The following is a 144,179-nucleotide window of genomic DNA, read 5'->3' as shown; positions in this document are numbered from 1 at the left end:
CCAATCCTGGTATGTGTGGCCCCCTCATCCCCCAATCCTGGAATGTGTGGCCCCCTCATCCTCCAATCCTGGTATGTGTGCCCCCCTCATCCCCCAATCCTGGTATGTGTGGCCCCCTCATCCCCCAATCATGGTATGTGTGGCCCCCTCATCACCCAATCCTGGTATGTGTGGCCCCCTCATACCCAAAACTATTATGTGTAGCCACCTCATCCCCCAATCCTGATATGTGTGGCCCCCTCATCCCCCAATCCTAGTATGCATGGTATCCCTAATCCCTTTCACGCTGCACACACATACAAAAAAAAAACAGTTTTACTCACCTTTCTTCCCTGTGCTTCAGGGCTGCTTTGTCCTGTTCTGCCAGAGACCGGGGGAGGAGTGTGGCGCCGGAGTACGCGTGTGCCCATACCACGTTGTTCAGCGCCATTTTACTGAAGACACACTGCAAATGTGTCTTCAGTAAAATGGCGGCAGATAGCACTATGCGCATGCGCCGACTCTGACTCCTTCACTCCTGCTCCGGTCTCTGGCGAGAAGAGAGGCGCCGCGGCAACGCTCCCCCAGGTCAGGTAAGTATGTAAGTATGGCGCCGGAGATCGCGGTATGCGTTCATTGTCTACACATGCTGCGATCTCCGGTGCCATACACTCCTCTTACCTGTAACGGCTCCATGCTTTCTTCTGTCTGGAGCCAGACTGCGCGTTGCGCTTGCGCAGTTTATAGAGGCTTCAGACAGAGGGACGCTCGCAGCCTTATATTATAGATGTAACATAAATATATACTGCATATGTTTTGTATAGTTGACAAAGTAGAATTTTTAATCCATGTGAAATATTTAGTTTTATCAATTGCGGCTATTAATAAGTAATTTAAACATACTCTTATTTTCATTGGTTTATTATTGTTAGTAGTTAACTTGGCAGATTTTCAGTGTAGCTTAGAGTGAAATTGTTTTTTCAAGCTTTTTGTTTTCTCTTAGTATAAACAATGATACAATAACAGTCTCCAGGGAGCAATGCCTCAGATGCTATTGTGAGTAAAGATCAGCTTACACTAGCAAAAAAATAGTAAATTATGCCTTCTTTGAGAGAGAGAGAAAGAGAGAGAGAAAGAGAACAATATGGAATAATCACTTTAAAATTCTATTGTTGAATAAACATCCAAAATTAAAAGTAAAATGCAATCTATAATTTATTACTGTAGCTGAAAAAACTAACTTCTGTGAAAAAGTTTGCACTAACTCTTATTTCATTTTCTTGACACATACTGTAATGTTATAAAAAATGGTGGTGAATGTGGATATAAAAAGCCTATATATCATTGAGACAAATGCTATGGGGCTCCAACGAAAAGGGAACCATTTCATGTTTAGCGAGAACTTGAACAGGGAGGCATTCAGAGTGGATTGTCAAGCAACACATGTTCAGGACTTAATTTCTCACAATATGCTGTAATTTCAATTTTTAGTGATCACTCCTCAGCTTGTGGAACAGATATAGCAGTATTTTCATTATTTTCAAAAAACAGGAATATAGTGAAAGCTAATCCTTAAATTATAAAGTTAGTGGCCAAGTGGCAAAGTTAAAGGCTTAACTTCTTCTGCTTAAGAACATTTTTCATGTTGCTACTTTTTTATTTCCTCCCCTTTTTCCAGGAGCCATAACCGTTTTTTCCAGATGAGAATTTGTTTTTTGCAATATTAATTGTAGTTGTGAATGATAACATTGATTTTACCATATTGTGTCCCGAAAAACTGGAAAAAACATCCAAGTGAAGTGAAATGATGAAAAATCTGCAATTCAGTCAATGTTTTTCAGGCCTTGTTTTTATGGAGATCAATGTGCAGTAAAAATGATGTTGCATCATAATTCTTCAGGTCAGTATACTTAGGGCGATACTAAACTTGTATAGTTTTTTTATACTTTAGTAATGAAAAAAATCTGAAATGTAATACTAATTAAAACATGATTTGTTGCCTTTTTCTGTATTTTTCAGCTTTTTCGTCTATGCAGCTTTGTGAGGGCTTGTTTTTTGCATGCTGATTTGTAGTTTTCATGGACATCAATTTATAGTACATTAAACACTTTTTATTGTATATTTTTGGGATACCGTTGTGACTGAAAAACGCTAATTTATTGTGTTGACTTTTTTACGTTTTTACTTTTTTAAGTAACTTGAAATCATTTCAACTCTTAAATTATATAATGAATTCCACAATATTGCAGTATACGGAATATCATAAATCACATCTATAATATAACTGGGGATGCGTGTTTCTGTCTGAAGCCTTTATAGACTGCGCAAGCGCGACACGCCTGCGCAGTCTGGTTCCAGACAGAAGCACGCATGCAGGCGTTACAGGTAAGAGGAGTGTGTATGGTGCGACGGAGATCACGGTATGCGTAGACACTGAAAGCATACCGCGATCTCCGGCGCCATACTAACATACTTACCTGATCGGGAGGAGCGTTGTTGCAGCACCTCTCTTCGCCGGAGACCGGGGCAGGAGTGAAGGCATTGGAATCGGCGCATGGGCATAGCGCTATCCGGCGCCATTTTACTGAAGACACATTTGCAGTGTATCTTCAGCAAAATGGCGCCGGACAGCGCGGTATGGGCATGTGCATACTCCGGCGCTGCACTCCTCCCCCGGCAGAACAGGACACAGCAGCGATGGAGCACAGGGAAGAAAGGTGAGTATAAGTGTTTATTTTTTTGTATGTGTGCAGCGTGAAAGGGATGAGGGGTGCTATACATACCAGGAATGGGGGATGAGGGGTGCCATGCATACCAGAAATGGGGGGTGAGGGGTACCATACATACCAGGATTGGGGGGATGAGGGGTACCATGCATGCCAGGATTGTGGGGTGAGAGGACCATGCATATCTGGATTGGGGGATGAGGGGTGCCATGCATACCAGGATTGGGGGATGAGGGGACCATGCATGCCAGGATGAGGAATGGGTTGCCATGCATACCAGGATGAGGGGTACCACACATGACAGAATTGGGGGTGAGGGGACCATGCATACCAGGATTGGATGTGAGGGGACAATGCATATCAAGATGAGGAGTACCACACATACCAGGATTGGGGGGTGAGGGGACCATGCATACCAGGATGAGGGGTGCAACACATACCAGGATTGGGGGGTGAGGGGACCATGCATACCAGGATTGGGGGGGTGATGGGACCATGCATACCAGGATGAGGGGTACCACACATACCAGGATTGGGGGGTGAGGGGACCTTGCATACCAGGATTGGGGGTGAGGGGACCATGTATACCAGGATTGGGGGGTGAGGGGTGCCATGCATACCAGGATAGAGATGTGGGGGGGCCATGCATACCAGGATTCGGATGAGGGGCCATGCATACCAGGATAGGGATGAGGGGTACCATGTATACCAGGATGAGAGATGGGGTGCCATGCATACCAGGATACGGATGAGGGGTGCCATGCAAATAAGGATAGGATGGTGGGGACAGGATGAGGACAGCACAAATACCAGGAGGGGGGCAGCACATACCAGCATGGGAGACCATATAAGAGGTGCCATGCATACCAGGATTGGGGGTGAGGGGTACCATGCATACCAGGATAGAGATGTGGGGGGGCCATGCATACCATGATTCGGATGAGGGGCTGTGCATACCAGGATAGGGATGAGGGGTGCCATGCATACTAGGATAGGATGGTGGGGACAGGATGGGGACAGCACATACCAGCATGGGAGACCATATAAGAGGTGCCATGCATACCAGGATTGGGGGTGAGGGGTGCCATGCATACCAGGATTGAGGGTGAGGGGTGACATGCGTACCAGGATTGGGGATGAGGGGTCCATGCATACCAGGATTGGGGTTGAGGGGTGCCATGCATACAGGATTGGGGGTGAGGGGTGCCATGCATACCAGGATTACTGGTGAGAGGTGTCATGCCTACCAGGATTGGGGTTGAGGGGTGCCATGCATACCAGGATTGAGGGTGAGGGGTGCCATACGTACCAGGATTGGGGGTGAGGGGTGCCATGCATACCAAGATAAGGATGAGGCGTGCAATGCATACCAGGATAGGGATGAGGGCAGCACATAACAGGATGAGGGAACAGGATTGGGGAGCACAAATGTCAGGATGGGGGCAGCACAAATAACAGGATGGGGGCAGCACAGATACCAGCATGGGATCCCATATACCAATAAAAATGCTCGCCACCCGGGCATAGAACAGGCTCAATAACTAGTATAATATATTAAGGGATGCATAGGGACTAAATTTTAGCCCTGGCATTTAAAAGCACACAGGATCATGCTGTACCCACCCTCTTCCCCATATTTGGGTCGCTATTACTTATAGTACTCTGTCTGCAGGAAGACAATTACCTATATTTCCAATAATACTGCTATATAAGATTTAATTATATTGCAATATAAAAGACAAATATCACCAGGTATATAGTGGTATAGGCCCCAACCATCCCGGTTTCAGCGGGACTGTCCCAATTTGAATGCTGAGACGCACCATGTCAGGGATTTGTTTCAACTTTTACTCGGCGTCTTCTTTGCTCTTTAGCTATGCCTCGGGGGAGGGGCAGCATCTTGCAGTGCACACTTACATTAATTAAATAAACAACTTTTTAAAATAAGCCTTTTTTTCTCATGTCCCAAACCCAAAATCTCTTTCATTGAAGCCGCTGCTAAATCTATGAGCCACAGAATGCACTGGTCAGTGTAGAATTTGAAAATCTTGAGTTCTGTTGCAGACATCACAGGCAGATTATACTGTTACATAGATATACATCTGTGTATAGCAGTCTATGTCTATGTACCTGTATTCTAGAGATGATGATAAAGTCAGACTTTTTTGTTCCTATAAAACGAATAAAAAATAATGAAAAACAGTTACAAAAAATTTTTTGGTGAGTTTCCTGGGAATTTAACCCACTACTTGCACCATTGAAGGCAACAGCTAAAGCTTTGAACCACAGCTTTGAGTGACATCAATGGGAGCAGCCTCTGAACACACAGGCAGATGATACTGGTGCATAGAGATACATCTGTACATAGCAGTGTATTTCTATGTCCTTGTATTCTAGAAGAATAAAAGTCAGAATTTTGTATTCTTATAACATTATTAAAATTTAATAGAAAGCAATTACAAAATGCTCTCTTTTTTTCTTGTGATTTGGTCTTGCTGGAATTCGAGCCCACAACCTCTAACATAGCAGGCATTAACTAAAGCTAAAACCCACAATCTACATTGATCAGAGTAGGATGATTTTCTGTACTTGAAGCTTCAGCGCAGGCTCTGAGGCTGCAAACAGATTATAGTGGTATATACAGATATATCTGTACATAGCAGAGTATTTCTTTTTCACTATATTTTAGAAGCGCAGATAAACTTCATTTATTTATGCCTATAAAAATACTAAAAAATAATGATAAACAATCGCAACAATGTTATTTTTATTGCTCTTTTAAAAAAATAATAACTATCCAAGCTAAGTGGATGTGATTTCATGAAAACTGCGCCCACTGTGCATCTAAAGACGCTGATTAACTGTGTGATTTTGGAGCTTATTTTATCTTGAGACTTCTATATGGAACCTAAAAAATTTTGTATAATATGTTGCTGCAGAATGTTAGGCGTCGGTCTGTGGCTGCATTCAAAGTGGGTCCAGGACCTTCTGTGGTCTCCCATTTCAGTCTAGCCAGGGCTGATGCTGCTCAGCATCATCATCAGTCCCAACACATAGTGGTCCACGAGACATACAGATTGTCTCCTGTGTATTGGTACCTAGCAAGGTTAAGCATAGGTTGCAGAGGGAGACAGGGTGCTTGGAATCTAAGTCCAGGATTCGTCGTACTGAGCATGCCCGTGACCTGGCGGATCGTGATTGGTGGTTTGGCACCCACCTGACCCGGTGACCTGGCACCGCCTGATTGGTCCACGGGTAGCGTCACCAATGGCGCGTCGGTGGGCAGGGCTTAGTCTTTAAAAGGCCTGCCCACAAACATGGCGGCGCGCTCTGATCATTTGAGCAAGTTATGCTGTTGTGTGGACAACTCTGTTCCACGTGCTCCGTAGCTGTTCACTCTGTGACCTGCCGATGCCAGAGTTCGCTCGGCTAATTATCACAGGTCGCATAGGCAGGTTAGCTCCATAGAGGCAGGATAGCTCCATAGAGGCAGGTAGTTTCGTCTAGCAATCTGGCTCTGCCAAAGGGGTCGCCTAACACCCTGAGCAGCCTTCAGACTTCCTATCCACGGCTACCGCCTATCAGCCGCATAGAGTTGAACCTTTCAGTCCGGTAGCACGCCGGCTGGAGGCACGTGTACCCGTTGGCGTAGTCACACAGGCATCCTAGCGCCGCCACTGTAGTCCCTGAGATGTAACAGGACTACAGATAGTTTTTCTCTTCCTATCTCCCATGCTGTTAACGGAGATAGTGCGATTTTCTATACCCATTCCAGTGTGCAGAAACACGGAAGGATATTACATTTAAGTTGGTTGCTTTCCTTTCCACCCTGAAAGTGTTCAGCAGCAGTCCACCAGGCTGCATCGCGGACCCCGCGGTCGGTAGCGTTCCATTATATTAAAGTTGTCTGCAACCGCCCCCCTAACACAGAATCAAAGCTTTTCTGTACTATAAAAACGTATTAAAATGCTGCTTCAAATCTGCACCAGAAAGCATCAAATAAGGGAAAAAGAAATTAAAAAATGCAGAAAAAATAACAGTACCCTCTGACATCTCCTCCAGGGTAGAAAAAAGGTAAACGGATGTGGCATGAAGTGAAGAGATGAGCGAATGTTCAATATTCGGTATGGATTATGATAGTCTAATTTGAAATATTTGCCGATTTATTCGTTGAATATTAGTCGAACATTACAAAATGCTATAGGATTAAATGGGGGGCAAAAAATGCATATATAACACCTTCAAATGGGCCCAAAAGCTTCCAAAACACATCAAATTAGAGGTAGACATGTGGAAAGTGCCATCAATTGACCCAGAGTTCAAGTACAATAATTATTATAATTACAGCGACATTTATTCCGTGGCGCTTTACATGTGAAAAGGGGTCACCGTTTGTACCTCACCGACTGGTGCAAGAGGAGTGAGGACCCTGCCTGCGAAGGGCGCACAAACAATCTACAAGGGATGAGTGAGGATACAGTAGGTCAGGGTACAGCTAGTCATGCAGCGGTATGCTGGAGCGAGGGTTACCGCAGATTGTACGCTTGTCACAAGAAGTGGGTCTTTTAAGGTTTCCATGGTAGGAGACAGTCCGATGTGTTAGGGTATAGGGTTACACAGTAGGTGAAATGCGTGGGACAAATCTGCTGAGAGCCTAAATCACGGTAATCTTCCAGAAGCTCAGAACTGAGCAGATTAACCCCTACACCGATTAATATGAATGCAAAAGGCTTCTAATGAGTGCAAGAGTGGGAGGAATCAGATGCTGTGGTCTTCTGGCTCCTCTCAGTCACGGTAAACCGGTGACACTTTACAAGCTTCAACACAATGTTCACAAGGTAGACAGCAGCGGTTTTCGGTCTCCTAGACAACGAGCTAACTCCTTTATGATGATAGAGGCAACCATCTCCCTAGCTCGCTGCTGGTACTTTTCTGTGGGAATGAATTTGTCTCCAACCAGCCAGGAATATTTCCAGTAAATTATGGCACGCCATGGTTTGGTATTAGCACCCAGTACCAGAAGCGAAGCCATCCACAATTTCTTTCTCAGGAATTCTATGTGGTGGACTGAGTGGCTGCCCAAACATTAGTTTCTCACAAAGGAGCTGAAGACACTGAGTGGCAGTAGGTGCAAGTTTCTCCAGCATGTTAGATATCAGAGCCGAGAGAACAAAGAGAGCAGCATGGTGGCTCAGTGGTTAGTACTGCAGCCTTGCAGTGCTGGAGTCCTGGCTTCAAATCCCACCAAGGACAACATCTGCAAGTAGTTTGTATGTTCTTTCTGTGTTTTCAGGGGTTTCCCCCAGGTTCTCTGGTTTCCTCCTCAGTGGGGAAAAAAAAAAGCAGCCATACAGGAGTGTTCAGAGTTCAAAAAATTAGGGACTGACACCACCATTTCCATGGCCAACAGATTGGAGAATTCCACCTTTTCTCTTTGTCATGTGCAGGAGGAAACAATCATTTACGGGACAGAGGGATGGCTGCTGTGCTGAGAGAGGATGGAGTACAGTGAACCAGACAAACTGCAGGACCATGAGTGAGATGCAGGTGGAGATGTGATGGATTGATAAAGTTGTGTTGTGCTCGTTTTCTGAGATCGGTCAAAAACAGCAGGCATGTTAACTGACACAGCTGATGGGTCTTTACCCGCTATAGCCTGACTGGAGCGGGTAAAGAACCGGAGGTTCTGCGGTGGGAGACCTGCATGACAATACTTGACATGGTAACACAGGAAGAGGAAAAAGCAGCAGATGCGATTGATGGGACAGCTGATGGTTGTTGAGGTCTGCATTTTATTGCAGTGAGATTGCCAGAGTAACGCATGTTGATTGCGAAAGTGAAGGTTCATGCATGTAGTAGTCAAATTATTGCATTTTATCCCTCTGCAATCACAAATAAGGCCAATGCTAGGCAACCCTTGCCGTCCCTGCGAGCTGCAGACCCGCGACCGCTGCGGGCCACTGCCACAGTTGACGCTAAGGATGCAGTGCTCGTCGCATTTGCATCACTTCGTGTGTGCGCCATAGGATTCAATGTAACCTCCTCATCTTCCTCCTCCTCCTCCACCTTCTCACATGAGCTACTCAGCTGCGTGCCTCTAGGTTCACAACAAGTGGGATCTATAACCTCATCATCATCCAATGTGTTATCCCATTTCCCGCCCTGAAAGTCACCCTCCTCCTGTTCTTGCACTGACAGCACAGTACAGTCGAGGATCAGGAAGCTGCTCGGACCCAACCATTTTTTTCCCTGGAGAACAATATCTGCCCCAAAGAATTTTAAGCAGAGATGTAGCCTGTAGTGTTGAGTGAGCATACTCGCAAGTACTCGGTACACGCCCGAGCGTCTCAGTGCTTGAGATTCTCGGAGCTCGCCGAGTACTTACGAGATGCTCGGGCGGAAGCTCGGGTCTCCTCCCTGCATGTTTGGCGCTATTTAGAGCGCCAATCAACATGCAGGGATTGCCTGCAATCATTGTAATGCCACAGCCATGGTGGTTGTGGCATTACAGTGATTGGCTGGCCGCACAGCATCATCAGGTCTATATCAGACCTGGCGCCGCCATGCTCGTCACAATCACTCCGGAATCAGGCAGAGTACGGAGAGCTGCTGCTGAGCTAGGGAGAGATTTGCTTGTGTATTAGGTAGTGTAGGGAGAAAACCCGTATATTATGCATATCATTCTTAACAAACAGTCCTTCTGAGGACTAATCCATCTGCAGAGATATCAGGCAGGAGGCAGTGTATATAGGCAGGCAGTGTATATAGCAGACTGCAGTGAACATAGCACAAGAGGCTCCATACCAGTTCTGTCTGTTGCTGCTGCTGTTAGATATTTCTAGAAATAGGCCCAGGTCTCAGGGGCCAGGAATAATTTCTTTTGGATCTTAATCCCCATTATTTGCTTAAAAAACAATCCAGAGAACACAGTTTTTCTGTGCCAGTTGCTTCTTGGCACTGCAGAATGCAGCCAGGTCCTTTCCATATTGCAGCGCTAAAAATCCAGCTATTTAAAACTGTGTTTTCTCCATCACATGGGTCACATATACTTTTTCAGAAAATACTGCCATTTCTGACCTCCATTAAAAATTTGTTTCAGTGTGTCAGTGAAGCAATTGACACCAGTTTGCTGTTCAAAATAGTTACCTGCAGGCCAGGTATCTAAAACTGTGGTTTCTTCATCACACGGATCACATATACGTTTTCAGAAAATACTGCCATTTCTGACCTCCATTTAAAATTTGTTTCAGTGTGTCAGTGAAGCAATTGACACCAGACTTTTGTTCAAAATAGTTACCTACAGGCCAGGTATTTAAAACTGTGTTTTCTCCATCACACGGATCACAAATAAGTTCTCTCCAAATTCAGTCATTTGTAGCGAGCATGGAAGATATTATCCTCCATTTAAAATGGGCAAGGCACGTGGCAAGGGACGAGGAACTGGACGTGATGATGATGGTGCATGCAGAGGCCGAGGACAAGGCCGTGGGCAAGCTGAAATTGTGCCACAACAAATACCCACATCTTCTCGTCCGACCTTCCTGTCCCAATTCCTAGGGGACCGCAACACACCACTATTGAACCCAGAGCAGTTTCAAATGGTTGTTGGTTGGAGAGCGGATAATGCTTCCAGTCACTTAGCCACCACCACCACCACCCTGTCCTCCACACGGTCAAGTCTCAGTAGCCGTGAGTCTGGACCGCATATTCCTCACTAGAGATGAGCGGTGTTCGACTCGAACTATTCGACAATCTCAAATTCGAGCTGTTTTGGGCGGTGTTCGAGTCGTTCAACGAACTCGAACGATTTGCAAAAAATTCGGCTTTTCGACGTTATGTTCCATAACTGTTCGTGAACCAAAAGCATAACTGGATTTTTTCACAGTAATACTGTTAATTAGTGATGAGCGAGCAAGCTCGCCACTGCTCGGTACTCGCCCGAGCATCTCAGTACTTGAGATGCTCAGAGCTCGCCGAGTACTTTCGAGTTGCTCGGGCGGGAGCTCGGGTCCCCGTCCTGCATGTCTGGCGCTATTTAGAGCACCAATCATGGAGGGATTGCTGATTTATCGGCTATTACTGCCCCTTCCATGCTTGGGCTTTGCAGTGTCTCTGAAGGATGACAAGCTGGATGGTAGCGCTCTGCTGCGATCCAGCGCTTCAGAGACACTGCAGATAGCGCTTCAGAGACACTGCAGAGCGCAAGCATGCCTGCGCTCTGCAGTGTCTCTGAAGGATGACAAGCTGGATGGTAGTGCTCTGCTGCGATCCAGCCTGTCATCTCAATGCCATCCCAGCATGGGAGAATTCTCCTGCTCAAGCGGTGATGTCATTTGCCGGCACCGCATGCGCAGGAGAATTTTAGATTGGCAAACAGTTCGAGTCGAACACCACCCATCTCTAGTAGTTAGTAACCGGAAAGCCCCCTCAATGTCTGTTTTGCCCATTAGGGTGCCCCTTCCCAACTTCTTGACCCGCCTGATTGCCTTGTCATAGGAGGTACAGTATATACTACTGTACTTGATTCCGCGTCAATGTTGTCGTTTACTGACCTGCCCCTTGGATGTGACAAATGGTGGATTAGTCCGAATGTATTGGGTTCCGATTTTGGCACGACTCCCAATGGGGATACCACTACGTCTTGTAAGGAAAGTGTTCTGAATGGAACTGCAATTCTACTTAGAGATATTTCTTTTTATAATTTTCTTGTCACGACATCTGGGTGTTGGTAGGCTGATTTTAGATTTTTACTCCAGCCTTTCTTGATTTTAGAAGGGCATGACATGCCTATATCTGTGTCTCCTCCTCCTTTTACTCCTCCACCTCTTTTCTTTTCGCATGACTATATGTACTTGTCACTTTTCCATGTGTTAGTTGTGTCTTCTGAGCAGTTTTTCAGCTTTTGGACATCTTTGAAGGTGTTTTCTATGTGTTTCTATGTTTTTTTGTTTGCCTGCCAATGGTTTTAACGGTGTTCGACGGTGTTCGATGAACCATTCGACGAACATGCCGGTGTTCGACGAAAAGAACCAAACCCGAACACTATGGGGGTGGCTCAACACTATTCCTCATCCTGATCCTCCTTCCTCCTACCATGCCGAGTACCCAGAGACAACTGATCCCACACTTGGACACTCTGAAGAGCTGTTCATTTTTCCATTTATAGATTCGGGCCTCTCGCCCGGTCCACTTGAAGCGGGGCAAGAGGAGATCGCATGTAGCGATGCCCAAATATTTGAGCAGCCACAATCACACGAAGGCGACAGTGGGAAAGTGTCACAGAGGTGGACGATGATGAGACACAATTGCCAGAAAGTCAGGAGGAGGACCAGGGTGCGGAAGTGGAAGACCAGGTGGTGGATGATATAGTAACTGACCCAACCTGCCAGGAGGACAGCAGCACACAGGGGGAGGGAGGAAGAGCACCCCAAAAGGAAGGAAGAATCAGTGTGGTTGCCGCAGACAGAAGGCAGGCAACTGTTCCCCGTAACACCAGCACGAAGGAAGTTGCCAGTACAACTGTTAGGTCTTCCCGAGTCTGGTTGTTTTTTAAAGACTTTGCCAATAACCCCAAAAAGGTCATTTGCACCATCTGCCTGGCCAGCATCAGCAGGGGTGGCAAAACGACCAGATTGACCACCGATAGCATGATCAGGCACATGGCACCAAAGCACCTGACTTTGTGGGCCGAACCCCAGGGTCCAGAAGCATTCCGCAAACTGATGGTGGTGGCTGTCCCTCGGTACTCGGTCCCCAGCTGCCACTATTTCTCCCAGTGTGTCGTCCCCGCATTACACAAGCACGTGTCCCAGAACATTAGCCGTGCCCTCAACAACGCAGTTACCGGGAAAGTCCACCTAACCACGGACACGTGGACAAGTGCTTGTGGGCAGGGACAGTACATCTCGCAGACGGCACACTGGGTTAACATAGTGGAAGCCGGGACCCAGTCAGACCTTGGGACGGAACACATCCTCCCGACGCCAAGGATTGCGGGCCCTAGGTCACTCAGGGTTGCCCCCACGGTCTACAGCTCATGCACCTCATCCTCCTCAGCCTCCCCCTCCTCCTCTTCAGCCTCCATCTCCGAAATGACCACATCAGTCACAAGCTGGAAGCACTGAAGCACTGCCTCAGCCAAGCGGCAACAGTATGTGCTGAAGCTAATATGCTTAGGTGACAAACCACACAATGCTGAAGAGTTGTGAACAGCTCTGAAAGAGCTGGCAGATCTGTGGCTCACACCGCTGAACCTACAGCCAGGCATGGTCGTGTGTGACAATGGCCAGAACCTGGTGGCGGCTCTGAGGCGAGCTCAGACACTTACCATGCCTGGCCCATTTGCTTAACCTCGTGGTTCAGCGGTTTCTCAAATCCTACCCGGAGCTGCTGCATCTGCTTGTTAAAGTAAACCGCCAGTGTGCCCATTTTAGAAAGTCACCTACAGCTTCCACCGTCCTTGCCGTCTTTCAGCAGCGTTTGTAGCTTCCTGATCACAGACTGGTTTGTAATGTCCCCACGTGTTGGAACTCTACACTGCAGATGTTGGGAAAGATTTGTGAGCAGAAGAGGGCAGTTGTTGAGTACCAGCATCAACAAGGCCGTTGGTATACAGCTCCGACTCCACACATAAGACCTGAGGAGTGGACATGGATGTCAGACATATGTACCATCCTCCAAAACTTTGAGGACTCCACCAAGATGGTGAGCGGCGATGATGCCATAATTAGCATCACAATCCCGCTTCTCTGTCTACTGAAGTGCCCCCTACTCACAATCACACAATCAAAGAGGATGCATTGCAGACGGAGCATGATGAGATGGAGCAAGGAACCGTACAGGGTGATTACATGCAGCCCAGCCTCATCTAATCCCAACGTGGATTGGGGGACAATGAGGAAGAGGAGGAGGAGGAGGAAGAGGAGCTAGTTTCATGCTCTACAGACGGTACTACCTGCACAGCTGTCATACAGTTTGCTCAGTGTGGATGGCCAGAGGACAGAGAGGAGGAGGAGGAGGAGGAGGAGGAGAGCATGGTCAGTCATCCTCTTAGTGAGGACATGGAAGTCTTGCCTATTAGTAGTCTGGCACGCATGGCTGAGTTTATGTTACGCTGCCTTTCTCATGACCCTTGCGTTCTCAAAATTTTGGGTGACAGTCATTACTGGTTGGTGACACTTCTAGACCCACGCTACAAGGAGAACTTTATATCTCTTATTCCTGAGGCGGACAGGGCTGCAAAAATGGGGCTGTACCAGAAGGCCCTTGTTGCGGAACTATTAAAAAAATTTCCATCTGAAAACGCTGGCGGCAGAGGTCACACTTCGTTGGACAACCAAGGGGTACAGGCAAGAGAGACACAACTTCAATCCAGCAGAGGCAGGGGAACACTGTCAAAGTTCTGGGAGAATTTTCTCAGCCCCTCCCATCACACAAGCCCTGAGGCGTGGGGTACTCTCAAAAGGAGTGCAAAGTTTGGGAAGATGTTGAGGGAGTATCTTGCCGACAGTACCACCATCCTCCATGATTCCTCTGTGCCTTATAATTATTGGGTATCCAAGCTGGATAAATGGAATGAACTGGTTCTCTATACCTTGGAGGTCCTGGCCTGCCCTGCCGCCAGCGTTTTATCAGAGTGGGTTTTTAGTGCCGCTGGTGGAATTATAACTGATAAGCACATCCGCCTGTCAACTGAAAATGCTGACAGGCTGACTCTTATAAAAATGAACAAGGGCTGATTGGGCCAGACTTCTCAACACCACCGAATGATAGCAGTGTAACATAAACTCAAATCCAGTGTCTTTTCTTGGGAGGTGTATTCCCATGCACCTTTTCACACACAGACATGGGTATACGCTTCCTGATTTTGGCTATTTGCTCTTGTACTCCTCCTTCTCCTCATCCTCCACCACCATATCACCAGGGTGACTGTGGTCCATGATGCAACACCCACATAATTTGTTTAAAGGGTGTTTATGATGCCCGTAAAAAAAAAAATTTCTACAGTATGTTCATGTATACCCCCCAGGGGTAAATGTTTGTCAGTCCATACACTTAGTGCATAGGCATTACAAGTATAGGAGGCCCGCTCCTTTCTAATAGGAACATTTTTTTCATGAGGCCCTCCTCCACGTCTCTTCCAAGGGGCATTGGAGTACCTCCCAATTTTTGGCAGCCCTTGCATTCACTGCATAGGCAAACACAATGGCATACCCACTTCCTAATAATGGGAACATTGTTTTGAGGAGACCCTCTGACCGCCACGTCTCTTCCAAGAGGCATTGGAGTGCCTCCAAATTTTTGGCAACCCTTGCATTCACTGCATAGGCCAGCACTATGGGAGACCCACTTCCTAATAAATGGCACTATAAAAATAGGCTTTGAGACTTTCAGAGTCCCTCCTTCATAAATGAAACACAATGTGTATGATGATATCTCGCACGCCACATGGCCAGATAAGGTTGTAAAATGTTAAAATGACATTTCCCAGTGAATGCATTTGACACGGTTGAAAGCAATGCAAAAGTGAAAAAAACGCATCAAAAACGCTACGTGTGAACAAAGCCCAAGGTGTGGAGGAGCATTTTTGATTTTGGTTATTTATTTTGCTTTATATACAAGTCACTACCCTGGAAAGGATGTTCCTTAGCATATTTCCCAGGAAAATCCATTTTGGTTTCGTTTTGGCATGTTTTATTGTGAGTCTGTAAAAGTGGCGTAATACCTCTGACAACATTGCTGACAGACATTACCTGGGAGTCTGAAATGCTTCCAGGGGTCTTCCCCATGCTGTCCCCATGTCATTTGAGCACTGTTCCCATTGATTTGGGCAATTTTTAGGCCCTTTGCAGACCACCGGGGGGAGCCGCCTGAAAAATGCTTGAGTTACCCATAGACTTATATTGGGCTCGTTGCTCGGGTCGAGCACATGAGTATTCCAATGTGCTCGACCCGAGCCTCTAGCACCCAAGCATTTTAGTGCTCGCTCATCACTAGTAGCCTGCTTTATATACCAATTTTGAGGTTCTCATGTCTGTGTACCTCTGTGTGGAGAACAATATCTGCCCCAAAGAATTTTAAGCTGAGATGTAGTGTGCTTCATATACCAATTTTGAGTTTATCATGTTTGTGTACTGTCAAAAACGGGAGGGGATCTCACATCTTTTCAGGTAGACAAAATAGTTTAATTTATAGAGAGCTCTTATGAAAATGACGCTTCAAATAAGACACTCACTACAGACTGTCTCAAGAGAATGATTTCCTTTATTTTTAGATGTAATGCGATTATATACCCCAAACGAGGTGGGTTGTACTTTGATATATGTATATGAGATTATATAAGTAACATGCTATCTTTGGCACACAAAAATGGCATGATGTATGATAGCCTCAACATCCTTTCTCACACATAGTGTTCTGTTGGTGGTCAACCTTGTGTACAGTTTCAGGGTATGGGAGAATTAGGGAGTTTCCTGGAGGTGATATATTAGGACATTACCTATGTGTACAGACAAAGGACAAGTATGATAATTCTAAGCTTGTCAGCCAATTCTTTACTTGTATAAAGGTCAAGACTACACAAAAATAAGAACTGCTAAATCAGGGCTATATAACTGAAAAACACGTCTTCTTAAAGGTAATGTTGAAACTGAACCATTATTTTAACAATTCCCCTCTTTCTATCATCTTGTCTAACTGTCTGTCCCTCGTGTCCCTACCTATTTTCTAGGCCTGCAAGTTAACCCTACTTCACGACATCACATGGCTAACCCTCCGTATGTAGTGGGATGCCAGTCCTGCTGCGCATCCGTTCAAATTAATTTGTTATCAGACCTACTGTCCCTTACTTTCCCTATTAAGTATTGAGTATCATTGCTATATGTATAGAGGGAATATTTTGTATGTGTCTACTTAAGTATATCAGATTGTTGTATATATATATATATATATATATATACATATACAGTACAGACCAAAAGTTTGGACACACCTTCTCATTTAAAGATTTTTCTGTATTTTCATGACTATGAAAATTGTACATTCACACTGAAGGCATCAGAACTATGAATTAACACATGTGGAATTATGTACTTAACAAATAGTGTGAAACAACTGAAAATATGTCTTATATTCTAGGTTCTTCAAAGTAGCCACCTTTTGCTTTGATGACTGCTTTGCACACTCTTGGCATTCTCTTGATGAGCTTCAAGAGGTAGTCACCGGAAATGGTCTTCCAACAATCTTGAAGGCGTTCCCAGAGGTGCTTAGCACTTGTTGGCCCTTTTGCCTTCACTCTGCGGTCCAGCTCACCCCAAACCATCTCGATTGGGTTCAGGTCTGGTGATTGTGGAGGCCAGGTCATCTGGCGTAGCACCCCATCACTCTCCTTCTTGGTCAAATAGCCCTTACACAGCCTGGAGGTGTGTTTGGGGTCATTGTCCTGTTGAAAAATAAATGATGGTCCAACTAAACGCAAACCGGATGGAATAGCATGCCGCTGCAAGATGCTGTGGTAGCCATGCTGGTTCAGTATGCCTTCAATTCTGAATAAATCCCCAACAGTGTCACCAGCAAAGCACCCCCACACCATCACACCTCCTCCTCCATGCTTCATAGTGGGAACCAGGCATGTAGAGTCCATCCGTTCACCTTTTCAGCGTCGCAGAAAGACACGGTGGTTGGAACCAAAGATCTCAAATTTGGACTCATCAGACCAAAGCACAGATTTCCACAGGTCTAATGTCCATTCCTTGTGTTCTTTAGCCCAAATAAGTCTCTTCTGCTTGTTGCCTGTCCTTAGCAGTGGTTTCCTAGCAGCTATTTTACCATGAAGGCCTGCTGCACAAAGTCTCCTCTTAACAGTTGTTGTAGAGATGTGTCTGCTGCTAGAACTCTGTGTGGCATTGACCTGGTCTCTAATCTTAGCTGCTGTTAACCTGCGATTTCTGAGGCTAGTGACTCGGATAAACTTATCCTCAGAAGCAGAGGTGACTCTTGGTCTTCCTTTCCTGGGGCGGTCCACATGTGTCTTTGTAGAGCTTGATGGTTTTTGCAACTGCACTTGGGGACACTTTCAAAGTTTTCTCAATTTTTCAGACTGACTGACCTTCATTTCTTAAAGTAATGATGGCCACTCGTTTTTCTATACTTAGCTGCTTTTTTCTTGCCATAATACAAATTCTAACAGTCTATTCAGTAGGACTATCAGCTGAGTATCCACCAGACTTCTGCACAACACAACTGATGGTCCCAACCCCATTTATAAGGCAAGAAATCCCACTTATTAAACCTGACAGGGCACACCTGTGAAGTGAAAACCATTTCCGGTGACTACCTCTTGAAGCTCATAGAGAAGGCCAAGAGTGTGCAAAGCAGTCATCAAAGCAAAAGGTGGCTACTTTGAAGAACCTAGAATATAAGACATATTTTCAGTTGTTTCACACTTTTTTGATAAGTATATAACTCTACATGTGTTAATTCATAGTTTTGATGCCTTCATTGTGAATGTACAATTTTCATAGTCATGAAAATACAGAAAAATCTTTAAATGAGAAGGTGTGTCCAAACTTTTGGTCTGTACTGTATATATATATATATATATATATATATATATATATATATATAATAAATATAGGTTATATGATTCAGTATCTTGGACTAAATAGTAGCAGAAAGTTCATCATTTATCCGGTGCCATCCTCTGCTGGTGAGGTTGTCTTTAGACCAATGGTTTTCCGCAGAACATACAATCAGACAAGTCTGCTGCAGTAATCTTGTTGCAGAAGATGCATTCACGCTGTGCTGTGGTTATTATTGTAGTCATGACTTGGGTTTGTTTCACTTCAGTGTCTGTATCAATTTTATGTTGGGGGTTACCTGGAAAACACTTACAATTAGAAGAAAGAATTTTCTTTATCATTATTGCAAAAAGTTTTATGATTATTGCAATTACCACTATTACAAACACAGCCTGGATCAAGAAATGTATGACACCACTTATCCATCCTCCTATTCCCTTAAATAAATTCAAAGGATTCATCCAAGCAAGCCACTCGTGTATTGGTAAATTATCCAAGGCATTTGCTTTCCGCACACCTTCCTTGATCCTCTGTGCCTGTTCTATATCATGTGTAACTTGCATTAAACCAGTGGGATTTATAAAATGGCAGCATGCTGGACCTACAACCTGACAAAAGCCTCCTTGTGAGGCAGTGAGGTAGTCTAGCACCATGGTGCTGATTATTGATCATTATCAGTTGTTTCATGTAAGCGGATTCAACATTAATTGCATCAAATAAATAAGCAGTTATATTATCAAAAACGTCCCCCAACTCCTCTATCATCTGGGCATTTCTCATTGTGCCGAAGGTTACTCCCAAGGGACCAGTTAACACCATTCCTGCCTTGAGATACCAAGGTGTTCCCATGAGATGTTTTCTTGGAGGGAGAGTTATACTTCTTTTTGCAAGCATATGGCTGGGCACATTCTTATAGGGGAAGTCCCTATCTTCCCAAACCCATGTGGCGGGCTCTAATCTAGCCAATGTACAGGTGCCTTCTGCACCCTTTGGTATCCATCTATAGGCCTTGTCCCCACATACTATATAGACGCCCTTTGGCAACTGAAATTGAAACTCATTTAGGAATGCCATAACAATTGTTACCAAACGTACTGCTTGTGGATATAAACACCAAGAATCCTCTAATTCGGTAGTAACTGCTCGATAGTATTGGAGAACCAAACATTGGGGTTGGGTGTTAATACTTATGGACATTTCGGACGCTCCATCTCCCAATTGGCCTTCCCTCGTCTCTTCATCTACATGTATAGCTCCCTTTTCTGTACATTGGTGTGTATCTCCTAAAACAAAGAGGTGTTCCTTTGTCCAATTTCTATGTATATTCCTTTCCAGGCAGGTTGGTTTACATTGCTGACCACCTTTACTGACATCATAAGGGACAGGGTGTTTTGCTGCGAAACTGAGCTTCAATTGTTGATAAGATATTTTTCCCAAATAATATCTATTACTTTCCTTGTTTATCCAGGTACCATCAAATTCCTCAAATTCATATATATTGTTTTTATTTGTACCCTTTTTAGCCTGTGGTTTGGTCAAATTGACTTGAAACCAAGGCTGCTTAGTCCATCCCGTGATTGGCAGAGCTGCTGAAGTTTTACTCTCTTGGGACGGTAAATTTAATGCATACATGTCCCAACATTTTTCCCTAAGGATCTCATCTTCAGGGATGGGGGTTACAAAATAGGGCATAGTTTTTGCAGCTATGGGGGCATGAGTGCAAATCCAACAATTTGAAAGATTCCTAGCATGAGCTACATAGTCATGATATTTTACAAACTTATTACTCCACTGTTTTGTTTGCTCATTATTCCACTCCATTGGTATCTTATCACTCCTTTTTCCTTGGAATGACACAAGTAATATAAACATATGGAGAAAGTAATACTTCCCAAAGCCCATTCTTTTGTCCTAGTTCTTGTGGAACTTCTTGCAGTGTGAAGCGTGGATCCAGGTGGGTTTTCCCTCCACCTTTACTGATGTAGATGTCGTCAATTGGATTTGGTAAGGTCCTTCAAATCGTGTATCCAAGCTTTTCCTTATGTGTTTTCGTATCGTCACCCAGTCCCCAGGTTTGAGGCTGTGCAAAGAGGAGGGATCTGGAATGAAACTGAAAACACGGTCATGAATCTGCTGTAACACAGTTTGCAAAGCCCCTACATATGATGTCATATTTGAATGTAAGGCCTGCAACTGTTGAGAAAAATAAAGCCCGGTCTTTGGTGGTCCCCCAAACAATATCTCATACGGACTGAGTCTAGTTTTCTTTATTGGGGTTACTCTGACAGAGTAAAACGCTATAGGGAGACACTCAGTCCAGGGCTTTCCTGTCTCTGCCGTTGCCTTTTGTATCTTTGATTTGAGTGTACCATTCAGCTTTTCCACCCTACCACTGCTCTGCGGGTGATAGGGAGTGTGAAAGGACTGTTGGATCCCTAAAGCATCCAGAATCTCCTCACAAATTTGAGAAGTGAAATGGCTGCCTCTGTCACTCTCTATTACCTCAGGGACTCCATATCTGCACACTACTTCCGAGAGTAGTTTCCTAGCCACTGTTTTAGCATTAGCTTTTGCAACTGGCCAGGCTTCTGGCCATGATGAGAACAAGTCAATACAAACAAGCACATACTCATAAAATGCCTACCTTGGGAAGCTGAATGAAATCTCTCTGTAGTCGCTGAAACCGGTACAATGGTCTCACAGTGCACTTTGGTGGCACTTTCACCGTTTTTCCCACATTGTGACATGCACAGATTATGCATCCCTGTATGAATTTAACAGCAGCATAATGGAATCCTGGTGCTACCCAATAGATTTTTACCTGACTTACCATTGCATCCTTGGACTGATGGGTTGGTCCATGAGAACGAGTGCACTTCATAGAGTACTGGGATCTTGGCAGACAGTTTTTGCCATCTGTTCTCCACAGTCCATCCTTTCCCTGTTTAGCTGAGTCTTTAGTCGATTCTTCTTTTTCTGGCATAGAGGCCTGATCCTGTAGGCTCTGCAAGAGATTCAAGTCCACACTCCCAGACACTTGCACAGTGTATGTTTCTACAGGGAGTGGCAACAGGACTGCAGCTTTTGCAGCTGCATCCGCCCTCCTGTTTCCCTCAGCCTCCTTTGTGCACTCTTTGGTGTGAGCTTGAACCTTTACAATAGCAACCTGTTTTGGTAACTCCAACGCTCTGAGGAGTTGTGCTACTGCTTTTGCATTCTTTATGGGTTTACCAGAAGAACCAATAAACTTTCTGCTTTTCCTTATGGGACCATAATCATGGCAAATGCCAAATGCGTAGCGACTGTCTGTAAAAACATTCGCAATTCTGTTTTCTGCAATTATACACGCTTCAGCGAGTGCTTTTAATTCAGCTTCCTGGGCAGACATTCTAGGGGGCAGTGCTTCACCTTGCAATACTTCATTTTTACTGACTATAGCATAGCCAGTATGGGGCTTGCCAACCTGGTAGTATCGGGAGCCATCTACATATAGCTCTAGATCCGCCTCGGAAATTGGCATTTCTTGTACATTGGCCAGTGGTTTAGTTTCTACATCCATTAACTCAAAGCAGTTATGCTCAAAGTGTAATATCTCATCATCAATTGGTTCAGGTATTAGCGTGGCAGGGTTAAGAGTTGTACACCTTCTGATAGTAACATTTGGGGGAGTCAATAATGCCACCTCGTACTTGGTCAATGTGCTCATGGACAGGTGTTTTGTCCTGGCCTTGAGCAGAAGCTCCTGTACTGAATGGGGAGCTTGAATTTCTAGTGCATTATCCAGCACCATATCAGCCACCTTTTCTTTTAAAATTGCACAGGCGGCTACCGCTCTGATGCATGAGGGTGCCCCCTTTGCAACAACATCGAGCTGAGTAGAGTAGTATCCCAGAGGACGATGTCTACCTCCATGTTTTTGAGTAAGCACGCCTTTAGCATGCCCCCCTCATTCATGACAGAAAAGGAAAAATGACAGGCAGTAGTTAGGGATTCCTAGTGCTGGTGCTGAGAGAATGGCGTCCTTGAGCATATGAAACCCCTGTTTTGCTTCTAGGGTCAGCAAATAAAGCCGACCCTTATTGCATGCAGAGAGCATGTCAAATAGGGGCTGCATCATGGCAGATGCAGAAGGAATCCACTCTCTACAGTAGCTGACCAGCCCCAGGAATGTTCATAATGCGCTGGAAGTGTTGGTTCTACAGCCTGACTGATTGCCTTTTTCCTTTCTGGAGTGATATGTTTGAGTTGGAAGGAGATGCAATGTCCCAGGAACACCACTCTTTCCTTTGCAATCTGCAGTTTTTCCTTGAACACCTTGCAACCTTCGTGGTACAAAAAGATTAGCAAAGATAATGTCTCTTTTAAACATGCATCCTTACTTGGGGTACACAACAGTAGATCATCCACATACTGAAGTAGCTGAATGTCTTGATTCTCAGCATGCCAAGAGAGGAGTACTCCTGCCATTGCATCTGAAAACATGGAGGGAGAGGTTGCTCCCGCTTGAGGCAACCGGGTCCAGCAGTACTGTTTTCCTCCATGGGTGAAGGCAAACAGCAGCTGGCTTTCATCATCAATTGGCACCGAGAAGAAAGCATTACTAAGGTCAATCACTGTGAAAAATTTTGCACTAAATGGAATTTGATTCAATAGAGTATACGGATTTGGCACTATGGGCGTATCTACAACCATTAATTTATTAACCTCTCTCAAATCATGGACCATACGGTAGCCTACCGGCTGGCCCAAGACTTGCTTCTTTTTCACCGGAAATAATGGAAAATTAAAAGGGGATCTGCATTCCTTGATTTTACCTTTCTCTAGGTATTTATTCACCTGTTGTGCAATTGCTTCTGTCTGCTCTTTGCTCAGGGGATACTGTTTCATGCGTACCAGTACAACACCATGTTTTAACTTAATTGTGACTGGAGTTAATTTTAAAAGTCCAACATCTGTTTTGTCCTGTACCCATAGTGCAGTTGGTACGTTACCAAGCATTTTCCGTATGTCATCGTCGAGACCTGTATCCACCTCCTTTCCAAGTTGGATTATTGACATCATTTTTGATATTGTTGTTTCAGATAATGGACCTGCAACGGTAACACCTTTCTTTCCAAATTTAATAATTGCAATCACTGCATTAAGAATGTCTGCACCTATCAAATTTTTAGGACATTTATCTGAGTCAAGTAAATGAGTACATAAGTCAATGGTATGACCTATCTTAATTTTTACAGGATCAGTTTCCCATAAGGGGTCTATTGTACCTCCAGCTCCTATCCCTTGGATGATCCTCCCCGTTGTGTACCCATGTGGCATGTCTTCTTTTCTTATGATAGTACGGCTCGCCCCCGTGTCTATCAGACATTCAAATTTGTTTCCCATTGGGAAATTCTAGTTGGGTTACTGCCATCATACCTTCCCGTGGGGGAACCTCTATCATAGAATTGAATTGGGGACTGCCAATTTCCTAATCTGAAAAATCTTCTTCTGGTCCGGTGTTTGGAATGGCAACATAAGCCTGTCCTGTCCTTGTTCTTTGTCTGTGTGGACAGTTCCTCTTAATGTGACCTTTCCCACCGCACCCAAAACAGAGACCCTTTTGCTTACAGTTCTCTGGGTCTATTATTTTTTTTATTTTTCTCTACCCTTCCACCTAAAGTAGCTCGGGTAACTGACTTCACTGCGTCCTTAATAGTGTCCTGAAAGGCATCTGGGTGTATATTTACAACAATTGGAGTCACCTTCTCCTTCTTTTTCTCTTTTCTCTTAAGGATGGCTTGTTCTAACCCTCTGAATGTGGAGATTGATTGCTCCAAGGGGGCATACAAGCATTCTGGACGTAGTTTAACACTTCTGTCCTGAGGTCTTCTCTGAGACCTGTGATGAACATATTTTTCAGGAAACCTAACTCCCTAGGATTGTTCAAATTATAATCATGATCTTTAAACACAGCTACACACCTAGCATGGAATTTATCTACGGTTTCCTCGGGTTCTTGGAATATCTCTGGCATCCCTGAGATAAAGCTTTCTGCCATTGTTTTAGTGACTGCATTTAAGCGGAGAATAAACTATTTTCCTGAGTCAAGGGTTTTAGTGTCACCTGGTAGCGCTCCTATACCGTCTCCTTCGTGGACTTGTTTAACTTTTTCCACAAGTGCTACTCCACCATTGAGACTACAGAGTGGTACCAGATCACTCCAAGTAGCATCATAGTTTTCAGCTATCCCTTTCACCGCCTTATAATATCCTATCGGATTCTTATACATGTCTGGAAAACTATTCGCCATGGACAATTGTTCTGACCTAGACCATGGTTTATACCAAGTGGTGGTATCAGTTTTTACTTCTTGGTCATCACCCCCCTGTGTACCCGTGGTTGTTTGTGTAATGACTGGGAATGCAGCCGTCTGTGGTTGCTCTCTGTCAAGGTTACAGTTTTCACACTTGGATAATGCATTACTATTACTATCCTGACATCCTGGACAGATCCATGTTTTAGAGCGTAGTGCTATTTTTCCCTTAGCTGCTGAGTGCGGGGGGGGGAGCTGTGGGCTGCGTGTGTGTGCCTGCATTCCCCTCTTCACTTCTCTCCTCACTTGTAACTGAACTAATAGTCTGGTCTTCCCTGTCGTCTTCTCCGCTCTGAATCTCCCAGGACCCGTCTTTACCTGCCCTTAATTTCAGAATTCCCTTCTTGCGTGAAGGGATGGATGGGGATGGTGTTATAAAAAGGTGAAGGGATTGGTCACTATCCGTAGTAGATGTAATACTATGCGTGGGAGAGAATTGATGAGTGTTGTTCCCGGGAGGACTTTGTTTTGTCTTTGCTGGGGTGGAGAAACTATCAGTGGATCCAGATGGGATCCCTGGAAAATGGTTTCCTATAGCATAGGAGGGGGGGTTCTCAGGTGTACCCGGACTAACTGGGAGTGGCGGATACAAAACGTGAGAATACTGATAGCCCTGGTGCTGTGGCATCAGGACGGGTGTCTGGTACTGTGGCATCAGGACGGGTTGTTGTGCATAAGAGTAATGAGGTGAGTGTTGTGAGAGCTGTGATGATATAGTTGGATACATCATGGGTGGTGGGGAAGGAGATTGGAGAACCTGGTTGGTTGATTCGTTCATACATGGTATAGTGCTGGCACTATGTGTGGTTGCTGGGGAGGTAGAAACCTCGGACAATGATTTTTCTTTCTCAACACTTACACTTGACTCTGACCGATCACTTGGCTCTGATCTATCTTCTGACAGAGCGGAGGGCACAGCCTGGATTGGGCTTTGTTCCCGACTGGGTGTCGGGAGTTGTCTAGTATGAGACCTGCTTCTGATCACTACTTGATCAGTTTCATAGTCATCATCGGGAATTAAAAGGGGATGATGTCTTTCACTAGTTCTCAACCAGGCTGCAACCTGTGCTCCGTAATCATGCTTATCAATCCATTGGGAATGTTCCTGACTGAACCGTTTCCATCTTTCAGCATCTAGGCATCCCTTGGATGGCATACCAGCCCTTTTTAATATCTTTGTTGCATCTTTTACAGCTGCCCTGCCATGCTCCCTTCTCACAAGATCACACATGGTGCACCTCAGATCCTTATTCCTTGATCTGGAGATTCGAGTACCCATAACAGAATTTGTCAAAGGTTGCGACCCCTATCTTCAGTATTCTGCTACACAATCAGCTGGGTCAACAAGTCAGATACGTTAGCTAGTTACCCCTGATTCGAGGGCTATGAGCTGAACCGCAGCTCTTTGCTCTGTTCTGATGCTGAGATAAATTCGTCTAAACAAATAAATGTAGAGAATTACAAACAAAACTGTTCCAAAAGCAATCGCTATATATTCTTCAACTTCAAACATCTGTCTCAGAGTCCCCACTTGAAAAATATCCAACGTCTATTCCTGAATCCGTGCATATATAGTCAAGGTAATTATTATGAGTAATAATATCTTGCCACACAGGCATATAGAATCTGCTCTGTATAATGTATTGCCACTCTTTACTTATAGCATGTGGGTGTGGCACAATATGACAGGAAAAGACTCGGTGTGTAAGGTTATTTCTCCTATACTGGTGTGGATGTACAGGATACAAATGTACTTTTTCCAAAAACCAAGCAGTATACCTACGGCAAGGTACTCGCTTTCTCACTAATGTAACTGAACACAGACACCGTTCACAAATCATGTATGCATGTGTTAATCACCATTTCATCACCGTTTCAATCATTATCACTTCCTCATTTTCCACCTTGGTACTTCTGATATGCCAATTCTGATAAAAACTATCTAAAGCCATTGGGCAAAACAATGTCGTTATCCTCTCTGGAATATAGATTCTACGTATTATTACAGCAAGATCTTCATGACAATAGTCATAAATGGTACAAGGTTGAACACAATAATGACTGTTAATACAGAGATATTCCAATGTACAGTATGAATTATCTTCCTCCCATAGCCCCCACCCTGCAGATTCTCTGCTGATGTCACAGCTACCTAAGATGCGTGTGATAGCTCCGTTTTGATATTTACAAATAAGTGTGCTACATAAACATCAAGAACACATCATCTAATCATTTATATCTCGTACCTTTTTGCTATATAAGTATAGCATGTACTTAACACAGTTACACTTAGTATGACTGTTTGTTAAGTTGGAAGCAGCAATAATTGGGTATTAGATGAGGTAGAAATACAATATATATATAAAATGGGTGAAATAGTTAATGCATGAATACGATATTTGATTTGAATTAGTAGTATTCTATTTATGTGAAATTGTTAGAAATAATATATATAAAAAAGATTAGTTATAATAATAATAATAAAAATTGCTACCTGAGGGTTTCCCGTTCAAGATCCCCGGAGACTGACCTAGATCGACCCCACAGCTCCCGGAGAGAAATATGTTTAGACTGTTAAAGCCACTCACTTAAAGCTGTTGTTCAGTCTCTGATGAAATTAAAAGGAAAAAAAATAGATCTCGCTGGGGCCTCCAACTGTCAAAGACGGGAGGGGATCTCACATCTTTTCAGGTAGACAAAATAGATTAATTTATAGAGAGCTCTTATGAAAATGACTCTTCAAATAAGACACTCACTACAGACTGTCTCAAGAGAATGATTTCCTTTATTTTTAGATGTAATGCGATTATATACCCCAAACAAGGTGGGCTGTACTTTGATATATGTATATGAGATTATATACGTAACATGCTATCTTTGGCACACAAAAATACATCTGCAGGATATTCATGATGTATGATACCCTCAACATCCTTTCTCACACATAGTGTTCTGTTGGTGGTCAACCTTGTGTACAGTTTCAGGGTATGGGAGAATTAGGGAGTTTCCTGGTGGTGATATATTGGTACATTATCTATGTGTACAGACAAAGGACAAGTATGATAATTATAAGCTTGTCAGCCAATTCTTTACTTGTATAAAGGTCAAGACTACACAAAAATAAGAACTGCTAAATCAGGGTTATATAACTGAAAAACAAGTCTTCTTAAAGGTAATGTTGAAACTGAACCATTATTTTAACAGTACCCCTGTGTGGAGAACAATATCTGCCCAAAAGAATTTTAAGCTGAGATGTAGCCTGCTTTGTATACCACGGTAGAAAGAAAACCGATGTCTAAAAACCAAACAATTAATTTAAATAGAGTATAAGTATTATAATGGGGACAGACACCTCTTCCACTACAGCCAACCCAGCTGATGGAAAAAACAATCAGGAGTATTCACATTTAATAAAATTAGGGTATAACACCACCATTTCCATGGCCAACAGATTGGAGATGGTGGAGTTCAACATCGGTTGCTCCTCTTCTCTGTGAATGTTTGGAGTACACTTCTGATGCCCATGGTATAGAATGGGTGAATAGTTCTACAAACTGGCCCATCTGTGGTTTTCTGCAGTCAGTTGGGAAGTTGTGACGCGGGGGGAAGCAAGGGTATTTGGAGTACCACTTCTGTGGACTGTACTGTGTGTGATGTTGAGGTGGAGGAAGAAGAGGAGAGGCCCCTTGACACAGAACTTGCCATCTACTGGAGCACCTGCTCTTTCCAGCCCTTATCAGCAAGGTGTATCACTGTGCGGCGGCCAAACTAAGAGAATGGAGTAGCCCATCCGCTAACAGAAGTTGTCAGTTGTCTTCGAATAGAACATGACAGTGTTGGTTTGCTAGGTCTTTAACTAACATTACCACCTACCAGACGTATACCTCGAACACCAAGCCTATTCCTCCTTCCACTGTGACCTCTCTTTTTCCCACTCATGTTGCTCAGATAGTGTAGTAGGAGCACGCTGTTAGCAAAACAAAATTAGATTTTTTTTCTCTGCAACAGCTCGGCACACACCTGAAATTCAGCAGCACTAAATGACAAGGTAAGATATGTGTAACATCCCTGGCGGCGTGCTTGCATAGTGCACCACCTCCCACCATGCAAGACTGCAATCTTACCCATCAGTCCAGCCTGCAAACCTTGCTCCAGTTCATGCTGTGTGCATGTCTCTTGTCTGACTGCTTAGGGCGGCAGCCCGGTTACTTCCTGATTCTTATAGCTGCTGTGGGCGCACCCCTAATGCGTCTCCAGCCTATTGCTGTGAGTCACTGGATATTTAAACCCCCCCACCCAGAAGGAGGAGCCTGAGCAACACTATCTATCAGTGTGCTCCTTGCCTCTGAGTGGCCAGGTCTTGTCCTGTATCTTGTTTGTTTCTGCCACCCTGGGGGCTGTATACCCAGGCCTGTTATCTCTGACTTCTAGTCTGTTTCTGCCACCCTGGGGGCTGTATACCCAGGCCTGTTATATGTGACATTTAGTCCATTTCTGCCACCCTGGGGGCTGTATACCCTGGCTTGTTCCTGTATGTCGTTGCAGTATCAGTTCCTGTCTGAACTGTCTCCAAGCCTGTTACCTGTTTATCTCTATGTCTGTACCCTCCCTTTTCCTGCAGTGTCTGAACCTGCACCTAACTCCAACTCGTTGTCTCTGTACTTCTGTTTGTGAGTTTTGTGTCCACTCGCTACTTCATTGTAAGTACCTTGTGTGTATCTGGTTCTGCTTGTCCCTTTTCCCTTCCTCCGTATCTACCTCCTGTGTTCTAGCCATCTTCCTGTATCTTTCAGTCTGTTCCATGTGAACAGAGCCTTGTCCTCTCTGCCTGCACCGTCAGCCCTGTTCTGCTCTGCTTGTTCACCGCTCCGGCGGTTTCGCTCCGCTCTGCCTTGCCCACCGCTCCGGCAGTTCCTCTCTGCTCTGCCTAGCCAACTGTTCCGGCAGTTCCTCTCTGCTCTGCCTTATCCACCGCACCTGCGGTTTCGCTCTGCCCTGCCTTGTACACCGCTCCGGCAGTTCCTCTCTGCTCTGCCTTTTCCAACACTCCGGCAGTTTAGCTCTGCTCTGCCTTATCCAACGCACCTGTGGTTTCGCTCTGCCCTGCCTTGTCCACCGCTCCGGCGGTCCCTCTCTGCTCTGCCTTGTCCACCGCTCCGGCGGTTTCGCTCTGCTCTGCCTTGTCCACCGCACCTGCGGTTTTGTTCTGCTCTGCTTGCTCACCACGCCAGCGGTTTCTCTCTGCTCTGCCTTGCCCACCACTCCAGCGGTTCCTCTCTGCTATGCCTTGTCCACCGCTCCAGCGGTTTCGCTCTCCTCTGCCTTATCCACCGCACCTGCGGTTTCGCTCCTCTCTGCTTGCTCACCACTCCGGCGGTTTCGCTCTGCTCTGCCTTGTCCACCACACCTGCGGTTCCGCTCTGCTCTGCCTTGTCCTCCGCTCCGGCGGTTTCGCTTTACTCTGCTTGTCTACCGCATCTGCGGCTCTGTTCCTGTCTCCCAGTCTGTACTGGATCCTATCCAGTCTGTGCTCCAACCTGCTAGTACCTGCCTATCTGCACTCAAGCCATGCTTGCCAGTATCTCCCTGTCTGCAATCCAGCCGTGCTTGCCAGTACCCACCTGCCTGCATACCAGCCGCGCTTGCCAGTTCCCACCCGTCTGCATACCAGCCGTGTTTACCAGTACCCACCTGTCTGCATACCAGCCGTGCTTGCCAGTGCCCACCTGTCTGCATATCAGCCGTGCTTACCAGTACCCACCTGTCTGCATACCAGCTGTGTTGTCAATACCCTCCTGTCTGTTTGCCAGTCTATCCTGCCTGTTCCTGCCTTCCCCGGTGTGGGTCAACAGCTGTGACCGGGGTCTGACCTGGAGTAGCACCTGGTCCCTCTGCTCGGTTCCTCCTTGGTTCACGGAGTCGACTGAGCCTCCGTGCGACCTTGGTCGGATTGGGTTGATACTTAGTTACGCCCCTCCAGGCACTCCTCGGCTCATGGTACAGTGGGATCACTAATCACGCTCACGCCAGTCAGTCCGGGTGCGAACGTAACAATATGGCTTGCTGTATAACTTTACTAACAGAAGAAAGTATATTTTTAGTGTGGAACTGTGGATGAGGCCTATATAAAATACGAGATATTCTCCAAACTATTTCAAACTGAGATGTCCCCTGCTGTATAATGTTACTAACAGAAGAAAGTATTTTTTAGTGTAGATGAAACCAATATAACATATGAGATATTCTCCAAACTATTTCAAACTGAGATGTCCCCTGCTGTATAACATTACTAACAGAAGAAAATATTTTTTTAGTGTGGATGAGGCCTATATAACATACGAGATATTCTCCAAACTATTTTAAACTAAGATGTCCCCTGCTGTATAATGTTACTAACAGAAGAAAGTATTTTTTACTGAGGATGAGGCCTGTATAACATAAAATGTATGCTCCAAGATATTTAAAACTCTGATCTAGCCTGCTGTATCATGTTAGGAACAGCAAAAATTAGATTTTTTTAGTCTGCATAAGCTCTGCATACAGCTGAATTTCACCGCCACTAAAGGACTAGGTGGCTTATAGCAGAGTGTAACACGTTTGCGACAGAAAAAAATATTTTTTGCACTCTGGTTAGCAACAGAAAAAAATCTATTTTCTTTACTCTAAAAACAGCTGAACTTCAACGCCACTAATGCAGTAGGTGGCTTTTAGCAGAGTATATCACGTTTGCGACACAAAAAAATTTTGTGGACTCTGCCTAGCAAGACAAAATAATTTATTTTTTTACTCTGAAAACAGCTGAAGTGCTATTCGCTAAACTAGTAGGTGGCTTACTCAGCATAAGCTCTGCATACAACTGAATTTCACCACCACTAAAGGACTATAGCAGAGTGCAACACGTTTGCGAGATAAAACATTTTTTTTGGACTCTGCCTAGTAAGACAAAAATCTATTTTTTTACTCTGAAAACAGCTGAAGTTCAATGCCACTAGAATAGTAGGTGGCTTATAGTAGAGTGTATCATGTTTGTCACAGAAACAAAATATTTTTTGGACTCTGCCTAGCAAGACAAAAAGTAGATATTTTTACTCTGTAAACAGCTGAAGTTCAACGCCACTAAAATAGTAGGTGTCTTATAGCAGAGTGTATAGGTGCTTCTCACAAAATTAGAATATCATCAAAAAAGTTAATTTATTTCAGTTCTTCAATATAAAAAGTGAAACTCATATATTAAATAGAGTCATTACAGAGTGATCCCTTTCAAGTGTTTATTTCTGTTAATGTTGATGATTATGGCTTACAGCCAATGAAAACACAAAAGTCATTATCTCAGTAAATTAGAATAATTAGCAAAAAACACCTGCAAAGGCTTCCTAAGCATTAAACACTTGAAATAGATCACTCTGTTTGTAATGACTAGTGATGAGTGATCATCTGTTTGTAATCTGTAATGACTCAATATAATTTGAGTTTCACTTTTTATATTGAAGAACTGAAATAAACTTTTTGATGATATTCTAATTTTGTGAGAAGCATAAAAAATCTTTTGTAGACAAGCAAGACAAAAAATCTATTTTTTTACTCTGAAAACAGCTGAAGTTCACCACCACTAAAGTAGTAGTTAGCTTATAGCAGAATGTATGTTTGCCCCAGAAAAAAATATTTTTTGGACATTGCCTAGCAAGACAAAACATCTATTTTTTTACTCTGAAAACAGCTGAAGTTCAATGCCACTAAAATAGTACGTGGCTTATGGCAGAGTGTATCATGTTTGAGACACAAAAAAATTGTTTGTGGATTCTGCCTAGCAACAGAAAAAAAAATATTTTTTTTACTGTGCATATAGCTGAATTTCACCCACCAAAAAAGTGGGCTACCACAGCTTGCACTATCACATTAGCAAATTTATAAAAAAGTTTTTGTGCTCTGCACTGAGAAGCTCTGCAGAGTCTGCAGACAGCTGAATTTCAACCCCACAAAATCAAAAGGTGGGCTACAAGGACTTGCTTGCTTTATCACATTAGCAAGTGCAAAAATAGATTGTAGGTATAGTCGTGCATACAGCACAATACAAGCAATGCACAATACAGTTCTATGCCATGGGCCCTGCTGTTTGTGTCTGAATCTCAGTAATTGAACAAGAAAAAAAATGTGCTGCAAGGTCGATTTCACAGGTACACAGTAGAGAACTTAAATACACTTTCTAACTTCCAAACAAGTGCCCATCTATCTAGCTAATATCTCTCATTAAACAGGAGCACAATGAGCAGCAGAGTCTTTCACAGGCAGTGTGACATGCATAAAATCGCGCTGTGAGAACATGGCCGCTCATTATATAGAGAGGACATGTGATTTCAACAGCCAATGGCATAAGCCCTTGTGTCTGGACAGTGTGGCTGCTTACTGCGCTCTGATTGGCTAGCTGCGCTTTCCTCACTTAAAGTTACAGGGGAAAAAAAACGATTAAAAGTGCGCCGCTGATCTGACCAGTTCTGAGCTATCACCAGCCCCCCCCACTCATCTAACATGTCCCCCCGCTCTTCATACACAAGCACTATGCTAGCCAAACTGTTAAAAATGCTGTAGTTTCCCCGGAATCACGTTCCCACACTTATTTGCCGAACGGTGATGATTTTCCCAAATTTAAGAAAAAATGCATGCGTTTCCGATCACGAATCCGAATGTGCCACATTCGTGTCGAACTTAAGTTTGGAGATTGGATTTCGAACATAGTTGCTTATTACTATTCAGGAGGTGCAGTTCTTGGGGTACCTGTTGTCATGTTTGGATCTTCGGATGGATCCGGAGAAGTTCTGTACAGTCATTGATTGGGACCTTCCTGAGAACCTGAAGGCTCTACAACATTTTCTGGGCTTTTCTAATTTCTACCAGAAATTCATCCAAAATTACTCAGTGATCATGAAACCTCTAACTGACATGACAAGGAAGGGGTCTGATTTTTCAAAATGGTCGGATACCTCCCTCCAGGCTTTTTCTTCCTTGAAGAATTGTTTTGCTATGGCTCCTATACTCAGTCAACCAAATGTTTCCCAACCCTTTATTGTGGAGGTTGATGCCTCGGTTGTGGAGGTTGTGGCTGTGTTGTCTCAGGGTACGTCCTCTGGTAAATGGCGTCCATGCACTTTCTTTTCTAAAATATTGTCTTCAACTGAGAGAAATTATGATGTGGGTAATAGGGAACTTTTGTCAATCAAATTGGTGTTTAAAGAATGGCGACATTGGTTGGAGGGGGCTGTTCATCCTATAACTGTTATTACTGACCATAAGATCCTGTCATATCTCCAATCAGCTAAACATCTCAACCGTAGGCAACCAGATGGTCCCTGTTTTTTACTAGGTTCAATTTTATTGTCACTTGTCGTCCAGGGGTCAAAAATGTCAAGGCTGATGCTTTGTCACAGAGCTTCCCTGGTGGTGGTGACCATGAGAACCCTGCCCTGATATTGCAGAAGGGGGTAGTCATTTCGGCATTTTATCCTGAACTGGAGCGTGAGGTGTTGGAGGTTCAGGGGGACGCCCCTGCCTCCTTCCCTTCAGGAAGGTTATTTGTACCATCTAATCTGCACTGCAAAGTAGTTAAGGAACATCATAACTCTGTGCTTGGTGGCCATCCAGGTGGTAAGGCAACCATGGACCTCCTCTCTTGTTTTAGGTGGCCGGGGTTGCATCGGGATGTGATTAAACACGTATCTGCTTGTAGTATTTGCGTGCGTTCTAAGGTTTTGCATACATGTCCGTCTGGTACTTTTCTTCCGCTACCTATCCCAAGTAGGCCATGGACACACTTGTCCATGGTTTTTATTACTGACCTACTGGTTTCTGCAGACAAAATGGTGGTTTTGATGGTTGTAGATAGATTCCATAAAATGGTTCACTTCATCGCATTACCTACAATTCCAAATGCCAAGACACTTGCTCAGGTATTTATAAATGAGATTGTGAAGCTTCACTGGGTTCCCAGGTCTGGACCAGAATGTGAATGACTTTGTGTGGTTGTCTACCAGAAATATCAAGTTGAAAGTCCCTTCTTGGAAACTGGGACCTAGGTTTATTGGTCCCTATTAGTAATGAGCGAATGTGCTCGCCACTAGTCAGTACTCACCCGAGCATCACGATGCTCGACAAGCTGGGTGCTCGGTGAGTATTTCTGGCTTGATTGGGCGGGAGCTCGGGTCCCTGCCCTGCATGTTTGGCACTTTTTAGAGAGCCAATGAACATGCAGGGATTGCCTGCCATGCACTGTAATGCCGTAGCCATGTTGGTTGTGGCATTACAGCAGATGGCGCAACAGGAGACCACCAAACTGCTTATGCAGCAGCTCCAGCTCCAGCAGCAGGGCCACCAGAACCAGTGCTGACAACAGCAGCAGCAGAACGATTTGCTTGCAGAGGCAATCCGTGGCTCGGCAACAGCTCCCACGATAAGGTGAGTGGATGACTTTTCTGTCCAAAAGGCAGTAAGGGGAGTGCTGCAGAAAATGATTCCTTGTGATGGCGTAGAAGCTTTTCTGATGGTGTTCGAGAGTGTCGCTGAGAGGGAGAGGCTGCCACCAGAGCAATGGGCAGAGGTGTTGGCGCCATACCTGACAGGGGAATCTCAGAAAGCATATTATGACTTAGCCATGCATGACGCCAGAGAATATGCAAAATTAAAAACTGAAATTTTGGCCCGTTTGGGGGTAACAATGACTGTCAGGGCACAGCACGTTCACAGCTGAGCGTATCACCGCGAGATACCACCACGCTCCCAAATGTTTGACCTGTTGCACCTGGTGCAAAAATGCAATGCAACCAGATTCTTCAACCCTGGCGCAGATCATAGAGCGAGTAGGGATGGATCGATTCGTGCACTACTTACAAACTTTGGTTTCCCGGGGCGATCCCCTGAACACTGATAAACCGATCGGTCTGGTTGAGAGGTATCAGGGGATTGAGTGTTCCGTGGGAAAACAGCCCACTCCATATTGGGGGTCCCAGTGGGGGCAGAGGCTCAAAAAGGGGTGGCACATCCAAGGTCCAAAGGGGCGAGGGAGGTGGTGCCCAAGGTCCCCTCGGGAGAAATTATTTGTTGGCAGTGTCACGGCCCAGGCCATGTAGCTTCCTGCTGCCCTCTGACCTCTGAACAGATGGACTGTAGCCTAGGACGTCGCGGTTCCAACTTTGCCGATCCTGTCTGCAGTGCAGATGATCAGCCAGGTGAGGGGCCACAGTCATGTCCGGTGACTGTTAATGGGGTACTGGTGACAGGACTCCTGGACTCAGGGAGCTTGGTGACTCTCATAAGGGCCACGCTCCAACACCTGTTGATCCCCGGGAAAAACGTGTGTTTGCGGTGCATCCACAAGGATGTAAAGAATGACCCTATTGCCAGGGTGACAATACATACTGACTCTGGAGCTGAGTCCCATGAGGTGGGGGTGGTTAGGAATCTGCTCCACCCAGTGATAATATGGCAAGACTTCAGTCTATTCTGGGACTTGTGACAGAAAGCGGGGGAGCCAAATGTCTCAAACGGGAGCCCATCACCCCATGATGCAACTCCATCACAGTCGCACAGTCAGAGGCAGATGACTTTCCCCCGTGAGTCCTTGCGGGGGACGAAGAAGAGGTGGTACCTTGAAAGATGATGTCCCAGACTTGGGAGTGTCTGGGGGAACTTTGGGACTGCGCAGAGGCAGGATCTCACCTTTAAATTTGCATTTGACAGTGTGTCTGTGATCAATAGGGTTACTCAGGAGCCGGGGGCTGACACCAGAGTCCCATATTTTACACTTAATGGGGAGCTTCTTTATAGGGTCACTAACCCAAAAGGTAATAGAGCAGTTGGTGGTGCCGGGACCCTATAGGCATATGACGCGCCCCCTGGGCCGTGGGGTACTCGGTAGCCGGGCCGGTCGATGCTGGGGAAAGTCACAGTGGCGGTGACCCAGTCCGTGACCTAGAGCGGTCAATAAAAGGGGTTTTAAAGAAAAGGGAATAAAGTTTTTATATATATTGTTCGTGACACCATCTATGGTATGCGGCTATATGGGGCCGCCGCTGCGGTGCAGATCCTCTGGAGCTGATGATGACGCAGCAGACTTGGTTCAACTCTCCACAGGCAGAGCTTAGCTTCAGGGCCGGAAGTGGTGATGTGATAGATGTTGCTGTCCAGTGTAGAGCAGGGGATGGTGCAGATAATGACCAGTCCACAACTTAATGGCAGTTTCCTCTTATCTTTACTTGCGGTGGTTATGCAAACCGGGGCCTGGGTACTAGCTGCTATTAGAGGTCCGGGCGGCCTGGCAGCAAGTTGGAAATCCACCTCGCCAGGTGAAGTTGGAGGCCTTCCCTTTGCGCTAATCTCTGCTGCTTATAGCTGTGCTGTGGCCCTCGTCCCTGAGTAAAACGTCTTTGTGCTCACCCGTATGGCAGGCAGCTCGGGCCTTCCTGGAGTGTCGCATCCACGTGGCAGTGCTGGGCCCTATGTGCTGCTGAGCCTCCGAGCGTCTGATGGGGCCAGGAGACCTGCAGTCTCCTGCCCTCCGGTTTCTGCTGCTGGGCCTTCAGTGCCCCACAACCTTGGACTCCGGTGTCCGGTTCTTCTGCGCTTCCCTCTGGGGTGAACTGCCGTGCAGCTCCACTCCCTTGGTCTTTCCTCGTCGACGTCCGGACTTTAACTCCTCTCTGCTCTCCTCAAACTAACTAACCCCGCCTCCAGATCCCAGTTGCTAAGGGGAGGAGCTCCCCTTGCTGGTCTGGAGCCAGGAAGTGTTGCATGCTAGCAAAACCTGATTAGGGGACCCCTCCTTGCTTCCAGGCATGGCATCACCCCCTTGTGAGGGAGGCAATGCCACTGTGGCATCCGGACTCCTGGGGTGAAGCATTCCCCTCTAGTTAACTTCAGTACTCCCGGACTGAGGATACCTTTTAAAATTAACAATTAACAATAACAATTACAAACAGTTTACAAAATCTCAAAAAGCAAAAACTACAAAAACCCAAGCAAAAACATACAGCAGTCACTGCGGCGCTTAATCTTTACACCACAATCCGGGTAACTGAAATTTGGCTGGTGGGAACCGCATCAACCCATTTTGTGCATCGTCCCTGGGCATGGCTTCAGGGCACTCTTTCGTTGGGCCTGGTCTTCAGCCACGCCTGCGGTTTATTTTCTAGGCCAATTAGTAACTATACCCAACATTTTCCTGACCACACCTAGTCCTGTGGTCCAATTGTCCATAAATTTAACAAATATATATATCTAGCATTATTTAACGATTACAACTATATACAGTACAGACCAAAAGTTTGGACACACTATCTCATTTAAAGATTTTTCTGTATTTTCATGACTTTGAAAATTGTACATTCACACTGAAGGCATCAAACCTATGAATTAACACATGTGGAATTATATACTTAACAAAAAAGTGTGAAACAATTGAAAATATGTCTTATATGCTAGGTTCTTCAAAATAGACACCTTTTGCTTTGATGACTGCTTTGCACACTCTTGGCATTCTCTTGATGAGCTTCAAGAGGTAGTCACCGGAAATGGTTTTCACTTCACAGGTGTGCCCTGTCAGGTTTAATAAGTGGGATTTCTTGCCTTATAAATGGGTTTGGGACCATCAGTTGTGTTGTGCAGAAGTCAGGTGGATACACAGCTGATAGTCCTACTGAATAGACTGTTAGAATTTGTATTATGGCAAGAAAAAAGCAGCTAAGTAAAGAAAAACGAGTGGCCATCATTACTTTAAGAAATGGAGGTCAGTCAGTCCAAAAAATTGGGCAAACTTTGAATGTGTCCCCAAGTACAGTTGCAAAAACCATCAAGCGCTACAAAGAAACTGGCTCACAAGAGGACCGCCCCAGGAAAGGAAGACCAAGAGTCACCTCTGCTTCTGAGGATAAGTTTATCCAAGTCACCAGCCTCAGAAATCGCAGGTTAACAGCAGCTCAGATTAGAGACCAGGTCAATGCCACACAGAGTTCTAACAGCAGACACATCTCTACAACAACTGTTAAGAGGAGACTTTGTGCAGCAGGCCTTCATGGTAAAATAGCTGCTAGGAAACCACTGCTAAGGACAGGCAACAAGCAGAAGAGACTTGTTTGGGCTAAAGAACACAAGGAATGGACATTAGACAAGTGGAAATCTGTGCTTTGGTCTGATGAGTCAAAATTTGAGATCTTTGGTTCCAACCACCATGTCTTTGTGCGATGCAGAAAAGGTGAATGGATGGACTCTACATGCCTGGTTCCCACCGTGAAGCATGGAGGAGGAGGTTTGATGGTGTGGGGGTCCTTTGCTGGTGACACTGTTGGGGATTTATTCAAAATTGAAGGCATACTGAACCAGCATGGCTACCACAGCATCTTGCAGCGGCATGCTATTCAATCCGGTTTGCGTTTAGTTGGACCATCATTTATTTTTCAACACGACAATGACCCCAAACACACCTCCAGGCTGTGTAAGGGCTATTTGACCAAGAAGGAGAGTGATGGGGTGATACACCAGATGACCTGGCCTCCACAGTCACCAGACCTGAACCCAATCGAGATGGTTTGGGGTGAGCTGGACCGCAAAGTGAAGGCAAAAGGGCCAACAAGTTCTAAGCATCTCTGGGAACTCCTTCAAGATAGTTGGAAGACCATTTCCGGTGACTACCTCTTGAAGCTCATCAAGAGAATGCCAAGAGTGTGCAAAGCAGTCATCAAAGCAAAAGCTGGCTACTTTGAAGAACCTAGAATATAAGACATATTTTCAGTTGTTTCATACATTTTTGTTAAGTATATAATTCCACATGTGTTAATTCATAGTTTTGATGCCTTCAGTGTGAATGTACAATTTTCAATGTCATGAAAATACAGAAACATCTTTAAATGAGAAGGTGTGTCCAAACTTTTGGTCTGTACTGTATAACATACACTTTTATTCTCTTACACTTTAGTTCCTCCAGCGGGCTGTGAGCTGACCTTTAGTACTCTGGGTCGACCTACGTAGTACACTTGTTGTCACTGACCTACCCTGGTCCCTAGTGTCTACCCCTGGTGTGGTGGGTTCAGTGTGAACTACACTACAGGTAGTCTGAGGTTACACCGGTAGGCTTGGTAATCTCCTACGAATTCTTTGACTCACCCTGGGTACGACAGGTACACTGCTAGCAGAGGGTAGATTCTCCTGATCTGCTGCTGATGAATCATCTGTCTTTGGGGCCGACTGGTCTTCCAGATGTTCTGGAGCCTCTGTAGCTTCCGGTGAGGCCTCTTGGAGAAAAGTCAGGACCGGTACCACAATTGCTCTGCTCACCTGCGTCCAAGACTGGGGAAACGCTCCAAGGACTGTCTGGACCATTTCCTCCACCTTTTCTGTCGGCTGAGGGCTGTCTTGGTCTTCTTCTTTGTCTTTCAACTGTTCAGGGCATATCTTCAGGTGGTCTCTTGAGACTGCCGCTGAAGTTTCCCCTCCATCTTTACTGATGAGGCACACCTTGGTGTCATCGTAATTCGAGGGTAGGACGGTGTATGGCTCAACCTCCCACTGGTCATCTAATTTGTGGGCTCGTATTTTCCTCTTAAGTACCTGTTCTCCAGGTGATTAGGGAACTGCAGGTGCATGCTGATTGTAAGTTTTCTCCTGCCTCTGTCTTACCTGGGACAAACTTCTCTCAACACATTCTTGCACCTTGCAGTATTGTTGCTGCTGCTCTATATCCCAATCTGCCTCTGGCAATGTCGTTTCAGGTGTTACTCCCATGTCTAAGTCGATGGGTAGCTTACCAGGTCTTGCTCTCATCAGGTAAGGGGGTGTACAGTTGGTGGAGTTCACCGGGATGTGGTTATATAGGTCCACCAAATCTGGCAACTTCTCTGGCCACAGGCTACATTCTTCAAGGGGCAACATCTTCAATTGGTCTATTACCACCTGGTTAATCTTCTCACACAACCCGTTGGTCTGGGGATGATACGGCGTCATCCTTATTTTCTTGCAGCCGTACAAGTTACAGAATTCCTGGAACACCTCTGCTTCAAAGGCTGGACCTTGGTCGGTAAGCACCCGTTCAGGGTAACCGTGCGGGCAACAAAAGTGCTGTTGGAATGCTTTGTCTGCCGTCTGAGCCGTCTGGTCTTTCACTGGCACTATTACCAAGAACCTGGAGTAGTGGTCTACTATGGTGAGAGCGTAGACATAGTCTGACTGGCTTGGGGCTAGCTTCACGTGGTCCAAGGCTACCAGTTCAAGTGGTTGCTTGGTGATTATGGGCTGCAGGGGAGCCCTCTGGCTATCACGGTCTTTCCTTCTCAGGTTGCATGGACCTCATTCTCGACACCATCTCTCGATTGCTTTCCTCATGCCAACCCACTAGAATCGCTCATGTAGCAGGACTTCCAACTTCTTCCACCCGAAGTGTCCTGCTCCATGATGGTACGCTTCTAAGACCATTGGCGCATCCTGCCTCGGGACTACCACCTGCCAGACCTGTTCGTGTATCCGGGAGTTGATACTTCTTCGACACAGCTTTCCCTCGTAGATGAACAGTTTTCCCTTCTCCTTCCACAACTGTTGGGTCTCCTGTGGAGCATCTGGATAAGGGTGTGAGTCAGCTTGTGTCGGCAACTCCTTTACCAGGCAGACAGCTGGGTCGCTATCCTGCATCTCTACCCATCCATGATGGAGCAATGGGTTGAACGTGGCCACTCTGTTGGCGAAGCACTTGTCCCTCACACAGTGGGAGCACTATGGTCACCCCTTGACGATGGAAAGTGGGTAGCTCTATCTCCTCCAGATCTTCCGGGTCTTCTCCTCCATCTGGCAATTTGGGCATTCTAGACAGCACATCAGCATTAGTGTTTTTATGCCTCACCCGATACTTGATGATAAACTCATAGCTAAACCGTCGGGCCATCCATCGTTGCTCGAGGGCACCAAGCTTCGCAGTTTCCAGGTGCGTCAGCAGGTTGTTATCCTTGAAGACGGTAAATCTGGAGGAGGCGAGGTAGTGTTTGAAGCGCTCTGTTACAGCCGAGACTATGGCTAGAAACTTCAACTTAAAGGAACTATAGTTGTCGGGGTTCCTTTCCGTAGGATGGAGCTTCCTGCTGGCGTAGGCAATCACTCTCTCTCTGCCCTGCTGTACCTGGGACAGCACCGCTACCAATCCCACGTTGCTGACATCCGTATGGAGTACAAATGGTTGGCCATAGTTGGGGTAGGCCAGGACTTCGTCTCCAGTAAGAGTAATTTTCAGTCGAGTGAAAGATTCGTCTTCTGGTTTAGCCCTTTTGAACGGAGGTTTCGGGTTCTTGGCCTTCTTGGACTGGCCAACTAAGAGGTCCTGCATGGGTGCCCCCATCTTGTTGAAACCCTTGATGAATCTCCTGTAGTAGCCCACCAGCCCGAGGAACTGCCGCACTTCTTTGATAGCGGAGGGTCTTGGCCAGTCCTTGATCATGGTGACTTTTTCAGGGTCTGGTGCTACACCTTCGACGCTTACCACATGACCTAGGTACTGCACCTTGGGCTTCAACAGGTGGCACTTGGACGGCTTTACCTTCAGGCCAAAACCAGAAAGGGCTTCCAACACCTCGGCCAGGTGCTTCAGGTGGTCTTCATATGTCTTTGAGTAGACAATTACGTCATCTAGGTACAGCAGCACGGTTTTGAAGTATTTGTGTCCTAGGCAACACTCCATTAACTGCTGGAAGGTTCCTGGGGCATTGCAGAGCCCGAATGGCATGCAGCTTAACTCGCTGAGGCCCATTGGTGTTGGAAACGCGGTCTTTTCTCTGTCCGCCTCTGCCACAGGAACCTGCCAGTACCCACTGGTAAGATCCAAAGTGGAGAAATAGTTAGCTGATCTCAATGCTGCTAATGATTCCTCAATTCTGGATAAGGGATAGGCGTCCTTATGTGTAATGCGGTTAATCTGCCTGTAATCAACGCACATCCTCATTGTACCATCTTTCTTTCTAACGAGAACTAATGAAGCTGTCCAGCGGCTACAACTATCTCTGATCACCCCAGCCTCCTTCATCTCCCGTAACATTCCTTTGGCACATTGATAGTGAGCTGGGGGTACAGGCCGGTACCTCTCTTTAATGGGCGGATGATCTCCTATGGGGATATGATGTTGGACCCCTTTTACCTGCCCAAAGTCTAGTGGGTGTTTGCTGAAGACTCGCTCATATTCTTGGACCACCCGGTATACTCCATGCTTTTGGTGTAAAGGGGTGGAGTAAGTGCCCACTTGTAGCTTCTGACACCAATCCTCCATCTGCCCCTTGGAGCTATTAACTTCCGCCGGTTTGGATGGAGGCAAGGGTTCCACTGCCTTTATTGCATTGTTACTGACAGTGAACAGCTTAGCAAGGGTAGCATACCGGGGTAAATGGACCTCTTTCTCCCCACAATTCAGGATGCATATCGGTACTCTCCCCTTGCGGACAATGACTAGCCCCCTGGCTGTCAAGATGGTGGGCCTACTATCAGAGTACACAGGTTCTACCAGGGCCTGATAATCTTGACCCCTGAGACCTATTGCTGCCCGACACCATATTAACATTTCACTCCAAGGGGGCATTGCAATGGGGAATGGATCATTCATCCAGACACTGCCGACTTCTCCACCAGACAGCTCTACCTGTTGTCTTTTCATCAGGGCTCTGATCTCCTTCTGCAGAACTCGCTGCTGACTGGAACTGACAGTCTCTGAGAACCTGATGCAACAAAAGAATAATTTCCCCAAGACAATTTTCTATCACATTGGTGCCTATAGTTATCATAGGATGACATTCTCGGCGATCAATATCAACAATAATCATTCCTTGTGATGGCAGTTCTACTCGGCCAACTTTTATGGTCCCCTCTATTAGTGTTAAGCGAGCACTAAAATGCTCGGATGCTCGAAGCTCGGGTCGAGCTCACCGTGATACTCATGTGCTCGACCCGAGCAATGAGCCCAATTTTAGTCTATGGGAGACCCGAGCATTTTTACGGCGGCACCCCCGGCAGTCTGTAGAAAGCCTAAAAAATGCCCAAAACGATAGTGACAGTGTTCAAAAACTGAAATGAAACTGTTTTCCTGTGAAATATGTTAAGCAACATCCTTTCCAGGATAAAGACTTGTGTATAAGGTAAAATAAATAACCAAAAACAAAAATACTCCTCCAATCCTTGGGCTATGTTCACAAGTAGGATTTTTTATGTGTTTTTGCACTTTTGTATTGCTTTCAACCGTGACAAATGCATTCACCGGGAAATGTCATTTTAACATTTTACAACCTTTTCTGGCCATGTGCTGTGTTACACATGCATACAGTGCTGAAAAGACATGGGAACAGCATGGGGAAGACCCCTGGAAGCATCTCTGACACCCAGGTCACTGCCTAAAAGTGTGCCCATCAGAAGTGATCCTTGCTGCATCAGAAGATGCAGACTTGCAACTATCCCTGTGCAAGTCCTTGTCCGAGGGCAGTGTTCAATTCTACCTCCCCCATTCCTTGCAATGCAAGCGCAAATATGCAGCCAACCACCCACCGACCTGCAGGCTGCAATACTATACTGCTAGCTTGCACTTGAAATGGGGCCTTTTAGTTTGGAGGAGGCCAAAGCTGGCCACTACCTCATGACTGCTTCGGCAGCGAGGTCTCCATACTCAGTTCCCAGCCTCCACTATTTGTCCCGGTAAACTTCCCCACACTTTTCTTAGCCTGGCCTGCTTTAGGGCAGCATTGGATGAGCCCACCAGACAACCAGACTCCTCCGGTGGGCCCTGGCTTCTCCATCAGGGGATTTGAGAGTGCCAAGGTGAGGAGCATGAAGATGATGATAGAAGTTAGCATCTGCTTTGTTTTCTTGGAATGCAAGAGTAAGTGTGCAGCCTGCCACCCACCCACCCCCAGGCTGCAATACCATACTGCTAGCTTGCTTGCACTTGAAATGAGGCCTTTTAGGCTTGTGGAGGCAGACGCCGGCCACCATGTCATGGCTGCGTCGGCAGCCTGGTATCCATACTCAGTCCCCAGCCGCCTGGCGGCCGTCCCTATTTGTCCCGGTGTGCCTTATACACAAGCGCGCATGCAAAAACATTACCTGTGCCCTCCCCAGTGCATTTAGTGGGAAGCACAGCCTATTCCGCTGTAGTGTGTGCACGCCACACCCCTATTCAAAATTTTTTTGGGGAAATTTTTTTTTCTTTTTTTTTTGGAATTTTTTTTGGAATTTTTTTTTTTTTTTCTCTTTCCTTTCTTCGTCTACTTTTCCCTAATTATAATGATAGAAACTGATTGTAATTTTATAACTTTATATTTATACATTGTTTTATGTTGTATGTAAAAATTATTATTATTTTTTTTTATAATATAAAATATAGGGTGGTAGATGACAATATGTCCTATTAAGTATTATGATTATAGGATTCACAAGTTTTTATACAGCGAATCCTTTTTATAAGAACCCTATATGCTTCATTAGGCATTCATTTATAACAATCCTTTTTACTCTATTGAGCATATATATTAACTCAAGGGGTTAATATAGAGGTATTATTCTGTATCTGGCCCCGCCCCTTTTAAGTAATTGCATACCTAGTCAAATGTATATAAGGATCAATTGTTTGCTGCTTGTCACACCTGATGAAGGTGGCTGTGCCCACCGAAACGCGTTGTGTGTATTAATAAACCAGTCCTTTTAATATTTTTGCCCTGTTATTGGCGCTCTGGTACCGCTATTCATATTCACTGATTAACCCCCCTATTCATGGCACATGCGAAGATGCCTCCCACCCTGCACCTGTCGCTGCAGACTTGCAACTATCCCCGTTCAAGTTCTTGTCCCAGGGCAGTGTTCAATTGTACCTCCCCCATTCCTTGCAATGCAAGCCCAAGTATGCAGCCTGCCACCCACCCTCAGGCTGCAATACCATACTGCTTGCTTGCACTTGAAATTGGGGCTTTTAGGCATGTGGAGGTCGAATCTGGCCACCACATCATGGCTGCGTCGGCGGCCTGGAATCCATACTCAGTCCCCAGCCGCCCCGCGGCCGGGTGCCCCCACACGGTTACCCAGCCGCCTGGGGGCGGCAGGGTTTCCATAAACGGTCCCCAGCCGCCCCTATTTGTCCTGCTGCGCCTTATACACAAGCATGCATACCAAAACATTACCTGTGCCCTCCCCAGTGCATTTAGTGGGAAGGACAGCCTAACCACAAACACGTGGACAAGTGAATGTGGCCAGGGATTGTCCATCTCACTGACGCCTTCACACTGGGTTAATATTGTGGAAGCCGAGACACAGTTGGACACTGGGATGCAACACGTCCTCCAGACATAGAGGATTGAGGGTCCTGGGTCAATCAGGCTTCAACACAAAGTTCAGAAGGTAGACAGCAGCAGTGGTCGGACTCCTACACAACGAGTAAATTATTCATGATCATGAGGCCATCCATCTCCTTAGCTTTCTGTTCCTTGGAATGCAAGCTCATGTATGTAGTAGTGGCTAGGCCTGAGGTGGTCAGCGTTTTAGCGCATATCCTACTTGCTCCGAGGATTGCTGGATGTTTTCCTGCTACTATCCCAGTTCTATTATTCCTGTTAAAACAAAGTTTCAGGTGATGAATGATGGATGAGGTGGTGGCAAAGGAGAAAGAGCAGGAGGAACAGGGACCATTCACATCAATATCAGGCCAGTCAACCACACATGTCTTGTAGGATATGTTTCTGTACCAAAAGGAGCAGTTCAGCTACATAGTTATAGGGCATACAGTGAGTGCAATGCCTACCAAAAATTTCGAGGCACTCCAATGCCCCCTGGAAGTGACATGGAGGTCAGAAGGCCTTAACTAAACCGTTTTTTCCATTTATAGCAACTGGGTCTCCTGTACACTGTTGGCCTAAGCAGTGAATGGAAGGCTTTCCAAAAATTATGAGGAACTGCAATGCCCCTTGAAACAGACGTGGAATACAGCATACTAAAAACCTTCTACCCATTATTGGGGAGTGGGTCTCCCTTAGTGTTCGCCTATGCATTGAAAAGCAAAAGCTGACTAAAATTAAGAGGAAATGCAATGCCCGTTGGAATAGTCGTGGAGGTTAGAGGTAATTAAAAACAACATTTCAATGCCCCTTGGAAGAGCTGTGGAGTTCAGAGTAGTTTAACAAGACGGTTTTAATGCCCCTTGGAAGAGACGTGGAGTTCACAGTAGCTTAACAAGACAGTTTTAATGCCCCTTGGAAGAGTGGTGGAGGTTACAGTGGAATAAAAAGACAATATCAATGCCCCGTGGAAGAGACGTGGAGGTCACAGTAGCTTAACAAGATGGTTTTAATGCCCCTTGGAAGAGTGGTGGAGGTCGCAGTGGAATAAAAAGACAATATCAATGCCCCTTGGAAGAGTGATGGAGATTACAGTGGAATAAAAAGACAATATCAATGCCCCTTGGAAGAGACGTGGAGGTCATAGTAGCTTAATAAGACGGTTTTAATGCCCCTTGGAAGAGTGGTTGAGGTCGCAGTGGAATAAAAAGACAATAACAATGCCCCTTGGAAGAGACGTGGAGGTCCCAGTGGAATAAAAAGACAATATCAATGACCCTTGGAAGAAACGTGGAGGTCACAGTAGCTTAACAAGTTGATTTTAATGCCCCTTACAAGAGCCATGCAGTACAGCATAATAAAAACATTATTCCTATTATTGGGGAGTGGGTCTCCGATAGTCTTTGCCTATGCCTTCCAAGCAAAAGCTGCCAAAAATTAGGATGGAGGAACTTGCAATGCCCCTTACAAGAGTGATGCAGTACAGCATATTAAAAACATTATTCCCATTATTGGGGAGTGAGTCTTCCATAGTCTTTTCCTATGCCTTCGAAGCAAAAGCTGCCAAAAATTAAGACGGAGGAAATGAGAGGAGGGGGCATCTTTGCATCGAGTATGGACAGGGGATTGCCTTGCACGCACAACAGGGGGTTCTCTTACACACACAACAGTGGAAGAAGCAGTGGTGACACCCGCTGACACTGGTCGTGGACCCTGGGGTTCACCCCACAAAGTCGGGTGCTTTGCTGACATGTGCCTGATCATGCTGGTGGTAATCAGGCTGGTAGTTTTATCACCCCTGCTGAAGCTGGCCTGGCAGGTGGTACAAATGGGGTTATCAGCAGAGTCTTTAAAAAAATTACAGACTCTGGAAGACCTACCGGTTGTACTGGCAACGTCCCTCATGTTGGTGTTACGGGGAACGGTTGCCCGCCTTCTGTCTGCGGCCACCACACTGCTTCTTCCTGCCTCTTGGGGTACTCTGCCTGCCTCCCCCCTGTGTGCTGCTGGCCTCGCTCTGCGTGTCCTCCTGCCACTTTGTGTCAGTTACTAGATCATCCACCACCTCCTCCTCTTCCACTTACGCACCACGCTCCTCCTCCTCACTTCGCGGCAATTGTGTCTCGTCATCGTCCACCTCTTGTGACAAATTGCCAGCGTCACCTTCCTGTGGCCGTGGCTGTTCAAATATTTGGCCATCACTACATGGGATCTCCTCTTCCACCACTTCAAGCGGAGCAGGCGAGGGGCCCAAATATGGAAATGGACCAGTGAACAGCTCTTCAGAGTGTCCAACTGTGGGATCAGTTGCTGTCTGACGACACTCGGCATTGTGGGAGGAAGGAGCATCAGGGTGAGGAGTAGTATGCAGTCGAGACTCACGGCTACTAAGACTTGACCGTGTGGAAGACAGACTGGAGGTGGAGGTGCCCAGGTGACTGTAAGTATTATCTGCTATCCAATTATTAACCTGTTCACACTGATCAGTTCGCAATAGTGATGTTGTTGTGTGCTTCCCTAGTAATTCAGTCAAGAACTGGGAGCGAGAAGATGTGGCTGTTGGTTGTGGCACATTTTGACCTTGGCCACGGCCTCGTCCTCTGCACGCACCAACACCAGAACGTCCACTTCCACGTCCCTTGCCACGCGCCTTGCCCTTTGTAAATGAAGTAAAATAGCTTACACTGACACTATCAATGGAAAAAGGGTAATAAAAAGGAGATTAGAACCGTGGAAGAGGAAAACCACAGTTCTAGTTCTCTGGCCTACACCAGAATCTTTTAAACAGATATATTTGTGTCAGAACAGTCAGCGAGACACTCAAACTGTTTTTTTTATGTAAAAAAGGCAAACAGGTGGATTACACCCAGATTTGAACCGTGGAAGAGGAAAACCACAGTTCTAATTTCCTGGTGTATACCAGACTTTTTTAAATAGATATATTTGTGTCTGAACAGTCAGCGAGACACTCAAACTGTTTTTTTTTTATGGAAAAAAGGCAAAAAAGTGGGTAATACAGAGATTTGAACCGTGGAACTGCAAAACCACAGTTCTAGTTATCTTGCCGAAACCAGACTCTTTTAAACAGATATATTTGTGTCTGAACACTCACAGACACACTCAAATTTTTTTTTTTGGGGGGGGGGGGGAATACCAAAAGGTTAGTAAGATGGGTATTCGTACAGTCTGACTGAGGAAAAAGGATTTTTCCTGGCCCCTGAGACCTGGGGCTAAGTCTAGCAATTTAAGCAGCAGCAGCACACCGGACTGTAATGCAGTGCTTGTTGGTATAACCACACTTTTGGTCAGCTCCTGGACCTGAAGGCGTAGGTCTTCAGACTGGTCATTGTCTAGAGTCTGCGCGTTAGCCTCCACCGGTGCTGGGGGAAAGGACGCCACCTCCTGGTGGTATGTAATAGCTGGACGCCGAGGGATGCAGTGCCGCCTGGGGTTGGTTCTCGCAGCACCCGGATGTCTCGGTCTTTAAATTGCGCAATGTCCAGATCAGGATTTTGCAGAGCCATAAAGCGCAGCTGTGTCTGGTGAGCGTTAGACAGGAGCCCCTCAATAAACTGCTCAGTTATCAATCTGTCCTTGTCTCGCACACTGTCGGAGTTCACCTGTTTAATGGCCCGCAGCGCCTTCTACAGGCTTAGAGCATAGTCCCGTCCACTGTCCTGCACCCTTTGTTTGCACCCGTAGAGCTTCATTTTAATTTCTACTACTGTGTGGGTGTCAAAGGTATCCTTCAACCGGGCCAGTATTTCCTAGACAGTGCTGACTCACCCCCTGGGCCATGGGGTACTCGAAACCGGGTCTTCTGGTGTACGGTGCTGATGGGGGTAGTAGTGGCAACCCGGTCCCGTGGCTCAGGGTGGTCAGACCAATGCTGTGGCAGTCTATTTATAGATTTGTGAATGTCCGACTACGCCACCCGTGGATTGCGGTCAGGGATAACCACCGCTGCTAGGCAGACCGCTGAGGCTGTTGTTGGTGTGCAGCTCAAGGGTAGGATAACTCCCCACGGGAGGAGTGTGGCCTCAGGGCAGTGTAAGTGGATGCTGGGGGTGATAGTGCCGGCCGCAATAGTAAAAGTTCAGAGTCCGTTTCAAAACATTTCTGGGTCTTTATTGTAGATGTTATTAATGACCCAACAGTAGTACCGGTTAGGAATGGGCCTGGGTGTCTGAGAGCATTCGGGGGAGCCCCACTGGTCAGGGTGAGTGTGTAGGCCTACCGTTCTCTCTATGCTCTTTCTGACTATCCCCCTCTTTGTGGTGTAATAGCCCACGTCCCTGAGCTTGCCGTGTACTTTTCGCCTGTATGGCTTGCGACTCGGGCCTTGGGCACGTTTTGCTTTCTCCTCGCTGTACTGGTCCCTCTGTGTGGCGGAACCTCCAGGCTTCTTAGGCCAAGGGACCTGAAATCCCTTGCGGGTTGGTTCTTTGCTGCTGGGAATGATAACCCTGACAGCCTCGGACCCCAATGTCCGGTTAGGTTGATTCTCTGCCAGGACCGGCTCTCGTCGCCTCTGTCCCTGGCTTGCAGTCTCTCCTCTGCCTCACGGACTCCTCAGCTGCTGCTGACCTGTCCCTTCCTCTAAGAAACCCTTCTGGTCACTTCAGAAGTGGGTTCTGGTCTCTCTAACCCTGCCCCAGTTCCTGCTTTCATAGGACAGCCAGCTCCCCCTACTGGCCTGGGACAGGAGGTGCTGCATGCTAATTGTCCCTAACCAGGGAACCTCCCTCTGGCTCTCAGACGCAGATTAATCACATTTGTGGCAACCAGGCCTGGGGTGCCACAGTGCCTTTGTCCCTGCCCGGCCAGGATTTCACCTCTCTCTGGGCTGCACCGATTAGCTGGCCTATGAGGATGCTGACTTTTTGCTCCTCAGACAGGGGGTACACTTTAAACAAACTGCGCAGTCTCTCCTCAGTCATTCAGGGTGTGTGACTCCCCTGAGTACTGAGGCAAAGACGCCGCCCCTGGTATATATGGCATTGATAACGGCATTACAGTGGCGGCGGCTGCGGCTGAATCCTCTCTTCGGTTAGGCATCCTCCTCCCCCCTAGTGAACCTCAGCCAGGTCCTGGGTTTCTGCTGACGTACCAGTATGCTACTCTGCAGGTCACGATACAGCTGCACTCTTGCTGCACAGCTTCTCACACTTGTATTGTATTCACAGAGCTGCAGCAACTGGGTGGATGGGATTACACAGCACAGGGCTCCAGCAGCTGGATGGATGGGATCACACAGCACAGTGCTGCAGCAGCTGGGATGGATGGATGGATCACACAGCCCTCTGCTGGGGGAGGCGACAATCTCCCTCCTCAGTCTGATGCAAAGGGGAAGGCTGGCACCTTTCAGCCTGAGTGACAGACAACTCTGGCACAGTCTATGCAAGTGGGAGGGGCCTATTTTGGCACTGATTTTGAGGCTCCGCCCACGATGGGACACCCCACATATCATTAACTCCGCATGTGCTACAGTAATGGCTGCAGTTTATACAGTTATACACAGTCTTTGTGGCACACAGGACCAGGTAGTAGAGGTCTGGGTGGCCTGGAAGCATGTTGGGAATCCACCTCGCCTGGTGAAGTTCGAGGCCTTCCCTTTGTGCTAATCTCTTTGGCCCTGCTGCTTGTAGCTGTGCTGTGGCCCTCGTCCCTGAGTAAAACGTCTTTGTGCTCACCCGTATGGCAGGCAGCTGGGGCCTTCCTGGAGTGTTGCTCCCACGTGGCGGTGCTGGGCCCTATATGCTGCTGAGCCTCCGAGCGTCTGATGGGGCCAGGAGACCTGCAGTCTCCTGCCCTCCTGTTTCTGCTGCTGGGCCTTCAGTGCCCCACAATCTCGGACTCTGGTGTCTGGTTCTTCTGCGCTTCCCTCTGGGGTGAACTGCCATGCAGCTCCACTCCCTTGGTCTTTCCTCGTCGACGTCCTGACTTCAACTCCTCTCTGCTCTCCTCACACTAACTAACCCCGCCTCCAGATCCCAGTTGCTAAGGGGAGGAGCTCGCCTTGCTGGTCTGGAGCCAGGAAGTGTAGCATGCTAGCAAAACCTGATTAGGGGACCCCTCCTTGATTCCAGGCATGGCATCACCCCCTTGTGAGGGAGGCAATGCCACTGTGGCAACCGGACTCCTGGGGTGCCACACATAGAGTGTTAGGCCCATTCTCACATCTTGGGTGGGCATCTAGGAGTAGATAAGACTCGGGAGCAGGTCCTACAATGGTTCTACTGGCCTGAATGTCACTGGGAGATTGTGAACCACTGCCGGTCATGTCCCACCTGTCAGCTAACAGCTCCCATGTCCCATTTCCGGAGCCCCCTAGTGCCGTTACCTCTCATAGAGGTCCCATTTGACCGGATTGCCACGGACCTTGTCGGGCCCCTGGTGAAGTCTGCCTGGGGCCACCAATACGTTCTGGTAATATTGGACTTTGCTACGCGATATCCGGAAGCAGTACCATTAAGAAATTCCTCGACCAGAAGTATCGCCATAGAGCGACAGGTCTACCAAAGGAGATCCTGACGAACTAGGGAACTCCGTTTATGATGAAGGTGATGAGGGAATTGTGTAAGGCCCTCGAAATTACACAACTCCGAATGTTGGTATACCACCTCCAGACGGATGGACTGGTAGAACGGTTAAAAAAGACCTTGAAGTCGATGTTAAGGAAAGATGTGGAGAATGATGAGTGAGACTTGGATTGCCTGCTGCCGTACCTGCTGTTCTCCATTAGGGAAGTTCCCCAGAGCTCTACAGGGTTCTTGCCGTTTGAACCGCTATACGGACGACACCCTCGGGGACTTCTGGACATAGCAAAGGAGACCTGGGAAGCAGAGGTTACACCCCACAGGAGTGTCATCGAGCATGTGGCCCAAATGCAAGACCGGATCGAAAGGGTTATGTCAATTGTGAAGGAGAGCCTTCTGCAGGCAAGACAAAAAGCCCAGGCTAGGGTCTACAATCAGGCCACAAGGCTGAGACAATTCAGTCCTGGAGATCTAGTGTTAGTGTTGGTACCCACGTTCGAGAGTAAGTTCCTGGCTAAGTGGTAAGGACCGTACAAAGTAGTTGAGAAGCTGAGTGAAGTCAACTACAAGGTCCACCAGCCGGGTAGAAGGAAGCCGTACCAGATCTACCACATCAACTTACTGAAGCCGTGGTGAGACAGGAAACCGGTGGAAGCTCCATACCTAGGGGCAAATCCTGAAGCCAGGGTCGAAGACGTTACAATGTCAGAGACACTGTCACCGGCCCAGAAACCACAGTGCCTAGAACTCTTGCAGAGAAACCAAGACCTGTTATCAGAATTGCCCGGACTTAAGTTGTGGAGTATGAGATCCTGACGGAACCGCACATATGGGTGAACCAAAGGCCGTATCAAATTCCCGAGGCCCACCGTGAAGTGATCTCCAAGCAGGTGAGGAGAATATTGAGCCTGGGCTTTATTGAGGAATCTAAGAGCGGCTAGTCCAGCCCGATTGTTCTTGTGCCTAAGCTGGACGGAGAATGGCAGTTCTGTAATGATTACAAGAAGCTAAATGATGTGTCCAAGTTTGACGCCTACCCGATGCCCCGGGTCGATGAGCTTATTGAGAGGCTGGGGCCTGACAGGTACATCACTACCCTGGCTCTAACAAAAGGGTACTGGCTGATTCACCTGGCCCCAGGAGAAAAAGGCCTTCTCTACATCCGACGGGCATTTTCAATATACTCGGATGCCGCTCGGTCTACAGGGAGCCCCTGCTACCTTCCAGTGGGCTATGGACCGGATTGTGGGCTCACATAAAAAATATGCTGCCGCTTAGTAAGACGACATTGTGATTTTCAGCCCAAATTGGAAAACCCACCTGCAGAAGGTCCAGGCAGTACTGGATGCATTGAGAAACCCCCAAAAATGCTCCATAGGAAAGTAAGAGGCAAAATACGTGGGCTACGTGGTTGGAGGGGCGAAATAAAGCCTCAAATGAACAAGGTGGAGGCAATCCAGAATTGCCAGCAACCGGCCTCCAAGAAACAGGTACAGGCCTTTCTGGGTATCGTGGGGTATTATCGGCGGTTAATCCCGAATTTCACCACCATAACCAATTTACTGAAAGGTACAAAGACGGCGATGGCTAAGTGGTCTTCTGAGGCAGGGATAGCTGAAACGGGCCCTTTGTAACCAGCTGGTCTTGATAGCAACTGACTTCCCGGAAAGAGTTAGTGCTACAGACGGACGCCTCAGACGTCGGCATAGGAGCCATCTTATTACAGGAGGTAAATGAGCAGGAACATCCCATTCTGTACCTGAGCAGGAAACTCTCTGCCTGCGAGAAGAATTATGCAATCGTGAAAAAGGGGTGCCTGGCCGTCAAGTGGTTGGTTGATACTCTTAGATACCACCTATTAGGCCACAAATTCAGACCGGTATCAGACCATGCCCCCCTGAGATGGATGAGGGAACGGATAGGGAAAAATGCCCGGGTAACCAGGTGGCTCCTGGCCCCCCTGGACTTTAGTTTTTTGGTAGAGCACAGGCCCGGGAAACTGCATGTTAATGCTGATGCCCTTTCCAGACTTCCCTGTCTAGTGAGTGAAGGTGCCAAAACCCCCGGCTTTGGACAGAAGCAGGGAATATGTGACAGAGTCACTAATAGTGTGTCAGAAGGGAGGTATGTGTCTCTGAGACTCTTAAGCTCAGTGATGTGAAATCATGCAAGTTCTCCTGCACAGTCGGTGCAGAGAGAGTCAATAGAACCACATTTACTAGGGAATGTTTTTAGTGGATAACGAAAGTGCTGGGTGTGACGTTATCCACCCTACCTCCCAATTAGGGGAGTGTCTGGGCTTTAAATAGCCAGCCCTGACACTCATGTGTGTTCAGTACCTGGGGAAACTTTTGCTCCAGGAAGGAGCTTACATGTGCTGTGCTGAACCAGTGTGTGGCTAATTGTGTGTGGCCAGGTATTGGCCAGGATATGGACTTTGCTGCAAGTTTTGTATTTTTGTTTTGTCTCTTTAGCTGAATGGGCTGTGTTTTCTTTATGGACTCGAGGGTAGTTTATGACTGCTCAATAAACTAACCTGAAAATTTAAAGAGACAGTATATCATGTTTTACGTCCGCATACAGCCGAGCTTGTCTCTAGACCACAGCAGGCAGAGAAATTTGTGAACACTTTACAGCATAATAGTGTCCATTGGACGTTCTGTCTGCTCCTGCTGTTAGATATCTGTAGACATAGACCCAGATATCAGGGGCCAGGGCTAATTTTTTTTTATCTTAATCCTGATTATTTGCTTAAAAAGCAATCCAGAGTACACCATTTTTCTGCTCCATTTGCTTGTTAGCACTGCAGAATACAGCCAGATCTTTTGCATATTTCAGCAATAAAAATCCAGAAATTTGTAGGGAACGTGGAAAATATTGGCGTCCATTTACAGTTTTTTTCAGACTGTCAGTAAAGCTGTTCACACGTGCTTGCTGTGAAGAATAGAAAACTACACACCCGCTATTTAAAACCGTGGTTGTCCATCCGATGTATCACATATAACTGCGGTCCAAATTCAGCCATTTCTGTCCTGTATTTACAGTTTGTTGTAGTGTTTTAGTGAAGCTATTCAAGTGATTGCTGTGAAAAATAGTAAACTTCAAGCCCGCTATTTAAAACCGTGGTTGTCCGTCAAATGTATCAAATATAACTGCGGTCAAATTCAGCCATTTCTGTCCTCCATTTACAGTTTGTTGCAGTCTGCCAGTGAAGCTATTCACACGTGCTCACTGTGAAGAATAGTAAACTTCACGCCCGCTATTTAAAACCGTAGTTGTACGTCAGACGTATCACATATAACTGCGGTTCAAATCCAGCCATTTGTAGTGAACGTGGAAAATATTGTCCTCCAATTAAAATGGGCAAGGCACGTGGCAAGGGATGGGGAAGTGGACATGATGGTGATGGTGCAAGCAGAGGCAAGGCCGTGGGCAAGCTGAAATTATGCCACAACAAACACCCACATCTTGTTGCTCGACCTTCCTGTCCCAATAACTAGGAGACACAGAGCAGTGTCAAAAGGTTGTTGGTTGGATAGCAGATAATGTTTCCAGTCACTTTGCCACCACCACCACCACCACCACGACCTTGTCTTCCACACCATCAAGTCTCAGTAGCCGTGAATCTGGACCGCATATTCCTCACCCTGATCCTCCTTCATCCCTCCTTCCTCCCACCATGTTGACTGCCTGGAGACAACTGATCCCACACTTGGACACTCTGAAGAGCTGTTCAATTTTCCATTTATAGATTCAGGCCTCTTGCCCGGCCAGCTTCAAGCAGGGCAAGAGGAGAACAAGTGTAGCGATGCCCAAATATTTGAGCAGCCACGGTCACACGAAGGCAACAGTGGGATAGTGCTATTACTGTCGCAAGAGGTGGATGACAATGAGACACAATTGCCAAAAAGTTAGGAGGAGGACCAGGGTGTGGAAGTGGAAGATGAGGTGGTGGACGATATAGTCACTGACCCAACCTGGAAGGGGAACATGCAGAGCAAGCACAGCCTCTCACAGGGGGATGGAGGCGTAGCACCACAACAGGCAGGAATGATCAGTGTGGTGGCCACAGATACAAGGCGGGCAAGCATTCCGTGTAAAACCAACACAACGGAAGTTGCCAGTACAACTCTTAGGTCTTCCCGAGTCAGTTTTTTTTTTTAAAGACTATGCAGATAACCCCAAAAAGGTCATTTGCATGATCTGCCAGGCCAGCATCAGCAGTGGTAGCAAAATTACCCGCCTGACCACCACCAGCATGCTCTGGCACATAACAGAAAAGTACATGACTGGTGGGCCGAACGCCAGGGTCCAGAAACAGTGTTTGCGGGTAACACCACTGCTTCTTCTGCTGTTGTGCATGCACGCCAATCTCATCTCCATGGTGCATGCCAAGATGCCTCCCGCCCTGTACCTGTCATTGCACACACTCAATTAGCACTATCAACAAGCACGTCCATGTCCTTGTCCCAGCGCAACGTTCAGTTGTCCATACCCCAGTCCTTGGAGCGCAATCGCAAATCGGCAGCCATTGCCCCACAGGCCACACTACTAAATTCACACATTTCGTGAATGCTTGCGCTCAAAATGTTGCCTTTTAGGCTCGTGGAGACAGAAGCTTTCCTCAACCTGATGGCAGCGCCGTCCCTCAGTACTCGGTCCCCAGCCACCGTTATTTCTCCCGATGTGCGGTCCCCACATTACACAAGCACACAACATTAGCTGTGCCCTCAACAATGCAGTTACTGGGAAAGTCCACCTAACCACGGACACATGGACAAGTGCTTGTGAGCAGGGACGGTACATCTCTCTGATGGCACACTGGGTTAATATTGTGGAAGCCGGGGCCCAGTCAGACATTGGGATGGAACAAGCCCTCCCGATTGCAGGCCCTGGGTCAATAAGGGTTGCCCCCACTTTCTACAGCTTCTGCACCTCCTTCTCCTCCTCTTCAGCATCCATCTCCAAAATGACTACATCAGTCACAAGCTGGAAGATCTGCAGCACTGCCTTGGCCAAGCGGCAACAGGCTGTGCTGAAGCTAATATGCTTTGGTGACAAACCGCACACCGCTGAAGAGTTGTGGACAGCTTTGAAAGAGCAGGCAAATCTGTGGCTGACACCTCTGAACCTACAGCCAAGCATGGTCATGTGTGACAATGGCCGGAACCTTGTGGCATCTCTGAAGCGAGGCGAGCTCACACATGTCCCATGCCTGGCCCATGTACTTAACCTCATGGTTCAGGGGAAACTCAAAGCCTACCCAGATCTGCTGGATCTAGTTGTCAAAGTACACTGCGTGTGTGCTCATTTTAGAGAGTCAGCTAAATCTTCCGCCGCCCTTGCCGTGCTTCAGCAGTGTTTGCAGGTTCCAGCTCACCAAGTGGTGTGCGATTTACCCATGCATTGAAACTCAACGTTGCAGATGTTGGGAAGGATATGTGAGCAGCAGAGGGCAGTTGTAGACTACCAGCATCAGCATGGCCGTCGGTATTCAGGTCAGCCTCCACACATAAGACCCCAGGAGTGGGCATGGATGTCAGACATCTGTGCCATCCTCCAAAACTTTTAGAACTCCATTAAGATGGTGAGCGGCGATGACGCCATAATTAGCATCACCATCCCGCTTCTCTGTCTTCTGAAGCGCTCATTGCTCACAATTAAAGAGGAGGCATTGCAGGTGGAGCACAATGAGATGGAGCAAGGAACCATACATGGTGATTCCATACAGCCCAGCCTCATCTCATCCCAATGTGGATTGGATGACAATGAGGAAGAGGAGGAGGAGGAAGAACAGGAGCTAGTTTCCTGAACTATAGACGGTACTACCTGCACAACTATCATACCGTCTGTTTAGTATGGATGGCCTGAGGAGAGGGAGGAGGATGAGGATGAGAGCATGGTCAGTCATTCTCTTGGTGAGGACATGGAAGACTTGCCTGTTAGCAGTCTGGCACACATGGCTGAGTATATGTTACGCTGCGTTTCCTGTAACCCTTGCATTCTCCAAATTTTGGATGACAGTTATTACTGGTTGGTGACACTTTTAGACCCATGCTACAAAGAGAAATTTCTAACTCTTATTCCCGCGGCAGACAGGTCTGCTAAAATGAGGCAGTACTAAAAAGCCCTTGTTGCAGAATTATTTAAAAAATTCTCATCTGAAAATGCTCGCAGCAGAGGTCACAGTTCGTTGGACAACCAAGGAGTACAGGTGAAAGAGACACAAATCCAATCCAGCAGAGGCAGGGGAACACTGTCAAAGTTCTGGGACAGTTTTCTTAGACCCTCCCATCGCATAAGCCCTGATGCGCGGGGTAGTCTCACAAGGAGGGAAAAGTTTGGGAAGATGCTGAAGGAGTACCTTTCTGACCGTACCAATGTCCTCTGTGATTCCTCTGTGCCTTTTAATTATTGGGTATCCAAGCTGGACGCGTGGCATGAATTGGCTCTCTGCACCTTGGAGGTCCTGGCCAGCCCTGCCACTAGCGTTTTGTCAGAGCGGATTTTTAGTGCCGCCGTGGGAATCATAACTGATAGGCGCATCCATCTGTCAACTGAAAATGCTGACAGGCTGACTCTTATAAAAATGAACAAAGGCTGGATTGCGCCAGACTTCTCAACACCACCGAATGATAGGAGCGCAACATAAACTCAAATACTGTGTCTTTTTTTTGGGAGGTCTAACTCTATTCCATTGTGCCTCTGTCTTCACACCCTGACATGGGTATATGCTTCCTGATTTTGGCTATTTGCTCTGGTCCTCCTCTTTCTCCTCATGCTCATCTCCCACCACCATATCACCATATCTACGGCTCTTGCAAGGGGCATTGGAGTGCCTCCAAATTTTTGGCAGCCATTGCATTCACTGCATAGGCAATCAGTATGGGAGACCCACTTCCTAATAATGGGAACATTTTTTTCATGAGGCCTTCCTCTAAGTCTCTTGCAAGGGTTATTGGTGTGACTCCAAATTTTTGGCAGCCGTTGCAGTCACTGCATATGCAAGAATAGTATGGAAGACCCGCTCCTTTCTAATGGGAACATGTCGTTACTGAAGCCCACCTCTATGTGTCTTTAAATTGGTATTGGGGTTATTCCTAAATTTTGGCAGCCGTTGTGCTCACTGCATACCCTATAACTGTAAAGCAGAACCGCTCCTTTCTAATGGTAACATGTTGTTACTGAGGCCCACCTCTATGTGTCTTCAAATTGGTATTGTTTTTTTTTCTAAATTTTGGCCGCCATTGTACTCACTGCATACCCTATAATTGTATAGAAAAACTGCTCCTTTCTAATGGGAACATGTTGTTACTGAGGCCCACCTCTGTGTCTTCAAATTGGTATTGTTTTTTTTTCTAAATTTTGGCCGCCATTGTACTCACTGCATACCCTATAATTGTATAGAAAAACTGCTCCTTTCTAATGGGAACATGTCGTTACTGAGGCCCACCTCTATGTGTCTTTAAATTGGTATTGGGGTTTTTCCTAAATTTTGGCAGCCGTTGTACTCACTGCAAACCCTATAACTGTATGGCAGAACTGCTCCTTTCTAATGGAAACATGTCGTTACGCAGGCCCACCCCTATGTGTCTTTAAATTGGTATTGTTTTTTTTCCTAAATTTTGGCAGCCCTTGCAGTCACTGCATGGGGATTACCACTATAGGAGACCCACTCCTTTATAATGGGAATATTTTTTTACTGAGACCCTCTTCTATGTCTCTTCAAAGGGGTATTGGGGTGCATCCAAATTTTTGGCAGCCCTTGTAGTCACTACATAAGCAAGAACAGTGTAGGAGACCCAATCGTTAATAATGGTAACAACAAAGCATAGCCGGCTGATGGCTCTCTAACAATAGCGAGGGTCACCTGATGGCCCTACAAAAATAGGCTTTGTGACTTTAAGAGTCTCTCCTTCATAAATGAAACAGGATTTGTCTGATTATGTCTCACACACCACATGGTCAGATAAAGTAGTAAAATGTTAAAATGACATTTATCAGTGAATGTATTTTTCACCGTTGAAAGCAATGCAAAAGTACAAAAACGCATCAAACACGCTAAGTATGAAAATAGCCCAAGGTGTGGAGGAGCATTTTTGTTTTTGGTTATTTATTTTGCCTTATAAACAAGACATTACCCTTGAAAAGATGTTCATTAACATTTTTCCCAGGAAAATCCATTTTGGTTTCATTTTTTATGCTTTATTGTCCTTAAAAGTGGCGTAATACTCTGACAATATTGTTGACATCAGTGACCTGGGAGTCAGAGATGCTTCCAGGTTTCTTCTCCATGCTGTTCCCATGTCATTTGAGCATTGTTCCGATTGATTTTACAATTTTTAGGCCCTCTGCAGATCTCCGGGGTGGGATGCCGGAAAAATGCTCGAGTTTCCCATAGACTTACATTGGGCTCATTGCTCGGACCGAGCACTCGAGCATTCCAATTTGCTCGACTTGAACAATGAGTACCTGAGTATTTTAGTGCTTGCTCATCACTAGTCCCTATAAAATAACCGCCGTAATTAACCCAGCAATGTTTCGTCTTGATCTTCCTCAGACCCTTAAGGTCTTCAATGTTTTCCACAGGTCCTTAATAAAGAAATATGTGGAACCTCTTGAGCCCTCGCCCCTACTGCTGCCCATTAATGGTTGATGGTAATCTGGAGTTTAATATTTCGAGGATTGTAGATTCTCGTCTCCAACGTTGTTCGTACAATACTTGGTGCACTGGAAGGGTTATGGGCCAGAAGAGAGGAAGTGGCTTTCAGCATCAGAGGTGAATGCCCCCAGGTTGGTTTGTTCATTCCACACCTCTTATCCTGATAAACCTGGTCCTGAGTGTCCGGAGGCCACTCGTAGAGGGGGAGTACTGTCACAGGTGTGTCAGATGTGACAGACAGTCGCCCTGCTGTTGGTTGCAGAAGATCTCTTCGTTTGGCATTACACACACCTTCTTAGATTTGTCTTACTCTAGGACCCAGCGGCTACCTCCCTCCTACTAATTGACACCCAGGCCTGGGTGTTTAAATACTTGCTGTTTGCTACTGGCAGGTGCCTGTGATATTCACATGACCCCTTGTGACGCCTTGGAGCTTTATCAGTCTACTTACTTCCTCTTTTTGCTAAGATGCCGTGTGTTTAATCTCTAGGCAAATACAGGGTTTTAGGTTCCTGATCGGTGATTGATGAGAAACCAATATAGGAACGGTAGGGAAAACAGGGTGACATCAGATCAGCCTAGGAGGTATCCACCCCCTATTTCCTTAGTGTCTAGACTCTCTTCCCCTCATCCCCTCATCCCCTCGTGTTGCACTTTGTCTTTCCAACACTGTGCGTGACACCTACAGTGTGCCGCAACCACATTTAGCGTCCACATGTTTGGCATCTGTAGCTATAAGAGCTAATTTATGGGTTGTGTGTCTCCACAAGCACAAGCTGGGCATAATGTACTGGGCACTACAATGTATGGGCACTACAATGTACTAGGCACTAAAATCTACTGGGCACTACAATGGCAGATTTGCAATTTTCACTCAGCAACATCCATTACAGCTTGTTTTTAGAAAACACACATGGAGTCAAATTTGTCACTACACCTGTAAATAAATTCCCAGAGGGGTACAATTTCCAAAATGGGGTCATTTGAGAGGGGGATTCTGCTCTTCTGCCAGGGGTTCTATACATGGAGTCCACAAACTATTCTGCAAAAATGTGATCTCCAAGAGTCAATTAGCACTCCATTCCTCCCATGTCTCGCCTTGTGGCTAAGTATTACTGTACAGCCACATATGTGGTATTTCCTTGATCAGTAGAAATTGTGTGACAAATTCTGTTGCGCTTGTTGCTAGTTTTTCTCATTTCCCTGTGAAATTTAAAATCTGGGGCTAAAATAAAATATTTGTGGTAAAAACGTAAAAAAAATTTCTTCACCACCCAATGGTATAAAATTCTGTGACAAACTTGTGGTGTCAATATGATCACTGCACCCTTAGATGAATTAATTGAGAGGTGTAGTTTGTAAAATAGGGTCATTTATAGGAGTCTTGCTGTTCTGGCACCTCAAGGGCTCTTCCAGAGGGTCATGGCATCCACAAATGATTAGAGCCAAATCTGCACTACAATATAATACACCTTCACTTCTGTGCTTTCCACTGTGCTTGAAAAAAAGTTCATGATTACATGTAGAGTATTGGCGCACTCAGGAAAAATTGCACAACAAACTGAGAGCTCCATTTATTCCTATTAGCATTTATAAAAATTAAAAACTTGGTGTTAAAACAACATCCCCACCCAATGGTATAAAATTCTGTGAGGCACACGTGGTGTCAAAATACTCACTGCACCCCTAGATGAATTCATTTGATGGTGTAGTTCTGCAAATTGGGGTCACTTAGGAGTGCTTCTGCTGTCCTGCCACCTAAGCGTCTCTGCCAATGTGACAAGGCCCCCTCAAACCATTTCAGCAAAATCTACCCTTCTGAGCTTTCCACTTTGCCTCAAAAGTAGTTTTCAACCACATATGGGGTATTAGCATACTCAGGAGAAATTGCCTAACAAATTGTATGGTTCATTTTCTCATATTATCCCTTTTGAAAATTAAAACCTTGGTACTAAAGCAACATTTTAGTGGAAAGCTTGGCAATTTTCTATTGAATCAGCTCAATGCTATACAATTCTGTTAATTGCATGAAGGTAAAAAATGCTCACTACGCCCTAGATGAATTCCTCAAGAGATATAGTTTTCAAAATGGATCACTTGTGGGGGTTTCTGGTGTGTTGGCATGTCAGGGGCTCTTCAATTGTTACATGGCATCTGCAATCTATTCCAGCCAAAATTGCGTTCCAGAATTTAATTGGCGCTCCTTCCTTTCCGAACCCTGTCATTTGCCCAAATAGTAGCTTTCCACCACATATGGGGTATTGGTGTACTCAGGAGAATCTTTTACAGCAAAGTTAGTGGTCCATTTTCTTCTGTTACCCTTGTGAATAATAATAATTAGGGGCTAAAGCAACATTTTTATGGGAAGAATGTAATTTTTTATTTTCACGGCTCAACGTTATGACATTCTGTAAAGCACCTGTGGGTTCAGGGTGTTCAGCACACATCTAGATAAATTGCTTTATGGCTGTAGTCTCAAAAATTGGTCAATAGTTTGGGTTTCCACTGTTTAGACATATCAGGGGCTCTGCAAATGCAGCATAGCATCTGCTATCGATTGCCAAATGTTGAAGGGTGCTCTTTCCCTTCCAAGCCCTGACATGCACTCAATCAGCAGTTTCCACCACATAAGAGATAACGGTGTACTCAGCAGAAACTTCCCAACCAATTGTATGGTTTAATTTCAATATGCTCACTACATCTGTAAATAAATTTGATGAGAGATGTAGTTTCCAAAATCTGGTCACTTGTGTCAGGTTATCTTCTGTTTAGGCACATCAGGGGCTCTGTAAGCACGACATGGCTTCCCCTATCTATTCCAGCTAATTTTGTGCTTCAAAAGTTGAATAGTACTTCTTCCCTTCCAAGCCCTGCGGTGTACCCAAAGAGTAGTTTTCCACTACATATGGGGTATCGGCATACTTAGGAGAGACAGCAATTTCACTAGCTGGTACACTAAGTTTTATGTGTGGATTTTCCCCATAGAATTGCATTTAATGTGAACAAATCACAGGTAAAAAATATATATTAATCATATAAATTCATACTAATCCTCTGAGGAAACTCACTACAAACGCGTGTAAGAATTAATGCAGGCTATTGCGCAAGGTGACAAGGTAAAATATCCTACCATGAAGTTACAAAGATGAATTCACAATTGCCTTCATGGATGTTAATGTACTAAATCCTAAAACTGGCAGTCCAGACTTCAAAATGTTCGTAGATAAATAGAAGAAAGTCAAAAGTCAATATCCATAACATCCATTCCCACTGGGCTTGACTTTTGTGAGTTCAACTCTGACCGAGCTTCTGCGATAGTGTCCCAGCCGGTAGCTACTATCCCAATGTCTGTGATGCAGACAAAGATCTCCACACAGCATTTAAAAAAAAATCACCAGTGCAGTTTTTATAGCCAAAGACCGAAGTGGATTCAATGGGAAGCAGAAATATATTTTAACAGAATAACCTGTCCTCACGCTGTTGCCTGCTTCTTCCGCAGTCCGACACTGTCCGACATGTTGGAGGTGGTACTGATAACATGGAAGAAATAGTGCTGTCATTGCTGGGCAGTGCATTCAACTAGACGGGGAGTGTTATCACCTTCGTCTGTGCAATGTGTGATCTGCCCGGCCTTGATTATTTATGTAAAAAATCAAGTGAATAATTGCGGAGGCCAATCAAATAACAGGGTGGTTTTGCAGGCAATAAAGGGGTACAGCCCCTATTTAAATCCCCATTTTGCAAATGGACCTTTCCAAATACAATATTCTTCAGTGCCCGTCTAGATGTGTCGCTTGACTGTCTGATTACTCTTCTATCTTGTCTGGCTATACCATGACTTTGATTTTAGTATCCAATTTTGTCACTGTCATCGAAGCACCATTGCCAGTGAAGCGAGATGAGAAAATATTTTATTTTACAACAATATCAGAACTTGTTACCATAATCTGTAAATTGTTTAATGCAAGTTATATAGAAACAAATGTCCTTGGTTAATGAACAGATTTATGTGCATGTTAAAGTACTAATTTCATTTAAGAAAGATATGAAAACACTAATATATATTTTTTTCCATCATTCATCTGTACTATTAAAAATCCCATGACCGTAATACACATCTGTCTTTGGCAGCTCTTCACAAAATAACCAGATGGTCCAAAAAATATGCTTTGAGTTTAATAGTGAATAAAAAAAATAGTTTATTAAGTGTATTATTTGAAAAATTCCTTATTTCTAGTATTTATGTAAAAGAATAGGAGTTGATCTGCAGTATCCAACATCAAGAAGTACAAATGTGGTCTACGTTTGGTGCAACTACTTCAGAACGGTTGCTGTCAGCGGAACTGGTGGTGCAGCTATGAGTGGCTCATAAATTTTTAGCCGTGTTATGGATTTTTTTTCTCTCACGATACCACATCCATTACCAGTGCCTGTTTTTCTGGTGATAAATTTGTCTTTGTCCTTGCCAGGTTTTAACCTAAAAACACACATATAAAAAAAATAAATTTAGGCAAAATTCGATTACCCGTGACGAAATATGCAAAACATTTGGCCCAGCAAATGTTGAAAACTAAAAGGGATAAAGAAATGCCAAACACAATTTTTGTCCTTGTAGCTGACAAACATTTGCTTCCGGTTTACTAAAAGCACCAGGAAAATGGCATCACACACAAAAATGCAAAACTTTTGGTCGCCACTGTATAAACATCCAATATTGAAATGATAGCACTAAAAAAGGTTATATAATGACATCACGGGGTCAAAAGTCAGTGTAAGTAACTAAATGAGAAATAGGTAAAAAGTACATAATAGATAATACAAAACAAAATAGTAACTGACATAAACTAGGAATTATGAGGTAAAACATCAATGTTAAAATGAAAAACACTAAAAGCAAGGACTTGTAGTGCTGGGACTTGACGTACCGCATAAACACATATGGTGATGAGGATACCGAACACTTAAAGAAATATATTGTAAGTGATAAATGTAATGAAATATTGGTTTATAAAAAGAGTCTGTTGAAATGGATACACTAAGATCAAATGCTGGGACTTGTGGTACTGCATAGGCTAAGGTGGAGGCAAAGATACAAACAGCTAGAACGGAGACTGATAAAAATAATATATTGCACTGTTGGTGATGGATAAAACTGATAAAATAGAAACACTTAGGGCGAACTTTGGAAATTGTGGTACTATATCGAGGGATGAAAATATGAATCAGTAAAATGCTGACTGATAGAAACAATTTAATGGTAAAAGTAATGTACTATAGATAAAGGAGAAAAAAAGACAAATGCTGTAACTTGTGGTGCTACATCAGGAAACATAACCAATAATCAGTACCTATCAGAGGGCTGTCTCAACCACCTTAGTAAGCTCATTGGGGTTATAACAGGGGAGCTTGTAAATCTTAAAAGCCTCTTATTGCTTAAGCTTATGTAACCTATTGGGGGCATCTGAATCTATTTGGTGGTTGACATACGTTGCTCAATGAAAGGCTAAATCTGTGATGGCATGGTCAGCCTCATAGTTGCCGATTTAATATTATGATTATGTCCATTATAGTTTTAAAACATTTACACAGTCACATCTATTTTTAAGGTTCCATTTGCTTAACACACACGGATCATTTTGGATCAAGTGTGTGATCTATTCTTGTTGTTGTGCTCTATAAAAAATCTATAAAAACTGAAGCAGCAATTGTTCTGAAAATGAAAATTTGTATCAATCTCAAAACTTTTAGCCACACCTGTATACATCTGTATACACCTGTTACATTCATGCACAAAAACTTATTTTCTCAATACAATCCTATCAGATTCACATAGAGGATCTCAAAGAATTACTCGGAGATGGCGACTTCCGGTCGACACAGAAGATGCGGTAACAGCCAGCTAGTCGGAATAGCAGTCACATGTTCTTGAAAAGAATCTGAATGTCTCAGATATGGTAAGAAGAATGTTAGAAAAGAAAAGTCACTTATTTGCTAGTAGCCCTATTGCCATATTTTCATATTGACCATTCTGTCTCATTTTGCAGAATATTTCTCCCCTTTTCTTTCAGACCCTTTCAAGAAATAGTCCCGTTTAAATAGGCATCACCCCCTAAATCACAAAGTCCCTTTATCCTCCTCCAAGTTCAAACATGCACTTCACCATCCTGCAGAACATCACTCATCTCAGACTCTGTATATGCAGCCCCATCCTGCAAAATATCACTCCTGTCAGTACATCTCTATGTAGCCACATACTGCAGAAAATCATTCCTTTCAGCCCATGTTTATACAGCGTCATCCCACAGTACATTGCTCCTCTCAGGCCCTCTTTATGTAGTTAAATCCTGCAGAACATCACTGCTCTCTGTCCCTCTATATACAGCCTCATCCTTCAAAACATTATTTGTAACAGCCCGCCAATATTTAGTACCATTTTGCAGTGCAACACACAATTGCCCCCTTTATGTTCAGTCCCTTTCTGCAGTACAACACTCTTCTCAACTTTTTACAACCTCATTCTGCAGAACATAAGTCTTATAAGCCTCCTTCACATAAAGCCCTTCCTTCAGAACATCACTCCTATTAGGACCTCTAAATACAGTACCATCCTGCAGTACATCATACAATTATCCAATTATTTACAGCCCCATCTTGCATTACATCATTATTTTCATCTATATACAGCCCTTTTCTGCAGTATATTAATTATCTCATCTATACACAGCCCCATCATGCAGAATATTACTCCTCTTATCTATACACAGGCACATTATGCAATATATTCATCCTCTCTTTTATATACAGTCCCATCTTGTTGAACATCACTCTCATACACAGCCCTATACAGCAGAACACCATCCCCCTCATATACATACAGCCCTCATTGTGCAGTCCATCGCACATCTATATACAGTCTCCCCCTGCAGTATATTGCTCCTCTCATCTATTCATAGCTCTGTGCTGTAGAATATCACTCCTATAATGCATACACAGCACCCATCTGCAGTACACTCATTTAGGTGCAGACTCATCCCTCAGAACATCACTCCTCTTACCTACATACAGTCCGTCCCATCCTGCAGTACATCACTGTTCTAAGCATCTCCATACACAGTACCATCCTGCAGTACATCACACATTTCATCTTTACACGGTTCCATCCTGCAGCACGTCACTACTCATCGCTCTGTATACAACTCATTCCTGCAGAACATCACCCCTCTAAACACAGCATCATTCTGCACTATATCACTCCTCGCATCTATACACAGCCCCATCCTGCAGTATATCAATCCTCTCCTTAAGGGCTCGAACTCATAAGTGAGAAAAACGGACGAGTGCAATCTGATAAAAAATCAGATTGTACTTTGACCAATGTTATTCAATGGGTTACATCTCATCTGCAATTTTTTTCTCAGCTGAAATCGGACTGAGAAAAAATAGAATTAGACTTACCGGTAATTCGGTTTCTAATAACCCACCACAACAGCACACAGGAGGATGTAACCCCACCCTAATAGGGACAGGAAATACGAAGAGGTTTAAATAGCCCCTCCCACATCCTCCCTCCAGTGTTATTACAAAGGACCACAAGAGTATAGATTCTTCAAATTATTTTTTATTTCTACTGATCCAGCTATCGTAGAAACAATAAGCGAGGGGGAGGGAATTACCCGTGCTGTCGTAGTGGGTTATTAGAAACCGAATTACCGGTATGTCTAATAGTGTTGACGCAACCCCGTAGTGTTCGAGTTCGGTTCGGTTCGTCGAACACCCGTGTGTTCGCCGAACTGTTCGTCGAACTGTTCATCGAACACCTTCGAACACCGTTAAAACCAATGGCAGGCAAACAAAAACACATAGAAACACATAGAAAACACCTTCAAAGGTGTCCAAAAGCTGACAAACTGCTCAGAAGACACAACTAACACATGGAAAAGTGACAAGTACATATAGTCATGAGAAAAGAAAAGAGGTGGAGGAGTAAAAGGAGGGGGAGACACAGATATAGGCATGTCATGCCCTTGTAAAATCCAAAAAGTGAGAAGCCGACACGTTCAGTCCGCTCCTGCCCGTGCCACCTCCGTGTCGCCGGGTTTGTGCCAGAGCCGCGGTGAACCCTGACGGCCAGCCCCCCTCTCCCAATACTGGTGCCTGTCCGCTGGTGGGTCGAGCGAGCCCCCCTGTGGTGGAGGCAGCTCTAAGCTTTTTAATTTAAATTGTCTCTCTAATTTGAATGAATACACTTTAAATCCATTTACAAGGATCTATTGGAGGGCAAGTCTCATGCCAGCAGCCGCGTAATTCCAGCTCCAGTAGCGTCCACTAAAGCTGCTGCAGTTAAAAAGCTTTTATAAGGATCGAGCTCGGCTGTCCACCGCAAGGCATCCTACTGCCAGTCCCAGCCCCTATGCCTTGGGGTGCCTCCTGATGCTCTTCACTGAGTATCCCGAAGGTCCCGAAGCATTTCCTTTGAAAAAATTAAGTGTCCAAACTACAGGTGGTGTAGCTTGCTTAACAGCCGGGATAATCCGCTGACTAGCAGACACTGCTACTAGGCACAAAGTATTTCCTGGGCTAGATGCAGTTAAAAATTTGTAATTAGATACTCTCTTTGGATGCTGAGAAAGCATTCCATAGAGTCTCCTGGCACGCCATATATGATTCTCTTAAAAAGCTTGGGGTAGGGGTCTAGGGGACCCTTTTATAGCCAAAATCACGGCCCTGTATTGCAATACGTCACCTAGGCTGAAGATAGATGGAACTGTAGCACCCTGAGGGCTCGGTTGCTATAGAGGTATTGCACCTCACCCAGAGGTGTGATATCTCACTCTCAGGTAAGGATGGAGTGTGGATCAGGACCCGACACCTGCATGCATTACACCACATTGCCGTGGGGCAGGGCGACCAATATGCCCCTGAGATGGGCACGACAGTCCCTGTCCCTGGCTGGAGTGGGGGGAGGGAACACTGAGGAAGGGGAACCCTATAGTGCAGGAGCAGGGAGGAAGCAGTTCCTGGGTGCATTGAGAAGGGAGTATAAAAGGTGGGCACCATCTTAGTTCAGTGCAGAGAAGTCTGAGCAGAAGTGGCAGGGAGCAGGGGCTCTGCATGAGCTCTGCTCCGGAGGCAGGCCTAGTAACAGAGGCCCAGGCCTGGAAGAGGGAGAAGGAAGGAAGAGGAGCGGAGAAGGCTCCAGGAACGAGGAATGAAGGGATCCCAGGGGTGTGGACGGGCGAGTCGCCACAGCACGCCCGAATCCACCTGCATGGAGGGGTCAGGCCAAAGGGGGAGACCGGTCCCCGAAACTAGTGGAGGCAGGAAACGACCCTCAGCTAGAAACTGGAGGCTGTGACATTTTATGTGGCGCAGCCCCTCGCTACACCCACTAGGAGGGCAGCACATAGGGTCAGGGAAACTGGCGCCAAGTTTACCAAGAGGAGGCCCGAGGCAGCCGGACAGAAGGGTTGGTAAGAAAGGCCAGACAAAGGACACACAAAGGGGGTCCTGTGAAGCGCTCCAAAGTTATCTGGGAGTTGTCTGAGCCCCTCACCTGGTGAGCACAGTACGACGTGGGCAGCCGTTACCTGCAGACGTGATCTGGATAATAAGAACTGTGAGTAAAGGCCCTGGACTGCATCACTGACTCCATCACTGATGGTGCAGCTGCCCTGCACCATCACCCCCATCCTCCGCATACACTGCCCTGAGGCTATACTCCTCCCGTGGGGAGTTATGCTACGCTCTGCTGCACCCACAACACCAGCCTCAGCGGTCTGCCCTGCAGCGGCGGTTTACTCTGACCGCAATCCACGGGTGGCGTAGTCGGACATTTAAACATCAAAACCACATAAACAGTTCCGCCACTGGTTTGACCACCCTGAGCCACGGAACCGGGTCGCCGCCACGAAGACTACAACCACCAGCATCCATCAAAAAGGGTCCGGCTTCGGGTGTCCCAAGGCCCAGGGGGTGCATCAGAACATTTTCATCACCTTTCACAATCACCAATGGGACAAGGCAGGGATGTCCTCTGTCCCCTCTCTTATACATCCTAGTGACGGAGCACCTGCTCTCATCAATTCGCCATAACCCCAATATTAGGTGGATTGAGGTGGGAGGCACCGAGTACAAGTGCTCTCTATTTGCTGATGATGTACTAGTATATATCACTCAATCACATATATCCATCCATGCTGTTATGGCTGAAATAGATCACTTTGTTACATGGTCAAATTTTAAAATCAATGCAGCGAAGTCTGAGGCCCTCGATGTCTCCCTCCCCAAATCCATATAGGATTCCATCCAGTCCAACTTTCCCTTTGCCTGGCCCTCACAGGGTATCAAATACTTAGGAATTCCTATTCATAGAGACCTCTCCCATCTATGTTATTTTAATTTTGGGCCCTTAATTGAACAATTCCATACAGATCACGGTTGGCAAGTTAGAACTGTAAGATTCACTACGTGAACCACTGGTGTTTTGTGGAAAAGCACATGTACACTGTGTTCCAAATTATTATGCAAAAAGTGTTTAGGAGTGATAAGGGAAGAATTTGTTTGTTTGTCAGTTAAACTCATTGATGGTGATGTGTGTCAGGGCTCTTTATATCACTGTAAGCATTTGCAGACACCTGTGCTAATTAGTTTGGCAGGTGTGTCCAATGAAAGGCAAGACTACTTAAGAAGGCTGTCTCACATTATTAAGCAGCCTACATTTTCTGCCAAAATGGGAAAGAAAAAGGATGTGTCGGCTGCTGAGAAGCAACAAATTGTGGAGTGTTTAGGTCAAGGCATGACTACAATCAACATTGTGCGATGATCAGGATGAAGTGTCTTGGCAATCAAGAAGTATGTAGCTTATTCACAGTACACACGTGTGCGTGCTGATAAGGGCAAATTGAGGACTCTTTCCTACAGGCAATTACGTCAGGTTAAAAGAGCAGCGGCAAAAAAGCCTTGTCATAGCAGCAGACAAGTTTTTGAAGCTGCTGGTGCCTCCAACGTCCCCCGAAGAACAAGATGCAGGGTCCTTCAGAGGTTTGCAGCTGTGCATATGCCATCCTGTCGACCTCCTCTATCCACTTCACACAAGCAGAAACGGCTCCAGTGGGCCAAACATTACATGAAGACTGATTTCAAAGCTGTTTTGTTCACGGATGAGTGCCGTGCAGCGCTCGATGGTCCAGATGGATGGAGTGGAGGATGGCTGGTTGATGGACACCCCACGCAAACACGGCTACAGCGCCAACAAGGAGGAGGTGGAGTAATGTTTTGGGCTGGAATCATGGGGAGAGAGATTGTCGGCCCCTTTAGGATCCCTGAAGGCGCTAAAGATGAACTCCATAATGTATGTGGATTTTCTCAAACAGCACTTCCTGCCATGGTTCAAGAAGAAGAACCATGTATTTCACAGCAAGATAATTTTTTTGCATGATAATGCACCATCTCATGCTGCACATAAAACATCTGCATCTCTGGCTGATATGGGCATAAAAGGGGACAAAATTATGGTGTGACCCCCCATGCTCCCCTGACCTCTACCCCATTCAGAACCTCTGGAGCATCATCAAAAGGAGTGTCTATGATGGCGGGAGGCAGTTCACATCTAAGCAACAGCTCTGGGAGGGTATTCTGTCCTCATGCAAAACAATTGAAGCAGAAACCATCCAAAACCTGACAAATTCAATGGACGAGAGAGTTCAGAAGCTCCTTTCGAACAAGGGGTCCGATGTGAAAATGTAACATCACCTAGAATAAAGTTTTGAGTTGAAAACTGTTTGATTTCAGTTTCTAATAACCTGCTAATGCTTATAAATTCAAAAATGACCATTTTTTTGGTCTTTATTAAAATGAAAAGGTTGATCGAAAAGTTTGGGGGATCTAAGAGTGTGGCAACCCAGTAGTCATGATTACTTCGAATTCTGACAATATGAGGGTCATGTTGCAGGTAGTGCAGCAAGAAGGCACTTATGTGTCTTGCGCATCTCGGAGCCCCAAAATTATTTTCTGGGCTAGATGCAGCTACAAATTATTATTAATTTTAAATCTGGTGGAGCTTAGTATAGATGGGCTAATAGGATCAGTGCTGCACACTGCTACAAAGCCCAAATTATTTTCCAGTCAAGATACAGATAAACATGATTAGTAATTTGAAAGCTTAAAACGGTTGGTAGGGCGATTTTAGCCAATCATCAAGCTTTTACTCTCCCCAGGATGACACAGGGGTAGAAAAGTCGTTTCAGATCCATGATTTGTTCATCTTTATGAACGTGAGTCTGTCTACATTATCAGTGGAGAGCCGCGTGTGCTTATCTGTCAGCACACCACCAGCAGCGCTGAACACACGTTCAGACAGAACGCTGGCTGCGGGGCATGACAAGATCTCCAAGGCGTAAGTGGCTAGCTCCGGCCATTTATCCAGATTGGAAGCCCAAAAAGAGCAAGGGTCCAGTGACACAGTCATGGCTTCAATGTTTACTTGAAGATACTCCTGTGCCATCGTCTCTAGGCGTTGACTATGTGTCAGACTTCTTGTCTCATGTGGCCTTGCAAAGCATGGGCTAAAAAAGTGGTGAAATGATTCCGCAAAATTGATGTTACCAGCAGATACTGTGGTTCTGTTACGGTTTGAGTGCACCACTGATGTTTTGTGGAAAAGCGCATGTAAGATTCTGCAACAGTCTCTGCTGATACTCCTGCATGCGTGCATTCCTTTCTATGGCAGGAATAATTTCTGCAAATTTACTTTTGTACCGGGGATCTAACAGTGTGGCAACCCAGTAGTCAGGATTATTTCTAATTCTCACAATTCGAGGGTCATGTTGCAGGTAGTGCAGCAAGAAGGCACTCATGTGTGTTGCGCATCCAGGAGCACCAAGTCTCTGTTGTGTTGGTGGCGAGGTAACAATCATGCTTCCTTCCTCTGTCCTCTCTCCCCAACCTCGCACAACAGAAATGTGACCAAGGTCTCCCTCATCTGATGAGTCTTCCATCAGTTCGTCCTCCACTTCTTCCTGGGCTCCTGCACCTTCCTCACTAGTTTGGCTGCTACCATGCGCCCTGGTAAAACCATCTCCCCCAACCTCACATGCCTGCCGCCTTGGTGCTGCCGACCGTCTGGACCTTGCAGATGTTAGCCCTTCCGCATACAACTCCTCCTCCTCTACTTCCTCCACCTCCTCTTGTGCCACCACCTGACTCCGAATTCTGTTTAACATGTGCTCCAGCATGTAAATCACCGGAATAGTCATGCTGATAATGGCATCGTCAGCACTAAACATCTTCGTCGCCATTTCAAAACTGTGCAGAAGGGTGCATAGGTCCCTGATCTGAGACCACTCCTCCAGCGTGATTTGCCCCACCTCTGAATCTCGTTGGCCCAGGCTATACGTCAGAACGTATTGCACCAGGGCTTGTCGGTGCTGCCACAGTCGCTGCAACATGTGCAGAGTTGAATTCCACCGGGTAGGCACATCGCATTTTAGCCGGTGAAGTGGCAGGCCCAACGACTTCTGTAGAGATGTAAGTCGCTGAGCTGCGGGATGCGAACGGCGGAAGTGAGCACACAGTGACCGTGCCCTCTGCAGAAGGCCATCTAGTCCGGGATAGTGGGCTAAAAATTGCTGGACAACCAGGTTCAACACGTGAGCCATACAAGGCACGTGTGTGACATTGCCCCGGCAAAGGGCCGCACCCAGGTTTGCAGCATTGTCGCACACGGCCTTCCCTGGTTTCAGGTCCAGTGGAGACAACCATTCATGAAATTGGTTCTCCAGAGCTGACCACAACTCCTCAGCTGTGTGACTCACATTTCCCAGACATTTCAAAGTAAAAACCGCCTGATGACGTTGAGCCCTACTGCCAGCATAGTAAGGAGGTGTGCAGGATCCCTTCTGCGCAGTTAGAAAGCTTGTGGCATGACCAGACAGGCTTTGGGTGCAGGTGGAAGACCGAGAGGAGGTTGAGGAGGCAAAAGCAGTGGAGGAACTTTGACATAAAGAGGATTGACGCACAACTCGTGGGGACGGCAAGACTTGGACAGCAGCCCCTTGTCCTGCTGTCACCATAGTTACCCAGTGCCCAGTCAGCGACATGTAACGCCCCTGTCCATGCCTACTCGTCCAAGTGTCTGTGGTGAAATGCACCCTGTCACACACAGAGTTTCTCAAAGAAGCGGTGATGTTGTGTGCGACATGCTGGTGGAGCGCAGGCACACCTTTCTTTGAGAAGTAGCGCCGACTGGGCATCTGGTACTGGGGCACTGCGACGTACATAAGGTCTCGAAAATCCTCTGTGTCCACCAGGCGGAAAGGCAGCATTTCTGTAGCCAAGAGCTTGCAGATGGTGAAATTCAACCTCTTAGCTTTCTCATGGCTAGGAGGAAATGGTCTTTTACTTGTCCACATCTGAGGGACCGAGGGCTGGCTATTGTGCTTAGACGGGGTTGATAAGGGTGTCCCCGGCAAACTGCCGGTCTGTGAGGAAGATGCAGGCGGACATGTTAGGTTGCCTTGATCCAAAGGTGGTGCTATCGATGTCGGACAGCGCTCAACACCAGCTGGTGTTACCACCTCCAAAGAAAATGATGACCTGCCAATCACGCTGGCTGTTGCGGGTAAAGAGGTGGCAGGTCTGCGCCCCAAAACAGGTGTGACTGCTGTCCCCCCAGTCACAGAGGATGAAGAGGCCACGGATGCACAAGATATGGCAGACGGTGGTTGGCCCGGCCGGCTAGGCCGCATTGTAGCACACTGAGCTTCCCACTGCAACTTATGCTTCATGTCCATGTTCCGGTTCATGCATGAAGTACTCAAACTATGTATTTTTTGGACTCTACTTAGCTTTTGCTGACAAATGTTACAGATAACACGAGTTGGGTCATCTTTATCGATCTGAAAAAATGCCCAGGCTATGCAAGGCTTAGCACCCATGCGACCTGAAGAGCCACCACGACTTGTGGTGAGAGGCAGAGTTGTGTTTGAGGATGCAGTTGTTGTCGTGCTTCCAGTACTACGTCTCTGTCCAGGAAGGCGCAACCTGACCTCATCGTCACTAGCATCTTCCTCCACCTCCTCTGCTGACCTCATCTCTTGGCTGACTGTGGGTTGACAGTAAGTGGGATCTCCAACCTCATCATCATCACCCTGTGTGTTATCACACCCGTCGTCCTCAGAGCCAACCTGTTCCTGCCCTGACAAAAAACTAAAGTTGTCGCTCCAATCAGGTATTTGAGTCTCATCATCGTCTTCCTCATTGTCTCCACCAACAGGAGTTACAGTTTGGGAATGAGGGTCTACATTATGGTCAGAACCTTCTGCGTCTGGTCCTGGATCCGATTCATAAAGATTCTGGGCATCAGTGCAGATCATTTCCTCGTCTGGATTCACAGAAGCGCTGGAGTCGACCTCTGATTCCCAGGCTATAGTATGAGTAAACAGCTCTGCAGACTCAACCATCTGTTCTACCTCATACTCAGACGGGTAGCTGGAGATTTGGGAGCTGTGAGGAAGCAAGTGCGATTGGGGTGACACCTTTGAGGACTGGAGTATTTGTGATGTTGAAGTTGATGTGGAGGAGAGCCCACTTAAAGGAGCACTTGATATCCGTTGAAGCACCTGCTGTTTTTGTGCCTCATCTGGAATTTCTAGCGATTGGCGTGGCCGTAAGAAAGGGATCTTATCACATTGTCCGCTAAAAGAAGTAGACATTTTAGTTTGGCTGGAAGATGGTCTTTCTTCTGCAGATGTTACTGTTGCTTTAACACCTACCCCACGGACACAACCTTTTTTCCCCTTCCCAACACGCCTATTCCCCTTTCCACCAGCAGCAGGCCTTTTTCCACTCATTTTGGTGGTTAACTAATTCACAACTCTGGAGTTGTTTGTGTTATGTTCTGCTACCAGAGCTAAGGAAAGAGAGGAGATCTGTCCTTACAATAGAACTCAGCTGAATCCCTACGATGTAACAGGGGACCTGATCCTGCGATCAGACCTGCTAAAGTCCTAAGCTAGTCTGTACGGAGACCTATAGATGTGGGGAAGGAATCCCTACAAGTACTAAGGACTGGGAGGAAAATGGACACCTCCTAACAGAAATAGTAGCAGACAGACGAACAAACAAAATATATAGAACATAGAGGTCCGTAGACCAAGCAAACTAACAGAGTTAGAAACAGAGCACAGGCTAGCTAGAAAGTAGTTATACAATGAAGTCCAGCAAAGCCAGAAGGGCGGAGCAGGATTAAATAGGCCAACAAGGTCATGTGACCAGCAAAGGAAAAAACCTAAGAGCAAGGTTCTAACAGTTTGCACAAAAAAACAATGGATGGGAACCGAGCAGAGCTGAGTGGCCAAACTGTGGTATTAGGCCAAAACTATTGGCTGGGTTAGATGCAGAAAAAAATTATATTCAATTTGCAACCTGATGGAGGTCAGTATAGATGGACTAATAGAGAAAGTCCCACACACAGCTAGAAGCCAAAATATTTTTTCAGAAGTAGATGCAGAAAAAAATTATATTCAGTTTGCAACCTGATGGAGGTCAGTATAGATGGACTAATAGAACAAGTCCCACACACAGCTAGAAGCCCAAATATTTTTTCAGAGGTAGATGCAGATAAAAATTATTTTTAATTTGCAACCTGATGGAGGTCAGTATAGATGGACTAATAGAGAATGTCCCACACACTGCTAGAAGGCCAAATATTTTTTCAGAGCTAGATGCAGACAAAAAATTATTTTCAGTTTGCAACCTGATGGAGGTCAGTATAGATGGACTAATAGAACAAGTCCCACACACAGCTTGAAGCCCAAATATTTTTTCAGAGGTAGATGCAGAAAAAAATTATATTCAGTTGCAACCTGATGGAGGTCTGTATAGATGGATTAATAGAACAAGTCCCACACACAGCTAGAAGCCCAATATTTTTTCAGAGGTAGATGCAGAAAAAAAATATATTCAGTTTGCAACCTGATGGAGGTCAGTATAGATGGACTAATAGAGAAAGTCCCACACACTGCTAGAAGGCCAAATAATTTTTCAGAGCTGGATGCAGATAAAAATTATTTTTAATTTGCAACCTGATGGAGGTCAGTATAGATGGACTAATAGAGAAAGTCCCACACACTGCTAGAAGGCCAAATATTTTTTCAGAGCTATATGCAGAAAAAAATTATATTCAGTTTGCAACCTAAAGAAGGTCAGTATAGATGGACTAATAGAACAAGTCCCACACACAGCTAGAAGCCCAAATATTTTTTCAGAGGTAGATGCAGATAAAAATTATTTTTAATTTGCAACCTGATGCAGGTCAGTATAGATGGACTAATAGAGAAAGTCCCACACACTGCTAGAAGGCCAAATATTTTTTCAGAGCTAGATGCAGACAAAAAATTATTTTCAGTTTGCAACCTGATGGAGGTCAGTATAGATGGACTAATAGAACAAGTCCCACACACAGCTTGAAGCCCAAATATTTTTTCAGAGGTAGATTGAGAAAAAAATTATATTCAGTTGCAACCTGATGGAGGTCTATATAGATGGATTAATAGAACAAGTCCCACACACAGCTAGAAGCCCAATATTTTTTCAGAGGTAGATGCATAAAAAAATATATTCAGTTTGCAACCTGATGGAGGTCAGTATAGATGGACTAATAGAGAAAGTCCCACACACTGCTAGAAGGCCAAATATTTTTTCAGAGCTAGATGCAGACAAAAAATTATTTTTAATTTGCAACCTGATGGAGGTCATTATAGATGGACTAATAGAGAAAGTCCCACACACAGCTAGAAGCCCAAATATTTTTTCAGAGCTAGATGCAGAAAAAAATTATATTCAGTTTGCAACCTGATGGAGGTCAGTATAGATGGACTAATAGAACAAGTCCCACACACAGCTAGAAGCCCAAATATTTTTTCAGAGGTAGATGCAGAAAAAAATTATATTCAGTTTGCAACCTGATGGAGGTCTGTATAGATGGATTAATAGAACAAGTCCCACACACAGCTAGAAGCCCAATATTTTTTCAGAGGTAGATGCAGAAAAAATATATATTCAGTTTGCAACCTGATGGAGGTCAGTATAGATGGACTAATAGAGAAAGTCCCACACACTGCTAGAAGGCCAAATATTTTTTCAGATCTAGATGCAGACAAAAAATTATTTTTAATTTGCAACCTGATGGAGGTCAGTATAGATGGACTAATAGAGAACGTCCCACACACTGCTAGAAGGCCAATATTTTTTCAGAGCTGGATGCAGATAAAAACTATTTTTAATTTGCAACCTGATGGAGGTCAGTATAGATGGACTAATAGAAAAGTCCCACACACTGCTAGAAGGCCAAATATTTTTTCAGAGCTAGATGCAGAAAAAAATTATATTCAGTTTGCCACCTGATGGAGGTCAGTATAGATGGACTAATAGAACAAGTCCCACACACTGCTAGAAGCCCAAATATTTTTTCAGAGCTAGATGCAGAAAAAATTATATTCAATTTGCAACCTGATGGAGGTCAGTATAGATGGACTAATAGAATGATGCTATGCCCAAAAGATTTTACTTCACTAGGTGCAGTAAAAAAATTGGTATTCTATACACAGGTGGTATATCTTGCAACACAGATAGGCTACTCCACTGACTAACACACTCTGCAATAGGCCAAAAAGGATTTGCTTTGCTAGATTCAGCCAAATGCTGTGAAAAAAACTTGCACAGCACTGGCACAGACCTGCCTGGCAAAAACTGATAGGAACTGATGTAACCTAGTCCTGAAAAGGACTGCAATTATAATTAGTCTTTACTCCCACAATCTATCTATTTAAGAGCACAGATCTGCCTGATAAAAGTCGTAGGAAATGCTGTAACCTAGTCCTTAAAAGGACTGCAATCACAACTATTCCCTACTCCCAAGCTATCTGTAGATTTGTGCGAAAATTGGCTTGAAATTAACAAGGTATAGCGCACACAGCAACAGCGGTGCCGTCTGACACGCAGCTGCAGCAGTGAGAAAATGGTGGCGACGGGGAAAATGGCTTGGTCTTATAGGGCAAGGACATGTGACATACACTGCCAATGACACATGCCCTTGCTTGTGTGAAAAAAGCACTTAGCTCCGTGTGTGCGCTGCTGATAGGCTGACAGATTGCACCTCCCCACTGTAAATGCGGGAAAGAGAAAAAAAAATGGAGATTATTCCTGCAGAGATCCATCCCCTGCCCCTCCCCCCACCCCGCTGTACACTCAAACTGCGTATTAACATTAATTTTCTTCATTACTGAGAAAAAATCCAGTTATGATTTTGGTGCACGAACAGTTATCGAACATAACCTCGAACAGCCGAATTTTTCTCAAATCGTTCGTGTTCGCCGAACGGCTCGAACACCGCCCAAAACAGCTCGAATTTGAGATTGGCGAACAGTTCGAGTAGAACAACGCTCATCTCTAATGTCTAATTCTATTTTCTCTAATAACCCCCTACGACAGCACACAGGAGGTATACCAAAGATATACTAGGGAGTGACAATAGCCTGAAAGACCTTCCTTCCGAAGGCTAAATCTCCAACAGACATTAGGTCTAGTCTGTAGTGTTTGGAGAAAGTATGAATTGAGGACCATGTAGCAGCTCTGCAAATCTGTTCGATGGATGCGCTTGCTTTTTCAGCCCAGGAGACAGATATCGCCCTTGTAGAATGGGCCTTGAGCTTTTCTGGAGGAGGTAGATCAGGATCTGGTAAGCCTCCGTAATTGCCCTCTTAATCCAGTTTGCTATTGTGGATTTTGCTGCCTTCTTTCCTCGATTTGGACCTTGTGTATGGACAAATAGGTTCTTGTCTTTTCGTCTTTCTTCTGTTTCCTGAAGATAGTGCAATGCTATTCTCCGAACATCCAGAGTGTGGAATTCCATTTCTTTTTTGTCTTTTGGGTTGTCATAAAATGATGGAAGGATTATCTCCTGAGATCTGTGGAAATTTGAGACCACCTTAGGTAGAAATGAAGGGTCAAGTTGGAAAATTAGACGATCTTCCAGGATTCTCAGGTAGGGTTCGTTGACCGAAAGGGCCTGTAGTTCACACACTCTTCTGGCTGTAGTTATTGCCACCAGGAAAGCCGTCTTCCAGGTCAGCCTGTCCAGTCTTATGGCAGATAAGGGCTCAAAGGGTGGAAGGGTTAACCCCTTCAGAACAATGTTAAGGTCCCAGGGGGGAACCAAGTCTGTTACTCTAGGGTGGATGCAGGTGGCTGCTGTCATAAATCTTCTCACCCACTGATGTTCCTCTAGTCTTTGATCAAAGTATGAACTTAATGCCACTACCTGGACCTTAAGAGTACTATGTCTGAGACCTTTGTCCAGACCTTCTTGTAAAAAATCTAGAATCTGAGCCACATCAGCCCTATGAGGGTCTGGGCGAGTGGGTGCACACCACCTTAAGAAGGTTTTCCAGATCTTATGGTAAATGGTGTTTGTTACAGGTTTCCTGCTCTTCTGAAGAGTTTTGATGACTATCTCTGAGAGGCCTCTTGTTTTGAACATCAGGAATTCAGAATCCAGGCAGTTAGGTGTAGTCTCTCGGGATCCGAATGGTGAATTGGTCCCTGGAGAAGGTGATCTTTGATGAGATGAAGGATTAGAGGGTTCTCCACACTCAGACAGGTTAACGTTCCGAACTAACTTCTTTTTGGCCAAAGAGGGGCCACTAGGATTACTCTGGTCCCTTCGGTCCTTATCTTCTGTAAAGTTTTTGAAAGGATAGGCAATGGGGGAAAGGCATATGCTAGTTTGAATTCCCATTGGTGAGCAAACACGTCCACACCTAAGCAAGGGCCGTTTGGATCCAGGGAGAAATATTGAGGTACCTTCGCGTTCTGGTGCCGGCGAAGAGATCTACCTCTGGATAGCCTCATCTCTCGACTAACATCTGGAAGACGTCGGGGTTTAGGCTCCACTCTCCTGGATGAATCTTTGTTCTCCTTAAGAAATCTGCCTGGACATTGACTGAACTTTTGATATGAAGAGCCGACAGGGATAGAAGATGTTCTTCGGCCCAGGAAAATATTCTCTCAGAGATTGCTTTTAAGCTTTCGTATCTTGTTGCCCCCTTGATGACAAAGATGGGCTACCGTGGTGATTTTGACTGAAAATATCTGAATGTGAGATTTCTGGACCAGGGGGTCTGCTGCTCTGAGGACTTCCTCTACGACTTTTAATTCTCTGAAATTTGATGAGCGTTGGCTCACCTCTTTGGTCCCTATACCCTGGAATAGCTCTTGAGAGACCATGGCTCCCCATCCCTTCTCGCTGGCATCCACTTTTATGGTTACTAGCGGATTCTGGATCCATGGTACTCCTCTGTTCAGATTCTTTACGCTCAGCCACCAGAATAGAGAGGTCCTTACCCATGGTGGTATAGGGATTCTCCTGTTCAGAGACCGTGGGGATCCATCCCAATTCATAAGGATGTTGGTCTGTAATGTTCAGGTATGTGCCTGAGCCCAGGCCACCATCTGAATACAGGATGTCATAGACCCGAGGACCAACATGGCATCTCTCAATGATACTGATCTCCTGCTCCTTAAGACATTGATCTTTTCTTTTATCATGACCTGTTTTTGTTTGGGCAGGAATGACATCTGGCTGTGGGAATCCAATGGTACTCCTAGAAATGTTATTGTCATGGAGGGAACCATATCTGATTTTTTGTGGTTCACTAACCAGCCCAGAGACGATAGGATCTGAGTGGTCAACTCTAGATGCTCTTAGAGTACTGGTACTGAGGGCCCGATTAATAACAGGTCGTTGAGGTATGGTACTATTGAAATATTTTGACCTCGGATATAAGCCATAACTTCTGCCATGACTTTTGTAAATATTCGCGGGGCTGGTGATATTTCAAATGGGAGAACATTGAATTGATAGTGGACTATTTGTTTCCCTTGAGCCACTGCGAATCTTAGGAACCTCCTGTGAAGTGGATGTATGGGGATGTGGTAATATGCATCCTTGAGGTCGATTGTGGCCATATCATGGTCCTGTCCTATCAAGAGGACCGTCGACCTGATGGATTCCATCTTGAATCGTTGGTAGTGGATATACTGATTAAGTGGCCTTAGATTGATTATAACTCGGTGTGAGCCATTTGGTTCTTTTATTAGGAAGAGTCTGGAATAAAGTCTTGTGCTTATCTCTCTTGTAGGAAGCAGGAATATCACCCCTGAGGACAATAGGTCTGTAAGACCAGATATCAGGGTGGCCTGACTACTCTAAGAGGAGAGCTGTGTTAACTTTATCCTCTCTGGAGGATAGGAGGAGAAATTTATTTTTACTCTAAACTTGACAACCCTCAGGACCCATGTGTCTGAGCAGATTTCTTTCCAGTGAGGGAGAAAATTCGAGATGCGGCCCCCGACTGTCCTGACGTCATGGTCTGTTCTGACGTTGGTTTTGGGAGAGAAAAAGATTTTTGCCTCCTCTACCTTTTGGGTAGCTCCATTGTCCTGTTTTGCCTTTACCCCTATATTGAGGGGTCTGCTCCTGGGAGGGACGAAAGGGCCTTTTCCTTGCATTCCTAGGTTCCGGGAGGGCCTTCTTCTTGTCTGAGGCCTTCTCTAGAAGATCATCTAGGGCTGGCCCGAAAATGTATTTCCCTTTAAAGGGGATGGAACACAATTTAATTTTTGATGCCACATCTCCATTCCATTATTTCAGCCATTAGGCCCTTCTTACAGAGTTTGATAGCCCAGATGCTCTTGCCGCCACTCTCACTGATTCTGCAGAAGCGTCTGCTAAAAACCCCGTATACTTTCTGTAGAAGCGGTAGGGATGCCAAGATGTCTTCTCTGGGGGTGCCCGAGACTAGGTGTACCTCCAGTTGATCTAGCCAACGAGCCATTGATCGAGCTATGCCCGTAGAGACTACGTTGGTGTTTAATAGTGCTGCCGAGGTCTCCCAGGATTTTCTGAGTAGTCCATCCATTTTGCCTTCCAAGGGGTCTTTTAATTGAGAGGAATCTTCAAAGGGCAGTGTGGTTTTCTTTGCCACTCGTGCAATTTGTATATCCACTCTTGTGACTTCAGACCAGCATTCTGACATCTCATTGTCTACAGGAAATCTATCCTTTAACTCCGAAAGGGGTAATTAACCTCTTTTCTGGAGATTACCACTCCTCTAAGAATAAGTCCCTAATACTCTGGTGTATAGGGAACACCAATTTTTTTCTGGAATGTAGCCCCCCAAACATCTGATCCTGTACTGTTTGGGGAACTTTTTGTTCCTCGTCCTACATAGTTCTCCTTACTGTCATGAGGAGTTCCTCCAAGCTATCTGATGGAAAGTAATATCTCTCTCGCTGGGAGTTATCAGGAGTTGGACTCCGTTCACCTTCCTCTGGAAGATCTTCCGAGATATATATCTTCTTTTGAGAGTCTAACTCCCTTCCCTCTGGCGGGCTAATTTTCCTCTTTTTGGCTGCTGAGGGAGTAGGTGTAGAACTCTGACTAGGTGAGGGCGTAGGGAGAGCGACCAAGGCTAAGGAGGATTTCATCTCTTGACGTACAATCCCCTTTATTTCTTCCATTAAGGAAGGTTGTTCCTGCCTGATAATCTTCTCCGTACAGTCCTTGCTTTCTATGGGAAGACAATAGTTTTTTTGTACAGATGGGACATCTGCGTGACGGTTTAACTTTGTTTCCAGATGCAGGTTCCTTGTCCCCCTACAAGAGAGAGAAGAAGGGAAGGGGAGCTATAATCACTATTACCTGCATCTGGGAGATGGACTACCAGTGGCATACTTACTGGGACCGGACCGGCGCTAGGCCCTACAGATGCAGAGCGAGAAGCTTCAACAGACATGGTTTTGTCCTACCTGCAGATGTCTTCCTGTCCAGGGCTCCTATATGGGCAACTGGACCAGTGCCTCCCTCTGTTTAGAGGGCTCCTCCCCAGGTGTCCAGGTGAAGACTTGTGATCACCGGCGGCATTACCACTCTTTTTCCCCTTAGCTTCTGATGCGGACCACAGTGGAACGCAAAACTGCCGGAAGTGACGTCATCATCCACCGCCCAGCGTCCGAAGTCACTTCCGGCGCCACAGTGTGCGCTCCACATCATGGATCTGGCATCGCCCGGGCATCCAGGGGGGGAGAGGAGGAGGAGATGGACCGGAGAGCTCAAAGAGGCCTCCGGTCAGAATATCCTGCAGACCTTGCCCGAGAGCGCAGACTGCAGTAGGTGGTTCCGAATCCGGAGGATACGGGAGCAGCGCCCTGAGGAGGAGAGGTAAAACCGCTCGATCCTCCGCTGTCTGGCTAATAGCTTCCCCCAGTGCCTGTCGCCGGCCCAGCGCACTGGGGATGACCTCTTCATCCCTGATAGGGATAGGAAATAACACTGGAGGGAGGATGTGGGAGGGGCTATTTAAACCTCTTCGTATTTCCTGTCCCTATTTGGGAGGGGTTACATCTTCCTGTGTGCTGTCGTGGGGGGTTATTAGAGAAAAATCGCAGCATGCTGTGATTTGCCGAGTATCTCGGACGAGACTCGCCAATGCAAGTCAATGGGTGCGGGAAAAAAAACAGACGGCATACGGACCATCCATATGCCATCCGATTTTTATGGATGCATTACCATTCTGTGGCATAGAACACTGTAAATGATTGTAGAATAATAGAATAATAAATAGAGATGAGCGTTGTTCTACTCGAACTGTTCGCCAATCTCAAATTCGAGCTGTTTTGGGCAATGTTCGAGCCGTTCGGCTAACACGAACAATTTGAGAAAAATTCGTCTGTTCGAGGTTATGTTCGATAACTGTTCGTGCACCAAAATCATAACTGGATTTTTTCTCAGTAATGATGAAAATTAATGTTAATATCTAGTTTGAGTGTACAGCGGGGTGGGGGGAGGGGCAGGGGATGGATCTCTGCAGGAACAATGAAGATCTCCATTTTTTTTTCTCTTTCCCGCATTTGCAGTGGGGAGGTGCAATCTGTCAGCCTAACAGCAGCGCACACACGGAGCGAAGTGCTTTTTTTCACACAAGCAAGGGCATGCGTCATTGGCAGTGTATGTCACATGTCCTTGCCCTATAAGACCAAGCCATTTTTCCCGTCGCCACCATTTTCTCACTGCTGCAGCTGCGTGTTAGACGGCACCGCTGTTGCTGTGTGCGCTATACCTTGTTAATTTCAAGCCAATTTTCGCACAAATCTACAGATAGCTTGGGAGTAGGGAATAGTTGTGATTGCAGTCCTTTTAAGGACTAGGTTACAGCATTTTCTACGACTTTTATCAGGCAGGTCTGTGCTCTTAAATAGATAGATTGTGGGAGTAAAGACTAATTGTAATTGGAGTCCTTTTCAGGACTAGGTTACATCAGTTCCTATCAGTTTTTGCCAGGCAGGTCTGTGCCAGTGCTGTGCAAGTTTTTTTCACAGCATTTGGCTGAATCTAGCAAAGCTAATCCTTTTTGGCCTATTGCAGAGTGTGTTAGTCAGTGGAGTAGCCTATCTGTGTTGCAAGATATACCACCTGTGTATAGAATACCAATTTTTTTACTGCACCTAGTGAAGTAAAATCTTTTGGGCATAGCATCATTCTATTAGTCCATCTATACTGACCTCCATCAGGTTGCAAATTGAATATTATTTTTTTATGCATCTAGCTCTGAAAAAATATTGGGCTTCTAGCTGTGTGTGGGACTTGTTGTACTAGTCCATCTATACTGACCTCCATCAGGTTGCAAACTGCATATATTTTTTTCTTCATCTACCTCTGAAAAAGTATTGGGCTTCTAGCTGTGTGTGGGACTTGTTCTATTAATCCATCTATACAGACCTCCATCAGGTTGCAAACTGAATATATTTTTTTCTGCATCTACCTCTGAAAAAATATTTGGCCTTCTAGCTGTGTGTGGGACTTGTTCTATTAGTCCATCTATACTGACCTCCATAAGGTTGCAAACTGAATATAATTTTTTTCTGCATCTACCTCTGAAAAAATATTTGGCCTTCTAGCTGTGTGTGGGACTTGTTCTATTAGTCCATCTATACTGACCTCCATAAGGTTGCAAACTGAATATAATTTTTTTCTGCATCTACCTCTGAAAAAATATTTGGCCTTCTAGCTGTGTGTGGGACTTGTTCTATTAGTCCATCTATACTGACCTCCATAAGGTTGCAAACTGAATATAATTTTTTTCTGCATCTACCTCTGAAAAAATATTTGTCCTTCTAGCTGTGTGTGGGACTTGTTCTATTAGTCCATCTATACTGACCTCCATCAGGTTGCAAATTGAATATAATTTTTTTCTGCATCTAGCGCTGAAAAAATATTGGGCTTCTAGCTGTGTGTGGGACTTGTTGTACTAGTCCATCTATACTGACCTCCATCAGGTTGCAAACTGCATATATTTTTTTCTTCATCTACCTCTGAAAAAATATTGGGATTCTAGCTGTGTGTGGGACTTGTTCTATTAATCCATCTATACAGACCTCCATCAGGTTGCAAACTGAATATATTTTTTTCTGCATCTACCTCTGAAAAAATATTGGTCTTCTAGCTGTGTGTGGGACTTGTTCTATTAATCCATCTATACAGACCTCCATCAGGTTGCAAACTGAATATATTTTTTTCTGCATCTACCTCTGAAAAAATAGTGGGCTTCTAGCTGTGTGTGGGACTTGTTGTATTAGTCCATCTATACTGACCTCCATAAGGTTGCAAACTGAATATAATTTTTTTCTGCATCTACCTCTGACAAAATATTTGGCCTTCTAGCTGTGTGTGGGACTTGTTCTATTAGTCCATCTATACTGACCTCCATAAGATTGCAAACTGAATATAATTTTTTTCTGCATCTACCTCTGAAAAAATATTGGGCTTCTAGCTGTGTGTGGGACTTGTTCTATTAATCCATCTATACAGACCTCCATCAGGTTGAAAACTGAATATAATTTTTTTCTGCATCTACCTCTGAAAAAATATTGGGCTTCTAGCTGTGTGTGGGACTTGTTCTATTAATCCATCTATACAGACCTCCATCAGGTTGCAAACTGAATATATTTTTTTCTGCATCTACCTCTGAAAAAATATTGGGCTTCTAGCTGTGTGTGGGACTTGTTCTATTAATCCATCTATACAGACCTCCATCAGGTTGCAAACTGAATATATTTTTTTCTGCATCTACCTCTGAAAAAATATTGGGCTTCTAGCTGTGTGTGGGACTTGTTGTATTAGTCCATCTATACTGACCTCCATAAGGTTGCAAACTGAATATAATTTTTTTCTGCATCTACCTCTGACAAAATATTTGGCCTTCTAGCTGTGTGTGGAACTAGTTCTATTAGTCCATCTATACTGACCTCCATAAGGTTGCAAACTGAATATATCTTTTTTTCTTCATCTACCTCTGAAAAAATATTGGGCTTCTAGCTGTGTGTGGGACTTGTTCTATTAATCCATCTATACAGACCTCCATCAGGTTGCAAACTGAATATATTTTTTTCTGCATCTACCTCTGAAAAAGTATTTGGCCTTCTAGCTGTGTGTGGGACTTGTTCTATTAGTCCATCTATACTGACCTCCATAAGGTTGCAAACTGAATATAATTTTTTTCTGCATCTACCTCTGAAAAGATATTTGGCCTTCTAGCTGTGTGTGGGACTTGTTCTATTAGTCCATCTATACTGACCTCCATAAGGTTGCAAACTGAATATAATTTTTTTCTGCATCTACCTCTGAAAAAATATTTGGCCTTCTAGCTGTGTGTGGGACTTGTTCTATTAGTCCATCTATACTGACCTCCATAAGGTTGCAAACTGAATATAATTTTTTTCTGCATCTACCTCTGAAAAGATATTTGGCCTTCTAGCTGTGTGTGGGACTTGTTCTATTAGTCCATCTATACAGACCTCCATCAGGTTGCAAATTGAATATAATTTTTTTCTGCATCTAACCCAGCCAATAGTTTTGGCCTAATACCACAGTTTGACCACTCAGCTCTGCTCGGTTCCCATCCATTGTTTTTTTGTGCAAACAACTCCTGAGTTGTGAATTAGTTAACCACCAAAATGAGTGGAAAAAGGCCTGCTGCTGGTGGAAAGGGGAATAGGCATGTTGGGAAGGGGAAAAAAGGTTGTGTCCGTGGGGTAGGTGTTAAAGCAACAGTAACATCTGCAGAAGAAAGACCATCTTCCAGCCAAACTAAAATGTCTACTTCTTTTAGCGGACAATGTGATAAGATCCCTTTCTTACGGCCACGCCAATCGCTACAAATTCCAGATGAGGCACAAAAACAGCAGGTGCTTCAACGGATATCAAGTGCTCCTTTAAGTGGGCTCTCCTCCACATCAACTTCAACATCACAAATACTCCAGTCCTCAAAGGTGTCACCCCAATCGCACTTGCTTCCTCACAGCTCCCAAATCTCCAGCTGCCCGTCTGAGTTTGAGGTAGAACAGATGGTTGAGTCTGCAGAGCTGTTTACTCATACTATAGCCTGGGAATCAGAGGTCGACTTCAGCGCTTCTGTGAATCCAGACGAGGAAATGATCTGCACTGATGCCCAGAATCTTTATGAGTCGGATCCAGGACCAGACGCAGAAGGTTCTGACCATAATGTAGACCCTCATTCCCAAACTGTAACTCCTGTTGGTGGAGACAATGAGGAAGACGATGATTAGACTCAAATACCTGATTGGAGGGACAACTTTAGTTTTTTGTCAGGGCAGGAACAGGTTGGCTCTGAGGACGACGGGTGTGATAACGCACAGGGTGATGATGATGAGGTTGGAGATCCAACTAACTGTCAACCCACAGTCAGCCAAGAGATGAGGTCAGCAGAGGAGGTGGAGGAAGATGCTAGTGACGACGAGGTCAGGTTGCGCCTTCCTGGACAGAGACATAGTACTGGAAGCACGTCAACAACTGCATCCTCAAACACAACTCTGCCTCTCACCACAAGTCGTGGTGGCTCTTCAGGTCGCATGGGTGCTAAGCCTTGCATAGCCTGGGCATTTTTTCAGATCGATAAAGATGACCCAACTCGTGTTATCTGTAACATTTGTCAGCAAAAGCTAAGTAGAGGCCAAAAAATACATAGTTTGAGTACTTCATGCATGAACCGGCACATGGACATGAAGCATAAGTTGCAGTGGGAAGCTCAGTGTGCTACAATGCGGCCTAGCCGGCCGGGCCAACCACCGTCTGCCATATCTTGTGCATCCGCGGCCTCTTCATCCTCTGTGACTGGGGGGACAGCAGTCACACCTGTTTTGGGGCGCAGACCTGCCACCTCTTTACCCGCAACAGCCAGCGTGATTGGCAGGTCATCATTTTCTTTGGAGGTGGTAACACCAGCTGGTGTTGAGCGCTGTCTGACATCGATAGCACCACCTTTGGATCAAGGCAACCTAACATGTCCGCCTGCATCTTCCTCACAGACCGGCAGTTTGCCGGGGACACCCTTATCAACCCCGTCTAAGCACAATAGCCAACCCTCGGTCCCTCAGATGTGGACAAGTAAAAGACCATTTCCTCCTAGCCATGAGAAAGCTAAGAGGTTGAATTTCACCATCTGCAAGCTCTTGGCTACAGAAATGCTGCCTTTCCGCCTGGTGGACACAGAGGATTTTCGAGACCTTATGTCCGTCGCAGTGCCCCAGTACCAGATGCCCAGTCGGCACTACTTCTCAAAGCAAGGTGTGCCTGCGCTCCACCAGCATGTCGCACACAACATCACCGCTTCTTTGAGAAACTCTGTGTGTGACAGGGTGCATTTCACCACAGACACTTGGACGAGTAGGCATGGACAGGGGCGTTACATGTCGCTGACTGGGCACTGGGTAACTATGGTGACAGCAGGACAAGGGGCTGCTGTCCAAGTCTTGCCGTCCCCACGAGTTGTGCATCAATCCTCTTTATGTCAAAGTTCCTCCACTGCTTCTGCCTCCTCAACCTCCTCTCGGTCCTCCACCTGCACCCAAAGCCTGTCTGGTCATGCCACAAGCTTTGTAACTGCGCAGAAGGGATCCTGCACACCTCCTTACTATGCTGGCAGTAGGGCTCAACGTCATCAGGCGGTTTTTACATTGAAATGTCTGGGAAATGTGAGTCACACAGCTGAGGAGATGTGGTCAGCTCTGGAGAACCAATCTCATGAATGGTTGTCTCCACTGGACCTGAAACCAGGGAAGGCCGTGTGCGACAATGCTGCAAACCTGGGTGCGGCCCTTCGCCGGGGCAATGTCACACACGTGCCTTGTATGGCTCACGTGTTGAACCTGGTTGTCCAGCAATTTTTAGCCCACTATCCCGGACTAGATGGCCTTCTGCAGAGGGCACGGTCGCTGTGTGCTCACTTCCGGCGTTCGCATCCCGCAGCTCAGCGACTTACATCTCTACAGAAGTCGTTGGGCCTGCCACTTCACCGGCTAAAATGCGATGTGCCTACCCGGTGGAATTCAACTCTACACATGTTGCAGCGACTGTGGCAGCACCGACAAGCCCTGGTGCAATACGTTCTGACGTATAGCCTGGGCCAACGAGATTCAGAGGTGGGGCAAATCACGCTGGAGGAGTGGTCTCAGATCAGGGACCTATGCACCCTTCTGCACAGTTTTGAAATGGCGACGAAGATGTTTAGTGCTGACGATGCCATTATCAGCATGACTATTCCGGTGATTTACATGCTGGAGCACATGTTAAACAGAATTCGGAGTCAGGTGGTGGCACAAGAGGAGGTGGAGGAAGTAGAGGAGGAGGAGTTGTATGCGGAAGGGCTAACATCTGCAAGGTCCAGACGGTCGGCAGCACCAAGGCGGCAGGCATGTGAGGGTGGGGGAGATGGTTTTACCAGGGCGCATGGTAGCAGCCAAACTAGTGAGCAAGGTGCAGGAGCCCAGGAAGAAGTGGAGGACGAACTGATGGAAGACTCATCAGATGAGGGAGACCTTGATCACATTTCTGTTGTGCGAGGTTGGGGGGAGAGGACAGAGGAAGGAAGCATGATTTTTACCTCGCCACCAACACAACAGAGACTTGGTGCTCTTGGATGCGCAACACACATGAGTGCCTTCTTGCTGCACTACCTGCAACATGACCCTCGAATTGTGAGAATTAGAAATAATCCTGACTACTGGGTTGCCACACTGTTAGATCCCTGGTACAAAAGTAAATTTTCAGAAATTATTCCTGCCATAGAAAGGGATGCACGCATGCAGGAGTATCAGCAGAGACTGTTGCAGAATCTTACATGTGCTTTTCCACAAAATACCAGTGGTGCACGTAGTGAATCTCACAGTTCCAACTTGCCAACCATGGGACCGTCAAGTGTTCAGCACTCAAACCGTAACAGAACCACAGTATCTGCTGGTAACATCAATTTTGCGGAATCATTTCACCACTTTTTTAGCCCATCCTTTGCAAGGCACAGGAGACAAGAAGTCTGACACATAGTCAACGCCTAGAGACGATGGTACAGGAGTATCTCCAAGTAAACATTGAAGCCACGACTGTGTCACTGGACCCTTGCTCTTTTTGGGCTTCCAATCTGGATAAATGGCCGGAGCTAGCCACTTACGCCTTGGAGATCTTGTCATGCCCCGCAGCCAGCGTTCTGTTTGAACGTGTGTTCAGCGCTGCTGGTGGTGTGCTGACAGATAAGCGCATGCGGCTCTCCACTGATAATGTAGACAGACTCACGTTCATAAAGATGAACAAATCATGGATCTGAAACGACTTTTCTACCCCTGTGTCATCCTGGGGAGAGTAAAAGCTTGATGATTGGTTAAAATCACCCTACCAACCGTTTTAAGCTTTCAAATTACTAATCATGTTTATCTGTATCTTGGCTGGAAAATAATTTGGGCTTTGTAGCAGTGTGCAGCACTGATTCTATTAGGCCATCTATATTAAGCTCCACCAGATTTAAAATTACTAATCATGTTTATCTGTATCTTGACTGGAAAATAATTTGGGCTTTGTAGCAGTGTTCAGCACTGATCCTATTAGGCCATCTATACTAAAGCTTCACCAGATTTAAAATTAATAATAATTTTTAGCTGCATCTAGCCCGGAAAATAATTTTGGGGCTCCGAGATGCGCAAGACACATAAGTGCCTTCTTGCTGCACTACCTGCAGCATGACACTCATATTGTCAGAATTCGAAGTAATCATGTCTACTGGGTTGCCACACTCTTAGATCCCCCAAACTTTTCGATCAACCTTTTCATTTTAATAAAGACCAAAAAAATGGTCATTTTTGAAATTATAAGCATTAGCAGGTTGTTAGAAACTGAATTCAAACAGTTTTCAACTCAAAACTTTATTCTAGGTGATGTTACATTTTCACATAGGACCCCTTGTTCGAAAGGAGCTTCTGAACTCTCTCGTCCATTGAATTTGTCAGGTTTTGGATGGTTTCTGCTTCAATTGTTTTGCATGAGGACAGAATACCCTCCCAGAGCTGTTGCTTAGATGTGAACTGCCTCCCGCCATCATAGACACTCCTTTTAATGATGCTCCAAAGGTTCTGAATGGGGTAGAGGTCAGGGGAGCATTGGGGTCACACCATAAGTTTGTCCCCTTTTATGCCCATATCAGCCAGAGATGCAGATGTTTTATGTGCAGCATGAGATGGTGCATTATCATGCAGAAAAATGATCTTGCTGTGAAATACACGGTTCTTCTTCTTGAACCATGGCAGGAAGTGCTGTTTGAGAAAATCCACATACATTATGGAGTTCATCTTTAGCGCCTTCAGGGATCCTAAAGGGGCCGACAATCTCTCTCCCCATGATTCCAGCCCAAAACATTACTCCACCTCCTCCTTGTTGGCGCTGTAGCCGTGTTTGCGTGGGGTGTCCATCAACCAGCCATCCTCCACTCCATCCATCTGGACCATCGAGCGCTGCACGGCACTCATCCGTGAACAAAACAGTTTTGAAATCAGTCTTCATCTAATGTTTGGCCCACTGGAGCCGTTTCTGCTTGTGTGAAGTGGATAGAGGAGGTCGACAGGATGGCGTATGCACAGCTGCAAACCTCTGAAGGACCCTGCATCTTGTTGTTCGGGGGACGTTGGAGGCACAAGCAGCTTCAAAAACTTGTCTGCTGCTATGACAAGGCTTTTTTGCCGCTGCTCTTTCAACCTGACGTAATTGCCTGTAGGAAAGAGTCCTCAATTTGCCCTTATCAGCACGCACACGTGTGTACTGTGAATCAGCTACATACTTCTTGATTGCCAAGACACTTCATCCTGATCATCGCACAATGTTGATTGTAGTCATGCCTTGACCTAAACACTCCACAATTTGTTGCTTCTCAGCAGCCGACACATCCTTTTTCTTTCCCATTTTGGCAGAAAATGTAGGCTGCTTAATAATGTGAGAGAGCCTTCTTAAGTAGTCTTGCCTTTCATTGGACACACCTGCCAAACTAATTAGCACAGGTGTCTGCAATTGCTTACAGTGATATAAAGAGCCCTGACACACATCACCATCAATGAGTTTAACTGACAAACAAACAAATTCTTCCCTTATCACTCCTAAACACTTTTTGCATAATAATTTGGAACGCAGTGTACATGTTCTTTTCCACAAAACACCAGTGGTTCACGTAGTGAATCTTACAGTTCTAACTTGCCAACCGTGGTCTGTATGGAGTTGTTCAATAAAGGGCCCAAAATTAAGATAACATAGATGGGAGAGGTCTCTATGAATAGGAATTCCTAAGTATTTGATACCCTGTGAGGGCCAGGCAAAGGGAAAGTTGGACTTAATGGAATCCTATATGGATTTGGGGAGGGAGACATCGAGGGCCTCAGACTTCGCTGCATTGATTTTAAAATTTGACCATGTAACAAAGTGATCTATTTCAGCCATAACAGCATGGATGGATATATGTGATTGAGTGATATATACTAGGACATCATCAGCAAATAGAGAGCACTTGTACTCGGTGCCTCCCACCTCAATCCACCTAATATTGGGGTTATGGCGAATTGATGAGAGTAGGTGCTCCGTCACTAGGATGTATAAGAGAGGGGACAGAGGACATCCCTGCCTTGTCCCATTGGTGATTGTGAAAGGTGATGAAAATGTTCTGACGCACCCCCTGGGCCTTGGGACACCCGGAGCCGGACCCTTTTTGGTGGATGCTGGTGGTTGTAGTCTTCGTGGCGGCGACCCGGTTCCGTGGCTCAGGGTGGTCAAACCAGTGGCGGAACTATTTATGTGGTTTTGATGTTTAAATGTCCGACTACACCACCCGTGGATTGCGGTCAGAGTGAACCGCCGCTACAGGGCAGACCGCTGAGGCTGGTGTTGTGGGTGCAGCAGAGCGTAGCATAACTCCCCACGGGAGGAGTATAGCCTCAGGGCAGTGTATGCGGAGTATGGGGGTGATGGTGCAGGGCAGCAGCAGTAACGACACCGAGTCAGTGATGCAGTTCAGGGCCTTTACTCACAGTTCTTATTATCCAGACCACGTCTGCAGGTAACGGCTGCCCACGTCGTACTGTGCTCACCAGGTGAGGGGCTCAGACAACTCCCAGATAACTTTGGAGCGCTTCACAGGACCCCCTTTGTGTGTCCTTTGTCTGGCCTTTCTTACCAACACTTCTGTCCGGCTGCCTTGGGCCTCCTCTTGGTAAACTTGGCGCCAGTTTCCCTGACCCTATGTGATGCCTTCCTAGCGGGTGTAGCGAGGGGCTGCGCCACATAAAATGTCAGAGACTCTGGTTTCTAGCTGAGGGTCGTTTCCTGCCTCCACTAGTTCGGGGACCGGTCTCCCCCTTTGGCCTGACCCCTCCACGCAGGTGGATTCGGGCGTGCGGTGGCGACTCGCCCGTCCGCACCCCTGGAATCCCTTCATTCCTCGTTCCTGGAGCCTTCTCCGCTCCTCTTCCTTCCTTCTCCCTCTTGCAGGCCTGGGCCTCTGTTACTAGGCCCGCCTCCGGAGCAGAGCTCATGCAGAGCCCCTGCTCCCTGCCACTTCTGCTCAGACTTCTCTGCACTGAACTAAGATGGTGCCCACCTTTTATACTCCCTTCTCAATGCACCCAGGAACTGCTTCCTCCCTGCTCCTGCACTTCAGGGTTCCCCTTCCTCAGTGTTCCCTCTCCCCACTCCAGCCAGGGACAGGGACTGTCGTGCCCATCTCAGGGGCATATTGGTCGCCCTGCCCCACGGCAATGTGGTGTAATGCATGCAGGTGTCGAGTCCTGATCCACACTCCATCCTTACCTGAGAGTGAGATATCACACCTCTGGGTGAGGTGCAATACGTCTGTAGCAACCGAGCCCTCAGGGTGCTACAGTTCCATTTATCTTCAGCCTAGGTGACGTATTGTGATACAGGGCCGTGATTTTGGCTATAAAAGGGTCCCCTAGACCCCTACCCCAAGCTTTTTAAGAGAATCATATATGGCGTGCCAGGAGACTCTATGGAATGCTTTCTCAGCATCCAACGAGAGTATCTACTTACAAATTTTTAACTGCATCTAGCCCAGGAAATACTTTGTGCCTAGTAGCAGTGTCTGCTAGTCAGCGGATTATCCCGGCTGTTAAGCAAGCTACACCACCTGTAGTTTGGACACTTAATTTTTTCAAAGGAAATGCTTCGGGACCACGGGATACTCAGTGAAGAGCATCAGGAGGCACCCCAAGGCATAGGGGCTGGGACTGGCAGTAGGATGCCTTGCGGTGGACAGCCGAGCTCGATCCTTATAAAAGCTTTTTAACTGCAGCAGCTTTAGTGGACGCTACTGGAGCTGGAATTACGCGGCTGCTGGCATGAGACTTGCCCTCCAATAGATCCTTGTAAATGGATTTAAAGTGTATTCATTCAAATTAGAGAGACAATTTAAATTAAAAAACTTAGAGCTGCCTCCACCACAGGGGGGCTCGCTCGACCCACCAGCGGACAGGCACCAGTATTGGGAGAGGGGGGCTGGCCGTCAGGGTTCCCCGCGGCTCTGGCACAAACCCGGCGACACGGAGGTGGCACGGGCAGGAGCGGACTGAACGTGTCGGCTTCTCACTTTTTGGATTTTAGAAGGGCATGACATGCCTATATCTGTGTCTCCCCCTCCTTTTACTCCTCCACCTCTTTTCTTTTCTCATGACTATAGGTACTTGTCACTTTTCCATGTGTTAGTTGTGTCTTCTGAGCAGTTTGTCAGCTTTTGGACACCTTTGAAGGTGTTTTCTATGTGTTTCTATGTGTTTTTGTTTGCCTGCCATTGGTTTTAACGGTGTTCGAAGGTGTTCGACGAACAGTTCGACGAACAGTTCGGCGAACACACGGGTGTTCAACGAACCCAACCGAACTCGAACACTACGGGGGTGGCTCAACACTAATAATAAACAATTGTAGAATAATAGTTGCAGAGAAAAAAAAACGCATTGTATACGAATGTCATACAGATGCTAGGTGTGAAAAATCGCATTGTCCTCTTATGAAAATCGCATGACACTCGTCCGATTTTTCGATCTAGATATCGGAGCATTTTTTTTTCACACATATGGGTATGAATCCTTATACATAGCCACCTCCTGCAGTGTTTAACTCCTCTTGTCTATATACAGCTTTATCCTGCAGTATATCACTACTTTCATTTGTATACAGCCCCAATGAGAGTACCAATAAAACATAACATATAATAAATAATAATAAAAAGAGCCATGCTCATGCAATCTATATAGATTTGCTAAAAACGAAGGTGCAATAATATACAAAACTGTGATTCAAAAAAATGTCCAGAAGGAAAACAATGCGGATAAAAAACTTCCAAGATCTCACCCATATCCTTCATAGCTGTTGTGGCCCGAGGAGATAACCATTGGAGGAAGGGGAAGGCAATATATGTCCACATTGAACACAGAAGCAATTAGGCACTCTGCAGACTAGAAACCTTATGCTGTCAACAGGGCTTTGTGCCCTATATAGGACCAAAGCATAATTACAGTTCATTCGTAACTCTCCCCCTCATTCATGAATCCCGTGTACAATAGGTCCATACATGGGTACTGCACTTGTCAGGGCAGGAGTCTATGCTTATGACGCAACAGGGGATATTAACCCCTTTCTGATGTGTGACCTAATAGTACGTCATGGTGACGTGGGCCGATTGGACCAATGACGTAGTATTAGGTCATATGGCAATCGTGCCCGCACACAAGCGGTGCGGGGCGATCGCCGCCGTGTGTCAGCTGATTGTCACAGCTGACACCCGGTACTATGTGCAAGGAGCGGTCCTACACTGTTCCCTGCACATTAACCCCCTTAATGCTGCAATTTAAGTCAATCGCAGCATTGTGGGGGCAAGGGGAGGTGATCGCCGATACCTGTCCTGCCAGCGTCCAACGCTGTCTGCCGCGGCTCCTGGATGTTGCCATGATGACCCGATGTCATCATGACAACATCTGGGTCACCAGACTGCAGGACGATACTTTGGTCATGTGCAGTGCATGGCCAAAATATCTTCTCCCTCTGCAGCAGTGACAGCCTGTACAGCACAGGTAGCTGCTGCTGCTGCTCTCGATGATATACAGGCGATCTGAAAATAAAATGTGAAAGTCCCATAGTGGGACAAGGTGTAAAAGCAAAAAAAGAATCAGAATGTGAAAAAAAAAATTGTAAAAATATTAAAAAAAATGAAAAAATAATGCAAAAAAATTAAAAATCTATTGTACCCATAAATAAATATTATTGTGGAAAAAAAAACAATAAAAGTACCCATATATGGTATCACCGCATTCGGAACGACCTAGCCTATAAAACTGTTCCACTAGTTAACCCATTTAGTGAACACGGAAAAAAAAAGGAAAAAAAAAGAAAGAAAACATTCTTTATCATCATACCGCCGGTATAAAAAAACAAACAAAAAAACAATTCCGGAATTGTTGGTTTTTGTTTATTCTCCCTCCCAAAAATCGGAATAGAAAGTGATTAAAAAATGTAACGTGCCCAAAAATGGTAAGGATAAAAACGTCAACTTGTCCCGCAAAAAGCAAGCCATCACATGACTCTGTGAGACGACATACGGAAAAATTATAGCTCGCAAAATATGGCGATGCAAAAACTAGTCTTTGCAAAAAAAAAAAGCGTCTTTTAGTGTGTGACAGCTGTCAATAATAAAACCGCTATATGAATTTGGTATCTCTGTAATCGCACCGACCCGTCTAATCACTTATACCGCACGAGGAATGGCGTAAAAAATAAACTCAGGGGGTTAAGGTTGTGTTAGGGTTAGGGTTGTGCTAGGGTTAGGATTGAGATCTTTTCAAAAGTATAGAAAAAAAATGACGACGATATGGCGACTAATGTTGAGCGCAAGTGCTCATTACTTGAGTTTGCATCGGGTGCTCGGGTATGCACCGAGTATCGCCGGTGCTGGAGTGACATGCTCGAGTATCCTCCCCATATGTCTTGCAGCTGTCATACAGCCTTAAAACCTCACGGGGATTGCCTGCCATGAACGAGCGATCCCTGCATTTTGTTTTTTTTTGGGTGTCTAATAACCGTGAAACATGTGGGCAGGGACTCGTGCATGTCACTTGAGCATCCGCGATGCTTGGTGCATACCCGATTCAAACTCAAGTAGCGAGCAGTTGCACTCAAGACTAATGACAACTTATTCAATATGATGACCTAATGTTATCAAATTCTGTGTCGTACCTCTGGCTTCAAAATGTTCACTATACTCCTTGCTAAAATCCTTGAGGGGGCTAGTTTCCAAAACGGGGTCACTTGTGGGGGATTTCCACTGTTTAGGCGCATCATGGGCTCTCCAAATGCATCATGGTGTCCGCTAATTATTTAAGCAAATTTTACATTCAAAAAGTCAAATGGTGCGCCTTCTCTTCTGAGCCCTGCCGTGCGCCCAAACAGTGGTTTTCCTCCATATTTGGGGTATCGGCGTGCTCCGGAGGAATTGCACAACAAATTGCATGGTGCAATTTCTCCTGTTACCCTTATGAAAATGGAAAATTGGAGGCTAAAATAAATTTTGTTGCACAAATGTGAAAATTGTATGTTTACGGCTCAATGTTCTAAACTTCTGTGAAGCACCTGGAGGTTTAAGGTGCTCACCACACATCTAGATATGTTCCCTGAGGGGTCTAGTTTCCAAAATGTCATTTGTGGGGGTTTTCAATTGTTTAGGCACATCAGGGGCTCTCCAAACGCAACATGGTGTCCGCTAATTATTCAAGCAAATTTTACATTCAAAAAGTCAAATGGCGCTCCTTTCCTTCTGAGCCCTGCCACATATGGGGTATTGGCGTGCTCAGGAAAAATTGTACAACAGATTTTGGGGTCTATTTTTTCCTGTTACCCTTGCAAAAATAAAAAAATTGGGGTCTAAATTAACATTTTTGTGAAAAAAGCTAAATGTTCATTTTTTTCTTCCTCATTCCAAAAATTCCTGTGAAGCACCTGAAGGGTAAATAAACTTTTTGAATGTGGTTTTGAGCACCTTGGGGGTTGCAGTTTTTAGAGTGGTGTCTATTTGGGGTATTTTCTTTCATAAAGGACCCTGAAAGTTACTTCAAATGTGATGTGGTCCCTTAAAAAATGGTTTTGTAAATTTTGTTGGAAAATTTAAAAGTCGCTGTTTACCTTTTAACCCTTATAGCTCCCTATCAAAAATAAATTGGGTTCCAAAATTGTGCTGATGTAAAGTAGACATGTGGGAAATGTTATTTATTAACTATTTTGTGTGACATATTGTATCTCTCTGATTTAGGGGCATAAAAATTTAAATTTTGAAAATTGCTACATTTTCGCCAAATTTCCGTTTTTTCACAAATAAACGCAAGAGTTATCGAAGAAATTTTACCACTATCATGAAGTACAATATGTCTCGCAAAAACATTCTCAGAATCAGGGGGATCCATTGAAGCGTTCCAGAGTAATTACCTCATAAATTGACAGTGGTCAGAATTGTAAAAATTGGCCCGGTCATTAACGTGCAAACCACCCTCGAGGGTAAAGGGGTTAAGTTTACTATATTGCCTCCCCCTTCCTCTAACGTTTATCTCCTCAGGCCATAACAGCTACAAAGGATATTGGTGAGACCTTTCTAGTTTTTATCCGCACTGTTTTTGTCGTGGCCACTTTATTTTTCACAGTTTTGTATATTATAGCACCATAGTTTTTAACAGATATATACATGGTTGCATGAACATGGCTCTTTTTATTATTTTATTAAAAGTTGTGTTTTATTGGTACTCTTATTGATTTACAAATAAGCCCCATCCTTCAAAACATCACTTCTCATCCCTCTGTATATAACCTCCTCCTGCTATAAAATAGTCCTCTCAGCCCCTTTATACAGCTCCATTATGCAGATGGAGTATATTTCTCCTCTTAGTTTCCTGTATACAATGCTGTTGCCTCCTGATATGAGTCACAGCCTGTATCATCGGAGATTCCACCCCTTATGAGGATGTCATATCTTAGAGGAGCAGCTCCTTTGTAGTCACATCTTTGAGGAGCAGTGAAGGCTCACCAGCTTCTGCAACTCAGCTGATCACTGTTACAGCTACACAAAGCTCCGCCAGTAGATGAATGAAGCAGTTGATTACTAATGACAGAGGAGCTATGTGTGTCAGGTGGTTGCAGCAGTACTTTTTTGTTCTGAAGGAAACTGTCTCCTCAGTGCTTCCTTTTTCCTCCCTGCTTAGTGATTCAGGGCACATGCCCCATCTGCCTTCTACTTCTAGATACACCTCTGCCAAAAATTTAATAGAATGTGAATGGCTCAGTTGACAATGTTTATTTGTTAGATGATCACTTGATCAATGAATTTTACCAAAAGTGGTTAGGCAGCGTTATTTATCAGCTCAATATAATTATTTTTTCATAACAGTAAGACTAAAATAATGATGTTTGTGATTAAAAATGGATGCACAAATTATTTGTAGATTTGTAATAGTCTAAAGAAAACGTTCACAATTCCAATTTACAAAATGAATAGAAAGAAAAACACAGCTTGTCTGGGAACATTCTGACCTTAGAACAGAATTGTTCTAATAACGGCTTTAGGCTTAGCTGTTAGAATAACTGTTTTGTTAAACTTGAAAGAGGGGAAAAAAGAAAATTTCATGATTTATTGATCTGTTGTTCTTTCTGGTTTGAAGTTGGTGGTTTGATACCAACTGTCTAAAAAGAGATTGATTCTCTTGCAAGATTCATTAACTTATAAAAAAAGAATAAAAACTCTTTAAGCACAGTTTCCTTATCACATTATTTAACCTTTGTAAATTTCTTATATCAATATAATTTGCACATCACTATGAGAACTTTTTCTGTAATGGTGAATATAACTAGAGATTCAACTATACACTTTCATATTAACTTATTAAAATAAATATGCCATCATTTTTTAGATCAACTAAAATGAAATTAAAGAGTCAAGACAGATAGTACAATTTAAATAAAACATATACTTGAAATAAGCTATTTTTCTCATAATTTTGTGTTTATACAAAAGAATACATTCTCTAATAGAACTAGATCACACTAATCAACCATAGCATTAAAACTACTGAATAATACTAAATATTTCATGACAATGCTAACTATACAGGGGGTGGAATATACTATACCTCAAGTGAACAGTCAGTGCTTAAAGTTGAAAGCGTAAAGCAGAAAACATGACAATACATAAGTATTGTAGTGACTTCGATGATAGCCATATTTTGAATGATAGACAACTTGGTCAGAGCATCTCTAAAACAGCAGGTATTGGGAAGTAGCAGCGGCATACAATGTTTAGTACATGCACAAAAGTGGTCCAATGAAGGATAACCACTGAGCCAGAAAGGGGGTCTTGGATGCCAATTCCAATATCTGGTCTAATCTCACAAATGAGCTGCTATAGTGAAAATTGTTGAACAAGTAAATGGTTGCTAATGATAAAAAGATAAACAACACGAGTGGGATTACTGATTTTAGATGCAGCTAGGGTTTCCATAATAGCATCCTAGAAATCAAAATCTTGCCCCACTATAGATAAGATTTTATTGAGAGTGAATTAGTTCTTATTGTATGAGTATTGGTTATGGATACAACTCTCCTGTATAGACTTGTATAGAAGGAGATGGAGAAGATGGATAAATGACTCATACTTAGTAAGGGGTTGCAGGCCACCTGATTGGACATGTACTTAACCAAACTGATGTAACATATGTGTGTTGATGTGTTGTTTTTGATTTTTTTCTGACATTGTAATATGAATGTTTTTTATGTACATAAATAAATATTTGAAATTGTGAATTATGGATAGGGATGAGCGAGTATACTTGTTACTATTCGGTACTCGCCGAATAGTACGATACTCGGGCTACTGGTTACTCCCCGAATTTCCTTGTGATTACTTGCTAGGAGTAACAAGTACAATGTAAGTCAGTGGGAAATGCGAGTAAGCCGAGTAAGTGTCTGTTGGAGCCTATAAAGCGGTCTGGGGGCTGAGGAAAAGGCTGAAATGGGTGCATGATTGTTTAAAAGCCGGCGGTAAAAAGCCGACGGCTTATAAACAATCACTCAGCCCCATACTCGCTTCCCCGCAGCCTCCCATCCCGATCCTCTGCTCCCCCCCGCCGCCTCCCATCCCGATCCTAAGTTAGGAGTGGGCGGGGAGCGAAGCACCAGGGAGCGGGGAGTGAAGGACCTGGGCGGGGAAACCGGCAGTGAAAAGACTTCACCGCCGGCTTTCCTGTTCGGTGCTGTGCTCCCCACTCCCTGATGTATGCTCCCCGCTCCCTGGTGCTTCGCTCCCCGCCCGCTCCTAACTTAGGATTGGGATGGGAGGCGGCAGGGGGAGCGTACATCAGGGAGCGGGGAGCGCAGCACCGAACGGGAAAGCCAGCAGTGAAGTCTTTTCACTGCCGCCTTTCCCGCCGGGTATTTCAAATGAACAGCTGAGGTATCAGCTGATGCTGATCAGCTGTTCATTTGAAGTAGCCACGTGCCCTCAGAGGATTCATGTGAGTTTATGCTTGACTGCATGAACTCACATCAACTTTCCCATGGCCGCACAGCTCAGCTACATCTCTGGTAGAAAATCTCTACCAGAGATTAGCTGAGCTAAAGAAGAAGACTCCATTGGACTACGTAGGACGGAAGATAATTTTTTTAATAAAGATGGAGTCTCTAATTTTTTTTTTGTTTTATTTCTAATAAAAAATTTATTTCTCTGTGTTGTTTTTTTTTAATATTTCACTTAGAAATTAGTGATGAACGAGCATGCTCGTTACAGCTCGGCACTCATCTGAGCATCTCAGTACTCCAGATGTTCGGAGCTCGCCGAGTACTTACGCAATGCTCGGGCGGGAGCTCGGGTCCCCATCCTGCATGTTTGGCACTAGAGCGCCAATAATGCAGGGATTGTCTGCCACTCTCTGGTGATTATGGCATTACAGTGTGCCCAAATCGATGGGAACAGTGCTCACAGTGAAACATGAAAAGCCGGCAATTCATCAGCGGCATACACCGGTACCCGACAATTTAGAACAGAAAGAATAGAGCATCACACATAGATTAGATAGATAGAAACATGTCAGTCACATATATATTAAGTACAATGACATTGTTGGTTACTGTACTTGTCATTTAGTGTTAAAATAAAGGATTTATTAAAAAAATAATTGGCGTGGGGTTCCCCGTAATTTTAGTCTCTAGCGGAGGTTAAGCAGATGGTTGGGACAGATGTTTGAAGTCTGGGAAGGGGGTAATACCCACGGAGCTTCCCAGGCTACTTATATCAGCCCCCAGCTGAATACCTAGCCTTTACTGGCGTTTAAAATGGGGAACCCCCCAAAAAATGACGTGGGGTTCACCTATTTTAATAGCTAGCAAAGGCTAGGCAGACAGCTGGGGGCTGATATTAATAGCCCAGAACGGGTGCCATAAATATTGGCCCCCTCCCTGGCTAGAAACACCAGCTCTCAGCCGCCCCATAGAAGCTCCTGCCTGCGCTCTGCAGTGTCCCTGAAGGATGACAAGCTGGATGGCAGCATTCTGCTACCATCCAGCCTGCCATCTCAAGGCCATCCCTGTGTGGGAGAATTCTCCTGCTCAAGCGGTGACGTCATTTGCAGGCACCGCATGTGCAGGAGAATTCTCCCATGCTGTCAGTGACGTGCATGAGGTGAGCTGAGTTCATTGGACATGAGCTCGGCTCATCTGGATGCCGTCACAGTGAGCTTCTCAGTGTCTGCGGCATGGCAAGCTGGATGGCAGCGTTCTGCTGCGATCCAGCATGCCATGTCAGTGTAGCAGAGCTGAAGCCATCCTGGGAACCATGGAAAGGTAAGGATGAGGTTGGTTTATTATTTTACTTTTATTGCAGAAGACATTGGCTTCAGCCGGAATGGGCGATACGGTAAGTAGAGTTTAATTTAGAACATTAAAGGAATGTGTGTTTATTTCAATTAAAGGATTTTATTCTGGGTGTTGGTGTTTTTTTTTAACTTTCACTATAGGGTTAGTAATGAGGTTGGTTAGTAATGGGGGTGTCTTATAGACGCCTCTCCATTACTAACCTTGGCTTGATGTCAGCTGGCATTATAAGCTGACATGAGCTCCAGCCCTATTACCCCACTGCCACCGCTACAGGGCAGTGGGAAGAGCGAGGCTAAGTGCCAGAATTGGCACATCCTATGGATGCGCCATTTCTGGGGTGGCTGAGGGCTGGTGTTTCTAGCCTGGGAGGAGGCCAATATTCATGGCACCCTTCCTGGGCTATTAATATCAGCCCCCAGCTGTCTGCCTAGCCTTTGCTAGCTATTAGATAGGAGGACCCCACGTCATTTTTTTTTGGGTCCCCCATTTTAATAGCTAGTAAAGGCTAGGTATTCAGCTGGGGGCTGATATTTGTAGACTGGGAAGCTCTGTGGGTATTACCCCCTTCCCAGGCTTCAAACATCTGCCCCAACCGTCTGCTTAACCTCCGCTAGAGACTAAAATTACGGGGGATCCCACGCCAATTTTTTTTTAAGAAATCCTTTATTTTAACACTAAATGACAAGTACAGTAACCAACACTGTCATTGTACTTATTATATATGTGACTGACATGTTTCTATCTAATCTATGTGTGATGCTCTTTTCTTTCTGTTCTAAATTGTCGAGTACTGGTGTATACCGCTGCTGAATTGCCAGCCGGCTTTTTTAAAGAGACGTGTGCCTGAAAATCGGAGGGCACTAGTGTATGCTATGTTTTTCATGCACCCTCCTATATACCCTGCCTGCCTGTCTGCCTATATATTCTGCCTGCCTAACATTTAATTGAGCATTGTTCCCATCAATTTGGGCAATTTTTGACCTTCTGCAGACCACCAGGGGGGACTGCCAGAAAAATGCTCGAGCTCCCCATAGACTTACATTGGGCTCGTTGCTCGGGTTGAGCACCCGAGTATTCCAATGTGCTCGACCCAAGCTTCGAGCACCCGAGTATTTTAGTGCTTGCTCATCTCTATTAGAAATTCATGGCGGTCATGTCTAATATTGGCGTGACCCCATGAATTTCGGGCTTAGGGCCAGCTGATAATGCAAAGCTTGCCCTAACCCCTTTATTACCCAGTGAGCCACTGCACCAGGGCCCTGGATGAGTTGGGTACAGCGCCAGAAGATGGCGCTTCTATGAATGCGCCATTTTCTGGGGTGGCTGCGGGCTGCAATTTGCAGTGGGGGGGCAAAAAGCTTGGGCCTCCCGGCGCTGTGGATTCTAGACCCCAGCTGCTTAGTTGTACCTGGCTGGACTCAAAAATAGGGCGAAGCCCCACGTCAAATTTTTTTTAAATTTTGACTGCCAGCTTCCCCGCCCGGGTCCTTCACTCCCCGCTCCCTGGTGCTGCACTCCCCGCCCGGTCCTAACTTAGGATCGGAATGGGAGGCTGCTGGGAAGCGAGTATGGGGCTGAGTAATTGTTTTAAAGCAGGCGGCTTTTTACCGCCGGCTTTTAATCAATCATGCACCCATTTCAGCCTTTTCCTCAGCCCCCAGACCGCTTTACAGGCTCCAGCAGACAATTACTCGGCTTACTCGCATTTCCCATTGACTTACATTGGACTCACTACTCGTAACGAGTACCCGAGTATTGGGACCTACTCGTTACGAGTATAGCAAGTCCGAATATTTCACTACTCACTCATCCCTAATTATGGATAAATGAATGTTATATGAGTTAGAAAAAAAAAGGTAGAGCACATGATCCATAGGGTATAGCAGGAAGACAAGCAGAAAGCTGGGAGGCAGGGCAGTGGTATGTTCCTGGTATGTTGTCTAAATATATGGATAAGTCAAAGCTAGAGCGGATCAATCCATTGCGAATCAACTTCATGTTAAATTTCCTGAAATTCGCATATCCCGGGAAGTTAAATCTCTGACAGTGGCATTAAAAACACGCCAGCAGAAAGCGCGTTATTCCACGTTCCCATCGGCATGCTAGTGATGCAATTGTGAGGCACTAATAGATTTTCATGACAGCATGGGGTCTACTGATGACCCATCTCCATCATGCCTGTCATTAAGATTCTCCTGTGAAAGCCATCCTGTGGCTGGCATTAATAGGAGTTGCTTGTTTTCACTATACACAGCAGTGATTATGTACTGCTGTGTATAGCACAAGCAATGAGCTGATCACAGCTTCAAGTCTCCTAATGAAACTATTAAATACATAAAAGGTGAAAAAAAGTATTTAAAAATATGAAAAAAATAAAAAAAAATAACCCAACAAAAGTTCAAATCACCCCCCTTCTACACCATTAAAAATAAAGCAATTTAAAAAAAATCATATTTTGTATTGCTGGCTTTGTAAAAGTCAGATATATCAAAATATAAAGTAAATTAATCTGATCAGTAAACGACATAATGAGAAAAAAATCAAAACGCTTTTTTGGCTGCCACAACATTGCGATCAAATGGAAAAAGGAGCGATCAAAATATCCTTTATACCCCAAAATGGTATCAGTAAAAGTGCCAGCTCACACAGCCACATATCCCAAAAAATGAAAATGGTATGGGTCTCGTAAAATGAAGAAAAAAGTTAGATTTCTATTCCTTACAAACCTCCAAAAAAAAATTAACCACTTACGAGAATTGTAAAAAAAAAAACCTCTACATGTTTGGTACCGACATGGATAATTCTATTGCCAGGTCAGTTTTACCAAATGGTGAACTTGGTAAATAAAAACGCATAACACAATTGTGGAATTACACTTCTTTTGTAATTTCAATGCACTTGGAACTTTTTTCCTACTTTCCATTGCATCAAATAGTAAAATAAATGATGTCATTCAAAAGTACAACTCATCCGACAAACAACAAGCCCAATACAGCTATTTTGATGGAAAAATAAAAAAAGTTATGGCTCTTGAAATAATGGGAGGACAAAATGAAAATAAAAATTTAAAAACTGATAAATTGCCCAGAGGTGAAAGAAAAAGTAAAGTGAAGAAAAAGGCAGTGTGTGGAATAGCATCTTTAAAAAAAGATACCCCTCCAGATTGAACAGTAATGCTTTTAACATGGCTAGTATTCTATCCCAGGATAAGTGCTTGAGCCCTTGTACAGCTACCAGTGATGCAACATTTACCCAACACAATTTGTGACCACAAATAGAACACAGTCCAAACATTATTAAAAAAATATCTTGTCCAAGCATTGGCATATATTGCATATTGAACCCCTAGTGTGGGATTCAGTTCCTATAAGGCATAACTAGACTTTGGAAATAAAGATCTTTTAGGATGGGTCTCTTTAGAGGACTGTGCTGATTCAACTTTATACAAGTAACATCACTTTCACTTCTGCTAGATTTTATGAGGAAAATTGCAGTGACACTAAGGAACAATTTGATATTAGGATTTTTTTCCAGAATTTGTAGTTTCCATGTTTACAATTATATTGTGAAGGAGGGGTTATCCCAAGGGTGCTACATATACATGTTAACCTGTCATTTCTCGATGATGAGAAGTACTATAGTAAAAAAATGGAACAATGGACCTCTTGTTTAATTGCATGTGGTGAATTAATGCTAAAAGTTCTGATGAATAAAACATTAAAGCTGGAAAGAAATTATCTTGCCATAATCAAGACACTACTAGACAATCTAGAAGTTTATTTGGATCATCCAGAATTATTTTGCTTAGAAATATGATTTTGAAAAGGTAACAGAGATTTGAAAGAGAATTAGTCTAAAAGAAATCAGAGAAACTGAATCAGGATCAAAATTATTATAGAGCAAACCATTTTAAAAATATAAAAAATGGGATGGAAGTGAAAGACTTCTTTCAAAATCATGGGGTAGATTCACCACCAAAAGTGAGCTTGCTCTATGAAAAAGGGGGCAGATCAATGGATGGGTTGATCATATTAAGATCTATTTTCTCTGATGGGCACCTTGCCAAAAAAATTTAGTTAGTAGAGACAAAGATCCTAATAGGATTAAGTTTGAACTTGAGATTGCAGCAGGTTCCATTCTGTCGAATAATAGTTAAAATTTAGATCCAGAAAGGAAAAACATCATTAGGCAAAAATACCCAGGTTTGCCTCCATTAAATGTTTTAAAGAAAGAGGCAGAAGAATTAGATTTTCACACTTTAGAACTGAAGGAGAAAGAAATCTTTTGACATATCAGTATTTACTATAAATAAAACTTCTTATAACTCTATCAGTAGTAATATAACGGAGATGAATGAAAACTTGGTTAATAGCTTGGCTAGTTGCAGAGAGCTGGGGAGAATCTCTTATAAGCAACTGAAGTTTTAAAACTCATGAGGTATTTCATACACTAGATCCACGGCCTAGTGACAGAACGTTTTTTAGTACACTAGACCCCCCAACAGGGAAAGATTTAGGAAACCTTATTAGTGGTGTTTCTTATCTATCATTTTTATAATTTCCCTACCCTAAATTTACTAAGACCAAGAGAGAGATCAAAGAGAGACACATTGAAATAGGAGAATACAATAAAAAATGTTTCCAGTTGTTAAAAGGCAAAAGAAGATGTCAGGAGCACTAGATACCCTAATATTTAAACTATCTTCAAGCTCTCTTACTGACTATGGAAATGCAGTTTTGGAAAAAGACTTATCTTTTTGTCCCTTCTAAAAAACTCCTTTTAACTGTTTGTAGATCTTAATTCATTTTTGAGAAAACTCACATTAATAAGACATTTTGAGATCTCTAGAAAAAAACAAGAGATCCAATGAATTGACTCTGAATACCTGTGAGGTAGCTGTAAAACCCCCAAAAGCCCCAAATATATATAGATGTGAAAGCAAAGTTTAGCTTCTATCCTCACCAGCATAAGGGATCCTATATACCATGTTGTGCAGAGAGATTTTAGGGGTATCAAAATGGGAAGCAAAAATGGTTACAAAATCCAAACATAATTTGTATGCTTTGGAAAACCTTAAAACCAATACAACCATAATGATTTATGTAGTAGACAGAGGTGGGGCAATCAATTCCGGTTCGCATGACATATGAAGAGAAATTCCTTAGAGTCTTGGAAGACAGGATTTTTTATGAGAAATTAAATAATAACCGTTTGGGGAAACATAATACACTAATTAATAAAGCTAGTGTTTCTGGCTTATTAAATAAGAAAGAAAAAGGATACTTGAAGGTTATACATCCTACGCCATTTTTCTGTCATTTGCCAAAAGTCCATAAAGTCTTAAAGAATCTACTACAGTTAACATTCATAGCCAGAGTTAATTTCCTGCCGCAACTGTTAGAAACTGATGACGGCTATTTAATATAGCTATTATCTGACTCACATGGAGAGAGCTCAGTTCATGAGCCCTCAGCGCATGTGATCACCCCTGCAATGACATACATGTACTGTACGTTATACACTACATACATGTACATTATTGTTTTAAAGGATTAAATGACCATTGGTTCCACATGAATCCCTTAGTGGATCTTAATGACCAAGCCTAATTTTTAAAATCTGTCATTTGTCAATTTATGTGACAACAATTCTGGATTACTTCAACATATCTCAGTGATTCTGAGATGTCTGTCCAGCCTCTGTTTGAAGACTTCCATTGAAGGAGAACTCACCCCATCTCATCGCAGCCTGTTCCACTCATTGATCACCCTCATTGTCAAAAGTTTTTCCTAATATTTAACCAGTATCTTCTCCCATTCGGTTTCATCCCATTGCTTCTAGTCTTTTTTTGTGCAAATGAGCATAAAGCTGATCCCTCTACAATGTGACAGCCCTTGAGATATTTGTAAACAGCTATTAAGTCTCCTCTCAGTTTTCTCTTTTGCAAGCTAAACATTCCCAAATCCTCTAACCATTCCTCATACGACATTGTTTGTAGACTGGTCACCATTCTGGTCCCTCTTCTCTAGATGTTAATTGATGTGTTGATGTGATTGATAATTAACATTTTCCACATGTTTACTTTACATATGCATCATTATTCAGACATACGTTTTTTGTTAGGATGTTGGAAGAGTTATAAGTTTAGCAATAATTTTAAATTTTATCAAGAAATTTTCAAAGCCTGTTTCTTTAAAGATCCTACAGTGGTGGCCAAAAGTATTGGCACCCCTGCAATTCTGTCAGATAATACTCAGTTTCTTCCTGAAAATGATTGCAATCACAAATTCTTTGGTATTATTATCTTCATTTAATTTGCCTGCAAGGAAAAAACACAAAACACCAAACATGGGCCATACAAAAGTATTGGCACCCTCAGCCTAATACTTGATTGCACAACCTTTAGCCAAAATAACTGCGAACAACCTCTTCCGGTAACCATCAGTGAGTTTCTTACAATGCTCTGCTGGAATTGTTGACCATTCTTCTTTGGCAAACTGCTCCAGGTCCCTGATATTTGAAGGATGTCTTCTCCAAACTGCCATTTTGAGATCTCTCCACAGGTGTTCTATGGGATTTAGGTCTGGACTCATTGCTGGCCACCTTAGAAGTCTCCAGTGCTTTCTCTCAAACCATTTTATAGTGCTTTTGGAAGTGTGTTTTGGATCATTGTCCTGCTGGAAGACCCATGACCTCTGAGGGAGACCCAGCTTTCTCACACTGGACCCTACATTATGCTGCAAAATTTGTTGGTAGTCTTCAGACTTCATAATGCCATGCACACTGTCAAGCAGTCCAGTGCCAGAGGCAGCAAAGCAACCCCAAAACATCAGAGAACCTCCGCCATGTTTGACTGTAGGGACCGTGTTCTTTTCTTTGAATGCCTCTTTTTTTTCCTGTACACTCTATGTTGATGCTTTTTCCCAAAAAGCTCTACTTTTGTCTTATCTGACCAGAGAACATTCTTCCAAAACGTTTTAGGCTTTCTCAGGTAAGTTTTGGCAAACTCCAGCCTGGCTTTTTAATGTCTCGGGGTAAGAAGTGGGGTCTTCCTGGGTATCCTACCATACAGTCCCTTTTCATTCAGACGCTGACGGATAGTACGGGTTGAATCCTCGGACTGCAGGGCAGCTTGAACTTGTTTGGATGTTAGTCGAGGTTCATTATCCACCATCCGCACAATCTTGCGTTGAAATTAGTGTTGAGCGAACATGCTCGACACTGCTCGGTACTCGCCCGAGCATCATGCTACTCGAGATGTTCAGCGAGCACCGAGCATTTCCGGTTTGCTCGGACGGGAGCTCGGGTCTCCGACCTGCATGTTTGGCGCTCTTTACAGAGCCAATGAACATGCAGGGATTGCCAGCCAGTCACTGTAATGCCGCAGCCATGTTGTTTATGGGCATTACAGTGAGTATTTAAAACCGGGCGCCGCCATCTTGGACACAGTCGCTCTGGATCAGACAGTGTAGGAACAGCGCTGCTGATTTAGGGAGAGATATATCCTGCAAAATAGTTAGTGTAGGGTCTGTAAAGGCTGCCAGATCAAACAAACAGTCCTTCTCAGGACTAATATCCATCCCAGGTATATCAGGCAGGCAGGCAGGCAGGCTGTATAGGAGATGCAGTGGTTATTCCAGCAAACGCTGCATTACAGTCCTGTGTGCTGCTCCTGTTGCTGAAATTGCTGGACTTAGCTCCAGGTCCCGGGGGCCAGGACAAATTCTTTTTTTTATCTAAATCCTCTTATTTTTCCTCCTTCACAATGTACAAATACCCATCTTATTAACCTTTTGGTGCCCCCCCCCCCCAAAAAAAAAGTGTGCCTCTGATTTTTCAGACACAAATATATCTGTTGAAAATAGTCTGGTGTAGGCCAGAGAAATAGAAGTGTGGTTTTGCAATTCTATGGGCCATTTGTATCTAAAAAAAACAGTTTGTGTGTGTCGCTCACTGTTCAGCCGCATATATATATATATTTTTTAAAAAGCTTGATATACACCAGTAAATTATTACTGTAGTTTTGATGTTCCACGGTAAAACTTCTCTATTATCCTGTTTTTGGCATTTTTTGCTGTATAAAAATAATAATAGTGTCTCCCTGATTTTTCAGACACAAATATATCTGTTGAAAATAGTCTGGTGTAGGCCCGAGAAATACAAGTGTGGTTTTGCAGTTCCACGGTACAAACCTCTGTATTATCCACTTTTGGGCCATTTGTATCTAAAAAAAACAGTTTGAGTGTGTCGCTCACTGTTCAGCCGCAAATATATATATATTTTAAAAAGCCTGGTATACACCAGTATATTATAACTGTGGTTTTGCTGTTCCACGGTAAAAAATCTCTATTATTCAGGTTTTGGTAGTTTTTTCCGTAAAGAAAAACAGTAGTGTCTCCTGACTGTTGTGACACAAAAATATATCTGTTGAAAATAGTCTTGTGTAGGCCCGACATCCCAGTGTGGTTTCGCAGTTCCACGGGTCAAATCGCTGTACTATCCAGTTTTGGGCCTTTGGTATCTAAAAAAAAAGCAGTTTGAGTGTGTCGCTCACTGTTCAGCCGCAAATATCTCTATTTAAAAAAGTGTGGTATACCCCAGTAAACAATAACTGTGGTTTTCCTCTTCCACGGTTCTAATCTACTCTTTATTACCCTTTTTCCATTGATAGTGCAAGTGTAAGCTATTTTACTTTATTTACAATGGGCAAGGCGCGTGGCAAGGGACGTGGAAGTGGACGTTCTGGTGATGGTTCGTGCAGAGGATGGGGCCGTGGCCAAGGTGAAAATGTGCCACAACCAACAGCCACATCTTCTCGCTCCCACTTCTTGACCGAATTACTAGGGAAGCACAGAACAACATCAGTATTGAGAACTGATCAGTGTGAACAGGTTATTAATTGGATAGCAGACAATACTTCCAGTTACCTGGGCACCACCACCTCCGGTCTGTCTTCCACACGGTCAACTCTTAGTAGCCATGAGTCTCGACCGCATACTCCTCCTCACCCTGATGCTCCTTCCTCCCACCATGCCGAGTGTCGTCAGACAGCAAGTGATCCCACACTTGGACACTCTGAAGAGCTGTTCACTCGTCTATTTCCATATTTGGGCCCCTCGCCTGATACGCTTGAAGTGGTGGAAGATGAGATCCCATGTTGCGATGCCCAAATATTTGAACAGCCACGGCCACAGGAAGTCGACGTTGGCAATCTGTCACAAGAGGTGGACGATGACGAGACACAATTGCCAGGAAGTGAGGAGGAGGATCGTGGTGCGCAAGTGGAAGAGGAGGAGGTGGTGGATGATCTAGTAACTGACCCAACGTGGCAGGAGGACATGCAGAGTGAGGCCAGCAGCACACAGGGGGAGGGAGGCAGAGTACCACAACAGGCAGGAAGAAGCAGTGTGGTGGCCGCAGACAGAAGGCAGGCAACCGTTCCCCGTAACACCAACACGAGGGACGTTGCCAGTACAAGCGGTAGGTCTTCCAGAGTCTGGAATTTTTTTAAAGACTCTGCTGATAACCCCAAAAAGGCCATATGTTCCACCTGCCATGCCAGCATCAGCAGGGGTGACAAAACTACCAGCCTGACCACCACCAGCATGATCAGGCACATGGCAGCAAAGCACCCGACTTTGTGGGGCGAAACTCAGGGTCCACAACCAGTGTCAGCGGGTGTCACCACTGCTTCTTCCACTGTTGTGCGTGCAATAGAACCCCCTGTTGTGTGTGCAAGGCAATCCCCTGTCCATACTGCATGTAAAGATGCCCCCTCCTCTCAGTCTTCACTTGTTATGGCAGTTTCTCAAGAAACAGCATCAACGTCCACGTCCACGTCCCACCGCAGAGTTCAATTGTCCATATCCAAGACCTTTGAACGAAAGCGGAAATTCGCAGCTAACGCCCCACAGGCCACAGTCCTAAATTCGCACACTTCACGACTGCTTGCATTGGAAATGCTGCCTTTTAGGCTGGTGGAGACGGAATCCTTCCGCAATCTTATGGCGGTGGCCGTCCCTCGGTACTTGGTCCCCAGCCGACACTATTTTGCCCGGTGTGCCATCCCCGCACTACACAAGCACGTGTCCCAAAGCATCTGCGCGCCCTCAGCAACGCAGTTACTGGGAGAGTCCACCTGACAACGGACACGTGAACAAGTGCTTGTGGCCAGGGACGGTACATCTCTCTGACGGCACACTGGGTAAACATAGTGGAAGCCGGGACCCAGTCGGACCTTGGGACGGAACACATCCTCCCCACACTGAGGATTGCAGGCCCTATGTCAGTCAGAGTTGCCCCCACAGTGTACAGCTCCTGCGCATCCTCCTCCTCCTCCTCCTCCTCATGTTCAGCCTCCATCTCAGATATCATCACATCAGTTACTAGCTAGAAGCATTGCAGTACTGCCTCCACCAAGCGGCAACAGGCTGTGCTGAAACTCATAAGCTTAGGTGATAAACCTCACACTGCTTGTGAGTTGTGGACAGCTGTGAAAGAGCAGGCAGATCTGTGGCTGAGACCGCTGAACCTACATCCCGGCATGGTCGTGTGTGACAATGGCCGTAACCTGGTGGCGGCTCTGAGGCGAGGTGAGATCACACACGTACCATGCCTGGCTCGTGCTTAACCTCGTGGTTCAGTGGTTTCTTAAATCGTACCCCGAGTTGCCAGATCTGCTCCTGAAAGTACGCCGCCTGTCAGCTCATTTTCGCAAGTCGGCTACAGCTTCCGCCGCCCTTGCTGTGTTGCAGCAGCGTTTGCAGCTTCCGGCACACCGACTGGTGTGTGATGTCCCCACATGTTGGAACTCTACCCTCCACATGTTGCAAAGGATTTGTGAGCAGAAGAGAGCAGTTGCGGAGTACCAGCTGCAACAAGGCCGTCGATATTCAGGTCAGACGCCACATATAAGACCTCAGGAGTGGACCTGGATGTCTGAAATATGTACCATCCTGACAAACTTTGAGGAGGCCACCAAGATGGTGAGTGGCGATGACGCCATCATTAGTGTCAGCATCCCACTTGTCTGTCTTTTGCAACGCTCTCTGCAGAGAATTAAAGAGGAGGCATTGCAGCCAGAGTATGATGAGATGGATCAAGAAGCCGTAGCGGGCGATTACACACAGCCCAGCCTCATCTCATCCCAACGTGCATTGGGGGACTATGAGGGAGAGGAGGAGGAGGAGGAGGAGGAGGAAGAACAGGAGCTGCTATCATGCGTTGTAGACGGTAGTACCTGTACAAGTGTCATACCGTCGGTTCAGCATGGGTGGCCTGAGGACAGGGGGGAGGAGGAAGAGGAGGAGGAGGAGGAGGAGGAGAGCATGGTCAGTCGTCATCTTGGTGAGGACACGAAAATCTTGCCCGTTACCAGTCTGGCACGCATGGCTGACTTTATGTTACGCTGCCTTAACCGTGACCCTCGCGTTGTCAAAATGTTGGGTGACAGTCATTACTGGTTGGTGACACTTGTAGACCCCCCTACAAGGAGAACTTTCACTCTCTTATTCCTGAGGTGGAGAGGTCTACAAAAATGGGGCAATAAAAGAAGGCCCTTGCTGCAGAACTCTTAAAAAAATTCCCATCTGAACACGCTAGCGGCAGAGGTCACAGTTCGTTGCCCAACCAAGGCGTACAGGCGAGAGAGATGCAACTCCAATCCAGCAGAGGCAGGGGAACACTGTCAACGTTCTGGGACAGTTTTCTGACACCCGCCCAGCTTACAGGCCCTGAGGATTGGGGTATTCTCACAAGGAGTGGAAAGTTTCAAAAGATGGTGAGGGAGTACCTTGCTGATCGTACCAGCGTCCTCCGTGATTCCTCTGTGCCTTTTAATTATTGGGTATCCAAGCTGGACACTTGGAATGAACTCGCTCTATACGCCTTGGAGGTCCTGGCCTGCCCTGCCTCTAGCGTGTTATTGGAGCGTGTTTTTAGTGCCTCTGGGGGAATTATAACTGATAAGCGCACTTGCCTGTCAACTGACAATGCTGACAGGCTGACCCTTATCAAAATGAACAAGGGCTGGATTGGGCCAGACTTCTCATCACCACCAAATGACAGCAGAGTAACATAAAGTCAAATCCACTGTGTTATTTCGGGAGGTGTATTCACATGCACCGCTTCACACCCACACATGGGTATACGCTTCCTCGTTTCGGCTGTTTAATCTTCTTCTCCTTATCCTCAGCCTCCACCACCACTATACCACCAGGGTGCCAGCATTGCAAGTTCCTCCGTCCTAATTTTTGGCAGCTTTTGCTGGGAAAGCATAGGCAAATACCATGGGACACCCATTCCCCAATAATGGGACTTATGTTTGTAGTATGCTGTACTGCATGGCTCTTGTAAGGGGCATTGCAAGTTGCTCCGTCCTAATTTTTGGCAGCTTTTGCTGGGAAAGCATAAGCAAATACTATGGGAGACCTACTCCCCAATAATGGGACTTATGTTTGTAATATGCTGTACTGCATGGCTCTTGTAAGGGGCATTGCAAGTTGCTCCGTCCTAATTTTTGGCAGCTTTTGCTTGCAAGGCATAAGCAAATACTATGGGACACCCACTCCCCAATAATGGGACTTATGTTTGTAATATGCTGTACTGCATGGCTCTTGTAAGGGGCATTGCAAGTTGCTCCGTCCTAATTTTTGGCAGCTTTTGCTGGGAAAGCATAAGCAAATACTATGGGACACCCACTCCCCAATAATGGGACTTATGTTTGTAATATGCTGTACTGCATGGCTCTTGTAGGGGGCATTGCAAGTTGCTCCATCCTAATTTTTGGCAGCTTTTGCTGGGAAAGCATAAGAAAATACTATGGGAGACCCACTCCCCAATAATGGGACTTATGTTTGTAATATGCTGTACTGCATGTGACTCGCCCCGTGGGCCGTGTGTACACGTGTGTGGGATATCCGGTGCCGGGTCTCTGGGGTCTGTAGTCTCTGTGGCGGTGACCCGGTCCCGTGGCTCAGGCTGGTCAAACCAGTGGCAGTCTTTCTTAGGTTTTGAGGTTAATTGTCCGACTGCGCCACCCGTGGATTGCGGTCAGGGAGTACCACCGCTGCGAGGCAGACCGCTGAGGCTGGTGTTGTGTGCGCAGCATAGAATGGGATAACTCCCCTTGGGAGGAATATAGCCTCAGGGCAGTGAGTGTGGATGATTGGGGTGATGGTGCACGAGCGCAGCAGGAATGACTCAGAGTCTTTGCAGTGCAGTTCAGGGTCTTTACTGATGATTATAAGGTAGACCCTCCCGGGAGTACTTGCTAGCATAAGAGGCCTGGTCAGTCTGTGAGCAAGCAGGAGTTCCCCTGGCCAGGTGGAGTTGTAGGCCTCCCCGTCTGTCTGCACTCTTCCTGGCTACCTTGCTGTAAGCGGGTAGAAGTAGCCCACGTCCCTGAGTGTACCGTGTAGTGCTCACCCGAATGACTGGTGACTTGGGGCCTTCTGTTAGCCTCCGCTCCACGACGGCGGTGCTGGTCCCTTGTTTGTGACTGAGCCTCCAGGCTTCTATGGCCAGAGGACCTGAAATCCCCTGCCGGCTGGTTTCTGCTGCTGGATATATAAGTCCTCACAGCTTCGGACTCCTGTGTCCGGTTCCTATTGTCTTCTGCCAGGGCGAGCTCTGCTCAGCTTCCAGCCCCTGGTCTTTAGCTCCTAGCTCCTACAGAGCTCCTTGCTGTTACTTTCCCTTGCTCTCACTCTGACTCTGACTGTTCTCTGACTCACTCAACCCCACCCCAGATCCAGTTTAGAAGGGCAGAATTCTCCCCTCCCAGGATTGGGGCAGGAGGATGTTGCATGTTTAAGGGATCCTTACCAGGAAACCTCCCAATTGCTCTCCGACGTAATATCTCTATTACTGTGGTGACCAGACCCCTGGGGTGCCACACATGGCTCTTGTAAGGGGCATTGCAGTTCCTCATAATTTTTGGAAAGCCTCCCATTCACTGCTTAGGCCAACAGTGCACGGGAGACCCAGTTGCTATAAATCGAAAAAAAGGTTTAGTTAACGCCCTCTGACCTCCATGTCATTTCCAAGGGGCATTGGAGTGGCTCAAAATTTTTGGTAGGCATTGCACTCACTGTATGCCCTATAACTGTGTAGCCGAACTGCTCCTTTTGTTACAGAAACATATCCTACAAGACATATCTGGTTGACTGGCCTGATATTGATGTGAATGGTCCCTGTTCCTCCTGCTCTTTCTCCTTTGCCACCACCTCATCCATGATTTATCACCTGAAGCTTTGTTTTAACGGGAGTCATAGAACTGGGATAGTAGCAGGAAAACATCCAGCAATCCTCGGAGGAGGTAGGATATGCGCCAAAACGCGGACCACCTCAGGCCTAGCCGTTACTACATACATGCGCTTGCATTCCAAGAAAACAAAGCAGATGCTAACTTCTATCATCATCATCATGCTCCTCACCTAGGCACTCTCAACTCCCCTGATGGAGAAGCCAGGGCCCACCGGAGGAGTCTGGTTCTCTGGTGGGCTCGTCCAATGCTGCCCTAAAGCAGGCCAGGCTAAGAAAAGTGTGGGGGAAGGTGACAGGAGAAATCAGGGCAGCTGGGGACCGAGTATGGACACATGGCCACCACATGGCGGCTGGGGACCGAGCGTGGACACCCGGCCGCCGGGCGGCTGGGGACAGAGTATGGATACCTCGCTGCCGAAGAGGCCATGAGGTAGTGGCCAGCTTCGGCCTCCTCCAAACTAAAAGGCCCCATTTCAAGTGAAAGCTAGCAGTATGGTATTGCAGCCTGCGGGTGGGTGGGTGGTTGGCTGCATATTTTCGCTTGCATTGCAAGGAATGGGGGAGGTACAATTGAACACTGCCCTGGGACAAGGACTTGAACGGGGATAGTTGCAAGTCTGCATCTTCTGATGCGGCAAGGATCTCTTCTGATGGGCACACTTTTAGACAGTGACCTGGGGGTCAGAGATGCTTCCAGGGGTCTTCCCCATGCTGATCCCTTGTCTTTTCAGCACTGTATGCATGTGTCACACAGCATATGGCCAGATAAGGTTGTAAAATGTTAAAATGACATTTCCCGGTGAACACATTTGTCATGGTTGAAAGCAATACAAAAGTGCAAAAACGCATGAAAAATGCTACTTGTGAACATAGCCCAAGGTGTGGAGGAGTATTTTTGTTTTTGGTTATTTATTTTACCTTATACACAAGTTTTTACCCTGGAAAGGAAATTCCTTAACATATTTCACAGGAAAACCGTTTCAGTTTTGTTTTTGAACGTTTTATTGTGAGCCAGCAAAAGTGGCTTAATACCTCTGACCACGTTGTTGACAGCAGTGACCTGGGGGTCAGAAATGCTTCCAGGGGCGATCCCCATGCTGCCCCCATGTCTTTTGAGCACTGTCACTATCGTTTTGGGCACTTTTTAGGCTTTCTACAGACTGCCGGGGGTGCTGCCGCAAAAATGCTCGGGTCTCTCATAGACTAACATTGGGCTCGTTGCTCGGGTCGAGCACCCGGGTATCACGGTAAGCTCGGCCCGAGCTTCGAACACCCGAGCATTTTAGTGATTTCTCAACACTATCAGTCGTCATCTTGGTGAGGACACGGAAGTCTTGCCCGTTACCAGTCTTGCATCCATGGCTGATTTTATGTTACGCTGCCTTAACCGTGACCCTCGCATTGTCAAAATGTTGGGTGACAGTCATTACTGGTTGATGACACTTTTAGACCCCCTCTACGAGGAGAACTTTCACTCTTTTATTCCTGAGTTGGAGAGGTCTACAAAAATGGGGCAGTACCAGAAGGCCCTTGCTGCAGAACTATTAAAAAAATTTCCATCTGAACACGGTAGCGGCAGAGGTCACAGTTCGCTGCCCAACTAAGGCATACAGGCGAGAGAGACGCAACTCCAATCCAGCAGAGGCAGGGGAACACTGTCAATGTTCTAGGACAGTTTTCTGAGACCTGCCCAGCTTACAGGCCCTGAGGCACAGGGTACTCTTACAAGGAGTGGAAAGTTTCAAAAGATGGTGAGGGAGTACCAGCGTCCTCCGTGATTCCTCTGTGCCTTTTAATTATTGGGTATCCAAGCTGGACACTTGGAATGAACTAACTCTGTATGCCTTGTAGGTCCTGGCCTGCCCTGCCGCTAGCGTGTTATCGGAGCGTGTTTTTAGTGCCGCTGGGGGAATTATAACTGATAAGCGCACTCGCCTGTCAACTGACAATGCTGACAAGCTGACCCTTATCAAAATGAACAAGGGCTGGATTGGGCCAGACTTCTCATCACCACCAAATGACAGCAGAGTAACATAAAGTCAAATCCACTGTGTTATTTCGGGAGGTGTATTCCCATGCATCGCTTCACACCCACACATGGGTATACGCTTCCTCATTTCGGCTGTTTTTTGCTCTTCTCCTTATCCTCAGCCTCCACGACCACTATACCACCAGGGTGACTGTGGTCCATGTTGCCAGCATTGCAAGTTCCTCTGTCCTAATTTTTGGCAGCTTTTGCTTGGAAGGCATAGGCAAAGACTATGGGAGACCCACTCCCCAATAATGGGAATAATGTTTTTAATATGCTGTACTGCATGGCTCTTGTAAGGGACATTGCAAGTTCCCCCTTCCTAATTTTTGGCAGCTTTTGCTTGGAAGGCATAGGCAAAGACTATGGGAGACTCACTCCCCAATAATGGGAATAATGTTTTTAATATGCTGTACTGCATGGCTCTTGTAAGGGGCATTAAAATCGTCTTGTTAAGCTACTGTGACCTCCACGTCTCTTACAAGGGTCGTTAATATTGTCTTTTTATTCCACTGCGACCTCCACCACTCTTCCAAGGGGCATTAAAAGGGTCTTGCTAAGCTACTGTGACCTCCACGTCTCTTCCACAGGGCGTTGATATTGTCTTTTTATTCCACTGTAACCTCCACCATTCTTCCAAGGGGCATTGATATTGTCTTTTTATTCCACTGCGACCTCCACCACTCTTCCAAGGGGCATTAAAACCATCTTGTTAAGCTACTGTGACTTCCACGTCTCTTCCACGGGGCATTGATATTGTCTTTTTATTCCACTGTAACCTCCACCACTCTTCCAAGGGGCATTAAAACTGTCTTGTTAAACCACTCTGAACTCCACCACTCTTCCAAGGGGCATTAAAACTGTCTTGTTAAACCACTCTGAACTCCACAGCTCTTCCAAGGGGCATTGACATGTTGTTTTTAATTAGCTCTAACCTCCACGACTCTTGCAACGGGCATTGCATTTCCTCCTAATTTTTGTCAGCTTTTGCTTTTCAATGCATAGGCGAACACTAAGGGAGACCCACTCCCCAATAATGGGTAGAAGGTTTTTAATACGCTGTAATCCACATCTGTTTCAAGGGGCATTGCAGTGCCTAATAATTTTTGGAAAGCCTTCCATTCCCTGCTTAGGCCAACAGTGTACAGGAGACCCAGTTGCTATGAATGGAAAAATGGTTTAGTTAAGGCCCTCTGACCTCCATGTCACTTCCAAGGGGCATTGGAGTGCCTCGAAATTTTTGGTAGGCATTGCATTCACTGTATGCCTTATAACTGTGTAGCTGAACCGCTCCTTTTGGTACAGAAACATATCCTACAAGACATGTGTGGTTGGCTGACCTGATATTGATGTGAATGGTCCCTCTTCCTCCTGCTCTTTCTCCTTTGCCACCACCTCATCCATCATTCATCACCTGAAGCTTTGTTTTAACGGGAGTCATAGAACTGGGATAGTAGCAGGAAAACATCCAGCAATCCTCGAAGGAGGTAGAATATGCGCCAAAACGCTGACCACCTCAGGCCTAGCTGCTACTACATACATGCGCTTGCATTCCAAGGAACAGAAAGCTAAGGAGGTGGATGGCCTCATGATCATGAATAATTTTCTCGTTGTGTAGGAGGCCGACCACTCCTGCTGTCTACCTTCTGAACTTTGTGTTGAAGCCTGATTGACCCAGGACCCGCAATCCTCTATGTCTGGAGGACGTGTTGCATCCCAGTGTCCAACTGTGTCACGGCTTCCAGAATATTAACCCAGTGTGAAGGCGTCAGTGAGATGGACCATTCCTGGCAACATTCACTTGTCCACGTGTTTGTGGTTAGGCTGTCCTTCCCACTAAATGCACTGGGGAGGGCACAGGTAATGTTTTGGTATGCGCGCTTGTGTATAAGGCGCACCAGGACAAATAGGGGCGGCTGGGGACCGTTTATGGACACCCGGCCACCCCCACGCGGCTGGGGACTGTGTGTGGGCACCCGGCCGCCCCCTGGCGGCTGGGGACCAAGCGTGGACACCCGGCCTCCGGGCGGCTGGGGACTGAGTATGAATACCAGGCTACCGACGCAGCCATGACGTGGTGGCCAGAGTATTACGCCACTTTTATGGACTCAAAATAAAACATACAAAAGTGAAGCCAAAATGGATTTTCCTGGAAAAAAAATGTTAAGGAACATTCTTTCCAGGGTAATGACTTGTATATAAGGCAAAAAAAATTACCAAAAACAAAAATGCTCCTCAACGCCTCGGGATATGTTCACACGCAGTGTTTTTGATGCATTTTTGCACTTTTGCATTGCTTTCAATGGTGAAAAATGCATTCACCATTAAATGTAATTTTAACATTTTACTACCTTATCTGGCCATGTGGTGTGTGAGACATGATCAGACACATCCTGTTTCATTTATGAAGGAGGGACTCTGAAAGTCACAAAGCCTATTTTTACAAGGCCATCAGGCAGCTTTTACTATTGTTAGAGGGCCAGCAGCCGTCTCCCACTATTATTAGAGGGCCATCAGCCGGCTATGCTTTGTTGTTGCCATTATTAAACAGTGGGTCTCCTATAATGTTATTGCGTATGCAGTGACTGCAAGGGCTAACAAAAATTTAGATGCACTCCAATACCCCTTTGAAGAGACATAGAGGAGGGTCACATTAAAAAAAATGTTCCCCATTATTAAGGAATTGGTCTCCTATAGTGGTAATGCCCATGTAGTGACTGCAAGGGCTGCCAAAAATTTGTATGCACTCTAATACCCCTTTGAAGAGACATAGAGGAGGTCCTCATTAAAAAAATTGTTCCCATTATTAAGCAGTGTGTCTCATATATTGGTAATGCCCATGCACTAAGTACATAGGTTGAAAAACATTTACCCCTGGGTGGTATGCATGAATATGCTATATAACATACAGAATGTTAGAGATAGGCCTCTAAAAATATTTCCTACGGGCATCATAAACACTTTTAAAAGATTATGTGGGTGTTGCATGATGTTCACCCTGTTTATATGGTGGTGGAGGATGAGAAGGAGGAGGGTGAGATAAAATTGACAAAATTAGGAAGCGCATACCCATGTCTGGGTGTGAAGAGGGTGCATGGGAATAGACCCCCCTAAATAAACCACTGGATTTTTCTTTATGTTCCGCTGCTATCATCCGATGGTGTTGAGAAGTCTGGCCCAATGCTGCCCTTGTTGTTTTGATAAGAGTCATTGTGTCAGCATTTTCAGTTGACAGGCGGATGTGCCAATCAGTTATAATACCCCTGGAGGCAATAAAAACTCGCTCTGACAAAACGCTAGTGGCAGGGCAGACCAGGACCTCCAAGGTGTAGGTGTAGAGAGCCAGTTCATGCCACATGTCCAGCTTGAATACCCAATAGTTATAAGGCACATGGAGGAGGTTTGTACAGTCAGCAAGATACTCCTTCAGCATCTTCCAAAACTTTTCCCTCCTTGTAAGAGTACCCCGTGCATCAGAGTCTGGGTGCTGGGATGGTCTGAGAAAACTGACCCACACCTTTGACAGTGTTCCCCTGCTTCTGTTGTATCGTATTTGTGTCTCCCTTGCCTGTACTCCTTGGTTGTCCAACAAACTATGACCTCTGCTCCCAGCGTTTTCAGAGGGAAATTTTTAAAATAATTCTTCAACAAGGGCCTTCAGGTACTACAACATTTTATTAAAACTCTCAGCCATGGTAAGGAGAGATAGAAAGTTCTCCTTGTAGCATGGGTCTAGAAGTGTGACCAACCAGTAATTACTGTTGCCTAAAATGCATACAAAGTGAGGGTCATGGGAAAGGCAGAGGAACATAAAGTCAGCCATGTGTGCCAGACTGCCAACAGCCAAGACTTCCCTGTCCTGACCAAGTGGTTGACTGTCCATGCTCTCCTCCTCCTCATCCTCTTCCTGGTCCTCCTCCTCATTCTCCCTCTCCTCAGGCCATCCATGCTGAACAAACGGTATGACTGTTGTGTGGGTAGAACCATCTGAAGCGTAGGAAAACAGCTCCTGTTCCTCCTCATCCTCCTCTTCCTCCTCTTCCTCCTCTTCCTCCTTCTCATTAGCACTCAATCCACATTGAGATGAGATGAGGATGGGCTTTGTGGCATCACCCTGTATAGTACCTTGCTCCATCTCATCGTGCACCACCTGCAATGTGCCTCCTCTTTAATTGTGAGCAGCGAGCATTTCAGTAGACAGAGAAGCGGGATGGTGACTAGTGATGAGCGAGCACTAAAATGTTCGGGTGCTCGTTGCTCAGGTTGAGCAAATCGTAATGCTACTCGACCAAAGCAATGAGCCCAATGTAAGTCAATGGGAAACTCAAGCATTTTTCCGGCGGCCACCCCGGAGGTCTGCAGGGGGACTAAAAATTTACCAAATCAATGGAAACAGTGCTCAAATTATATGAGAACACCATGGGAAAGACCCTGGAAGCTTCTGTGATTCCCATGTCACTGCTGTGAACAATGTTGTTAGAGTAGTAAGCCACTTTTATGGACTCAAAATAAAACATACAAAAACTAAGCCAAAATGGAAACGTTAAGGAACATTCTTTTCAGGGTAATGACTTGTATATCAGGCAAAAAAAGGCACAAAAAAAATGCTCCTTGGGCTATGTTCACAAGTAGCGTTTTTACTGCATTTTTGCACTTTTGCATTGCTTTCAATGGTGAAAAATGAAGAGACATAGAGGAGAGCCTCAGTTAAAAAAAATGTTCTCATTATTGTGGAGTGGGTCTCCTATAGTGGTAATGCCCATGCAGTGACTGCAAGGGCTGCCAAAAAATTGGACGCACCACAATCCCTTTTAAAGAGATGTAGAGCAGTGGTTCTCAACTCCAGTCCTCAAGACCCACCAACAGATCATGTTTTCAGGATTTCCTTAGTATTGCACGGGTAATAATTCCATCACCTGTGCAAAACTAAGATAATCCTGAAAACCTGATCTGTTGGTGGGTCTTGAGGACTTGAGTTGAGAACCACTGATGTAGAGGAAGTCTTCATTAAACATTTTTTTTACCATTGTTAAGGAGTGGGTCTCCTACACTGGTAATGCCCATGCACTAAGTGCATGGGCTGAAAAACATTTAACCCAGGGGGTTATACATGAACATACTGTATAACATACAGAATGTCAGATGTGGGCCTCTAAAAAAAAAATTGCTACTAGCATCATAAATACCCTGAAAAAAATTATGTGGATGTTGCATCATTGTCACTCTGTTGATATGGTGATGGAGGATGAGGAAAAGGAGGAGGACAACAGAACATAGAAAAAAATAGGAGGTGTATACCCATGTCTGGGTGTGAAGAGGTGCATGGGAATAGACCCCCCCTTAAATAAACCACTGGATTTGACTCTATGCTCCACTGCTATCATCGGGTGGTGTTGAGAAGTCTGGCAAAATACAGCCCTTGTTTGATTTGATGAGTCAGTCTGTCAGAATTTTCAGTTGACAGGTGGATGTGCTTATCAGTTATAATGCCCCCCGCGGCACTAAAAACTCTCTCTGACAAAAAGTTAGCAGCAGGGCAGGCCAGGACCTCCAAGGCATAGTACCCCGCGCATCAGGGACTGGGCGCTGGGAGGGTCTGAGAAAACTGTCCCACATCTTTGACAGTGTTGTCCTGTCTCTGCTGCATTGTATTTGTGTCTCTCTCGCCTGAACTAATTGGCTGTCCAATGAACTGTGACCTCTGCCGCCAACGTTTTCAACAAGGGCGGTCTACTATTGCAAAACTTTATTAGACCTCTCCTCCACAGGAAGGAAAGATAGAAAGTTCTCTTTGTAGCATGGGTCTAGAAGTGTGACCAACCAGTAATTACTGCTGGCCAAAATGTGTACAACGCGAGGGTCATGGGAAAAGCAGAGGAACATAAAGTCAGCCATGTGTGCCAGACTGTGAACAGCCAAGTCTTCCCTGTCCTGACCAGGAGGACGACTGTCCATGCTCTCCTTCTCATCCTTCTCCTCCTCGTTCTCCCTCTCCTCAGGCCATCGACGCTGAAGAGACGGTATGACAGTTGTGCAGGTAGTACCATCTGTAGTGCAGGATACCAGCTCCTGTTCCTCCTTCTCCTCCTCTTCCTTATTATCACCCAATCCACTTTGAGATGAGATGAGGATGAGCTCTGTGGTATCACCCTTTATTGTTCCTTGCTCCACCTCATCGTGCTCCGCCTGCAATGCCTCCTCTTTAATTGTGAGCAGCGAGCATTTCAATAGATAGAGAAGCAGGATGGTGATGCTAATTATGGCGTCATCGCCGCTCGCCATCTGGGTGGAGTCCTCAAAGTTTTGGAGAATGACACAGATGTCTCAAATACATGCCCACTCATCAGTTCTTATATGCGGAGGCTGACCTGAATAACAACGGGTGTGTTGAAGCTGGTACTCAACAACTGCCATCTTCTGCTCACAAATCCTTCCCAACATCTGCAAGGTTGAGTTCCAATGCGTGGTGACATTGCACACCAGTCAGTGAGCTGGAAGTTGCAAACACTGCTGAAGCACGGCGAGGGCTGCAGAAGCTCTAGGGGACTTTCGAAAATAGGCACACATGCAGCGTACTTTGACAAGCAGCTTAGGTAAATCTGGTTAGGTTTTCACAAGTCGCTGAACCAATAAGTTGAGCCCATGGGCCAGGCATGGTACGTGTGTGAGCTCGCCTAGCTTCAGAGCCGCCACCAGGTTCCGGCCATTGTCACACATGACTATGTCTGGCTGTAGGCTCAGCAATGACATCCACAGATCTGCCTGCTCTTTTACAGCTGTCAACAACTCTGCAGTGGTGTGCGGTTTGTCACCTAAGCATATTAGCTTCAGCAGTGCCTGTTGCCACTTGACCGAGGCAGTGCTGCAATGCTTCCAGCTTGCGACTGATGTGGTCATTTCGGAGATGGAGACTGAGGAGGAAGACATGCAGGAGCTGTAGAATGTGGTTTTAACCCTGATTGACCAAGGGCCCACAATCCTTGGCATCGAAAGAACATGCTCCGTCCCAAGCTCCGACTGGGTCCTGGCTTCTACTGTATTAACCCAGTGTGCCTTCAGTGAGATGTACCATCCCTGGCCACAAGCACTTTTCCATGTGTCCCCATGGTTAGGAGGACCTTCCCAATAACTGCGTTGTTGAGGGCACGGGTAATGTTCTGGGACACATTCTTGTGTACTGCTGGGATGGCACACAGGGAGAAATAGTGGCGGTTGGGGACCGAGTACTGAGGGATGGCCGTTGTTATCAGGTTGCGGAAAGATTCCATCTCCACGAGCCTAAAAGGCAGCATTTCAAGTGCAAGCATTCAAAACATGTGTCACTTTAGTATTGTGACCTGTGGGGCATTGGCTGTGTATTTGAGCTTGCGTTTAAAGGACTGGGGTAGGGACAACTGAACGCTGCACTGGGACAAGGACATGGACGCTGACGGTGATGCTTGCAAATGAGCAATGACAGGTGCAGGGCGGGAGGAATCTTCGCCTACACCATGGACAGAGGATTGGCGTGCACTCACAACAGCAGGACAGGCAGTGGTGTCAACCGTAGACACTGTTTCTGGACCCTGGTGTTCAGCCCAACAAGTCGGGTGCTTTTCTGTCATGTGCCTGAGCATGCTGCTGGTAGTCAGGCTTGAAGTTTTGCTGCTCCTGCTGATGCTGGCATTACAGAGGTTGCAAATGGCCTTTTTAGGGTTATCTGGACAGTCTTTTGAAAAGAACCAGACTCTGGAAGACCTATCAGTTGGACAGGCTACTTCCGTAATTTTGGTTTTCCAGGGAACAGTTGCCTGCCTTGTGTCTGTGGCCACACCACTGCTTCTTACTGCCTGTTGTGGTGCTATGCCTCCCTCCCCCTCTGTACTGCTATGCATGTCACCTTGCCTGGTTGGGTCAGTGATTTCATCGTCCACCACCTCGTCTTCCACATACGCATACTGGGCCTTCTCCTGACTTGGAGGCAATTGTGTCTCATCATCATCATCATCCACGTCTTGCGACAGTAATTGCACTTTGCCACCGTCGCCTTCATGTGACTGTGGCTGCTCAAATATTTGGGCATTGCTACATGCGATCTCCTCTTGCCTCGCTTTAAGCAGGCAGGGCGAGAGGCCAGAATCTTTAAATGGAAAAGTGAACAGCTCTTCGGAGTGTCCAAGTGTGGGATCACTTGTCCCTAGGCAGTCGGCATGGTGGGAGGTAGGAGGTTCAGGGTGAGGAATATGCGGTCCAGACTCACAGCTACTGAGACTGGACCATGTGGAAGACAGTGTGGTGGTGGAGAACTGACTGGAAGCATTATCTGCTATCCAAGCAACAACGACCTTTTCACACTGCTCTGGCTTCAATAGTTGTGTTCCGCGGCCCCCTAGTAATTGGGACAGGAAGGTAGTTCGACAAGATGTGGGTGTTTATTGTTCTCCCTCAGCAGGCCCAGTTCATCTTGTAATATTTGGCATGCTCCAAAAAATGGCAAAATTATTACCGCAGTAATATGAGATCATGTCTGATGACCACGGTTTTAGGAAGAGGCCTTATAGATGTGGTATTGGTTAGCGACCAGGTGTGAATAGGTTCAACATTACACAGCTGGCTAACTTAAAATGAAGTATATTTGGCACGCTCAACAAAATGTCTGTATTATTTCCACAGTAATATGAGATCACATGTGACGGCCACAGTTTTAGCCAGTGGCTTTGTAGTATTGTATTGGTCAGCAACCAAGTGTGAATAGGTTAAACAAAACACAGCTGGCTGAATTTAAATGGAGTCTAATATTTGGAACGCTCCACAAAATGTCTGTATTTTTACCGCAGTAATATGGGATCACGTCTGATGACCACAGTTTAAGAAAGTGGCCTTATAGATGTGATATTGGTCAGTGACCAAGTGTGAATTGAATGAATAACACCCAAGTTGCAGACTTTAAATGGAGGGTAATATTTGGCATGCTCCTCAAAATGTCTGTATTATTACCGCAGTAATATGGGATCATGTCTGATGACAACGATTTTAGGAAATGGCCTTATAGATGTGATATTGGTCAGTGACCAAGTGTGAATTGGATGAATAACACCCAAGTTGCAGACTTTAAATGTAGGGTAATATTTGGCACGCTCCACAAAAAGTCTGTATTATTACTGCAATCACGTCTAATGATGGAAAAGTTTCTCTGCTTCCACAATACAGCAACGCGAATAAAATAAAAAAATCTGGCTGCATTCTGCTAACAAGCAAGTGGAGCAGTAAGATGGTAAACTGTATTGCTTTTTAATCAAATAATCAGGATTAAGAGAAAAAAAATAGCCCTGATTTCTAGGACTATGGATATATGTAACATCAGCAGACAGATCGTGCTATGGACGCTATTGTGCTGTATACATGGTCCACCAACTCTGCCTGTCTATCACCAGTACTATATGTAGCTGGATTAGTCCTCAGAAGGACTGTTATTTCAGATGGATATATATCTTGCTGTGGAATACCTACAACCCCTGGAAAAAATTATGGAATCACCAGGCTCGGAGGATATTCATTCAGTTGTTTAATGTTGTTGAAAAAAAGCAGATCACAGACATGGCACAAAATTAAAGTCATTTCAAATGGCAACTTTATGGCTTTAAGAAACACTAAAAGCAATCAAGAAAAAAAATGTGGTACTCAGTAAGGGTAATTTTTTTCAGACCAAGCAGAGGGAAGAAATTATGGAATCACTCAATTCTGAGGAAAAAATTAAAAACCTACAAGGCCCTGTGTGAAAAAATGATTGACCCCTAAACCTAATAACTGGTTGGGCCACCCTTAGCAGCAACAACTGCAATCAGGTGATAACTGGAAATGAGTCTTTTACAACACTCTGGAGGAATTTTGGCCCACTCATCTTCCCAAAATTGTTGTAAATCTGCCACATTGGAGGATTTCCGAGCATGAACCACCTGCTTAAGGTGATGCCACAGCATCTCAATCCGATTAAGGTCTGGACTTTGACTAGGCCGCTTCAAAGTCTTAATTTCGTTTTTTAAGCCATTCAGAGGTGGACTTGCTGATGTGCTTTGGATCATTGTCCTTTTCCATAACCCAAGTGCGCTTCAGCTTGAGGTCATGAACAAATGGCTGGACATTCTCCTTCAAGATTTTTTGGAAGACAGCAGAATTCATTGTTCCATTTGCCACAGCTAGTCTTCTAGATCCTGAAGCAGCAAAACAGCCCCAGACCATCACACTGCCACCACCATATTTTACAGTTGGTATGTTGTTCCTTTTCTGAAATGCTGTTACTTCTACTCCAGATGTAATGGGACATACACCTTTAAAAAAGTTAAACTTTTGTCTCATCAGTCCACAGAGTATTCTCCCAAAAGTCTTGGCGATTATCATGATTTTTTGGAAAAACTGAGACGATGCTTTATCTTTTTTTTTTGCTCAATTGTTGTTTTTGTCTTGGAACATTTTTGCCCAGTCTTTTTCTTATGCTGGAGTCATGAGCACTGACCTTAGCTGAGTCAAGTGAGGCCTGCAATTGTTTGGATGTAGTTGTGGAGTCTTTTGTGACCTCTTTGATGAGTCGTTGCTGCGTAATTTTGGCTGGCTGGCCACTCCTGGGAAGGTTCACCACTGTTCCATGTTTTCACCATTTGTGGATAATGGCTCTCACTGTGGTTCTCCAGAGTCCAAAAAACGTTAGAATTGGCTTTATATTCTTTTCCAAACTGATAGATCTCAATTAGCAAGAATTCTCATTTGTTCCTGAATTTCTTTGGATCGCAGCATGATGTGTAGCTTTTCAGGATCTTTTGGTCTACTTCACTTTGCAGGCTGGTCCAATTTAAGAGATTTCTTGATTGAGAACAGGTTTAGCAGTAATCAGCCCTGTGTGTGGCTAGTAAAATTTAACTTAGTATCCCAGAGATGTGATAAACCACAGTTAATTTATGTTTTAAGGAGGGGGGCAATTACTTTTTCACACAGGGCCCTGTAGGTTTGGATTTATTTTTCCCGTAATAATAAACACCTTCATTTAAAAACTTAATTTTGTGTTTACTTAGTTTATTTTTGTCTAATATTTAAATTTGTTTTGTGATCGGAAACATTTAAGTTTGCCAAAAAGGCAAAAGAATAAGAAATCAGGAAGGGAGCAAACCCTTTTTCACACCACTGTTTATATGCCATGCATGTTAATCTGGAAATTATATATACAAATTGCCTCTCCAAAGAAAAAGAGGACTAGAACTCTAGTGAGACCTATTGGAAGCAGTAATGCTAAAAGTCAATATCAACCTTTTAACAAACCTTGCTAAATGATTTAGGATAACAGCCAAACCAACATCTCAATTTGCAGGCCCTTTGTGTTGAGGCATTGCCCCTCATCAGGGCAAAATATGCGATCTGATTTGGCTAGGTGAGAGGCTTAAGACTAGGATCTAAGGGGAAATGTTTCTCCTTGTGGAGCGTGACAAGCCAGGCCTGAGGAGATTTATATACACATTGTATGCTCCTTTGGGAAATTAAACATGCAAATTGCCTCTCCAGAGAGGAAGAGCACTACATCTCTAGTGCCAGCTTTTGGAAGCAGCAATCCTAAAAGTCAATTTTGACCCTTTAATGAGTCTTGCTATATGACTTAGGCGAGCATGCATGGTGTATATAAGTCTCCTCACTCTGTCATGCCAGGCCTGGCTTGTCACTCTCCAAAAGGAAAAACGTTACCCCCTTGGTTCCAGTCTTAAGCCCCTCACCTAGCCAAATTAGATCTCATATGTTGCACTAACAAGGGGCAAATTCCCAAAATGCCATGCCTGAAAATTGAAATTCTAGCTTGGCTTTTATCCTAAGTCATATAGAAAGGTTCATTAAAGGGTCGATATTGACTTTTAGGATTGCTACTTCCAATAGGTGGCACTAGAATTCTAGTCCTCTTCTTCCCTGCACAGGCAATTTGCATGGTTAGAACAGGGAAAGGGATGGGTGATGAGGCCCACTCTGAAATGTTTAAAACATGTAGTCAAGAGCCTATCCATTTACTTTATGAAGAACGGGTGGGTAAGCTAACCTTGAAAATCGCAAGATTGTGTATTTCTTTGCTCTCACAGGCCGCGTGAGGAATCACAGAAACTTCTTATTTGGAGTTATAACTGCTCTAACAATGCCAGATTTGGAAAACTTTCCTATTTGTTTATAAGGAGTTTTGTTTTTCAACTAAATTGTTAATCTAATTTATCATTATATTTAGGTTTTCTGTTTTCTTGCATCATTTTATTTTAAGGAGAACCTGTCATTAAATCTATTCTGTATGAACCACGATCAGCATGAATCACACCCTGTTGCACAATTGTTGCTGGTTATCTGTTACTCCGAAATGCTTTGGCGTTTCAGAGAAAACATAGTGTGGCTATTCAGGTTGGCTACTAGTCAGGTCTCTCTCTATAGACCGAGGACGGCTTTTTCAAACAACAAAGCAATTCAGAGTGAAAGTACGTTAAGTATGGTATGAGCAGCATGAATCTAGTGACAGGTTCCCTATAAAGGAAGCAAACACTGACCTCAGAACAGACTCAAAGAGACTGGGTAATTTTAAGCAATATGTGTAAATAATTTCTAAGATTGAAATACTATTGCATCTACGCCATCAATTCGTGTGTAAAAAAATGATTTACATTGAAATCTTATTACTGTTGCCCATATTGGATCCCCTGTACGATTTTATTTTTATAACTAATAATGAATGTACCGTACTTGCTTCATAAAAACTAATACTGATATAATTCATAATTAAAAACTTCTCTTACCGTGAGTGATAATATATTTATGCTGTTCAGCTTTATCATCTTCACATAAAAAAGAGAATGGGTAATGCAAATATACTGATCTATTTGAAGTAATTTTATACAGTATATACAGTGAGCCTGTAACAGAACATTTTATAAAAACAGAACTTGCCATCGCTCTCTTACAAATGAATATTTTATGTGACATTTATAAAAGGTTATATCTTTAAAGAATTCAAATTAATGCAAGTTAGTACTATTTTTAGCCATGCTTTAAAGTAAAAGAATGTTGTAGTGATTCCTCACCATTTTACACTTTGATATATTTTTATTTTTTCATATGCAAATTGCCTCTTCAGAGATGAAGAGAACTTGAACTCTATAGCGCCACCTGTTGGAAGCAGCAATCCTACATGTCACTATCGGCCCTTTAACGATTCTTGCAATATGACCTAGGATAAATGCCAAATCAGAATCTCAGTTTGCAGACACGGTGTTTCGGGGTATTGCCTCTCATCAGTGCAAAGTATGAGAACTTATTTGGCTAGATGAGAGGCTCTAGACCAGTGTTTCCCAAACTCCAGTCCTCACGGACCCCACAGGTCATGTTTTCATGATTTCCATAGTATTGCACAGGTGATGGAAGTATCATCAAGGCATCAGGAATTCTCTCACCTGTGTAATACTATGGAAATCCTGAAAACATGACCTGTGGAATCCGTGAGGCCTGGAGTTTGGAAACACTGCTCTAGACTGAGGTCTAACGGGGTTTATTTTTTCAGTCACATATAAAAATATAATGTTTACTGTACTTTCATATCACAATTTTTCTATAGTTGCATCAAACATAATACTTTGATAACATGTTTATTTTATTTTATACTACTGTATCCTACTGCTAATAATAAAGCTACAGTTGATAGTCAGTTAGGTTCTTATACGCTAATTATCGCTCATCCAAAAGAAAGAAAACAGTTTTTTTTTAATGCCACCTACAGAAAGCTGCACTGTAAGTCAATGTTTTACCTATTAACTCTTTAGCTTAAAATAATGTACATCGGGGGATGTGATCCTTTCTTGCTTTCTGCCATAATTGTATGAGATTTACTTAAATTCTCACTGCTCAAAATTGTATGGTGAAAGTTTAATGAAAACTACTATTCTCGCCAGCTGGGGACCAATCAGATTTGATCAAACCCAGTGATCTTGTATATGCAGATAGGCGAATTACAATGGAAGCAGATGGTTTAGCCAGCTTTCCCTACACCGTTTTTCTCAGTTGTGTCATTGAGAAGATCGGAGCCAGTTGTCTGACATTTTGTGCCTTAGCATTAAAAGGTCAGATGCACTGCAGGACAAATGTTTTGCAGTGTATCAGACCAGCGATTAAGTAAAATATTCAAATCCAATGATACGACTGAATAAAACAATAAAAAACTGTAAGATTTGTAAGCTAAAAAACACCACAAGAAAATGCACAAGAAAAGAAAAGAAAATATTTTGCTGCTGAAAATGCATATTTAATATAAAACACAAATAAACAACAACACCAAAAAATAATTGGAATAACTGCATTCAGGTTAACCCAAGCTTTAAAATATGATCTATGCTATATGGTAAATAAATGTAAACAAATAAATGAAAAATGCGTCAAAATGACACACAAGAAAATAGAATAAAAGAAATCAAAACATTGCATGTAAAAAAATGGCATTACAGGAAACAGCATCTCCTCCCACAAAAGCAAACTCCACATGGCTCTTTTGATGGAAAAATACAAAAGTTTCAGATCAGAAAATATGGCAAGACAAAAATAATTGATATTTTGTAAAATATTGCTTTCAGTGTCTAAAAGATGCAAAACATAAAAGACCTATATAAATATGGAATAGACTTAATCATACTGACCCAAAGACGAAAGCTGTTTTGTCACTTTTAATGAATCATGAGTGGCATAAAAATAGATAAAAGCAAATAAAGAATTGCTGGTTTTTAATCTTTCTGTGTCAGAAAAATCTGAATAAAAAGGAATAAAAAACTATACTTACACCAAAATGGTTCCTATAAAATCTTCATCTTATCCTACAAATAAGAAGCCGCAATTTATATCTGTCATCTTTAAAAGGGAAAATAGTGGATTTCTAAGTTAGGTCATGTTTGAACAAGCATATTTCATGATAAAATGTGGACCGCAACGTCCACACTGTCTGTGGGTCTCCCAACCTGAATTTACTACCTCATAGACAAATATGAGACTGTAAGTTTAATTTGGGAGATGTGCAGTCAGACTGTGCATCGCGGTCCATATATGGACTATGAAATACGCAAGTATGAACCCAACCTTACTTCAGTTCAAAGGCTCTGGAAAAGTGACAGGCACCCAAGAGAACAATCCAGCAAATCCTGAGCTACCAAATCCAAATAGTTCTGCCTCAAAATGCAATGGGGTAGCGAGAAGAAGAATTTATTAGGTGCATATCTCCAGTAGCACAAGCCCCAGTTTCACAATTTGGGCACAATGTAGTCATAATAGAGATGAGTGAGCACTAAAATGCTAAGGTGTTAGTTACTGAGACAGGTTAGTTACACGGACAGAGTCATTTTTACTACTCGGGTGGTCGTTTCGAGTAATGAGTGGAATGGAAGGAGAACAGCATGAAAAAGACCCTTGGAAGCATCTCTGACTCCCTGATTGCTGGTGAGAACAATGGTGTCACACTTTTACTCCATTTTAAGGACTGACAATAAAACATTCAAAGTCGATGAGAAATTGCATTTTACATGAAAAAATATTAAGAAACATTTTTTTCATTTATAATGACTTGTATATAAGACAAGATTTTAAAAGTATTAAAATAAACAATTATAATTTAAGTAAACCAAAATTTTATTTTCTATGAAAAAAATAGGAATTTTCAGTGTAATTTATAAAGGAAGCAACAACTACTAAAAATTAGGGACCCAGAGAGACTCAGATGCACCCTGTATTTGAGATAAAGGAGGACTTCATACACATTTTGTTCAAATTTTCACGTAGTGGTACTCCTGGACTCATAAATAGAGATGAGCGGTGTTCGACTCGAACTGTTCGCCAATCTCAAATTCGAGCTGTTTTGGGCGGTGTTCGAGCCGTTCGGCGAACACGAACAATTTGAAAAAAATTCGGCTGTTCGAGGTTATGTTCGATAACTGTTCGTGCCCCAAAATCATAACTGGATTTTTTCTCAGTAATGCTGAAATTTAATGTTAATACGCAGTTTGAGTGTACAGCGGGGCGGGGGGAGGGGCAGGGGATGGATCTCTGCATAAATAATTAAGATCTCCATTTTTTTTTCTCTTTCCTGCATTTACAGTGGGGCGGTGCAATCTGTCAGCCTATCAGCAGCGCACACACGGAGCGAACTGCTTTTTTTCACACAAGCAAGGGCATGTGTCATTGGCAGTGTATGTCACATGTCCTTGCCCTACAAGACCCAGCCATTTTCCCCGTCGCCAACATTTTCTCACTGCTGCAGCTGCGTGTTAGACGGCACCGCTGTTGCTGTGTGCGCTATACTTTCTTAATTTCAAGCCAATTTTCGCACAAATCTACAGATAGCTTGGGAGTAGGGAATAGTTAGGTTACATCAATTCCTACGACTTTTATCAGGCAGGTCTGTGCTCTTAAATAGATAGGTTGGGAGTAAAGACTAATTGTAATTGCAGTCCTTTTGAGGGCTAGGTTACATCAGTTCCTATCATTTTTTGCCAGGCAGGTCTGTTTTAGTGCTGTGCAAGTTTTTTTCACAGCATTTGGCTAAATCTAGCAAAGCAAATCCTTTTTGGCCTATTGCAGTGTGTGATAGTCAGTGGAGTAGCCTATCTGTGTGGCAAGCTACACCACCTGTATATAGAATACAATTTTTTTTACTGCACCTAGTGAAGTAAAACCTTTTGGGCATAGCATCATTCTATTAGTCTATCTAAACTAACCTCCACCAGGCTGCAAATTCAAAATAATTTTTATCTCCATCTAGCTCTGAAAAAATATTTCGGCTTGTAGCAGTGTGTGGGACTTGTTCTATTAGTCCATCTATACTGACCTCCACCAGGTTGCAAATTCAATATAATTTTTTTCTGCATCTAGCTCTGAAAAAATATTTCGGCTTGTAGCAGTGTGTGGGACTTGTTCTATTAGTCCATCTATACTAACCTCCACCAGGTTGCAAATTCAATATAATTTTTTTCTGCATCTAGCACTGAAAAAATATTTCGGCTTGTAGCAGTGTGTGGGACTTGTTCTATTAGTCCATCTATACTAACCTCCACCAGGTTGCAAATTCAATATAATTTTTTTCTGCATCTACCTCTGAAAAAATATTTCGGCTTGTAGCAGTGTGTGGGACTTGTTCTATTAGTCCATCTATACTAACCTCCACCAGGTTGCAAATTCAATATAATTTTTTTCTGCATCTAGGTCTGAAAAAATATTTGGGCTTGTAGCAGTGTGTGGGACTTGTTCTATTAGTCCTTCTATACTAACCTCCACCAGGTTGCAAATTCAATATAATTTTTTTCTGCATCTACCTCTGAAAAAATATTTCGGCTTGTAGCAGTGTGTGGGACTTGTTCTATTAGTCCATCTATACTAACCTCCACCAGGTTGTAAATTCAAAATAATTTTTTTCTTCATCTAGCTCTGAAAAAATATTTCGGCTTGTAGCAGTGTGTGGGACTTGTTCTATTAGTCCATCTATACTAACCTCCACCAGGTTGCAAATTCAATATAATTTTTTTTCTGCATCAAGCTCTGAAAAAATATTTCAGCTTGTAGCAGTGTGTGGGACTTGTTCTATTAGTCCATCTATACTAACCTCCACCAGGTTGCAAATTCAATATCATTTTTTTCTGCATCTAGCTCTGAAAAAGTATTTCAGCTTCGGCTTGTAGCAGTGTGTGGAACTTGTTCTATTAGTCCATCTATACTAACCTCCACCAGGTTGCAAATTCAATATAATTTTTATCTGCATCTAGCTCTGAAAAAATATTTGGGCTTCGGCTTGTAGCAGTGTGTGGGACTTGTTCTATTAGTCCATCTATACTAACCTCTACCAGGTTGCAAATTCAAAATAATTTTTATCTGCATCTAGCTCTGAAAACATATTTGGGCTTGTAGCAGTGTGTGGTACTCATTGTATTAGGCCATCTATACCAAGCTCCACCAGCTTTGAAATTAATAATAATTTTTAGCTGCATCTAGCCCTGAAAATAATTTTTCTTCCCAATAGTGGTAGCAATAGAAATATGGGGCGCGCGCCTGGCTAACAAAAATATACGCTTCATAACAAAAAACACCAGCCTAGCGCACTGCATTAATAAGATGGCATTATCGTCTCTCCCAGTGCTAGGCCTACTATGCCGGCTAGCATTCCTGTGCCTAAAACACAATGTATGGGTCCACGCTAGCCACGATGCTGAGGGGTCTAAAGCTGCTGCTAACACTTTATCACAATTCAATTGGCAGATTTTCACAGAGCTCTTCCCCAACGCCCACTCATCGGGCAACAGTTGCCCACCCTCCCTATGGGCTCTAGTGGCAAATAGTTGATGCCATTAATCAGAGCGTCAGTTGCCCCGTCGACGTGGCAAGCATACGGTAAGGCATGGGAAGAGTGGACACGACTAGTAGCAGGCAGACGGGTTGACCAATGTGAACAAGCCAGATCACAAGTCATCATAGAATTTCTCCACCAGCTAATGATGAGGGGCATATCAGGGGCGTCAGCGCAGTGGTGTCTGACCAGAGTAGCATTTCACTTCCAACTACTGAATTGGGGAGATGTGACAAAGATTCATCATCAGACAATCCATAAAAGGGTGGAAAAGGGGTCAGCCAAGTCCGGAGTGTAGACGTCCCGTCCCGTGTCACTAAAACTGATTTCCCACATCATATCCCTAACACCCTTAACATGACACTCACAATTTGAAGCAACACTACTGTCTACTGCTTTTGCGATCGCCTTCTTCGGGGTGCTTTGCATAAGCGAATTAGTCCCTCAATCCAAAATTACCACCAGTGGAGGCTTATTACACCAGGACGTAGTCATAGCCAATAATGCAATACGTCTATGCATACGCCCATCGAAAACGGTTCCAGCGGGCCGGGGCACTTGGGTACTTCTACAACCCACAAACGGTACACTGAGTCGGGTAGCAATAGTAAAAACATATATAACCATCAGATCAGAAAGTAATTTCTTCCTATCACACATTGACGGAACGCCATTATCAAGATACTAGTTCCAAGCTATATTTAATAAATGCATAACATCGGCAGGGAACCAGCCCAAAGATTATGGGACACACTCACTCCACATAGGCGCGGCCACGAAAGCAGCAAGAGCAGGACTGTCAGAAACGGAAGTTCAGAGGATAGGGAGATGGCGATCCACGTGTTTGGCGAGATACATAAGACCGGACTTGTTATCCTAACGTGGTTTGTTTCTTTTACAGGTGACGCTAAGCCAACAGTGTGGGTGATAGGCCACTCGTATATATATTGGGCAGAAAAAAGGGCGAAAGTCCGCCCAGGCGGGAGGAAATTAGTTTCATAACACATATTTCAACTGGAGAGGTATTAGAGGCCTGCTATGGCCAGAGGTACTAATGGAGGTAATCAAGGTAGGGAGAGAGGCAAGAGGTCTGGTCATCTTAGTTATACAGGCCGGGGGAAACAACTTAGGTCATCATAAGAACGCATAACTAATGGCAATAATGAAACTAGACACTGAGCGCTTCAGAGAATTTTTCACAAAACTAACTATAGTATGGTCAGAGATTGTGCCGATAGCGGTAAGGCAAGGTGCGCGAGACATCACGGCCATCGAACGGACAAGGCGGGTAATACATTTTCAGATGGCAAAATTTAGAAGAGACAGAGGCGGTGTAGTGATACGACACCGACAACTGGAAGGAGATAAAGCAGGCCTCATACGGCCCGACGGTGTTCACTTAATGGATATTGGACTGGACATATTCCTGTCAGGACTCCAGGACGGAGTGGAACAAGCGTTAAGAGTGATGGGTGGGGGTCAGAGTCCTGCATACGAGTACGCAGGATCCTCCGTGGCCTGGAAATAGAAAGGACATGTTGGAGTGTTACACTTGTTGGCCAACTTGCCGGAGTGGAGACCCAGGGCATGCTGCAACAAGCTGAATTATTTTAGAAATAAAATGCCTTTCTAATGGAATGAGTATAAAGAGTTAATAAAGCTGTGCCCGATCCTCACCCTTCCAGTTGTAAGAGTTACATTATTGTATTGTCAAGCAAAGGGGGGCAGTAGGGGGGCTGAGCGTCTGGGTTTTGTTGGAGGTCCCCACAGTCTGCCTAGGCTAGATGCATTTAAAAATTCTTATTAGATACACAGGTGGTGCAGCTTGCTTCGGAGCTGGGCTACTACGCCCAAAGTATTACCTAGGCTAGATGCAGTTAAAAATTCTATGCTGACTAGCAGACACTGAAGCTTTGGAGCACACCTCTGAGTAAACAGCTCTTCAGACTCAACCATCTTTGTTACCCCAAGCCATAGTGTATGTAGTTTCTTACAGTTAAAAGGGGGTGGAGCGACCCAACCCACCTGGAATTGACGATGCCAACGTCACGAAAGACACAGCAAGGGGACTCCAAAAAGAGTCTCCATTTTTTCCCAAAATTGTGGCACAGACACCACCTAGAATGCATACCTGCGGCCACGCAGGCCCGCCCTGTTAATTGTTTTCTATTTTTTGCAAGATTACTTTAGTTAGAATTTTGAAACTCTAGGTAATCTTCATGTATATAGTTGTTTGTCATTTGAGATTTAGTTATTCCATGCTATTTGCACACAGGCCAAAAAGGCCCCAGGTATGTGAAAGTGTAGATTTTTATGGTCATGCGTTCTAGGGTTAAGTGGCATCAATTTCCCCACAGTTACTTAAAACGGTTGGTGAGGTGATTTTACCAAATCCTCAAGCTTTTAGTCTCCCCATGGATTTTAGAAAAGTGCTTGCAAATCCATGATTTGTTCATCTTTATGAACGTGAGTCTGTCTACATTCTCAGTGGACAGCTGCGTGCGCTTATCTGTCAGCACACCACCAGCAGCGCTGAACACACGTTCAGAGAGAACGCTGGCTGCAGGGCATGACAAGATCTCCAAGGCTACGGACATTTTTCCAGATTGGAATCCCAAAATGAGCAAGGGTCCAGTGACACAGTCATGGCTTCAATGTTCACTTGGAGATACTCCTGTACCATCCTCTCTAGGCATTGACTATGTGTCAGACTTCTTGTCTCCTGTGGCCTTGCAAAGGATGGTCTAAAAAAGTGGTGAAACGATTCCACAAAATTGCTGTTACCAGCAGATTCTGTGTTACTGTTACGGTTTGAGTGATGAAGACTCGACAGTCCCACGGTTGGCAAGTTAGAACTGTGAGACTCACTACGTGCACCACTGGTGTTTTGTGGAAAAGCACATGTAAGATTCTGCAACAGCGTCTGCAGATACTCCTGCATGCGTGAATCCCTTTCTATGGCAGCAATTATTTCGGCAAATTTACTTTTGTACCGGGGATCTAAGAGTGTGGCAACCCAGTAGTCGGGATTACTTCGAATTCTGACAATCCGAGGGTCATGTTGCAGGTAGTGCAGCAAGAAGGCACTCATGTGTCTTGCGCATCCAGGAGGACCAAGTCCTTGTTGTGTTGGTAGCGAGGTAAGAATCATGCTTCCTTCCTCTGCCCTCTCCCCCCAACCTCGCACAACAGAAATGTGATCAAGGTCTCCCTCATCTGATGAGTCTTCCATGCCCATCGCCAGTTCGTCCTCCACTTCTTCCTCGGCTACTGCACCTGCCTCAACAGTTTGACTGCTACCATGCGCCCTGGTTAATCCCTCTCCCCCACCCTCCCATGCCTGCCACCTTGGTGCTGCCGACCGTCTGGACTTTGGAGATGTTATCCCTTCCGCACATGACTCCTCCTCTACTTCCTCCACCTCCTCTTGTCCCACCACCTGACTCTGAATTCTGTTTAATGTGTGTTCCAGCATGTAAATCACCGGAATAGTCATGCTGATAATGGCATCGTCGTCAGCACTAAACATCTTCGTCGCCATTTCAAAACTGTGCAGAAGGGTGTGTGGCGCCCCTGAGGGTTCAGTCACCACAGAGTTACTGCATCTCACCCAGAGGTGTGGTATCTCACCCTTAGGTAAGGAAGGAGTATGGCTCGGGACCCTAACACCTGCATCCAACACATACCCGCAGTGGAGGTAGGGCGAGATTGCTCCTAAGGGAGGGCACAGTCCCAGGTCCCTAGCTGGCGGGAGGGTCCTATGTAGTGGGTGCTTAGGGGAGCAGCTTAAGGGAGCACATGACAGGGAGAGTATAAATAGGAAGTCATCTTAGAAAGAGCAAGCCAGTCAGAGGAGGAGAAGTGACAGGAGCAGAGGCTCTGCATGAGCTCTTCTCCGGAGGTGGGCCTAGCCTGGGAGGCCCAGGAATGAAGGAGAGAAGAGAGGAGTTGGAGCAGAAAGGCTCCAGGAACCGAAGGGACCCTAGGGGTACGGGCTGTGCAGAAGGCCACCCGTACGCCCGCTGCT

Source organism: Phyllobates terribilis, unplaced genomic scaffold (assembly GCF_046119375.1).
Source record: "Phyllobates terribilis strain yellow unplaced genomic scaffold, ASM4611937v1 Scaffold_3__8_contigs__length_932513732, whole genome shotgun sequence".
NCBI lineage: Eukaryota > Metazoa > Chordata > Amphibia > Anura > Dendrobatidae > Phyllobates > Phyllobates terribilis.
This window is presented reverse-complemented; position numbering follows the sequence as displayed.